Source organism: Cyclopterus lumpus, chromosome 9, assembly GCF_009769545.1.
Source record: "Cyclopterus lumpus isolate fCycLum1 chromosome 9, fCycLum1.pri, whole genome shotgun sequence".
Lineage (NCBI taxonomy): Eukaryota > Metazoa > Chordata > Actinopteri > Perciformes > Cyclopteridae > Cyclopterus > Cyclopterus lumpus.
In genome coordinates, this window is record NC_046974.1 from 6,204,782 (window position 1) to 6,347,890 (window position 143,109).

At 44.7% G+C, this 143,109-nt stretch overlaps 6 protein-coding genes across 14 annotated transcripts; 2 read left to right on the forward strand and 4 right to left on the reverse strand.

Moving 5' to 3' along the window:
- Positions 1 to 9,626: 9,626 nt before the first annotated feature.
- Positions 9,627 to 63,510, forward strand: col27a1b (collagen, type XXVII, alpha 1b). Its single transcript, XM_034540761.1, has 59 exons — positions 9,627 to 9,679; positions 11,439 to 11,503; positions 15,087 to 16,330; positions 19,455 to 19,508; positions 19,817 to 19,870; positions 26,149 to 26,202; positions 31,056 to 31,100; positions 33,725 to 33,778; positions 35,945 to 35,989; positions 36,971 to 37,024; positions 38,478 to 38,522; positions 40,197 to 40,250; positions 40,978 to 41,022; positions 41,322 to 41,375; positions 41,611 to 41,655; positions 41,844 to 41,897; positions 42,140 to 42,193; positions 42,593 to 42,646; positions 42,727 to 42,780; positions 42,876 to 42,929; positions 43,008 to 43,052; positions 43,549 to 43,602; positions 43,799 to 43,843; positions 43,971 to 44,024; positions 44,233 to 44,286; positions 45,275 to 45,328; positions 46,708 to 46,761; positions 47,388 to 47,432; positions 48,110 to 48,154; positions 48,293 to 48,346; positions 48,622 to 48,675; positions 48,785 to 48,838; positions 49,154 to 49,207; positions 49,480 to 49,533; positions 51,172 to 51,279; positions 51,391 to 51,444; positions 51,630 to 51,737; positions 51,847 to 51,900; positions 53,652 to 53,705; positions 54,761 to 54,817; positions 54,904 to 54,957; positions 55,050 to 55,103; positions 55,206 to 55,259; positions 55,393 to 55,446; positions 55,573 to 55,680; positions 55,778 to 55,885; positions 56,618 to 56,725; positions 56,806 to 56,859; positions 59,399 to 59,461; positions 59,607 to 59,660; positions 59,768 to 59,803; positions 60,311 to 60,328; positions 60,491 to 60,526; positions 61,202 to 61,228; positions 61,800 to 61,865; positions 62,009 to 62,177; positions 62,286 to 62,395; positions 62,919 to 63,137; positions 63,288 to 63,510. The coding sequence occupies exons 1-59, from the start codon at positions 9,627 to 9,629 to the stop codon at positions 63,432 to 63,434; spliced, it is 4,929 nt and encodes a 1,642-aa protein (XP_034396652.1). The 3' UTR covers positions 63,435 to 63,510.
- Positions 63,511 to 65,076: 1,566 nt separating this feature from the next.
- On the reverse strand, positions 65,077 to 68,090 carry LOC117736967 (3-oxoacyl-[acyl-carrier-protein] reductase FabG-like). The gene is given in 8 exon segments (XM_034542654.1): positions 65,077 to 65,497; positions 65,676 to 65,739; positions 65,876 to 65,912; positions 66,015 to 66,088; positions 66,181 to 66,270; positions 66,935 to 67,113; positions 67,736 to 67,906; positions 67,993 to 68,090. Coding segments are annotated over 8 exon segments (798 nt in total). The 5' UTR covers positions 68,017 to 68,090; the 3' UTR covers positions 65,077 to 65,338.
- Positions 68,091 to 70,706: 2,616 nt separating this feature from the next.
- On the reverse strand, positions 70,707 to 74,398 carry LOC117736966 (3-oxoacyl-[acyl-carrier-protein] reductase FabG-like). The gene is made up of 8 exons (XM_034542653.1): positions 74,298 to 74,398; positions 74,037 to 74,207; positions 72,201 to 72,379; positions 71,596 to 71,689; positions 71,432 to 71,501; positions 71,321 to 71,357; positions 71,137 to 71,200; positions 70,707 to 71,000 (listed from the first exon to the last, which is right to left on the reverse strand). The coding sequence occupies exons 1-8, from the start codon at positions 74,319 to 74,321 to the stop codon at positions 70,842 to 70,844; spliced, it is 798 nt and encodes a 265-aa protein (XP_034398544.1). The 5' UTR covers positions 74,322 to 74,398; the 3' UTR covers positions 70,707 to 70,841.
- A 174-nt stretch (positions 74,399 to 74,572) lies between these two features.
- ppil3 (peptidylprolyl isomerase (cyclophilin)-like 3) lies at positions 74,573 to 76,709 on the reverse strand. The gene is made up of 6 exons (XM_034541718.1): positions 76,616 to 76,709; positions 76,274 to 76,348; positions 75,732 to 75,825; positions 75,562 to 75,629; positions 75,330 to 75,448; positions 74,573 to 75,169 (listed from the first exon to the last, which is right to left on the reverse strand). Exons 1-6 carry the CDS (start codon positions 76,673 to 76,675, stop codon positions 75,043 to 75,045), a joined length of 543 nt encoding a protein of 180 aa, XP_034397609.1. The 5' UTR covers positions 76,676 to 76,709; the 3' UTR covers positions 74,573 to 75,042.
- Positions 76,710 to 79,563: 2,854 nt separating this feature from the next.
- lrrc8ab (leucine rich repeat containing 8 VRAC subunit Ab) lies at positions 79,564 to 87,573 on the reverse strand. 8 transcript variants are annotated; one of them, XM_034540774.1, is made up of 5 exons: positions 87,424 to 87,573; positions 86,642 to 86,735; positions 85,981 to 86,393; positions 82,254 to 84,372; positions 79,564 to 81,457 (listed from the first exon to the last, which is right to left on the reverse strand). In XM_034540774.1, the coding sequence occupies exons 4-5, from the start codon at positions 84,363 to 84,365 to the stop codon at positions 81,182 to 81,184; spliced, it is 2,388 nt and encodes a 795-aa protein (XP_034396665.1). In that variant the 5' UTR covers positions 84,366 to 84,372; positions 85,981 to 86,393; positions 86,642 to 86,735; positions 87,424 to 87,573; the 3' UTR covers positions 79,564 to 81,181. The 8 variants fall into 8 exon arrangements, with proteins under 8 accessions (XP_034396665.1, XP_034396660.1, XP_034396659.1 ...); XM_034540769.1 differs by having other exon boundaries at positions 86,328 to 86,393; positions 86,642 to 86,816; XM_034540768.1 differs by having other exon boundaries at positions 86,642 to 86,816.
- A 56-nt stretch (positions 87,574 to 87,629) lies between these two features.
- Positions 87,630 to 108,524, forward strand: hscb (HscB mitochondrial iron-sulfur cluster cochaperone). 2 transcript variants are annotated; one of them, XM_034540776.1, is made up of 6 exons: positions 87,630 to 88,134; positions 88,307 to 88,403; positions 91,377 to 91,466; positions 91,675 to 91,819; positions 93,344 to 93,391; positions 107,667 to 108,524. In XM_034540776.1, exons 1-6 carry the CDS (start codon positions 87,776 to 87,778, stop codon positions 107,924 to 107,926), a joined length of 999 nt encoding a protein of 332 aa, XP_034396667.1. In that variant the 5' UTR covers positions 87,630 to 87,775; the 3' UTR covers positions 107,927 to 108,524. The 2 variants fall into 2 exon arrangements, with proteins under 2 accessions (XP_034396667.1, XP_034396668.1); XM_034540777.1 differs by lacking the exon at positions 107,667 to 108,524 and adding an exon at positions 93,538 to 93,782.
- The last annotated feature ends 34,585 nt before the right edge of the window (positions 108,525 to 143,109 follow it).

The following is a 143,109-nucleotide window of genomic DNA, read 5'->3' on the forward strand; positions in this document are numbered from 1 at the left end:
CAACGCCAGTCTGCGGCAGGTGGATCTGGACGGCAACGGCGTCAGCGACGTGGGGGGAAACGACATCATGGGGGCGTTGCTGTGCCGGACGCGGTCCCCGCTGACGCATCTGAGCCTTCGGGAGAACGACATCAGCGCGGGACTCATGAGCCGGATACAGGAGGAGGTCAAACCCAAATGAGTGGGCAAACGTAACAAAAGCAAAGCGCTGACACGAGATTCTTTGTTTACATTTTGAGGTTAGAGAGAGAAGAAAGCACAGAATAAAAACCCTGACTCATTTTGACCTTCACACACAGAGATGTCTTCCTTCCTGTTACGTGGGTGGCCCCCGCTAACAAATGCCGCATCCTTGTTTAGCCCAGGCAGGTAGTGTAGGAGGCATGTTTGCTTTAGGGCCGCACTGTGGGCTGGATGCACTTTCAAAAGAGCTCTCAATGAACTGAACCTTTTTTTCTTTCTTTTGTGGTGATGTTTTCATCTTCTTCTTCTTCTTCTTCTTCTTCTTCTTCTTCTTCTTCTTCTTCTTCCCACCAGCGTTACCGCTGCTGACTCCACACCTCCTACTTTGCTAAAAACTGATTCCAGCACCCTGATCCCTCTTGTCATTTTATTGAACATTTTTTCCGTTGCCTCCTGACAAAAAACAAAAAAGAAGAAAGAAAAACAAAAAAAAACACGGTGATTCATTCCAACCCACGGCATTTACAGGTCTTTGGATTGTCCCCCCCTCCCCCCTCCCCCTCTCCTCCTTCTCCTCCTCCCAGAACATTTCGGTACCCATCATCCGATCCCTGTTCTCCACTCCTTCAAATCAAAAAGAGTTATGGACAGCTAAGCCGTGCTACGTCGACTACCCTCATTTTGTCATTATTGTCTCTTTATGTGCTAGACAGAGCTTCTATTCAGAACCAAAGCAAATAGGGGGGGGGGGGAACTAGGGCAAATTCATATTAATTTCGAGGCCGTCATCTCATTGTTCTATCAGCGCAGACATTCTGAGAATAACTGTACCTGTGATCAAAGCTTGTCAAAGTGGTAATTATCATCCCTCCCCCCCCCCCCCCCTGTGGAACCCCGATAAAGACGTCCTCCGAAGCCCCCCCCCCCCCAACCCCCGGGAGGGAGGATGACAGATAAATGAGGCCCGGCGCAGATGTAATCTTCAGGTGCGGCGGTCTCATTTATCTGCATCAAGTCTGAATACGCTCTTGTTGTGGGTTGCCCCCGTTCAAAAGATGTCTTATTTATTTATTCCGTCCAAATCAGGCATCTCGGAGGTCAAACGTTTCCTTTCTTTTTTGGGGGGGGGGGACTGACAAAGCTCTAAAAAAAAAAAAACAGCCACGTTTTTGTCGTACAGGCCGAGCGCGACACTAAGTGGTACACCGTCATGCCTGGCTGAGCGGAGGCCGGCAAACAAGAGCCGCGCCGTGAACTCCCCGACTCCTCCGATAAGGCCTCTCCGTTACCAAGCAAAGCTCTGCTCAGTGACCCTCATTGTCCGGCCGCTATACGCTATCTGTGTTCGGTCCGGGAACAGAATCCTGCTGTGTTACCAGCTTCTTTCAACTGCTCTTCCCAACAACCCCCCCCCCCCCACCCCGCCCAAAAAAAAACACACACACAGGGGCCTTCAAACACAGGAGCTCAATCTGTTTGGAATTTCCAGGTTTGGTTGAGGGACAGTTTCCCCTTTCAGGCCCTTTTGTGGGTCACCGTATCGCATCTCCTGCTGCGTTGGCTGTGCAGCGCCGCAGAAATAACCAGACTCATTCATCAGCTTTAAAACTGATAAGGACTGCACCGCTAGTAGCTGAACAACGCGTTAGCTCTCCCCAATCTTTGTAAAACAAGGCATTTTCTCCTTTGAACACATACTCTTGGTACACAGGGGGTCGAGTTTCAGACAGACGATGCTGTGGGAAACACGGAGGGAGGGAAGTCTTCGGGGCAAAAAAACAAAAAACAAATGGGGTGAACGATGACAGGTGATGCAATCTATTTCAGTATATGAAGGGCCACGAACTGTCGACGTCTTTGTGGTCACGTAGCTGTGGATGAACCGAGGTGTAGGTCGGTCTGTCGCGCCGCCATTTTGGTTGCGATCGTAATATCTCCACAACCGTTTGATGGACTTCGATGACATTTCGTACAGACATCCGCGATGAAGCCCATAATGAGCCACGGGATATAACTTGTCAAAATGGACGTACACTTTGCTAGATTGGTATCGGATACTCCACAACACAATCAAAGTCGATTGTATGGAAACCGTGAGCGCCGAAGTACAGTGCAAATCATTCACACGTCATGATATTATGTAAAATGAAAAGTGTCTTATTCATAGCTCCGCCTTTTTTTTTTGTGTCACTTCTGGTTGCAAAAATCCAAAGAAATCCAAAATGAATCCAAGTTGTGAATATTGTTATGTCAAGTCCATTGCTCCCAAACTACATATTTTACTATTGGATGGATTTGACCATCCGATAAGCCTCATTTAGTACATCTGTATATGTGCATACATGTATAATAAAAGCCTCGGAAAATGGTTTCTGGGGACAAAACAGCCTTTATTGAGAAAGTGCTTGTGTCTGAATGCATTTTACATGTACGTTGAGGCTTCCACACTGCGTGTGTGTGTGTGTGTGTGTTTGTGGCCCTGAAAGCCAGGTGGTGTTTATGTGTTTACAGAAGCCCCGGGGGGGGGGGGGGGGCGGACCTCTGTTGGAACAGCAAACCCTCTGTTGGGACCATTTACGTCTGCTCTGTATTAACTGCCGGCACATGCTCATTTGTTTGGTCTAGTCCGTCCAAATCAGGCATCTTGGAGGCCATTTTGTTGTAAATTCAAGACTTATTTTGTTTCTTCTCACACGGAGACTTGAAACACAGCCCGTATAAATACCACCGCTCTGCCAGTTTACGAAAGCTCGTCAGGTAACGGCGCTCAAAAAAAAAAAGAAGACGGCGTCTCGATTAGCAGCCGGCGTTACGATCTTCTAGCGGCTCCGTACAAACGGCGCCGTTGGGAGCAGGAAGTTGACGTTGGCTCACACTTGGTAGCTGAGGAGGATGTGAGGGCGCAGAGGCCCCTGGGGGGCCCGAGGACGAGGGTGAAGGTTTTTCTAGATTTCCGGGGATGGGAGCGCCCGCAGCGAGGGGCATAAAATGGGTCATAACATAAATATGAGGGGACGATCCATGGGAAGAAGAACAAGAACGTTTTTTGCTGTGTTATAGTTCTATCCATTTTGGCTCAAACAATCGGAGAAGGGGAAATCACTCACAGGTTTACACATGTTAAAACGTATAACAACGAGTTAAAAGTTGCTTCATTTGAGGTTCAGAAGGTTTCGGAGCCACGCATTCAGACACAGTAGGACACAACAAATCAAACCTAATGTGGCAATATTAGGGGGAAGCTGAATGGAATGGAAATAATGGAAGTCAAGGCAAAGGGCATCGTAATGAAGACGTTATGAGACTTAACAGTTTGCGAGTTAGTAATTAAACCCGTCAAATCTCGGCGGCGCCACGACCACGACAGCGTGTGACACGGCTGTGGCGGCGTGGAGCGTTGTAGGGCTCGCTCTTTGAACAATGGAGCGTGCCGCCGTTTTTTTTTTGACATTTGTCAGAAAGAGCAGCTTTTCAATGCGTATTATTCATCAGCGGTTTTGATCCTCCTCTCAAATGTCACCACGCCAATGGCTCCCGGGCGACGGCCTTTCTGCAGCTCCGCCGGGGTGAGGGAATTGGCAAGAATGACCGCGGTCTAATGTGGCATTCGGAAAGAAGAAGATAAAAGAAGAAGATTTCAAGCGCTTTTCAAAAATGATCATTCTTACCACTTTGTGGAGGATTGGGGAAAAATAAACGAGAATCGTGGCTGAGCGCTCTGACTTTTGATGTGTTGGGAATACGTTGTACAAGAAGCGGGACCCAGGTGGCCCACAAAGAAAATAACTAAAAAAGGTTTTTCCCGAGTTGTAGCTTGACCCCAAAACATGTCTCTAAATATTTCATCACTCGTTATTTGAATGGAAGAAGAAAGAAAAAAAACTCATGACGCCTTGATGTGAGCTTTACAAACAAACAACAAAAAGCCGTTGTTCTCAAAAAGCAATCTGACCTGGTCGCAGATATTGAAAATGATGTTTTCAATCTGTCTTTCTATCTACATTCATTGATATATATATATATTGTTTGGGGCCACTCGGGGTGGCACACCATGCAAGTTAAAATGGTGAATGTCTTCACGAACAGTCGAACACGGGGGGGGGCGACCTTATCGTGTTCGCCCAGATGTTTTCTCTCTACTCTCTCCAGCGACTCCTCGGGGAATTATCTGGCTCCTAAAATGCTCCACTATGTTAATAACTGGTTCCTAACAAACCCAAAACCATTAGCCTGAAGAGGGGAGGATTCTGTCTTTAGAGCAACCACTGTGACGCATTACACATTTGGTTATTGTTTATCGTATAAGAATATTCATCGAAGCAGCTTTAAAGAAAAACATTTGTTGCAAATTTATTTGTATGCATTACAGCTAATGTTGACATTTTTATGTTTATGTACATAATTTGTTGTTGGGAATACATTATAATCAGATTCAAATGTCTCTTTATAAAACACTCAAGTCTATATTGTACTCAGTTTGGAGCAGCAACTAATTATTATTTAGATTATTGATTGTCTTCTGAAAATGTATTAATAGAACAAAGAAAGTTTAGATATTCCAAGATGCTTTTTTTACATTTAGTTTTTTATTTAAAACATAGAAAATAATGAAAAGATGCACATTTAACGAAGCAGTGCATCGCGGGCATTTATTAATGTGAAAAAGCGGCCCATTCACTTTCCAAATTGGTACCATCGATATATTACATCCACTGTTCCCTCCGCTCCGACGTGTTTGTTTATGCGGTTTGTCAATTGAAATCAATAACTGTTGTGTAACCAATTCAAAAACATTTCCCTAATTCGGAAGTCATAAAGTTCCATCCCGAGGCGGCACGGGGATTAAAAAAAAATAAAAATAAAACATGGAGATGCTATTATGAGCGCTTTAATTTGGGCTGAGAGTGAATAGCGCTCTTCTCTAAACGTCCCGTTTGTAACGTATGGAATGGGTGAACACGGGACTTATTGGATCCAGCTGTGCTTTTTTTTTCCGACAGAGGTTGCTGCATTCAGCTGGCCCCAATTCCCCGAGACACGGGAAGTAAAACAAAAGACTCAGTGTTTATCGGATAAGACCTCCCATCGCTAGAACGTGACATGAAAGAATAAGTGCTTATTGAGGCCCGTTATTAAAATAGAAAAGAGAAAACACCCCCGAAAGATGATCCTTATCAGGTCTTTTTTGACGTGTTTTTCTTTTTTTTTTTATCGATTCTTAGCCGTCTCTTGAGGGGACCGTAAATCGCAGAACTTGGGACTGTGCACGACCAAATGTGTCTCGTAAATAGTGCGACTGCTCTGTAATCTAAAGATGATTCGTATGCATGCGCTATCGGGTGACGGTCGTTACAGAGACACCGTTTGTCTATAGGATATTGGATGAATTTCCTGCAGACGTTCTAATATGCATTGTTATGTCGGAGTGCACGGGGCCAGCTGACTCCCATTACCCACCACTGGGTCTGGAGTGTAAACAGTCACAGCGCGCGACCACACCTGTCACTGGTTATAGACGGGGTCCCATGCAGGATGGCAGTCGTGTGTGATGAGTGGAAGAAAATGCAACTCGTAAAAAAAAAACATTAATAAAAATAAATAAATAAATAAAATAAAATAAAAACTTGCTCCCGGATGTTTTTTAATACAATGTTCTCTTTAATCTTTTTCCACCGGAGCTCATTTACGGTTTCCAGGAAAACAGGTTTTTGGCCTTCGACGGAGAAAAGTCTCAGACGGAGGCCGGAGGAAAAGAGACTGAACCGCTGTCTGGGAGGACAACGCCGCAGCATCCCAATACATAAAACACTACAAACATACTCCAAAAAGGAACCATATTTAGGAATGACTCGTTCATTTGAAGTAAATCCAATAGACACCGTGGTCGTTATACAATATGGACCTACCCTCTGGGGAAGTGCCTGCCCTTCTCCAAACGTCTTTTTCAGATGGTCCCGAGTAGCCAACCATCTGGCGCGTCCGGCTAACACACGACCGGAGTGAGTCAAGCTGTGGGTTTTTAAAAAATTTTTTTTACAGGGAGCTAAATGCCGGACTTTCTTGGCCGGGAGACTTCCCTTCAAGCCCCAACGTATCGTTTTGACATATTGCCTGTGAGTTTTGGGGTTTCTGGAAAGGCAGATTCCGGCTAGCTATTTCCCCTTGTTTCCAGTGTGTGTGTGTGCTAAGCTACGCTAACCAGCGTGTGCAGATGAGGGTGGTGCCACTCTTCTCATTCTCTTTCCCCAAACGTCTGACCATTCCTTTAAACTCATAAAAGGGGTTCTTTCTCCTGGTATGCCTTCGGGAACACGTCTCAGTCCCTCGGGGGGGGGGGGGGGGGGGGGGGGCACCGTTTGAGAACCGCTTCCTGTAAAGGCTGCCACAATAATCGTTACCCAAAACCCCCACGAAACTTAACACCCCAGATTGGAGATCTTCCTCTCTGCACGTCGTCCCGCGAGGCCGTAAAAAGGACATTGCCCTTCTTGTCCGTGAGCTGAAACAAAAAGCTCACATCCGACGCAGCTCAGACAGGTACACGGGAAGTGGTCTTTTCAAGGTGGCGAGCCTCCCTTCCTTCCTGGCCCCCGAGAGGACGGACTGAGTGTGTGTGTGGGGGGGGGGGGCTCTGTGTCGATGGAGGGGGGATCCGGTTGCAGGCGGCTGAATCGGCGCTCTGTTGGGTCTCCCCTGGACACTGTCATGGCGTGTTTGCTGAAGGCGGGTCAACGAGGACTTTCTTTTGTAGAGGAATTTCACAGCAAACGACAGCGCACGCGCACACACACACACGCACACACACACACACACACACTGGAACCCAGATCTCTGGTGAGAACGGAAGTGGGTGTTGGTGAAGCAGGAGGTGAAGGAAGGCTGTCGCTAAAAAAAGAAAGCTGGTCCATCGGTTTTAACTTGAGGAAATGTATTGATCATTTGTTACTAAAAAAAGAAGTCAATCGTATACAAACTTAGTACAAACACTAAACATTTTGGAAACGGATCATACCATAGTTATACCGCGGCTGTCACGAGAAATTAAATACATTTATTTATTGCCGTGGTGATTATATGGAGGTTTTTATTGTCACTTATATCAGGAAATGCTCTTGTTGTCACCTTGAAAAGAGCACTTCCCGTGTAAAAGAGCACTTCCCACTTCCCGTGTAAAAGAGCACTTCCCGTGTAAAAGAGCACTTCCCACTTCCCGTGTAAAAGAGCACTTCCCGTGTAAAAGAGCACTTCCCGTGTACCTGTCTGAGCTTTTTGTTACCACGAGTTTCAGCTCACGGACAAGAAGGGCAAAACAATCTGTGTTTTTGGTTATCACAGATGTATCGGCACACAGAGGGCAGCAGATGGATAACAACATATTGCAGTATGTAAAAACATGTTGCCATTATAGTTTGTCCACAGGAGAGCACTCACTAATTCGACTAAACAATCTCAGCTCAAGGTCCATTAATTGTTTACTTGCTTACTTACTTGTTTACTTGCTTACTTACTCACTTACTTACTTACTTGTTTACTTGCTTACTTACTCACTTACTTGATTGCTTACTTACTTGTTTACTTGCTTACTTATTTACTTGCTTATTTACTTACTTGCTTACTTACTTGCTTACTTACTTATTTACTTACCTCCTTACTTACTTACTTCATTGCTTACTTACTTGCTCCTTACTTCCTTGCTTATTTACTTGCTTGCTTACTTGTTTACTTGCTTTTTTACTTGCTGACTTACTTCCTTGCTTAATTGCTTACTTACTTGCTTATTTACTTGCTTACTTACTTATTTACTTACTTCATTACTTACTTACTTCCTTACCTACTTCCTTGCTTACTTCCTTGCTTATTTACTTGCTTACTTACTTGCTTACTTACTTATTTACTTACTTCCTTACTTAATTGCTTACTTATTTCCTTGCTTACTTACTTCCTTCCACCCTTACTTACTTCCTTACTTACTTGCTTACTTAATTCCTTACTTACTTGCTTACTTACTTGCTTGCTTACTTCCTTGCTTACTTCCTTGCTTACTTCCTTGCTTCCTTACTTGCTTACTTCCTTCTTGCTTACTTCCTTGCTTCCTTACTTGCTTACTTACTTCCTTCTTGCTTACTTACTTGCTTACTTACTTCCATGCTTACTTCCTTACTCCTTGCTTACTTACTTACTTGCTTGCTTACTTGCTTACTTCCTTCCTTCCTTCCTTCCTTACTTCCTTACTCCTTACTTACTTACTTGCTTACTTACTTACTTCCTTGCTTCCTTCCTTCCTTCCTTACTTCCTTACTTGCTTGCTTACTTACTTGCTTCCTTCCTTCCTTCCTTCCTTACTTCCTTACTCCTTACTTACTTACTTGCTTACTTACTTGCTTCCTTCCTTCCTTCCTTCCTTACTTCCTTACTTCCTTACTCCTTACTTACTTACTTGCTTACTTACTTCCTTCCTTCCTTGCTTGTTGTGGAAGCTTTTCGATGCGTCACAGGGTTTCCCATCAGCAGAGCTGCTGGAGGTTTATTCAAAATGTGAGCACCTTTATGTCGACTTCAAAGCCGAGTTTGTGATGGGGGACACTGAGTGAACCCTGATCTCCGAGAATCTATAAAAAAAGAAGAAAAGAACAACAACCTCCAAATGTAAAAAAAAAAGAAGAAGAAAAAAGAAAGCTGACACACGCACATTCATCCATTTATTTACCAACACAGGTGATAACCTACACTCGTGTTTGCCACACACACACACACACACACACACACACACACACACACACAAAGAGGCTCACCTTGCGCTGGAGGAGCTGAAGCTGCACCGGCTCTGCTCCACATCTGTTTCCCTCGATGTCAGCTGAGGGCGACAGAGGGAGGTGTTCCCCCTCTCCCCGGTCCTCAAGATTTTCCCTCCGTGCACAATAAACTTTCATTTTGGGGAAGTCGACACACACTCACACACACACACACACACACACACACACACATATACACACACTCTCTCACACACACACACATACATACACACACACACACACACACACACACACAACGGCCGCCGTCATCTTGTCCTGCAACGGTTCGCTGCGGAAAAAAGCTGCGCCAGACCGGACTTGACTTGCGCATTGTCCTCTTGAACAACGCGCAAAGGGAAGACGGAGCAGACCTCGGACGCGCACAGGTGGAGCGTCCCTTTTTTTTTTTTTTTTCTTGTTGTTGTTGTTGTTGTTGTTTGTTTGTTTGTTGTCAAATTCATCTCCCGCAAGGAGACTACTACGAGTGAGACGAGACAATGACGGAACGCAGCCTTTTCACCGCCGGTGTTTGAGTCGTGTCGTTTGCTTCCTGTCACGTTCCCTCCTCGCGCAGCACCTGGAATGGAAAAACTTGATCTGCCTCGTCTGGACTGTTGCACAAACTCCCGGAGAAGCATGAAGTAAACCGCCATGGAGCCGGACAATGCGCCGTACTCCGAACTCAAAGGCACCGGAGTCGGGGGGTGAGTAGTCCCGCTTACGTTCATATCTTCTTATTTGTTTATTGGTTTTTAAACATGTTCAATAACGAGGTCGTGTGCTCTTGAACATCCCCTCGGCGTCCGAAGAAACGTCCGCTAAGATGCCAGCAGCAGTGCTACTATTTTATAGTTTATACGTGGAGCTATTCAACACAGAATTAACTCATATTCATATTCAGAGTTGTTTTTTTAAATTTTTATTTTTTTAAACTGTACTTTTTAATGAGTTGCGGGACAACTTATGGACACACATTGTCTGCTGGTCTGGGAGCTCGTGTCTTTTGCAGCTTGTACTAGAAATGAGCTTGCCAAGCGATCTGGGACTGATTTGAGGGAGATGTATGAGAGGAGGAGACATCCTTCTCCCCTCTCCTCCTCCTCCTCCTCCCAGCTGTGCATCTCACTCAGCTGGTTGGCCCTGCCTTCCCAATGGGAGGGGAAATAAAAGTCAGAATGTTGCATCATATAACCATGCACTGCTGGACATATGGGAGACTTCGAATCACGAAACTGCATCCGCCTTAAAAAACATGTGTCCGCTGATGTCTGTGTCAGAGCGTTGGATGGGTCGTAAAGAGAGAGGGAGAGAGGGAGGGAGAGAGGCAAACTTTAAAAGAATCTCCAGCAGCGTGTCAGCGGTTGACCAGTGGCTTCCTGCGGCTTACTGGGGAAAACCACAAATGCAATAGATTTCCCCTTAAGGTTCCTTATGAGCCTGGTTCCCTTCAAGGCATCACCCGCTCAACACGCCTTCACAAAGTGCATGCGACCAAATCGTCAGCTCCCGAGAGTGTAACAATAATAACATAAGCCGTAACCTGGTGATGATTAGTTCACAATCGACACCTTTTCAGAGCCCTACTTTCTCTCCGACAAAGCAATCAACACTCCTCCTGTCTCGAGGAAAAACCAACGTGTGACATTCGGGTGCTTTATTGGCCTCACACGAGTGTCACAGTTGTCATGTGGAAACAGTCGGCGTAATTCCAGTTCAACGGTCACGTGGTGCCTTTTTTATGGGTTGAGAAAGATCTGCAACTGTTCAGGAAGTGCAATAATACGAGGTGTAATCGAGGCGGTTCGTTGAAGATCACACGCGGCACCGAGATATGAATTCTGTTACGTCGCGCTCTTTATCTTCCGCTTGGTGTCTGCCAGATGTGTGCTCGACTTGCTCACCTGCGCAGCACATCTGGAGGTCAGCCATCGAGATGAGGCAAAAAGCGCGTCGTCTGGAAACGGATGTTTAATCCGTGGGAGATTATGGGAAACGAGTGTCGAGCATTTCAGTTTTTTCAACTTTCATCTTCTCAGGTTTCTTTATTTGATCGGAGATATTATGTGACGAAAAGGAGAGATAATGTATTGGGCAGGTTTTTAAGCAAATTGCTATCTTTCGCCCGTCGTCAATGAGCAGGTAGGTAGAATAATAGTTCTGAATCAATTGATGCCACAGATTATGCAGATGCAAAGAGTGTCTTTTCTTTGTTTCACGTGGCTATGAATAATAGAATGAATGAATGAATACATGATAGCATAAAAGCTTCCAATCAGACTAAGTAAGAAAATGAAGGATAACAGTTTAGGTCTCTGGTCACCTTTCATGGCGAAATTATCACTCTGAAAAAATCTGAAACCTCCTTGAAAGATTTATGAATTTGTAAAGAAAAAGATGATCTGTACCATGATTATCTGCCGTATAGTACGTTGCAATTTCTAACCTTTTTGTCTTCCTCTTTAGGAGAATTCTGATTCTTTGGACTATACTCTGTTGCACCTGCTCTCTACGGCTAGCACAAGCGCAAGGTAAGCGACTTCTGGACAAGGACGCAAACACATTGTTGAAAGTCGCACTGTCATTATATGAATAACTATAGTCCACCGATTGGAGAAAGGAAGTGAAAATATCCACCGTGAGTAATCACATGGCCCAAACGCTACAACCCCCCCTTGGTTATCCAGGGTTTATCTCAGGCCGATGTTTTCCATTAACAGCTTGATCAGCTGTGGGGTGTTTCTGTCAACGTCGCTGCTTGATCTGTCAAGGCCCCAGAAAACTCTGATTCAATATGTTCACTCTTTTTAAGCGCCTTGTTGGAGACGGGACGCCCCCCCCCCCCTCCCCTCTCTCGTCCCGCGGAGTGGATGCTGTGAGCGCTCAGCACTCGGGTTTGTAACCGTAGACAAACCCTGGCTTCCTGTTCGTTGGCATTTACTTCCTGTGCAAAATGAGCACGAGGTATATCGCACTCTGCTCTCACAACATTCCCCGAACTCTCAGCAGGAACATGACAAACCAGCTTAAAGTAGGGCATTCTTTGTACATGTGTTTCATGATGATGTCAGTTCTAAATTGCTTTGGACATTTATTTAGCGAGATGTCATTGGAAATTCGCCGTTGAGCTAGCAAACTAGCCTCGCACCTCTTTCTGACGTCTTGACTATATGAGGGTGAAAGTTTCCAAGGTGTTCCAGGACCCGGTGTCTCACCCGGATTCCCAAAGTCTCCTCCGCCGAGTTGGAGTGCACTCGTACTCCCGTCGACACGCATTCAGCCGAGCCTTGATGCCTGACGCACTCCACTATTTAAAGACCCTCGTGTGTGCATGTGTTTTTTGGTCTGATTTTGCTGCCAGTCAACATCTGCCAGATCTCATTCAATCAGCGCTCTCTCTCCAGTTCCTCGACGCCCTTTGATAACGGGAACCGCTGCGCTCCCCTTCCAGGAGAACGGTTTCTGCCAATTTCCCCGCACAGTTTCGTGAGATAAATACCACGCCGGTCGACTCGTTTTCTGTAGAAGTATAGTGGAACAAAACACGCGTCTGGAAAGTGACTCCGATCGCGAGCCACGGATTGGTTTAGTTTGACCGGTGCTGGGCCGCCTCGGCATCGCGACCTCAGACGGCAGAAAGAAACGTAACTGCCTGAAATGTTTTTTAAACGTTACCATAGCTCCCGACACATGTCAACCACAGAGAAGCATCCAGACTTCCAGTAACGGCTCACATGGCAGTGCTGGGAATCAAGTCTGAACCCCCTCCCCCCGAAAGAATCTTTACCTCAACCCAACGATTCATATATCATAAGATAAAAGGCATACGCGCCCAGGAATGTCGTCACTGATGTTAGGAATTGTGATTTCCCATTGCTGGGGAGAGTGTAACTGAAACCAGCTTGGACTGAGCTTCAGAAATGTGTAATATCGGCTGTTTAGAGGATGCATTATTGCTGAGTCAGAGGCCAGTGATTCATTCCCCTTCTTTCTCGAGAATCACGGTGTGACGCCTTTTGGACGCAGATGTTTTGGGGATTCTATCGAGTTGTGTTAAATGTTCAGAACCAGTTGTGTTCCTGGGAGCGCAGAGCTTTTTCCTAAACTGTCAGATAAAGTGTTAAAGCTGAAGCTGCGGGAATGTTGAGTATGCATCGAGGGCCCACCGACAGGGGAAGCGCATTAGTCCGTGCACGTGCCAGCTTTCGGGGGAGAAGTCGTCGTGTTCTCCAGCTTTGCTTTGTCTCCGGCATGTGTCGTATGCTCAGTTCTCGGTCGGTGGTTTTTTTTTTCTTTTCTTTTTTACTTTATCGGGAGGTCATTAAAAAAAAAAAAAACCCGCTAAGATCCAGAGTCAGCCCTGAAATTAGCTGACAAATCACACAGGGATAGAACAATGTTGCCTTCCTCAAAGCATATTAACGATTCCAATGAGCGCCGTGTGGGAAATTCAGCTGAAAGAGTTTCTCCGTTTCTCTTTGATGTTTCTTTCCCCATGTGTGGGTTTTTCAATCGAGCTGACCTCCCACTGTCTGCAGCCTCCCCCCCCCCCGAACATGTCGAGTGTCTATATACTTGTTCCTCCTCTGCTGAGCCGTAATACATCATTTAGCAGTTTATTTCCGTCTCGCACACATTTGTTTTGTATTAGTCTGGAAGAGGACGGATAGTTGAGATCTACAACCCTTTTACGTACTGTACAATATGCTGATTCGTCTTTTCTTTTCCAGCCTTACTAAACTAAACAGAACGCTGTTGTTTGACATCACTGACGACTTGCACCAGTGCCTATAACAATAGTATGACGATGGGAACATTTCCTGTTTGTTTTATATGTTTGAACCAAAAAAAAAACTGATTTGACTGAATGTTTTTCTTGCAAAAATGATACCCTTAGATTTAGCACAAATTTGGGATTAAAAGGGGCTGCAAAGGACATCGTTTTTGGGAGTTGAGAGTCACTTTAAAGCAACTATGTCTTTTTTTTTTAGCCAATACCAATAATACTTAATTACCTGCTTCTCATGGCATTTTTTAAATATATTTGATATATATATTTATATATTTGTATACATCAAATATATAAAATATATATATATATATTTAAAAAAATCTTCTCTGATTTTAGCTTCACTTCTTATGAAATACTAAACCGTGTCAAATCAGCATCACAGCCAGCGTGTTATCCCTCTTTTGTGCACACTGTAACGGTTGGTCGCCAGTCGACAATGAGACACTTGTATTTGAAAAGGCTCATAATCACGGCTCCCGAAAAATGTGCATTCATTGTAAAGAATACTCTTGAAACAACGGCTGCGAAATGTGGATTTAATTAAAGCCTCACACGGAGCTGTGGATCCAATTAGGAGCAACACACAGTACGCACAAAACTGTAATGTGTGAAAATTTCCCACACTCCCCCCCCCCCCCCCCCCCCCGTGAGATGCGAGTAGCAATTAAAACCTTCAGGAAATGCTGCGGCATGTTTTTACGAGCCCCTGTCAGAACAATCATCTTTAATCAACAGATATCACCCGATGCAGTGAGGTGGCCTTTTCGGTCTCCGCACTAATGCGTGTCTTGAAACCCCGACACTGTCCCCTCCGGGGGATCCGTTCAGCCTCCGCTTTCCCAAGATCGTTCTAATTAACGCTGATGTAACGATTACATCATTTGCGGCAATCTCCAGGACTGGATGTCGACGTGTGGGCCCCCGAAACGGAAAGTCTATGCAGCCTTTATAAATTGCTTTTTGCCGCAGCATTTTCCATTAGTCCGACTTCAAACTCGTGAACTCCCAGCTCGGCTTCACAACATAATTAATACTTATGTTGCTGCACTTTTGCACTTTTATTAAGTGCACGTATAAAGTTATAAGTGTGATGCAGTTAGCCTTTTCTTTGTTACTTTTAGGTTTTGACATTTATATGTTGTCATCATTTCCTTTCATTAGCTTCTGTAAAGCCCTTTGCGGTCTGGGCCTTTATAAAAGTGGTAAATTACAGTCATTTGGGGGAAGCCGAGAACACGTTGCAATACAAGTTCAGCCACTTCGGGTGCTTAAAGTCTACAATTTAAGGGTCACTGACTTCTCTCTCTCCTGTTTCTCTGAAGATGTGGATGTTCTGCAGCAGCTCGGGCTCTACGGGCGAAGAACGGGCGTGTCGTCATCTTCGGCGGCTCGCAATATCCCCAATGGCATCATCCCCTTCAAGTCTGGAGTTATCCTCACCCCGAGGGCCCGCATCCAGGCGCCTCTGCACACTGTCATCCCCGCTTCCTACAGCGCCACCAACCTCTCCCTGATCCTCAGCCTGTCGGTTCATCGGGTCAACGGCGCCTACCTTTTCTCGGTTCTGTCGAAGAAAAGGAAAGTGCAGCTCGGAGTGCAGTTCGTACAGGGACAGGTCCTGGTGCGCGTGGGGCAGAGGAGCTCCGTGCACTTCGACTACGACGTCCACGATGGCCAGTGGCACAGTCTGGCTTTGGACATCCAAGGCCGCCACGTGTCCTTGCACACTTCTTGCGGAAAGAGGATCGCACGTGCGGATTTGCGTTCAAAAAAAGAGGAGGCTCTGGATGCGGAGGGCTCGTTCCTGCTGGGCAAAATGAACCACAACTCGGTGCCGTTCGAAGGGGCCATCTGTCAGTTTGACATTTATCCCTCTGCTAAGGCAGCTCAAAACTATTGTGATTACATTAAGAAACAATGCAGAGAAGCCGACACGTATCGGCCCGTGTTTCCACCGCTGCTACCTCTAACTTCCACGGACCCAAACATCACTGTCCCTCATAAAACTCAACTGTCATTGGCGGAGGTATCCGAAAAGGCTGACCGTTCGTCAGCGGCGAACAAAGCGTCCGTGCATCGGACCGTGAGCACGGCAAAACCCGGTGCCGTGTTTGTTTCTCCGCTGGTTCTCCTAGGGTTGGAAAGTCCGTTCGATTTTCCGAGGAAACATATCAGCGTGACGCCACCGAGCCCCAAACCCACTTCCCATGGCGGTGACGTAAGGAACGCGAAGCGAGGAGATACTGATGCTCAAAAACCATCCGCCGAAAGGATGGATTTACCTGCTTCCGCCCGACCGTCCGAGCTGCCGCCAGACCTCTACGCCACAGCCGCTCCAATGCAGGGCTCCACCCCAAACCCCCATCTTCACTGGGAAGACCTGTCGACCACAGAAGCTCCAGAGACACCTGAGCCAAAAGCGACCGGTGTGCAGCAAGGCAAACCCACCTCTCTTACTCCAGTCATCACGGCTGCAACAGATGGCCTCCAAATATACCTCCTGGAACCGACCCAGTTCTCACTGCTGGATGGATCACCTGGACTAAAGGGAGAACCAGGACCGTCGGTGAGTCCGCATGCTCCACTCAAACACAACACGCAGTTGCCCCTGAAACCCATGCACGAGTATGTGCATGTTTATCAGGCCTTTGGGCCACAATACGTGCATCTTTGTGCGGGAATCTCTTTCTCATGACTTTGTCATGTAATAGACCAATTTCTTTGGATCACCGGGATATACAAGTTTCACACAGCTTGTTATTTTCATTTTTTAATGTGCCTTTCTTTGATGTCGCTGCCGACGGGCTTCTTGGTCGAATGGTTATCAGTGCTAGCAGTCACCACACAGCATCCCTGAAATGTTTGCTTATTCGACAATAGTTTTTCTTCTTTTTCTTACTTGCATGTGGTGTTAAAGACTTCTCTAGTCCTGTCCAATTGTTGGCGATTAATGTGTGATTCCCTTTTTAGCAGCAGTGGTAGAAATACCAGTTAGTGCTTGTCTGAGCGGAGGAGCTGGCGACGAGGCGTTAGATTCCTCTGAGATAAAGTGTGACTGCTCAGAGAATGAATATTTTTAAGTCAACGGTAAAATAAGGATAAAACCCTTGTGTACAAGGGTAAGAATATAAAGGGTTACACCGTGTAAAGGCAGCGCTTCATCCCCGTTATTTGAGTGACTTTACAATGTCAAATATATTATTCATCAAAAATATTTAACTCTAACTGACAGGCTTTTGTGTTCACCCTCATGTAGTATGACATTTTTTAAAACACATTGTTCTGATGGCAGATCTCTAAAAGAAACATGACACCTACCAGACTAGTGCTCACATCACACCACGAGCCTGCGGGATATATAAAAGCGAGAACTTTAAAAAAAAGGAAAAAACCCACTAATGTGGTTGAACATCATTAGCTCATCTCGAAACTGCAGTGTAAGACGTTCTTTAATTCATAGCAAGTGTTGGTGGGTAATGTAGTCAACAAGTGTTGACTGCAGACTGTATTCATATTGACTGTGTGGTCCTGTCAGACACTGATCCTCTGTTGAACGCAGGATCGTTACCCACATTTTCCATTGTTAAAAGGACTGCTGTGTCTCGTTCTGGGTAATGTTTGACCAGAAAAGAATGTTTTAAGTAAAGCCTTGCTGCTTTGGCAGCGAGGGAAACCACAGCTCTGCATATGCCAGAAGTACTGAAACCGATCCTTCCCTAGTGTGCGGTAAAGGTTACCTTCCTGAGGGCTTTCACCAGTCTAGTAGTATAAAGTCTTAACAGATTGCTGAGTCAGCTACAGATTATACATTATTTTCAGGCAGTTCTTATAATGTTGTCCTCCGAGCCATTTTCGTGATGACTGGAAGACATTGTTGAATATTTGAACCCCTTCTCCTGGAATTACGGTCGACATTAGTGGGCCGCGGTCTCTTTAAGGAGGCATACCTTTCAACTGCTCTCAAGTGTCAACTGCACAAATGTTTTAGTTAAAGACACAATGACTGCTCTGATGAGCGGAGGATCAAAATTGATTGCCAGATAATCGAGTAATGTCTTCAGTCTAATGGAGGGCTTCTTTAAAGAAAACCTTTTTGGGGTTCCCGTTGGCTGTCAACACACAGACCAGGTGTTAGGTGTTAGGGATGCACAGATCCGATACGGCGGATCGGTATCCGTGCAGAAATTGACTTAATAAACCAGTTGTGCTGTCAGCCAGTAAATATAGCTTCATATCAATGTCGTTCAGTCATAGCTACCCTAACGTTACGTCACTTTGGAGATGATTCCAGTACCTCAAGCAGTAAGGTACACCAGCTTTTAATTAGTAAATCACAAGTTTAACCACAGCATGTTTATATATTGGTTTCTTTGCAGACGATACGATATTTGCTGATGTCACAAAGTTTGCCGTGATACGATTCCGATTTGATTTAATTCAGGAACCTGCGATCGATTGTGATCAGTTGTGTTCATATCAACTCCCAAGGCTAAAATATTTATTACTGGGCTCTCACAGCCATTTAAATGAAAAGCAATCAATTATTTTCAAGACAAAATATTAAAATAGTCCTCCCATTGCTCCTGTTTCAAAATAAGGGAATCTCCTAAAGATAATGATATGTAACCATGTTTTCACTTTATGCATCGACATATTGGACATACTGTTAATCAAGCACCTGTATTGGTTGGGCAAAAACCCTGAGCTGAGGTGTTGCAGTTGTATTGTGAGTTGTAAAAGTTGTATTGGTCCATCCATTGCAGAGGTGCTACCCTAAACGTTGTGCACCACTGGGATTCTACACCTTGTTGCTGTGTTCAGATAGATAGATGTGTATCTTTTAAGCTTGTTTGTGGTAGTGTAATTGTTATTTAGGACAAATTAATCTCAAGTTAAGACTCAAATCACACATTGTTATCGTAAAAAAAAGAAAAAAAAAGAAATCATTTCTGTAAAGACGTGAGCTCCAGCGGCCTGCGGCTCAAGCAGCTTATCATGTGTGTGTGGACAGCCTGGTGGTCTCGCAGGCTAAAGAGTCTAAAGGTTACTGAAAGCATTTGGGCTTTTCAGAGTGTATGCTGGCTGAAGGAGGATATTTATAGCTTGTTGGTCCTGTCCAAGTTAGACAAAAGTGCTCAATACACACCGTACATCTGACATTATTACACACTTTCTAGCTGGGCCGTGTTCAGGCCCATTTCATCTTCCTCTTTCTTTTAACCATCTGGAGCCACGGGAGAATAAGTAACAATCAAACACCTCAAAGCACCCTTTTGACCCCTCATTAGGCTCGACCTTTCAGAGCTTTGCTAATCCATGTATGAAATTGTTTTAAAGCTAGCTAATGCCCCACAATGAACGCGATTGGCCGTCGCTGGAGCGAGCGGCGACCTCCCTGCCAGAGCAATGAGTCACACTCCACAGCCTGTCGTGGGTTCGGGCTCAAATTATATTGATTGCAAAGGGACGGGAGCGCTTTTGCAACTCTAAGCTGTGTTCACTCAATGTGTAGAATCTGAAAAAAAAAAGGATTTAAGATGTATTTACTGATTGAATATCTATTTTTCCACACTTGAAACCTCCCCCCCCCCCCCCCACACCTTTTGAAATGACACGACAAAAGGCAGGAACAAGACTGGCTTCTCTCTCTCCTTGACATAGTTTATATTTCCTCTTTATTTTCTCTTTAGGGCCTTCAAGGACTTCCAGGGTTGCCAGGAAAGCCGGGGAAGAGGGGTCCAAGGGTGAGTTCCAGCGGTGCACTGCAGTGGAAGCCCTTTTGCGCGTTATGATCAAGCGCTGTGTGACATCGTTGGATTGCGGAGCATTATTCAGCCAGACGTTGGTTTGCTTTGGCTGCGGGTTCCATCAAGCTGTGCTCCTCTGCTGCCAAGGTCCATTTGCAAGATCTGTGGGTTGCCAATGTACAATTAATTGATCGCATATGGTAGGTATTAGGTTGACGTCAAAAAATATATTCATTTTGCTTTTTATAAATTAGGCACAGCTCCTATGTTAACATCTGTGGATGCTTCTCGCGTGTTACACTCAGTCCTCCGTTGCCATGTCGGCCGACATCTGCGAGCTGCCGATGGAACACAAAGGAGTGAGAGCAGATGCTATTTTAAGCTGGTGTTTTCAGAGTAAATATAAGAAGAGCGAACACACCGGGAGATGATTTGTCCCGAGGGACAGTTTGTTATTTTAATTCCGGAGACCTTCAACGGACGGCCGCGTATGCAGTTTCTCTGCCTCTTTCCATGAAAAATGAACAAAGCCCTTGGACCCAGTGAGACAATGGAGAGATGCGTTGTTCTGGTTGTAGACTCCTGCTGAGCGTATGAGCTACCTGCCGCTGCACTGTGCCTGGCAGTCAGAGGGGTGGGCTGTGGGAACCCAATCTCTTTAAACGAGGAAGAAAGAGGGCTTTGTCCCCAACTTATTAAAGGCATTTAAGACCCTGTCTGGAGCTCAGCGGCTCCAACCTCTGTAGAGTTCATTCATCATCAAGCTCTGGAGACCCGATTTGAGAAAAAAAGAACCCGAGGGTGCAAGTTTAGGTTTTTTCGCTGATTGTTTTCTTGAACCATCAGAAGTTTTCCTGCATAGTTCACGTGATTAGCAGGAAATACCTCACAGCGACACACATGAAAGCTCCTAAGTGGACTCTGGGCCTGGGAATTACTTGAACAAACAGTAGGAATAAGAGCGACTTTCACTACGGTAGAGGATTTTATGTTTCACACATACCGTACTTCCATATTTAAGCCACTTTTTGAGTTAGTTTCCCCCCATGATTTGCTTTAATTAAGGTAGTGGATGTCTCCAAACAAGCTAGTGGCCAGTAGCTCGTAGCACGACATAAACACAATTTAACGTAGTGCAAGCAAATAATTGACATTGACTGTAGGCTATTCACTAACACAAGGACACATTATTGGTGTCCATCGTTGGTTTATTTTGGACATGAATAAGTTTAAGATCGCTCTCAAAATCCCGAGAGTGCTGGAAGTTATGCAGAAGAAGCTTGTGTAGAGATTGATCACGAATCATATATAGTTTCTATATGCGTACTGAAAAGACTGCAGAACATGATTTAAAAAGCCTCAAGACGTGTGAGCTGTGGTATACATCTCCTCTCCTCCTCTCTGACTACTAGTGAGCTTTAATCTGTGGCCCCGTCTCGTTGTTATTTCACCTTCCCGCAGCAGAAAGTTGCCATATCACAAAATGTGTGAACAGCGCGTGGGGCATTCCCTCTCATCACCAACGTGCTAAAGCTCGGAGTCGACCCGGCGTGCGTTAGGGCTTTACCTCTCTTGACAGTGAGGTGTCCCACCACCATCATCACCAGCAGCAGCAGCTCTCAGGCGCCCCGAGCGTCCGCGTTCCTCCAGCCTGCCATAAGCCCGGCAGAGAGGCTTCCAGAGCGGATCAAAGGGGGCTTTGTGCAGAGAAACAAACCTGCCAGCGAGCAGTCGGGATGTGGCGCGTAAACATTTGCATAATTACGTTAAAAGAATGGTCGACACTGTGATGACATGTAATAAGGGGGCTGTGGAGGCTCAAGCAATGGAAGCTCTGCGGTTGCCAATGGTTGACTTGGTGCAGAAAAAAAAAAACTGGACTGATTTATCATGCATGTTGTAAAATGTAGATTCTTCTTGAGATGAATTGCACGTGTGGACAAATGAGCAGGCTTCTCGGGGGGGGGGGGGGCTTGATTAAGTTATTTATGTCTTTATTAGTTACGCTGACGGCTCGCCACTATTTCTCGTGTGAGTTAAAGTGAAGTGGCAGGAGGTTTACAGGAGATGCCAGGAGGAGTCAGCCGGTTCATTATCGTTGAATTGATCCATGAGCGCTGGCAGTAGAAACTGTGAGCATCTGTAAATCTCTAGACTTGTATTCCTTTTTAATTTAAACCGTTTTACACGTATTACTGGAATGTTTATGTACTGTAACGCACCAGACACGTATTTACTTTTGCTGCAGATGACTCGTATGATATTTACAGCTGCAGCGACAGTAGTAGGTGCTCTTATATGCATAACATATAAGAGCACCACCACCTTCAGAAATGTCAAGGATCCAAGGAAAAGGCAGATTGCACTTTCTGCTAGGAATTATTATTATTATTATTATTTTTTTTTTTGGCAGAAATACCAGAAGCTTTTCAAATACCAGCATTTGATTACTTTTATGTTTTTGGACTCAAAAGTAAAACGTGTGTTGCATTTGCAAATCCAGACGAATAAGCACCTAGTTAGCACCGAGGGTCTTGCCAAAATAAAAAGAGTTCAGATCCATTTTCTTCGCAGACATTGTGTCGAATAATCACCGGGCCGGAGACGGTTTCCCTACCTGCGGTCCGTCGAAGGTGTGAAAAAAAACAGTAGCGCTCCATGTGTCACTCCTGTAAAAATCATTGGCCCACATCGTAAACCCGCTCACGACTCTGGCATACAGGTGCCCTTCATCTGCAGGCCTCAGCTGTGTGTGTGTGTGTGTGTGTGTGTGTGTGTGTGAGAGTTGCTGACTCTCGCGTGTAAATGGTTTTCCCCCGTTAGGAACTCTTTTCATTAATCAAGCAAAGAGGATCCTCAACCCTCTTCTCGCCCCCACACCAAGATAGACAGACAGAGTGACTCATTCCCCCCACGTTGTGCTCGTCTCCATCCGGATGGCGCCCGGCCGCCCGCCCGCCCGGCCATCAGCCTCCTCACCTTAAGTACGGCAAGGATGCGATGTGTCACATTCTGTCCAGACTTCCCTCTGTTTCTCTACGTCTCCTCCTCCGTTTTTGTCTTTCCTATCTGCGGATAACAACTTTCATTCGTCTCAATATCGAGCCAGTGAAAAGGGGAATGCGCTGAGTAGAGGAGGAGGAGGAAATCTATAGATGAGCTTCTGTTAAGTGTCTCCATATGTCCAGAAGCGAGAGGTCTGGCCTGTTTGAGGGGAGGGGAGCGTCCCGGGACCGCTTGACTCCTCTCCGTAAATTCGGTCGCAGATAAATAACAGAGACGGACTGGATCACCCAACCGTACACTTACACCTCTTGGCCTCCTCCGCCTGTTTGACTCAGAGTAATCTTACCCCCAAAAGACTCAAAGAACGGGCCGAAGATACAGTACAGCTTCCTGTTCAGGCCATCTGAACCGGTTTCAATGCTTTCACTTTTGCCGAGCGGCAGATTTTCCACGCTCAGCATTTCAACCCCACTCCACTCTAGTGTGCAGTTGAACTGAAGGCTCCTCACTTGGATGCCTCTGGAAGTTGTGGCTTTATTATTTTTTGTTCCACCCCCTATGCTTGAATTGATGGTCCCTTTTTTGTCTCCTCGTTCTCCGCTTCCGTACGTCCTCCCACACCTGGCCCGGCTTGCAGGAGACGGGACATTTTTGATGGAGCGTCAAGCACAGATGGCTCAATGAATTACACCTGAGCACGTCATATATCACAGACGCCCCACAGTCTTTCGGGAATGAGTGCGTGATGGACGAGCGGCCTTCACTTTGCAGGGACCCCCCCCCCCTCCCCTCCCTCCTCAGAAACCAGTGGAAAAAGTGTCGGGATGATGAAAATCACGTCCACGTGTCATAACTTGGGACGAGTCGAGGCAGACGGGCGCGGCACATCTCACAGAGCACCTATACACAAACGCAGAGGGACCTCGGGGGCACGTTCGACCTGTCCCAAAAACACAGACGGTGCAAACGTCTATTGCAAACCTCACATACGGGAGCGCCCGACTCACCGCTCCCTGCTGGCCAAACGGAGGCCCGTTCAATGACCCCCGGTGATCACCTTCTCTCAGTGTCTTCCTCATGTGTGTGTGTGTGTGTGTGTGTGTGTCTCTGTTTTCAGGGTCCCCCGGGCCCACATGGAAACCCTGGTCGCTCCGGACCTCCTGGAGTGAAGGTACAAATCAATACGTTGATGTCAATGCTAACTAACTGTATTTTGGAAGGAAAAGGAAACTAAGGCTCATCTTATAATGTGTGTGTGTGTGTATATATATATAGAAACTAATGGACTTTGAGGCTAAAAGCCTCATTGGTATTGTTGAGTATAAAAAAAACTGAATCACAGCATCCTTTTCTGATTATTTACATCAAGAAACAGAGCAGGGAATCAGGCCTACATTTTCCGTTACGATACAGATCGCAATACCAGAGAAAATATCAAGTTATGTGATCAGATAATTAACAGACCTTTTAAGTTCGCTGGCATCCATTAAGTCATGCCTTGTCAACACACTAGTGGATCCTTAGAGGGGATCTAGGACCCTCTAAGAGATGCGCATGTAAATAAATCAAAGTGTTTTATGGTACGTACTTACAGTAGTACATACTCTTTGGTCCATAGCTAACCAATGAAACAAGAGCATGTAAACGGTAATGTTTACATGCTTTTTCTCCAATGTTTGTTTGTGATTTCTCTTAGTTTGCATGTCCGAGATCAGATCCTCTTGTCTAGCCTCTCAAAAAGCCATTTGTTTCCCTTCAGGCTGAGAACAGCAGCTTCAAGTCTTTCTGACTCATTGTGACAGTAGTACTCGACATCGGTCTGAGAGTTGCTTCGCTCAGTCTTTATGTTAAACTATGCTCCATAAAAATGGGAAAAAATTGCTCGTAGTTGAAGTACTGCACCTAATCCATTCCAACGGGTTGAATTTCAAGCGTTGACCACACTGTCTTTACACATTTAAAACAGCACATTTGGTCTGCTTTAACATGGGGGGGGAAAAAAATAGAATAATGACTCCTGTATTGTTCTTACGTTTTAGTGCAGCCTAACCAAAATCTGACGCAACAAACCTCAAACGGCAGACGGCAGTCTGGTCTGGCACGGTCCCTCTTTTTTTTTTTTTCGAGAAAAAATTACCGAGCTGGATGAAAAACATATACCCTGTCAGCTGAATATAGTTTTGACTTCATCACGTTATCTGGATGTAATGATGAGAAATTGAGATGGGATGATGATTAATGTACTACAGCTGCGAGTAGCCTCCCAGTGGGCTCGAAGAGGACGCTTCAACCTTAAAAATGAACATTTCAGTGTCTATTACTCACGCGCGGCGTTACCGATCGTTAAAGAGCAAATCCTTAATGAACGGAAGAAAAAAAATGGAGGCCGGGTTTATACGAGTAGCAACACGAGATCAGAAATCCGTTTCCAAAGCTCTCGCACAACTCACGCTGTGGAGCCCGAGTCTCGTTTATCCAGTTTTTTTACGCTCCGTACTTCCAAAAACACGTGCATTTTTGGCCAAATAATACGATTTTTATTTTATTTATTTTAATACTCCACCACGGCTGCCGCATGAGACGGCAGCGGAGAAGAAACGCTCACGTTTGGTAAGTACTCGGGCATATGAATGGATATATTAAAAGTCAAGTTAACACGCGGTGAGTAATTGATATACGAATGGTCATTCTGCGGGTGAAGTATTGCTTTTAAAGTGGAATGAATGAGCCTAAATTACATAGAATCAATGCAAAGTACAAGTGCTTATGAGGGTCTTCGGCTTTCGGGAGAAATGACTTCATTTAGCTTCTCTTTGAGTTTAAACTGTTTAGATGATGCGGTCGAGATGGGGGTCGCTGTCCTCCTGGCCTCCTGACTTTGAAATGCCAAGTCGCTGCTGTCAAGAACATGCAGGTCGATGCACTGTCGATGGGAACTCCGGTTGGACCTTTTCCAAACGGCCCACGGACGTCTTGGCGTGCCCCCCCCCCCCCCCAAAAAAAACCCCCAATAACTTGTTGAATTGAGACGTGTCAGAACACGTCCAATTACTACCTATGATAAGCCGCTAACACATGACATGATCTATTTCTCGCGTTATAATCGCGTACATTTCCCCCCGGGCAGCTCTCTCCGGATCCAGAAAAGCACTGACAAGATTCCCACTGCCCCGAAAAGGGAGAAGAATGTGCACCGTCGCTCCGCGGGGCATAAATGGACTGCACGTTTCTGTAAATACAACCGCTCGACTCCCCCCAATAAGTGGGATGAACTCATCCGTCTTTGATAGCGTGAATGCAAACAGCCGACTCCTCTGGAATGCCTTGCTGGCAACGCAGAAAATATGCGGTGAACGTTGGTGCAGACTGGGATTCATCACGTATACCCACTGAAGAGAGAGAGGGGGGGCAAATGTGTCTATGAAAGTATGAGAACATGTTCTGTTTTCTTTTTTTATACGTTCCAGGGACAAAAAGGAGATTACGGACGGTCACCTGGTCATGCCCCAAAAGGACTGAAAGTATGCATATTGTCCTTTTTTTTTCTTCTTCTCCCTTTTCATAGAACGCCTTGATTATTCAAGCGATGTCGGTGTATTTGAATGTGACTTGACTTTTTTTTTTTTGTTAGGGAGAGCCTGGCGCCCCGGGCCCCCCTGGACTGTACGGCCATGATGGACAGAAGGTAGGACATCTGATTTTGTTTCCCAACTTTCAAACCTACCAGGAAGTCACCGATAGCCCACAAGTGTGTTGTGCGTTTCTGCTCTCAGTTTTTTTTCCGACACATATCAAGCATCGATAAATCAACCCCCCCCCCCCCCCCGAACACACCCTCAACTGCCTTTTTGAGGGGGGAACTCTGTAAAAAACAAACTGCAGTGTTTAGAGGCTCCGGCCAAACGTGGATGTTTGAGCTCTCGTATTGGAACGCTGCCTAACAACAGGGCAGCTGAGAAGAGCTGAAGTTTACCCAATAAGTCCCCCCCCCCCCCCCCCCCCCCGTTATGTCATTCACTCCCTGGAGAACGGTTCTTTTGGAAGGAAAAAGAAAAGAAAAGTAGGACAAACTTCATTTCTGTGGATTGTTGGTTTACATTATTGGACTCCTTCTCATGCGTTGTCCTGACAGGGAGCGTGATGGTTAGCAGCGCAGCGTTTTCTCTTTTCCGTGGCCTCGCACATTTTTATCCTTGGCCTTTTCCCAAAGCCTGTTATCCCCCCACAGTAATTACACCAGAGCCTGTTGGATTTCCGACTATGCAGATTGGGCAGATAATATAGTACTCTGCGACCGACCGACTTTGTTTGTTTTCCCATGTTGTTTTGTTTAAGACATTCATTTTGCATCGGTTGTGTTTTTCCATATTTTTCACGTCGGTGGAGCGTCGTCAAACATAATACCTGCTTTCTTTTTGAGAAATAAAGCTGCTGATATTCTACTTTTCTTTTAACAAAACCCCACAAAGGGACCATAAGCAGCAATGCGGTATTATCTCTCAACACCTCCCTACCCTCTGTATGGCATTCAGTCCTAAACCCACTGGTCCCTACTGAACATGGAAACCATTAAAACCACTCACAGATGCTTTTTTATATTTTTCTTTTTATTCATTTTTCAACCGGGCTCAACCATTTCCTAAAACATGTAGGCACTTTTAGTTTTTTTTTTCGAACAGGAGTGCACTTGTGTTAGGGACTATTTTCTGCGGCGGATTAACGCACATTTGATGCTTCGGTGAGTATTCGCAGCAGCAGGATGTTGGTGGGATGGACTCTGGATGAAGTACAGTGTCCTCTCTCACGGTAACAAAGGAACGTAACGGCCATCATCAACCGATCTTTACTGTGATACCGAGAAATATTGAATGTCTTGTCTCGTCGATGCACTGGACGAGTTGTGTTTCACCCCCACGCTGGTAGTTTCTCTCCCATAATCAACGGCACAAGTCAAGCACAACGCCCGCTAGCGGTCTGCAGCGATGAAATGTACAAAGAAATGTCAATGTCCTAGCGGGCGACAGAATGTTTTCATTTTCAAATGAGAGTGAAGGGAATCTCTTGCTGAGTTACCTGACAAGGCAACGTCTGTTTAGGAAAACATGGCTTTCTTCCCTTTTTAAAAAAAAAAAAAAAATAATAAATTGTTATTCCACTGCTCCTTTTTTTGCGGTTTTGCTGTCAGGAGAAGATGGAAAGAAACTGAAAACTGTGCATCAGCACAGTGACGAGTCAAAGTGAGGTCAGCGAGGTCAGCAACTGTCGCTACGAGATGAGAAAACCTTTCAGGGAGCAGCTTTCTCTCTCACTCTGACACGAGTGTGAGAGTGAGAGACGCTTCGGCGGGAGCACCAACAAGCTGTTATGCAATGGGACAGCGCCGGCTGGGAAAAGCCATCTGGCGCGGATCCTCCGTTCGGTGTAGTATTGGGGGGAGGGGCTCCAGCTTCCAAGGAGGAAGACCTCTGCTCGCCATGTGTGTCACGAAACGTGGAGTCATAAAAAAAGAAAAAAAAGAAAAACGAGGGCTGATATTTTTACGCCTGCTGATTTGTGGTAATTGAGGATCTTTTCGTGTGAGGCCGATCGGTTCAGGTTTGGACCCCAACCCGGCCCCTCTGATCAGCTCTGTGTTAACTTTAAAGGCCCTCGGATCCACACAAGTGCTGACAGCCCCCCCCCCCCCCCCCCAAAAAAAACAACACAGTTTGCATCCAGCTAATAAAAGCAATCAGCTCGGCTCCTCAGAAAGCCACCAGACACCTTATTGCTTGCAGCTGTTCGCAACTCTTTCTTTTCTTCTTCTTCTTCTTCTTTTTCTATTGTACTCTGGAAGCCAAAAAAAGCGCCTTACGGTGCACTTTTGTGTTCAAGTTACACCGATTATTCCATCATCCGCCACAGATGGAGCTCGGGGGTTCAATCTCCCGCCCGCCGACTCGCCAGTGAAACCGCGACCCGCCGCTGCTTTATGGACCCCGAGTTTTTCTTATTATTTTGGAGTCTTGTGCTCCGGCCCGCTGCCACAGAAAGCCTCTCTCGCTGTGGGAAATGTGTGGGGATGTAATGGGGAGGTTGTTTAGGAGTCAGTCGGCACTGTAAAGTGTGTGTGTGTGTGTGTGTGTGTGTCACACCAACATACTGTAGAGTATTACCATCTCTGCACCAGCGTGCCTTGTACACAGCCAGCTCTGATTATGACACTCAACATTGTTTATTGGCTGTGCAGCGCTCCAGATTTCTCCTTCCTGCTCGTTCAGCTTTGCATAATACCGTTTTTTTTTGTTGGTTTTTTTTTTTCATACTGTGTCTTTTTTATTTGCTGAGTCTGATTCATCCAAGAAAAGGAAGGAGTGCAGGGCTCAACCAAGTGGGAATATATGGGTTTTTTTTGGTGATATAATAAAAAAAAAATCAATGGAAAGAACAAAAAAATGTAAACGGAGGAGATGCCTTTTTGGCTGCAGGGTCGGCTCTTCATGGAGAGGGAGAACTATATGGAGAATAGGATCCCTTGTCATCTTTCGGTCGCACAACTGCGAAAGCTTTTTTTTTTTTCCTTTTTAGTTTGAGTCCATATTTACGGCACACGCGACATGTCCTTTCTATTAGTTTGACTGCTCTCCGCTGCGAAGCTCCGCCACTTTCTCATTCTCTTCTCTTGGCTGCAGCGCTTTGGTTCCCCCCCCCCCCCCCCGCAGGAGACTCATCGACTTCCAAAAAACAGTTAAATACAACCTTTTAAAGCACGCGGCCGTCTGCCGGCGGATAAATAGACACATATTCATCAATAAGGAGTTTGACAGAACCGATAGAATTACTGCGGTTGATGAACCGGCATCTGGCTCCACTCTGATGTGACAGGAAGTTTTACTTTACTTTTTAAGTGTTCAAAAGTGGTTCTTTCTCTCCTTTTCTTTCTCTTTCCGTCTTCGTCAGAGATTTAAAAAAACATTTTTTTTAGATTATTTGTTTTTGATCGGACCCGGGAACAAGCCGCGGCCTTTTTTAAAAGATTACACTGGCGAGTGTTTCTCATTTTCTGTTACACACTTAGGGAACAGTTCCCACATCACGATGACATCAGAGGCTCCCGGTCCCAGTTGAACGGTTGTAGGATCGTGTTGATACATCTTCAGAAATGTCCCGTTGGCGTGTTATCAATCTACTTTTCTCAGTACGGATGATGCACCGGGAAAAATATGACCCTTTTCAGCCCGCACGCATGGTTTTATTAAAACAGCTTTCTGGCACGTCAGTCCCACTCGAACCTGCCTGACCCATTGTCATGTTGCACAGCCTCATTTTTAAAAGTCTTTATGCTAAGCTAAGCTAACCATCTCCTGGCTGTAGGTTCATATTTAATGGACGGATATGAGAGTGGCGTACATCTTCGCATCCAACTCTCAGCAAGAAAGTGGACAAATGTATTTTCCAAAAGGGGGCAAATCATTTTTCAGGGAAATTTAAAGGGGAAAACATATGTTTGAGAGGCTACGGCCCACATTTAAGAGTTCAAAAATACCTCAATCGCGGTATTGAAATTAGCCCGAATTCTTACTTTTAGTTCCATTCCCCTTCGTCGTCACTGACCACCAGGCCTGCATTAACCGTGGACAGAGAAGTATCCTTTTAAAGTGGAGCCTTGCTTTATATCAATACTACCAAATGTCTCACAGGGCGTTTGCAGAGGGAGATTTTAATCCTCGTGTATACACCCTGGCCGCAGGCTTGAGAGTGCTCGGCATGGGCCTCTTGATGGTGATTTGTTTGCTTAGATTGAAACTCATTTTAACATTTTTTTTATACGTCGGCCTCTGGCCGCCTTTTGGTCTGCCAGTGACGGGCCATCCCAGCTGATGGCTAACGAATTCACACTCGAGGGGGATAGATGTGTTCTTCCCTCAGAGATGACTTATTGTGACTCTATCTGCTCTATTGTCGGCCTCGACTGCGCAAAGATGAATGCATTTTGTACGCCAGCTGGCGTGCTCATCCGAGACCACATGAAGGTGACCGTTAATTACCTCGTTGGGTCTCACTTCCTGCCGTACGATTGGTTTCGCTGGTTTAATTAGCGGCAGGTTTGTTTTTCCGAACCGCTTTGTCACGGCACGTCGGGTGGCACGACCGCCGCGTCGCATCTGTCTTCGGCAGAAATCGCGACTAAGTGATTTATTCAGGGTTAAGCGGCCTGCGCCGCTCGCTGATCCATCGGTTCCACAGCTATTAGAGACGCCTTTTGCTGCGGACTCTTTATAAAGTGGTTCTATTTTACGAGGAATGCGTTGTTGACGAGGTGACATAAAGGGTGAACTTTTTTTTTTTTTTTAATCGACGACATTGGATTCAATTTGATCCCCCGTGACATTTTCTTACACCAAGACTGACACAATCTGTTCCTCCCAACGCGCACCTTTTCAAAGCGTTGCACTCCCCTGTGGCGCTGCGATCAGATTTTAAACGAGATAAGATGGTATTTTGATGGTCTTATTGTCGGATGTGCAAAACTCTCACTCAGTTGTTTCTTGTCAACAGGGACACGCCGGTCATCCCGGTCCTTCTGCTCTCCCGGGTGAACCTGTGAGTATGCTTGGCGAAATGTAAAATGTGAAATTCTGATTCCCTCCTCCGGCTCTTTAAAGTGTCGCCGTGACGACTAAAACGCCACCGCATGCTGTTTGTTTCCGTCTGCCGCGGGCCGCTCTGCGTTAGCTGCATGGTTGATGTGTGTTTACTGGTCGAAAACAGATGAGCCAAGAGTCGCTAGAGGCTCCGCCGTGCCCTTCCATTTATAGTTACGAAGGTATTAACACGGACACATCGGGACGTCGGGAAAACCGGTGCGGTGCTGGTGGGGGATCACGGCAAGAGAGAGGAGACATTAGTTGTTGGGGGTCGGGGGGGGGGGGGAAGGGCCGGAGAGATTTTCTGGCAGAGGTACAAATGGGCTAAATAGTTTGGACACCCCGAGGTCATTCATTCCTCCTCCTCCTCCTCCTCCTCCTCCTCCTCTCTCCTTCCTGAGTGCAGACCCTGTGTGCTATCTTTGAAGAAGAATGTGCTGTGTAACAAGGAAAAAAAAAAAAAAAAAAAAAAAAAGAAAAGCGAGAGAACCTTCCCCCGTCTCCTCCGGTGCTCTCTGGAGACGACGCACTCCTTTCTGTGGGAACTCAAACAGCATTTTTTTTTTTTAACATGCAGAACGGGCACTTATGACCCGGGATGTATTCTCGGGGGTTTCTTGTATTTTTTGTTCGTGAATTGGATTGTGATAGTTTTGTAAAAAAAAACAAAAAAAAAACAGTGAAGATAACTGGCGACACCTTGTGCCAGAAGGACATTACTTCTTGGCGACGGAAGACGATCCCGATTGATTTATTAATTTGGTTGGAACTCGAACACAGAAAAAATTATGATTATCTTATTTTTCAGTGTTTCTCACCAACATGTGAGTGTGTCTGGAATCACTCCCTGTTTTCTATTCAGTGCAACTTAGTTTAGCCTTTATCATTTTTGTTCATGTCAAAATTCCGAGTGTGAAAGTGATATAAGGCCTTCACAAAAAAAATTCCATGTACATATTACCTTTTAACTTGACAGATGCAAAACGACTGCACACATGCAACTCACGATTCAGTGTCCAAATCTGGATTTCCGCGTCTCTATGAGGTAAACAAGTGTGTGTTTACAGGGAGAAGTAACGTGTATACGAGGGAGCGGCGTTGGGAACATCCCGCGTCTCGTCTTTGTCGTTTTCCTCGCTCCTTCGCTTGAAACCCGGAAGTCGTTCTGCGTCTCCATAGTGACGACCGTCCCAAAAAGCTATTTTTACATAATGTATCGTACACGCAAGGTCAATTCCCCCACCCCCTGCAATATTGAGCCTAATAAATTAATTCCAGCGTCACTAATAACCATAACCATCTAATAACCGTAGTCATATTCGGGGTTGTTTTAATAATGACGTCACAATCAGAATTTCGAAAAACAAAAAGACAAATAAATAATTCATAAATAAGGAAAAACGCAGTATACGCCGGTGCGCCGAACACAGTATAAATACCACACAACCGTATATAAATAATCAATGCAGTTTGTTTTACAGGTAGCGGGCTACAAGAGAGAAACACATCTCCACTCTGCTGGTGATGATAACTGCGTTTTTAATAATATTAGTAGTAGTTTAACACCATTAAATCAACTGAACATTTTTTTTGGATAAATATTTATTAGCTATCTGCACAAAACATTGGCATCGACACCCTCACACAGGAATGTGCACATGCGTCGCCTGCGTCTCCTTGAACTAGTGGAACGCAAGATCAAACATATACCTGCTCATTAAAAAAAGACCCCCCCCCCCCCCCCCCCCCCATAAAAACAAACGATATGATACAAAAAGTCCCCATTCGTGTGTCGAATGATTGAATGTATTTCCCTCGCAGCCTTTTAACGAACCCGATCGCGTGCGTTTATTCGCCCTCTCTGGGCTCATTTTAAGAACAATAACCACGGACAATATTCCTTTTCATTACAGCCGTACTCCCGTTACTATTACAACGTGTAGTGCCGCGGCTGCTGCGACTACAGGTTCTCTGTGGCCATTTGAAAAGATGTTCCCATATAATATTTTAACACCCCCGTTAACATTTTACACTCTCTCTCGCAGGGCGCATTAATTATCAGTTTTTCCGTCGTGAACATAACAGTCAATCCCGTCTCACTCTTCCCCCACACATGCAGCATTAAACACTCCTCTCGGAGGGATGCATTCGGTCTCACCTCGGGGAGGGTGTGGGGGGGGGGGGGGTCTTTCCTTTGGCCAGAGAGATGAAAATTATTCCATCGGACCAATTGATTGTTGTTGTTGTTGTTTTTTTACTTCACAGATAAAGTGCTTGTTTTGACTTTCCTACTTGTTTGTGCTTCTTCTTAATTGCAATCATCGAGGCTGCAACAGAAACCATGTTATTCTTATTTTTCTTTTTTTTTTAGGATGTTATAATTATGTGAAGTGTCTTTGAGTATCATGAAAAGCGCTATATAAATTCGATGCATTACTATGATTATTATTATGTGGTTTTTCCTACACAATACCGCTTCCCTCCTTGCATCCTTGCACTGCTTCCTCCCCCCCCCCCCCCTTCTTTTGGTCTCCTACCCTCCTCCAGAGCCTGATTTCTCTTCCGTCTCACTCTCCACAGGGTGAACGGGGAGATGATGGGAGCCCCGGGGCCAAAGGCTATCCTGGCAGGCAGGTGCAGTAAATCTAGTGTTGCGGTGCTGGTTGAGCAGGGCCACACACACGCGCGCACACACACACACACACACACACACACACACACACACACACAGAGAGAAACACACTCTCACACATAAAGGAGAATAGGATATCATCTCTATTGTGAATTCAGCTTTTTGGCCTTTAAATAAATCAAATTTCAGCCTGTAAGATTGTGTCACTGTCATAATGATGAATGCATATGGAATTATTGTGTGTGTGTGTGGGGGGGGGGGGCGACACCAAATCCTTGTTTTTCCGCTGCTATAAAAATAATGTAATTTAAAGATATTGGACGCCGGCAAAGCTTCTCAGCCATCGGCGATATCAGAGTCCACCTCATAGAATCTAATCTGGTGAATCCAAATAAAAAGTTTGTTTTGTTTTGTTGAATAAAAGGCAAAAGGGCCCAAAGATGTCGAGAAGCACCACTTTCACCGGCAGAGGCCCCCCCCCCCCCCCCAGGTCTAGCGAGGAAATGAAAAGTCAAAAGTCGTAAAAATGGGACTAAGGCCTCGGCTCCCCGGGTACAAAGCCGCTTCCTCTGTCTTCCTAAACTGAGACCGTCAATCCTTGGTCCACCAGGACCGGCGTGAACTTAAATGGATCGTTAGGGGGTTTTGGAAGAGGGGTTGTACGAGGTACTTATCCACAGTCGGTGTATTGTTAGACTTTATAATAAATCACCTCTGGCCAGATCCTCCTCAAATTAAACACAAATTAACCGTGCACCGCTGTCACTTTACACATTGGACACACTGTATACGCTTCATTTTTACATTTTCATTTCCTTTTATTATTTAAATTCTTTAAAATGTAATACGCCCTGCTATTTTTATTTCATTGCATTGTATATTTGTAAACGTGTGTTTGCTGCTGCATCAAGAAATGTCCCCCTGGGGGGCGAATAAAGTCAAATCTAATCTAATTTAATCTAATCGCTTCGGAGAAACCGAAAGTACGAGTAAAAGCAAAGCGAAGCGCCGCTGTGGACGAGGGGGCAGCAGATAAAAAAAATGTTTGACCTATTTACACCTATTTTAGTTAATGGAGTCTCGTGGCTTCGGAGAGAGCATCGATATATATACACGTGGGGTGGGGGTGGGGGGGGGGGGGGAGCACTGCGGTTTCTCTGCGTTTAAAAAAAATAAATGTTTCCTCTTAGCTTTAAGCCCAAATGAAACTCCATAAATAGCGAGACAACTGCTCCGCTCGCTTGTCCTCTCCGGAATGTTTACGACGCCGTAGAGAGGTCGAAGTGTTCGCCTCTCTACCGACTGTGTCCCGGACCTCTGATCCCCCCCGTGTGTGATGGATTGGGCTTTAGCACCCCCCTACCATCTGTGGGCCGTGGATCACCCGTGCACGACGAACACTGGGGGGGGGGGGGGGGGTTTGGGGCTTTGCTGTGGGGGGGGGCCGAGAGATGATCTTTAAAAGTTGCAGGGGGGGGGAGATTTTCTGCACTGGTGGATTTGCTGACAGTGTCGCTGAGAAATGAATGGGCGTAATTAGTGGATGTTGCTGAAAGGCAGGATGAGTAGGAAGGAGAGGAAAAAAAACCACCAACGTATATACGAATATAGTCCCTCTCAATCATTTCTTATTACCCACTAGAAGGTGTGTGTGTGTGTGTGTGTGTGTGTGTGTGTGTGTGTGGACTCAGCCTCCTGTCCGTGTGTTGATGGGATGTCTCTATAAAAAAACATAGCGACCAGTTGCCGGATCGTAGGAAGGAAGCTGTGAAAATGGCGGAAAAAAATAAACGTGCAAATATATATATATATAACGAGCGAGCGGGCAAAATCTCGTTCCCAAAACGTCAGCGTTTCCCCCCTCCCCACCCACCCCCCCTGACGTAAATGTTGTGTTTCCAGAATGCGGCAGACAAATCCAACTCCAATTCCACCTTTTAAGTATTGAGCCCACAAATGAGAGCAAAGAGGCGAGTTAGAGTTTAACTAGCTTTACCAATCAATTATGTTTTTGTTGGCATGGTTGGATATAGCCAAAATCCTGAAAATGTGTTCCTTTTCGTGCGCTTTTTTTGACAGCAGCGCACGTGAAGTTATGCCACATGTTTTTGTAACCATAGAAACACTTATTTTTTTTCTTTTTTGTTGTTGTCATGTACCGCATTCAGGGTTTACCCGGGCCCGTGGGCAAAATGGGGCCGAAAGGAGACGCGGTAAGTAGATGTTGGAGAAAATGACAACTTTGGCATGGATGTGTGTGTCACGAAGCTCTTCTTTAAAAAGGCACTAAAAGTTAAAAAAAAAAAAAGGGCATATCTCACACTTTAAAGCTCCTCGTCCGTTTACTTGCATTTCACCTCCTCGCCATGCGGCCTCGCTCAGCGTCCATCGAGGTTCCACGAGGGAGAGAGAGAGAGAGAGAGAGAGAGAGAGAGAGAGAGAGAGAGAGAGAGAGAGAGAGAGAGAGAGAGAGAGAGAGAGAGAGAGAGAGCACATGACTCTCCTCCGCGCAGTAAAAGCCTCTGAACTTTCGCTCTCTCAAACGAACTGTGAAATGCCTGCTAAAGGAATTACCTAACCAGTGGGTACATAAAAAAAAAAGACCCGGCGTCATAAACGCCACTCTTCTGGCCTCGTTACGTCCATGATGATAACGATAGATGGTTCCGTTAGTGTATGTGAAGTGTACTGTAGGAGCAATTAACTCTGGCTTGTCTTGAAGCCCCGTGCTTGCCCTTCTCTCTAACGCTATCCAAGTATCATAAATGTGTGTATTGCTCCGCCGCCGAGCATAACCTGTAACGCATTCAGACGTGGGCTCCACGCCACGCGCCGTTGTGCCACTTTTGCCCTTTTCTTTTTTCCGCTGAGCAGGTTTGGGCCCTGAGAGCTTCTTCAGTGATCCCTGACGTGAGGGTATGTGCCCTTGGACTACATCGTGGAAGCCGGCACCATGCAGTCCATGGGCATATACACTTGCCTCAAGGCTTGACTCTACAAGACCACAAGGAGAAAAAAAAAAAGGGCCAGCGGTGCTGTGACAGAACGAAGCGCCACAGCTGAAGTTTTTCCTTTTTTTTTTTTTTTTTTTCGTGTTGTTGTCCATCGGTCTCATTGTCCACTCTTCTTTTTTTTTTTTCACCTGCCTTTGGCTTCTCTGGGCCTCCACTCCCATCTTTTATTCATCTCTCCAGGGTCACATAGGCATCCTCGGGCGTTTCGGCCTTCCCGGTCCTGATGGCGAGAGAGTGAGTATCAGTGGCTGTGAGAGTGAACACACACACACCCGTTGCTTTTAATCAGTGTCCGCAAATTAAGGAGTAGAAATAGTTTTTTTAATGGGCACTGAACACAATCGCGCTCCCTTTAAACTGTATTGGATCAAGACAACCTACATCCCAACCTCTCTGCTCTCTAAAATGTAGAGTGGGATCTAAATGCACTTGAATACAGCCAGGACTCAAACTCCCATGAACCTCCAGGGCATTTGTTAGCCTTGCTAGTCAAGTGGCGCTAATAGCTAATACCACTGTTAGCTTTCAGTGCGTTAGTCAGTCTGGTCCTTTGATCCAGAAGTAAACCACGTCACAGATGTTCATTATTATATATATATTATTATGTGCTTTGAGATATTTGCTGACGTGGCATTCTGCAAAGCCAACAGGTTTCATATTGAATGTTAGCACGTTAGCATGCTAATGTAGCATGCTGGTCAAAGCTCAGCTTATTGAGGCTGCAAAGGTACAAGAGAGTGAAGCAACCACAACTTGAACCTGACGAGCTGAGTCTGAATGTGTCACCCTGCAGAAGATAAACTTCTATGATAAAGTTGATAAAGAAATGTCACCTCAAAGTCCATTTCGGAGCTGGTCCGATCTTTAGATCAAATCAAATGATCTTGTTCATCAGACAAAGTTTGCCTAATTTATCATGGAATTGCACATGTTCGAATTTCCATTTACATCTGAGTATGGCTGGGCGGCCAAAATCTTCTATCCTGATATAGATAATATGATATATAACACTATATATCATATTATAGCATGTTTTCTGGTAATTCAATAAATAATGTTTATGAAATAACCACATTGGAAACCCTCTTTTTATTTACTCCTGTGTGAAATGAAATTCTTGACACATAAAACAACTCAATATTGGCTCATTTTAGGAACTATGACAGTAGTTTGGTGGTTTTCTCTCCAACAGAATTCTTATCGATTCACATTTCATGAGAAATGTCGGAACTGCGCATCGCGATATCTCGAAACATGTGATTTCATTACAATACGATCCCATCGAAAGGCCGTAAATCATCTACTTTTGATCCATTTTATCTTTAAAAGGGGATTATTAAACGTTATTAACATTAATGGATGAATGAACATTTAATTTAAAGCGTGTGATAGCGATGACAGCTACAGAACAGCTCAAGAATAAACTGTTATTGTCCTCGCTAGTGGTACGGATCTAAGACTAGAGACGTTTGCCTCTTCATGTTTCCTCCAGCGAACACTTTAGTTCAGCAACAAAGCCTCACAGGGCTGCGGGTGTGGCGAAAGGCTTTTGGTCTTATCTAATGATTTCTATGTTTCTGCTCACTTTCATCTCTCCTTTTAGCTTTTTTATCCATCGTCTCTCTCTCTCTCTCTCTCTCTCGCTCTCTCTCTCTGTCTCAACTGCGTTTTCTCTCCTGTTTTCCAGGGAATTCCCGGCGTTCATGGGAAGAAGGGCAAGATGGGTAGGCCGGTAAAGTTTTCTCTCAACGTACTTTCTCAGAGAACATTTGTAATGCAGCCTCGTGAACCTCGTGCGGGGGTCGTTTTTGGTCTCGATCCGTGGGGGCTCTTACCGTCGCGCGGAGCCCACATTAACGTGAAATTACCCCCGACGAAAGCGTGCGCCAACTTACACACTTTGCACATTGATGCTCGAGGGTGAGTACGGCACCCTGAAGTGCGTAACTGCATGTGTCGGATGAACGATGTCCGTGGGTCAGCAGATTGCATTGATATTCTCAGTCGGATTCCTTTTTTTATATACCAGCAATTAATCTTCTCTGGCTGAACGTGATTTGGAAACATCGTGTTTATTACTGTGCTTTGTGTTGCATGTAACTGACATAATAATGCGATGCGTCGGTTGTGGGTTTGGCTCCTCAGAGCGTCTCTACCCCCACAGATCAGGATCAAGTCTCATGTCATTGGCGCCCGGGAGTAAATTTCCCCCATCCTTCCAGACTTACATGGAAAACACTAATGCTGCACATGCCCACTTTGTGTAAATCGTCTGTTTTCCCAGGCACCCGGGGTCTGGTCGCACGTGCTCATTTTTCTTTTTTTTCTTCTTCTTCTTCTTCTCGAAATTGGTTATGCGGTAGCGGTCAATCATGAGCGAGTCCCTTTCCTCTGTGGTGAAAAGGGAGGTCGGTGAATTTACGCGAAAGGTTGGTTGTCTGTGCTGAGTCGGCGGTAAATGCTCGGTTAACAAAAAAATCTAGAAAGACACACAAGTCTGATCCACATGTCCCGAAGCCAAAAACACGGAGACCTAATGGATGAGAAGTAGAAGTATCTGATTAACGCCATAGTGTGTGCATGGCAGAATGATCCCACAGTTAAAAGGGTCTCGCCATCCTCGATGAAAGTTGATGTCAATATGAGAACAAAGACTTGCTCGCATGTGTTTCTGATCAAAACCGAGTCAGTTTTTTTTTGTTTTGTAGATTTTTCGGAAAGAAGGGCACATGTTTTTTCCACATTTTCTCGTCGGGGGCCTCCACGTTGCACCAATTACGACTCATTACTCCGTCCACGTCTGCCTAATCGTCAGCCTGACACACAAACGGTCCTATCGCTGCCGCCGCCGATCGATTGTCTTCACACCGATCCGTTTGAATCGACGAGCGATCTCCCTCGGGCTGTTTTCTCGTGAACGTTTTTTCGAGTGCCGCGTGCTGACCTTCGGGGCACGTTGACAAACACGCACGTTGGGCACGTGGCCTCGCGGGGCTGCATCGCGCCTCTCGCTCTGGCCTCTGGGACAGGAAAAAAAAAAGAAGAAGAAGAAGAAAAAAAGGGCCGCAGTCAACAGTTTTTCCGTGCCGAGCAGCTTTATTCGGGGGTCGGGGTCCGCGGGGCTGCCGTTCGCACGCGGTCGCTCGGGGGGGGGGGCGGGGAATCACTCAGCCGTGGAAATTCCTGCCGGTCTCCCGGGAGAGAAGCAGGCGAGAGCCCGTTTGAGGGGATTTGCCGGGCTTACAAAAAAAACAACAACTCTGTTTTCCCCTTGTGAGCGATGCGATAACTTCACCCACAAGCCGCGTGATGTCTGAATGAATTCAAGTGTCTTTTTTTTTGTTTTTTTGTTGACAAAGCCTCTCCACGGTTACGTGACCGTCCTGTTTTTGTTTCTGTGCCTCAGGGGTTCTCCGGTGACTTTGGAGAGAGAGGACCTCCCGGCCCCGACGGGGACCCAGTAAGTGATATTACGTGGATGAATGCACCGGTTACTCACTTGGCACCGGGCAAAGTCTTCATGGCAAATTACACCTGACGGAGATTTCGCCAGATTTCACATGAATGAACACTCGCGAAAGGCAGCGTTACTCGCACATGGTGTTTTTTTTTAACAACAGGAACATTCCATCCATCGCCCTCAGTGCAGTCTCTCAGGAGCTCACCCATACGTACAGATATCTATCCACGACAGCAGCATCGGCAGTTGCAGTCGCCTCTCCTCCCTCGTCGTAGTTTGACCCTCACTGCATCGTGATTGAGATTGGCTGACCTCCTCCAGGCCTCATTTCCTCTGCCTCCAGTAAGGGAGCGGGGGGGGGGGGGGATGTTTCCATTCGGCTGAATTTCGTCGCCCCGCTTTCACTTATGGAGGAGCATCACGGGGCGACAGGAAGGCCACGCCGGGCCGCGTGTCATCCGTCTCTCTCTCTCTGCTGGACGCTGGGGGGGGGGGGGCTCAGAGAGGATGTCGGCGCGGCATGCGGCCGCGTGGGCAGATGTGAGCCACGCGCTCACTCGCTGCGCTACAAATGAGCGGAGGAAGAAATGGCTCGGGCTGGAGAGCACCGATGGACAAACGAAATATAGAAAAGTTTGATTTCATGTGTATCCCCCCCCCCCCCCCCCCACACCCCCACTGCATCTTTTCTTTATCCCTCTTTCTTTGTTCTCTCCCTTCTTCCCAGGGTGAGCTGGGGTCTCCTGGCCCGCGTGGAGTCCCTGGTCTTATTGTAAGTGTCCTTGTGTCTTTATCACCGATTTAACAACTTTACGTTTTTTGTGTGATTTTTAAACATTTTAGAAGCTTTTTTAATTTTTTTATATTGTCTTTTCTTGAAGAAATCAGCTTGTAACTGCCGATTTGTAAAGAAAGTTTGATTCCTTCCTTCCTTTCTGGTCTTTTACCTCTTCCACGTCTTTCTGTTGAGACACTCGGCTCAGAAAGTTGTTTTTTTTTTTTTAGACATTCAGCGTTTTTAAATGTGTGTTTTGTGTGTGTGTGTGTGTGTGTGTGTGTTGACGTGTGCAGGGAGACATGGGCTCTGCTGGCTTCATGGGCTCACCAGGAATCCCAGGACTCAAGGTAAACGGTTACGGTTTTCGTGGTCGTGTCTCTGTCTGGTTTTGGTGTAGGATCCAATATTAATAGGGCACATTTTGATTGGTTAACCAGAAGCGTCTCCGAGTCGCGTTTGAGCGAGCGGTCGCTGATTCGTTCATTCCTGAGGAAAAACGCCAGGATCTGCATATTAATCACGCTCAATCAATACTCTTGTTTTCATTCTCTCTTTTGTTTTTTTCTCATTTTGCTTCCAAAGGGAGTACCTGGAAACCCAGGGGACCCAGGACTGAAAGGTGATAAGGTGATCTGCATACGTATTTTATCATTACTTCACTACAATATAAAAAATAATGCCAGAGGGGGAAAAAAAAATCACAAAACTGCTAAACAAACCGCCCCCCAGCACCCATGTGGTGCTCGCTTACCGAATAATCTCTTTGCTAACATTTAGATTTTTCTTTTCTTTCATTTTTGTGTCTTTTTCCTCAGGGGGATGTTGGCTTATCGGGGGAGCCGGGGGAGTGTGGATTCCAAGGGGACAAGGTGAGTCTATGTTTGTGTGTGCTCACGTGATCCAGTGGGTCGTTCCATAAATAATAAACAATAAGATCAGTGTGCAATGCGTGGCTTCTCCCATCTGCACGTGCCCCCCTGATTTCCTGTGTTTTGTGTGCAAATGGAAACTTCTTCTGCTTTTAAAGTGCAGTGATTTTCTTTTTGTTTACATTAGAGCCACTTGTTTGTCTTGTTGACGTGTTTATTCTGAGCTGGCTTTTGTTCTACAGGGTATGCGTGGCTCGCCCGGGCTGCCGGGTCCCTGTGGAACACCTGGACCGCAGGTATTTCATACCCCGCATTCAAACTCTTTTTTTTTCTCGTTTCTGGCACAGAAAATCACACAGATGATAATATTCTGTATATATATTTATTATTTTAAGTTGTTTCTTTTCACGCTCGACTGCTTGTTTGTTCTCAGCGGGTGGTTGAAACATTAATGAGATTGTATTATATATTATATATGTATTATATCCATTGTCTGTCCAATGGAGCACAAAGATGCAGCTTTTGACAGTTGCCATGAGGCTGATTTCCTGTCATTTTCAAGGTTATATTAGATCATTTTGGTAATATGACTTCACAAACTATCTAGGGAATAAGGGCTACTGTCAATTTGGTTAAAGTTGTTTTAAGGATCTTATCTGGGGGGGTAACGGTAACTCATTTGTCACTTTTCTTAGGGCAAACCTGGTGAAAAGGGCCCTGATGGTTCACCTGGTCCTCCTGGCCTCGAGGTATTTACGGATCGTTAATGCTTTGACATTTATATTGATGTTATTGTTGCTGTGGTTTCATTTCCTTGTCGTTCTCTCAGGGTTTTCCGGGTGACATCGGCCCGCCGGGACAAAATGGCCCCGAAGGACCCAAAGTGAGCGGAGTGACGTCAACGCTTTTCGATATGTGAACCGTCGGGAGGGGGAAGAAATGACGTGAGAGTTCACTCTCAGTGTTTTTCATCCACAGGGAAAGCAAGGGATCAGAGGTGTGCCGGGTCCAAGAGGAACACTCGGGCTTCAGGTGAGTTTGAATCAAAGCATTTTGAGAGTGAATAAATAAATAAAAGCTTATGTTTTTGTGACGATCCTTTTTTGTCAGGGTGACGAGGGACCGGTCGGGCCCGCTGGACTCGCTGGACTCGAGGTGAGTGCTGATTGGATAAGCCCTGCGGCTTGAGACCAGTTAGAGAATACAACAACAGTTATCTTTATACTTATATTACCAGTCAGACAATTGCTATGATCTTTTCTATCATTAAAAAAATAAATTTAAAAAAAACGTGTCAAATGTGTCATTAAAGCTATTGAATTAAGAGACTCTATAAAATAATTTAAATAGTCCTCTCTGGTCCACCATTCGCAGATGTAATATTCTCAATGAAGCCAAACCAACCAAAACATTTATATATTTCATACCACACAAGAAAGGATTGGCTTTGCATTGTTCTGTGTCCTTTGCGTCTCGTCTTGGTTTTGGAGTCGTCCCAGGCTCATTAACAGGGAAAAGGCTTTTCCAATAAAGTCTTCCGACTCTTGAGTCTCAATCGGCCATCTCCCCAAAAGTCGCATTGGTTTCACGAGTTTCTTGTTTAGTGCGGAGCTGCAGTACACGTCTCTTGTCATTTCTGCTTTCTGCTCAGGGCAGGCCTGGGAGGCAGGGATTCCCTGGACTGACGGGCCCAGATGGACTCAAGGTCAGACCCAATATTCACACATCCGCCCATGAACGACTGTCATCCTAAGCTTTTCATTTTCACCATAATGCGCCATCTGAACGTGTGCAAATGAGATGTTAATTCTCCGGGGGGGGTGGTCCCTCCGAAGCACATTTCTACTGATTTTTTAAGGGAAAATACATTTGTGATATGCTAATTGGCTGCTCTGCTGCAGGGCGAGACCGGGACAACCGGCGAGGTTGGAAAAGTTGGCGAGAGGGTAAAAAGGCTTTTCTTCTCTTCTCTCTCTCTCTCTCTCTCTCTCTCTTTCGTGCTCGCCCGTTGTGATAAATATATGACTTCAATCGAGCTCAGAGAAATAAGAGACGGCTTTTCTTTTCCTCCAGGGAACGCCCGGCTTCGTCGGGCTCGTCGGGGAGACCGGCGTCGCGGGCGAAAAGGTTAGCGCGATCTCGATTGGGTCCCACGATTATTTTAGAATCGATGGCGTCAGATGTGCAGATTGGCTTCTTTTTTTTTCTGCCTTATGCCTCACTCAAGGTCAAATTGTGATCGGCATTAATTTTTTTATTTTTTGTAGACGCTTCATCATTTAAATCTATCAATAGGTAATCAATGTTCCCCTAATTGTGGCTTTTGGCTCTCCAGGGGGATCGAGGCAAAACAGGTGGCCCGGGGCCGCCAGGTGAAACGGGGCCGATGGTAAGGAGTAAGTCTGGACCCCGTCTCTCGTACCAGGGGGGAATTCAATTTGACATGCTTTAGGGATGGGGGTGGGATATGTTCGGAGACACAGATTAAAGGGATTCCACAATAACCATCTAAAGGGCAGACGATATAAGGCCACCTACTTAATATGAGAGCTAATTTATGATTTATTCACATCCAGTAGATATCATTTGAGTAACGTTGTATCCATCAGGGTCACACTGGAATACCTGGGGAGACGGGACCACCTGGACTGCAAGGGATCCCAGTAAGTTACTGGTATCGTTGTCACAGCGTCACGCACGTAAACAAAGAGCCTGTTGAGTTATGTTTTACAAGTTTTACAAGTTACATCACAAAAATACTTATTTGAACCCAAACCACGAGTCGTTTTGCTTCACCTCACGACATCGAGGTGCAGCTTCGCCCGTCTGAAGCGCAGGAGGCGGGGTCACAACCACGGATACCGCCCCTTCGTGTGGATTTGTGTCCGTTGCACTTCTGACTAAAAGCTGCATCATTTCTAGTTATTGTCGTGAGACGCGTGCCGCGTTGCCCTGAAGCACAACATCGACAATCGCTGCAGCACCGGAGTTAAATCACCGGAGTTCAGCAAAAATAAGATATGGGGGCGACTGTGGGTCAGTGGTTAGCAGGTCCGTCTTTCAATCAGGGTGGTTGGTGGTTCAATCCCCGCCCTAGTCGGTGTGTCCTTGAGCAAGACACTTAACCCTGAGTTGTTCCCTGTAGCTGTGTCTACAGTGCATGATTGTAACATGATTGTAACATGATTGTAAGTCGCTTTGGATAAAAGCGTCAGCTAAATGACACGTAATGTAATATTAAGCTTGTGTTGATTACTCTTGTTATTATATACTATATACTACATGTTATTCATAAACTAAACTGCTGAGTGCTGGTAAAGTAGGTTGGGTATCTCAGTTTGCTCCAGTCTAACTCAAAGGATATTGTAATCTTTCAGGGGCCTCCCGGTTCTCTGGGGTCCGTCGGCATCAGAGGACCCAAAGGCAGGAGGGTGAGTTACTTAAATCTATGTTATAATCATTACACAACCATAAGGTGATCCGTCCTATTGTCTGTGATGGCCACCGTCAACCAGGAGACCACGAAGGAGCACAAAGCAGGGAAATATTATATTATTACGGATAAATGAGGAAATGAAATTCAGCCATCCTCAGATGATGACATCTCTTTGAAGTGCAGAGCGAGGATAAAAAAAACGGAAAAAAACAAAAACAGAAGGAAATATCTGCTCGTAGTCACAACAAGTATGAATATTATGTGTCGGCAATGCACATACGATCTATCGGTCTAAGAGGCTTCTCCAAACTAAACACCCCCGGAGGGTGTGTGTGTGTGTGTGTGTGTGTGTGTGTGTGTGTGTGTCTGCCAGGACACACACACAGGATGATTTCCAGTGTTCGCTGGCTTTTCCATAATTGAGTTTTTCTACTTTTGATAAAAGAATCACTTGTGGTTGCGCAGCAGGATCATTGGACTGAATGAATAATTGATCTAACATGAATAAGTGGTATAATTAAGGCATTTCATCCTGATTAGTTGTACACGGCTCCCCTGATATCACAAGCAGTCACAAGTGTAATATTTAATAACTATAATAGCTGAAAATTACGTTAGGGAAAATAGGATTAATGGCAGCGTGATTAAACTCCAGACTCCTCATCACATCAACAAGAACGGGGGGTGTGGAGGGGGGGGGGGGGGGGGGGGGGGGGAACCAGTTACAACCTTTTCCTGTGCCTAAACATTTTGTAATAGAAATTGTGATATTGCCTCCTAAAAAAAAAAGAAAAAAAAAGAAAAGATAATATTCTTTATTCTTGTAAAAAGTAGTGACAGCTATTTGAAGGATGCGTCCAATCCTGTTACTTCACTTCATGTTTTCATTCATATCTTGTCAAGTTTCCTCCTAAAATGCCAGCTGGTGCTGAGTTAATCTGAAAAAAAAATGATTATAGTGGCACAAATAAATGGTAAATGTGTGCGCTATAAAACATGTCGATCTTAATAAGTCATACAGTCATTTTTTTGGACGTGACGGGAAGTTGAAATAAGACAGATTACTCCTCCCAGTAACACACAGCTACGTCTTGATTAGTGCTCATTTAAATTGCCCTGGGAGAAAAGTAAAGTTATCAACTCTTACGTCGAATGTCGCTCAATATTAAATGTACTGGAATGACTTTTTTAGGTACGTAATGACTCAAAATGCTCTGAACAATCAAACAGCTGATTATAATTGATTCTCAACAAAGGTCTTGAACTAATTGGTCCGTTATAAACAATCAGGAATAATAAGCTGTTAGTTAAAGGCCACATTTTCCCGCGCTGTTCGCCAATGACAAATTTCTAATTTCTAATTTCTCTCCGTAGGGTCCTCTGGGCCCCGATGGCCCCGTGGGGGTGAAAGGGTCCTCTGGAGTACAGGTGAGCACACGGTCAGAGAGACAAAGTTGTCAACGTTTGATTTAAACATTTTCAGATTTCCTTCCAGTTTCCGGCTCTTTTTATTGATAATGTCGTTTTGCCCAACACGGCCTTGGAGAAATGTCCGGCCTTCGACCCTCTAATTTGCGTCACATCAAATCCTATCCCACGGCGAGCGAGGAGAAACAAAATGGCCCTTTCTTTTTCTGTTAAAGAGGGGGGGGGGGGGGGGGGGGGGGGAAGAAAAAAACACTTTTACAAGCAGCTTTGTTCAGCAGACTGTAATTATGAACTATTTTTTAACATCTAAAGAATCTTTAGAGGACGCTCTTTTGCAAGCTGCGCAAATCTAACAACAGAACCTCTAATCAAAGAGGACTGAAACATTGATGGTGCAGCTGGCGCTCGGCAGTTTCGGGAACATTTCAACTCAGGGGGCGGGCGGGGCGGGGGGGGGGGGGAGGGATGGAGAGAGAGGGGAGAGGGAGAGAGAGAGGGATGGCGGGGGGGGGGGGGAGGGAGAGAGAGGGAGGGATGGAGAGAGAGGGAGAGAGAGAGGGATGGGGTGGGGATGGGGGGGGGGGTTCAGAGTGCTCTCTGTACTGAGTCGGATGTTTTCTTTGCAGGGCCCGGATGGTCCACCAGGAAAATTGGGCCTCCACGGGGACACGGTAAGAAAAAAAATGGTGCTCGCTTCACTCCCCCCCCCCCCCCCCCCCCCCCCCACCTCTAAACAGTAATGGCATCATTAGCGGTATCAGCACAATCCTCCTTATATCGGACCTTTTGGAAAGTCCTCATGGAATCCGTATCTAGGACAAACAGAGTGCTTGCAATTATTTATTGTTGGTAAGGTCACAAGTTGATATTTAATCATTGCAAACATGGTGATTCAAATGAATCATTTATTCTTTTTTTTTTACTGAAGAAAAAGTACAAATTATATATATATATATATATATATACATATACTGTTATATTATTATTATTATTATTATTATTATTATCAAATGTAAACTCCTATTCTAGCATCTATTATAGGTGCCAGACCAAATGTGGTGGAGTCTAAAAAGTAGTGGGGTAGAAGTACATCTTAGACTAAATGGAAATACTCAAGTTAAGTATATAAGTATTTTAAGTAAATGAATTTATTAATCAATTAAAGCCAATGAGTCAAACACGCATGACTCGGTTATGCTGTAAAACCTAAAGGAGGAGACTAGAAAGGGAACTAAGTCCTTCTGGTATGCTGACCACGCCTCCTTAACCCTCCTTGACTTTGACATGTCGCACTCATTCCCCCCCCCCCCCCCCCCCCCCCCCCCCCCCCCGTGTGCTCTGACCTCAGGGGAAGCTCGGCGAGCCAGGTGAAGCGGGGCCAACGGGGTTCCCGGTAAGTGATTTGTGGTCCGTTTTGACTCCTTTTTTTAGGGGGAACAGTGACTTTGACTCTAGTGGGCCGCGGTGGCGTTGCATCATGTGTGTGAATACCGATGGTGTCTGTATGATACACTCTTTTGACTCTTTTCAGGGCGTTCAAGGACCCTCTGGACCTCCGGGGGCCAAAGGAATTGCAGGAGAGCCAGTGAGTGCGATGGAAATGTGTCTTCATACATTTTGGGTCCATATTTGAGAATCATGACGCATACCATAACATAACATAACATACTATGACTTTTTAATGGCATATGATGCTATGACATTGAGCATAACATACCATAATATGACTTTGTCATGACTTATATGACATGAAGACTTTACTTTTTTACTTTTTTGGCATACTTTGCCATTTTCTCTGATGTTTTTTTTCATGATATGGACTTATTTAATAATATCGGGGCCTCTGCTTTGTCACCGCAGGGACCAGCGGGGCCACTGGGAACGCCCGGGCCACTGGGGGCGATGGGGCCGTGGGTGAGCGCCATCGCACAGCCGGTGGAAGAAACTAGCCTTTTCTATTTCTTTTGATGGCACCGAATAATAAAGGCTGTCCCTTTTTTTTTTCTTTCTTTTTTTATGACAGGGGCCTCTGGGGAGGGCTGGAGAGAGAGGACTGCCTGGTGAACTGGGAGAGAAGGTGAAGATGAGGGAGGAGCACCTTGTTTTTATTAGATTGTTGTATTGTTGTGGGTTTTTATCCCATGTCCAAATTCCTCATATGTTCAAGGTACCTGGTAATAAACACTTCTGATTCTGTTTCTCCTGTTCTATGCAATTATATATCAGGGCCTCGATCCAGAAACGATGCTCTCTGAGAGAAAAACAAGAATGCACATGAATTTGATTTTGGGCAGAAATTAGTCATTCTAGTTATTGTCGGAAGCAAAAGTTGTGCATCAAGAGATACAAAACATCACCAACGTCATAACCATCGCGCTTCTTCTGCTGACAGGGGGACATCGGTCTACCCGGCAACAACGGGGAGCAGGGTTTGATTGGCCAGAGGGTAAGGAACCCACTTTTTAAAAAAAATAAATAAAATGATGTAAAGTTATAATGAGTTAAAGTGTACTGATTTTATTTCTATTTTTGTTCTTTCAACAAAGAGCAAAAACAAAGTGGTACATTTTGTGCTTTAAAAAAAAGAAACACTATTCCAGTGTTGCCAATGTTTGACCATCTGTTTCTGCTTCCTGTGATCACTGTCCTCGTAACACATAAAACATATATTGCAACCATAATAATCTTCTTTTTTTTTTAATGATTTTTGTGTGTCAGGGTGAGCCAGGCATTGATGGGGAGGCTGGACTAAGTGGACCTGATGGAGCCAAGGCAAGTTCCTAAATAAAAGACAAGCTGTGACATATCATTTCATTTATTCATCGTTTGTGTATAAAAAGGGCTTTTTACTGTTTTTTTCCCCCTACGGGCTTCAAGGCTTCGGCCGGTTATCAAATTTCTGTCAATAACTTCAACCCAGTTCCTCCGTCTGTGAACTCTCCAGTGCACCGCAACAGCAGCGCATTGTAATTAGGGCAAGTCGACTATTGTGTGCGAGATTATTGGCTTTCGTACAGTCGGAGATGCATTGTGTGTTGACGCCGAGTGAAAACAGACAGCGCGGCGGCTATTTCAGTAACACGAAAGTCTGGCGAGTGTTGTGACAGGAACTGAGAAAAGAATATCTAAATGAAAAGATGGAGAGTACCAAAACAAGAAAAAAAGCCTGCTGGAAGTGCAGCTGACAGACTCACCAACAACGTTTTGTTCTGTGAGGAGGTGGTGAAGTGTGAGCGCCGAGGGGACACCGAGGATTAGAATAGACTCGGACCTGTTAGTCAGGAAGGGAAAACGCGCTCTGAGGGCCTTTTTTTGGGCCACGGCGCAGCTCCTGCATGGAAAGAGGAATCTGCATGCGGCCCCGATGCCGTCAGCTGTTAACTGGGAAATGAAAATCAGTGTCGTCGTCATGCTTCGTTGTCTTGTTACTTTGGGGAATTTGAAAACAGAAATTCAGCGAATAATTCGAGGGTTCAGACGTTCTTTTTGCCATCCCTCCAGCAGGCTGCGGCGAATTCAATACGGCGTTCTTAAAGGAGAAGTCCCGTCGTGTCGCTTCAGAGATAACCCATATGGATTCCTTAATACATCTTCTTTGGGTTGAGCAGAGAGAGAGAGAGGGAGGGAGGGAGGGAGGGAGGGTGGGAGAGAGAGGGAGGGAGAGAGAGAGAGAGCGGGGGAGAGGGAAAGGGAGAGGGAGAGGGAAAGGGGAAGGGGAGAGGGAGGGAGAGAGAGAGAGGGAGGGAGAGGGAAAGGGGCAGGGGGAGAGAGAGAGGGAGGGAGAGAGGGAGGGGGAGAGAGAGGGAGGGGGAGGGAGAGAAGGTGAGGGATGGAGAGAGAGAGAGAGGGAGAGGGAGAGAGGGAGGGATGGAGAGAGAGGGAGAGAGGGAGGGATGGAGGGATGGAGAGAGAGGGAGAGGGAGAGAGAGAGAGAGGGATGGAGAGAGAGACTTGAAATTCAGCCGAAGCTCCAGAGAATTTAACGTCAAAAGTAAAAAGTCGTCCTAACAGACAAAGGAACTACAGGTTTGTCGGCCTCGTAAACTTCCTGCTGTTCACTAGAATATTCAGTAGGTGGGACCAAAACTCTTCATTTCATTTGGTTTTTCTCACTTTCTGTATAGAATTATCAATCTTCTTCTGCTCAATTCTCTGTCCAGGCTCATTTATGTTGTTTTTTCTTGGACTCTCATGCTGTAGAGCTCATGTGGTCAGTTGGTAAAGTGGAATAACACACAGCTTTTCATTGATCTATTTCATACATTTATTGGATATAAATGTATTCGTATCCAGTCTGAACTGGCTACAATTCCCGGTGAGGGGGATTCAATTGTGTGTGTGTGTGTGTGTGTCTGTGTGTGTCGACTGAACTGCATCACCTCATTCAATGGAACCCGCGACTCTTCTCAGGGTGACAAGGGGGACGCCGGCCAAGAAGCCACTGAAGGAGACAGGGGTGAAGTCGGCCTGCGAGGGAAGGAAGGACCCTCTGGGCCTCCCGGATTGGTCGGCGTCAGGGTGAGCGCCTCGGCACACGTCCTTTCGTTTCCCCGTGAAAAAAAAAAAAAAAGGGGGGCAGCTCTTTTTTGGCCACTTACAAACCCCCCTGTTCGGTTTCCCTTCTGCCAGGGTCAGGAAGGTAAACCTGGCATTCTTGGTGAAAGAGGAAAACCAGGAGAAAAGGTTAGTTGAATGGTTGTCTGCTGTGTTGCTCAACAAACGGTAACCGTCCGTCCCCCCCCCCCCCCCCCCCCCCCCCCCCCCCCCCCCCCCCCCCCTCCATTAGCATGTCTTTTTCATTACATATTTGAATGGTCAAACATACCCGCGTAACTCTTGCATTTTTCTCATCTATGGCCTCTCTCCAGGGGAGCAAGGGTCAACAAGGTCACCTGGGTGAACCGGGGCCGACCGGTGAGCAGGGAGAGGCGGGGTTTGTCGGACAGAAGGGAGCGAGAGGGACCATCGGGCCGGCGGTGAGGCATCCACAGATAGCTTCAAGGACCATCGGTTGTTGATGGATGTGGGCTAAATTTATAAATATATATATATATATATATATATATAACATATTTATTTACCCAGGGTGCTCCAGGGAGAATGGGCCAACACGGAGACCCCGGCATATCAGGTTACCAGGTAAGATGCAATAATTGGGGATGTTATAGAAGTGTCTATTGCAGCTCCAAACCCTCAGAGAAGTCTTGAATCTGCTGTTTATTCATGAATGTTGAAAAAAAAGTGACAAATAGCATTATTAAGCCTTTACAATCAAGGCAGATTTGATGTGTTGTATTGAAATAAAACTATGGTCACACTTTATATGAATGTCATGTCTATAATACATTATACACACCATTCATAAGACATGAGAATGCATTCATGTGGCTTCATAAAACTCTTTATAAAGCGTATTACAATGTTTATGAAGTGTTTTAAGTGGTAGGACATCATTTATTATAAGTTCAGCATTCATAATGCTTTATACCTCCATGCCAACGGTGTTGGAAAGAAAAAATTCCTGGGTTACACAATTTAACTACCATAGCGCATTATGAATGATTGTATTCAGTAAATCTGGATGGGTCCATTTAGTGTGTGGGCAATTTTTTTTAAAACTTTTAATATCATTTCTGCATTTTCACTGAGAAATTCGAAGCGCTTCTTTTCTCTCGTACAAACACCAAAAAGATTGGATTGATTTTCGGGAAGGTTGTTTCATCTCAGTAAATATTCCATACAAAATGGACCTGCGACGACGACACGGAGCCGTATTGTTCTGGTGTCGATGAATCTCAGGGGGGGGAGAGGGTGGGGAGAGAGGGTGGGAGAGAGGGGGGGGGGGGGGGGAAGGGTGGGAGAGAGAGGGAGCGAGAGAGAGGGAGTGAGATAGAGGGAGGGAGAGAGAGGGAGGGTGGGAGAGTGAGGGACAGGGTGGGAGAGAGAGAGAGGGAGAGAGATGGAGAGGGTGGGAGGGAGAGGGTGGGGGAGAGAGAGAGAGGGAGCGAGAGGGAGAGAGGGTGGGAGAGAGAGAGGGAGGGGGAGAGAGAAAGAGAGGGGGAGAGAGAGGGAGGGAGAGAGTGAGGAAGGGAGAGAGAGGGTGGGGGAGAGGGTGGGGGAGAGGGTGGGGGAGAGAGAGGGAGCGAGAGGGAGAGAGGGGGAGAGAGAGAGAGAGAGAGAGAGTGAGGAAGGGAGAGAGGAGAGAGGGTGGGAGGGGGGAGAGAGAGAGGAAGAGAGAGGGGGAGAGAGAGGGCGAGAGGGACTTGAAATTCAGGGGGGGGGGCGAATATAATTAAAAGTGCAGGACGAATCCCTCGTCTTTCTATAGCCAATGACATAACTTTGATTTCTCATGATTCTGTGTAAACTAGGATAATTACAAAAAAAGACGTTGTGGATGTTAATCGTCTCTTGTCTTAAAGTTGACCACTAGGGGGCAGAAAGCAGACACCAAACCAACATTGCTTGTGTACTGTCGAGGCCACAAGCAAAATAAATGAATTAGCAAAAAAGTCCATTTCTAGCAAGCGAGTGTCTATATATATATATATATATATATATATATATATATATTCCGGATGAGATCGGTGATGAGGAATTGATCGTGTCAGAGTTGAAACTCCAGTACAATCGAACGGCTGACACGTATAACCACGCCGTGACTGATGGGATCCACAAATCGCCGCGGCAACAAAAGGATAAAGTGTTGATTGATGACATTGGCGCGTTATCAGTTCACGGAAGTTTTTTTTCTTCCTCTCGGCCTCGTCTCTCTCTGTGTGTGTGTGTGTTTTTTCTCTCCACCTTACACAACGTCATATTTCACACAGTAAATTGGGAGTGAAGGCCTCGGAGGTCACGGTCACCGAACCTCTTTTTCTTTGTCGTAGGGTCACATGGGACCGCAGGGCCCCCTCGGACCTCCTGGGCCAAAAGGTGAAAAGGTACACAACCACATATTACTTGCCGTCCTCACTTTGATTGTGTCTAATGAGCTCTACGTTACTTCATAAGTGGTCATTTTTTTAAATTTTTTGTATGCATTGGTTCCTCAGTTGTGTCCCTAATTAGTGCTTTCTCTCTCTGTTTTGTCCTTGCAATATTCCTAAAGTCATCCCCTAATTTGATCAATGATATGAACTAGGACACACCCAATTAACTCAGCGCCGTCAAATGTACATAATTAGCCGAGCACCTGGTCTGCTGGTGGTTTTTAGGGATATTAGCGCCATCGTTTGTGTTTATTTGACAGGAGCAGCACAGAATGGAACACACCGCACTACAGTTTATCGAGATGCTAATTTGCATATTATTATTTTTTAAGTCCCTGGGCAGGAGCCATCTGGATGTGGATATTTCTTACTTTCTCTATGCCAATATCCACAAAATAATGGCTGCACTTTGCTTTTCTAATTAAATCAGTACCGAGCCGTCACGCTGGTCGTTGTGCAAAGAAATGTACGATTGTCACTTTGAGTGAGACAGGTGACCCTGGCGCCCGTAAACACACATCTGCATTGTTTATGCATCATGCGTTGTTCATCAAAAAGCACTCATGCTGCACTTTTATTGCTTTCGTCCCTGTAAGCGTCAGCGGCCGTCGCTAATTATCCCCATGCTTTAAGATGCCCCCGTCGGGCTCCACGTTTATGTGTTTCATATGACACATGCGCCTCACGTGACTATTAAAATAACACGCACGTGCGTGGTTATTGTTTGATGAATCCCGTGAAAAAAAAACGAAACAGATGTTTGGTCTCCGTTTCAGTGAAAATGGGATCATTGTGCGTAATGCCACATGTAGTGATTCGCCATTCATATAAAGAGAGCGGGCGATGTGTTTCCATTGTCGTTATATCATTCAAACGAAACATGCATTGATTTTTGCACAAATCACCGGGTTTGAGGGCAGTTCCATTGATTGTCGTGTGTCTGTGCCGATATATATATATATATATATATATATATATATATATATATATATATATGGCTTGTTTAGGGGGAGCAGGGAGATGACAGCAAGGTCGAAGGTCCCGCGGGTCCCCGAGGTGGCGGAGTGAGTTTCTTATATCTTCCTGTTCTTTTGACTGCGAGTGGGAGGTTCTGGATTGTTTCATTCATTTGCTTCCATGTGAACCGAAGGGTCCCCCTGGAAACCGAGGAGAGAGAGGAGAGCCGGGCGATCACGGACACATTGTGAGCGAAAAATAATAATACGAAAAAAAAACGATGTTATTGACTTGAGGTGATTTCCTGTACATTGACGTGTTGAACGTGATGCATTTCAGGGTCAAATAGGCGTCGATGGAAAGAGAGGTGAAGCTGGTGCCTTGGGGCTTCCTGTAAGTATCTTATTTATGCCTCTTAAAAAAAACAAACGTAAGACAAGATTCATAGACATTTGTTGTCATATTGTCCAAACACAATCGATCATTTTATTTTAGGGACACCCCGGGCCAAAGGGACAACCGGGGCTGAGAGGATCCAAAGGTGACCAAGTAAGGACACGACATATAGTGGCATGGTTTTGTTATTTTTTATTATTTTTTTTAAAACACTCAATCACTTATTGCAATATTAGTGGACGGTATTTACCGCCATGCAACCATGTAAAAACTCTTAATACTCCAGGGTCAGAAAGGAAAATCAGGGGCGAGCGGCGCACATGGGACCAAAGGACAACCAGTGAGTCGGATACGTTTCTCGCCATATAATCATTCATAACTCACGGTGGAGCCACATGTTGCTATTTATTGCTTTTTACACCCAATGCAAGCTTTGACGTGAGCATTTACGATGTGTCCTTCTAAGGGTCCAGAGGGTCTTCTCGGCCCACGGGGCGTCGTGGGCAGGGAGGGACTCGAGGGCCCCTCTGGCGTGGACGGACCGCCCGGTAACGATGGAACTAAAGGAGTCACGGTGAGGACGGTCCGCGGTTCGCCTTTCCAATGAATGAGAAAGAAGAAAAAACAATATTTGATCATCCTTGAATCCTCGACTCTTCTTCTGTGCTCAGGGGGAGCAAGGAGAAGACGCAGAAGTGGGCTTACCTGGCAAACCGGGGCAGCAGGGCACAGCCGGTGAGACGGGGCTTCCTGGAAGTCAAGGCTCCTTTGGACCAAAGGTGGGAGTGATGGGAGGACAGTTTGTACTTTTTTTTTTTTTAAATCTTCATTTTAGTTGCTTGAGCTCATTGTGCAACGTCTTGATCGTATTCACAAAGAACTTCATGTTAAGCTATAGCTCAATTTTTTTTATAGATCACAATGCAGGTCATTTATATTGCCAATATCAAGTGGCCAACTGTAATCTGCCAGCGTTGCCTTCCTTGGCGACCACAGTGCTGTTTTTATAACCTCCAACGCCACCATAAATCTATAGACTTCATTTTCACAGCAATAATTGCACAAAAGTGTCGCAAATATTAACGGGTTGGCGTAATCTTAGTTTTCATGGCCAAATGTAACATTAAAGTTACATATGCATAACAGTGGGAAACACAGAGAGGCCTTTATTTGTTTGCAATTTGGCATTTTTCCCACTCGCTGCACATAATAAAGTCGTATTTTGATCTGGTCATATGTTGGTGATCCACGTGCGGGCATGTTATTGGATCTGGACAGTTGGTTATGAGATAAACTGTAGTTTTGTTACGCTGCATCTTGTAATAATGAAACTTAACTCAACTTTCTTCAAGTGGCGCATCCTACTTGGTTTGCAATGATAAAGCCAGTGAGGGACCGTGAGCCGGTTATTCTGGGTGGTCTGGTGTCTGTTTAGAGGTCACTCGGGGTCATGTGGGAGGAAGTCCACGTGTTTACGTGTGCTTGTTTATGTGTGTTTTTTTTCCCTCCAGGGTGAGAGGGGTCTTCTGGGCCAAACTGGTGCTTCGGGGAAAAAAGGCTCCGTTGGCGGGATGGGATTTCCAGGAAAACAAGGGGAGCAAGGACCTGAAGGGCAACCGGTGAGACCGGATTTGTTGTTCCTATCGGCAACGTGTTCTGTAACGACGATCATCAAACGTTCCTCTTCTTTGTTCGCCAGGGCGCGACCGGTGAACAAGGATTCCCGGGGGTGTTGGGTCTCTTTGGGCCGAAGGTACGTCGCACCCATTAAGCTCCGCTCGCAACCAAGACGATGGACTTGGGGGGGTGGGGGTGGGGGCTCAATCAGACCTGTAAAGTCCTCCAAAGACTCTCAATGACCCGAAAGCAATTTCTGGGTACAACTCACATTTACTTTTGTAGTACTTTTTGTGAAGTTTGAGCTTTTTTGAAAATTGTCTGAAAGGTATATCGCATTAACTTGTCTCCAGTGAAAAATTGATATGAAGGCTGTTATGTATTACTGTAACATGCCCCGGGATGACATCTGCTCCGCCATAAGTCTGCTTTACTTACGGCACTATAGATTACTGCCAGCTGAAGAAACGGAGCAGGCTTTCCTGGAGTCTCGCTCTTTCATTTCAACCCTCGGGGGCGATATCTTGGATGTTTTTTTTTTTTCCTACTGCGGGAGTTGAACAGGAGTGTGAAGCAGATGAGCTTTGTGTTCGTGTTCAGCGGCGTTTATTGTAATTGTTCTAACTCGGGAGCAATGAGTGTGGATAATTGGAGCTAAAGTCATCAGATAAAAGTGCAGCGCTCCGAAATAAAACAAAGCATCCCGAAGTCCTGGAGTGATGTCGAAATGGACTGCGATGCAACAATATTGACCATATTCTAGAGAAGAGATGAAGTTGTTCACCCCGAGTTTCTTATCAAACTTTTCCCACATGGAATAATTACGTTAATCGAACGCTACGGCGCCGTTTATGAGAAAAAGGCTCTTTTTTGCTGCAAACCATTTGTTTTTACAGCTTTTAGTGGAGTCCATTAAAACTGTGAGCACATGTATCGTTAAGCAGCGAGGTAGCTGTTTACAGTGGTGTATGAACATATTTCATCTTTCATAATATAGCACGAACGGTTCTGTACGAAGACTAATATAAGAGCATTAATACACCATACACAACATCGCATCACCACAGTTTCCTAGTATAAGAGCATTAATACGCCATACACAACATCGCATCGCCACAGTTTCCTAATATAAGAGCATTAATACGCCATACACAACATCGCATCACCACAGTTTCCTAATATAAGAGCATTAATACACCATACACAACATCGCATCACCACAGTTTCCTAGTATAAGAGCATTAATACGCCATACACAACATCGCATCGCCACAGTTTCCTAATATAAGAGCATTAATACGCCATACACAACATCGCATCACCACAGTTTCCTAATATAAGAGCATTAATACGCCAAATACAACATCGCATCACCACAGTTTCCTAATATAAGAGCATTAATACGCCATACACATCATCACATCACCACAGTTTCCTAATATAAGAGCATTAATACGCCATACACAACATCGCATCGCCACAGTTTCCTAATATAAGAGCATTAATAAGAGCATTAATACGCCATATACAACATCGCATCACCACAGTTTCCTAATATAAGAGCATTAATAAGAGCATTAATACGCCATATACAACATCGCATCACCACAGTTTCCTAATATAAGAGCATTAATAAGAGCATTAATACGCCATACACAACATCTCATCACCACAGTTTCCTAATATAAGAGTATTAATACACCATACACAACATCACATCACCGCAGTTTCCTAATATAAGAGCATTAATACGCCATATACAACATCACATCACCATAGTTCCTAAAGGGGCCTTTTGAATTATGGGGTTTGGGTTTAAAGGTAAGAAGTCATTTGTTAAATGACTTTTTGCAGTTTTGAAATGAATTAGCCGATAAATAAGCAAGTTGATCATTGATTAAGTCATTTATTTAAGCATAAAGGGGAAGTATTCCACTGTATGTCGTGTTGAATGCAGTATGCACACTGTTGGTACATACTACTTTGTCATAACATTGCGCCTTGAACTTTGACCCTTTGGGACTTCAGCCACTGAGCTGTCATGAGACTGTGCTCTCGTGCAAAGGATTGTGGGTCCGAATAGCCAGAAACGCATGCAGGCTTGTGAGTGGATGCAGTAGGACATCCTGTTATTTGTTTTTGTGCATACCGCATTCAACATTCCTTTATTTCAAATGAATTAGGACAGATAATTTGCATGGTAGTGTGGCCCAATGTAAAAGTCTATATGCTATAATCTAGAGTGTGCTTCTAATCAACACTGGAATATATATATATGGAATGGAGAACCGTTGCAATACATTTTGTGCAGAATAATAACTTATTTGGCAGCCAAAGTTAGATTTGGATCAAAGATCAAAGCATTTTATTTACTCTTCGTACAAAATGTTAAATTACTTTTAGATTCTGTATGCTAAATAGTACAATGTGGCAATTCATATTAGTGTTTAATATAGACTGCTGTAATTAGCATGAACAATTAGTCTGACAATAGGAGTGCATTGTCTTCGAGCCATGAGAGGAACAATAGGTGAAGACAAATGTGTCAATGTAACGAATGCTGCTTCTTGTCAATAGAGGTCAACAAAGGTCATTGGATATTCAATACGTGTTTAACCTTTTAAACGCGCCATATCTCATCTGCCGTTAAACACTACAAATATTTGTCTTTCCAGGGACCCCTGGGAGACGTGGGCCCAGCAGGGATACAAGGACCCAAAGGACCACGCGGTTTGCTGGTGAGATGAAGATTAATGGTAGTTCGGTAACTCCGTGTATACCGAACTCTCAAAAAAGCTGCACACTTGCCCCGTGGAAAAAAATACACAGTGCTTCATCAGATACTCCATCATGTGTGTCACGATCATGCCTCTGCTTTTCCAGGGTATGGAGGGAGCTCTGGGCCCCGTTGGCATCATTGGCCCCAGCGGTCATCCCGTACGTATCTCGTATCTCATCCTGTCTCGCCACGCTTTGTGTGACTCCTCTCTGCTCTTTTTTGGCAGTGATGGAGTGATCCTCTTGTCTCCTTTTCTCTCCATCAGGGACCCAAGGGTGACAAAGGAAGTCGGGGGGAGACGGTGCGTAGGGTGACGTTTTTGATTTTTTTTTTTTGGTCTGTACCGTGAGCACAGAACAGGATACTTAGTATGGAGACGGCACACCGCGCGGCCTCCCTCGCCCGCGGGCACTTTTCCATTTCCTATTGCGCTCCGCTGTTTGTTCTTTACACTCACCGTGACACTTTGCTGCTGTGGAATTCCTGTCAGGGTGATAAATGTTGGCTGCGTGCTCATCTTAAGCTTTTTAAGAGGTTTGTTGAGTGCTCGTACAGAGGAGTATTCTTTTTACGAGCTCACTCCCAATGTTCGTGTCTGAGCTCGCCGTCTGAAATCAGGACGTGCAGGTTTGGACTTAGAAGAGGGCAATTCAACCAACTGCAGATACAGTTGGTTGAATTGGCACGAAGACGGCGTTACACCTGTGCGCGATAGAATAATATCTCGTCTGCCCTCAAGCTCTTTCTGTCATTGTGGGAGTTTGCCCACTCGTGAATATTGATGACTTTTTTCTTTTGTTTCTTCCAGGGGTTGCAAGGACCAAGGGTGAGTAATTATTCACCCCTGTGGGCTAAATCATTATTCTTTGCACAGGCCCGGTGGTCTGCTCAGTGCTAGATGGAATCAATCAACGACTTCATCATCTTCCGTGAAAGGCCACGTTCTGAATATATTGTGACGGCTAATGTGATGTTGCACATTTTTCAGGGATTCCTCGGCCCCCGTGGACCTCCTGGACCACCAGTAAGTTTTAGATGTTGCGTTAATGTCAAAAATCCTCCGATTGTAATTCCGTCTTAACACGAGGAGAAAAAGAGAAGCTCGGCTAAAAGTTGGTTCCTCCAGTCATTTAAAAAATAAATCAAGATGAAGGAGAGCACATTTCAGAAGTAAAACAAGACTGGAACCCATTGATTGATGTGCTCAGAGCAGTCTAGTGTTTGACTACGTGTTCATGAAATTTTAAAAATAATAAGGCTAATCCCAAAACAAAGGGTTTTAAATGCAACTCCCAAAAGTTGCATTTAAAAGGCGTGCGTGCGCAGCTTCTAATGCGTGCACGTCGCCCCGAGTCAAACTGTGAGCTCATGATGGGTGTTAGTTGGAGAATAATCGACGACGGGTTACAGAAGCTACTTTTTAATCCACTGTGATCTGATTCAAACAGATGTTAGCCAGCGGCTCCCCTTAGCTGCATTTGACATGCTTTACGTCCTGTCCGTTCACGCCTCATTTCCTGTGCATTCATGATTGTTTTTGTGCACAAATCTGCATATTCGATGAGAATGGCAGAATCCGCCACTAACAGTGGAGAATAAGATGTGTAGAAGTGCTTCCCATATACACTGCAGAATACACTGAATGGCTGCTTCTATATACATGCTGCGTTCACTACAGGCTTTTCTTTTGGTTTTCCAGGGTCTTCCCAGTTCCTCTCTCTCACTTGTAAGTTTGTTTCTCTTTAATGTCTTTAATTTCAAAACTGAAAAGTAAAAAGGACCATTATGTCATAGAAAACTGACCATTATGTCATCGAAAACTGTAAGAATGTATAGTATTGTATGTCATAATGCATGTCATGAAAATGTCATGGTCTATCCTTACCACATGTCATCATATCCATCAATATCGATCATATTATAATTTATTATAAAATATCTTAAAAAGTCATCGTATGGTTGGCATAAGAAATCATATAGTCATACTATAGTGTCCCATAAAATGTCCTCTTATTAATTTCTCTCGACATCTGTCTTTTTAAAGATTACAAAATTATCCGATTGCATCTCTCAAACCTTTAATACGATCATTTCCATCACATAAGCCATAAAAAGTCAAAAGTATGTCGTAACAATGTCATTTCGAAGTCCAAATAGAATGTCATAAAAGTAATTTGAAAGCTGCAGTATAGTATTTCATAAATGGTTAAAGTATGCAATTCAAATGTCACATGAATGGTACGTCATAACATTTCCTAAAGAGTTCACAGTCATGGCGTTGTTGTCTTCTCTGGCAGAGGAGCGAGGCTCTTGGTGCCGCCTTCCAAGTCATCATGGACTCCCATGCTGCCCTGAGGCCCGAGGTGAGTTCATGGGTAATATTCACTTGAATGAGTTTTTTCGGATCTAATAACGGATCCAAAAATAAAGCAAAAGAAGATTTAAAAAAAAAAAAAACATAATAGAAATGACAATTCTACCACGGCAATATTTATGTCCGAAGCAGAACTATCCGAGCATGGACCTGCTCACGTCGGACCAGGGCACTGAGATCTTCAAGACCTTGCAGCATCTCAGCACTCTGATCCAGAGTCTGAAGAACCCGCTGGGGAACCGGGACAACCCGGCGCGGATCTGCCGGGACCTCCAGAGCTGCGAGCAGAGGATGTACGATGGTGAGGAAGACCTTTTGAACTGCTTGGTGACTTCTGTGCACGTATCCATCGTGTTCTTGTTAAGTGAAGCCCTCCTCCTCCTCCTCATCTGCTGCTGCTCTTTGACAGGCACTTACTGGATCGATCCAAACCTCGGCTGCGCGGCCGACACCATTGAGGTGATGTGCAACTTCACTGCTGGTGCACAGACTTGCTTGAAACCCATCTCAGTATCTCAGGTTTGGATCTCTTCCATATTTGGCCATTGCAACCTCGGTGAAACGTAAACTCACACCACTTAGACGAAGACGAGGTCCCTTCAGGGAGTCCGTTACACTTTTCTTCCCTTAAACTATAAAGTGTAGAAACAAGAATTCTTGGAATGAATTTTAATTTTAAGGCTTCCCGTTTAGTCCCGTTGGCCAAGTCCCCATTAAAGACACGCTCAGTTGCCAAGTAAACATCGAGGATCGGCATGTGTTGGAGTTTCTCTTGAGGCCTTAACATTTTTGCAATTAAACATCACAACGCTGAAGATCACACACACAGGCAGACTCCATGTCTGCGTAAACTGCAACCAAAAATAATTGGGACAGACCTGTGATCCATATGTCTCTAATTCTAATTAATTACCAACAAAAAACTAAAACTGTAAATGACACATACTCGACTCCGGTTATCGTTTGCATCAGGAACCTTTATAAGAATTGTGTCATTTAAAAAAACGCCTTTTTTTAAAATCTAAATTCTTGCTCTCTGCAGTTGGAGACGGGAGTGGGTCGTATCCAGATGAACTTCATCCACCTTTTGAGCACCGAGGCCGTGCAGCACATCACCATCCACTGCCTCAACGCCCCTGTGTGGGCAGCAGGACCCTCCCTGCAGCCGTCGTCCAGGGCTCTGAGCTTCAAGGCCTGGACGGGGGAGGTGATCCAGGCCGGCGACCTCCTGGAGCCGCTCATCCCCCGGGACGACTGCTGGGTGAGCGCTGCTACTTTTCTGAAAAGGCATTTCCTTCCAAAGACAATTCTTAAAAAAAAAAAAAAATTCTGCATCGCTTACGCCCACGTTTAAATAAATAACTATCCCCATCGCCACATCCCCGTGACCTAACGCAACCGTCACTTCCAGATCAAAGATGGCCGCTGGCACCAGACCCACTTCATCTTCCAGACCCAGGACCCAAACTTACTCCCCATCGTGGACGTGTACAACCTACCGACCAGAGAACGTTCCGCGCGCTTTCACCTCGAGGTTGGACCCGTGTGCTTCCTGTAGGCCCCTGTGGAGGGGCCCCCCGGGAGTACTCGCCGTGGAGGGAGGTGGACGGGGGTAACTGATGCTTCTGTTGTTTCCAGAACAACAGACCGCCGTTTGATCCCCGTGAAATATGCTCGGACTGCAGAAAAAGGAAGGGGGGGGGGCGCCTGAAAAGAAGGCCCGTTGAAAAATGCAGAGATAAGACTTCTAGCACAAGACCCGAACGACCCTTTTTGGAAGGCAGTAATATGAACGTGCCACCCTATGTTGTATCATATTTTCTTCACGGGCTGTGACCCAATTTAGCAACAAAAAAAAAGGAGAGATCTGTACAGAAATATGGGACGGTTACATCTGCAAATGCAATAATTCCTATTTTGATGTTCAAGTATTATTTATACATGTATATGTACTGTATATTGTAATATAAAGTGCAATAGTTATTTTTCCACAGCCTTTAGGGATATATATATATATACATTAGAAGCATCACATCACTCATTCAGGTATGCCATGTGCCTCAGACACACAGTCTCCAGGTAAGTCTTTTTGACCCCCCCCGGCGCATTTATACAGATACCCTCACATATTCAACTGCTGTGCGCTGCTTTTCCGGGTGACGATGCACGGGAAGCCCCTCCACAGTGTGAGCCCCGAGAACAGTGTGTCAAGATGCTACCTCGTACCACGGCGCTCATCTCGCCGCACGACACAGAGACGTGACACGGAGGTGACAAAGACGTGACACGGAGGTGACACAGACGTGACACGGAGGTGACAAAGACGTGACACGGAGGTGACACAGACGTGACACGGAGGTGACACAGACGTGACACAAAGGTGACAAAGACGTGACACGGAGGTGACACAGACGTGACACGGAGGTGACACAGACGTGACACGGAGGTCACAAAGACGTGACACGGAGGTGACACAGACGTGACACGGAGGTGACACAGACGTGACACGGAGGTGACACCTGGTGCTGCGACCAGTTGACACTCGGGCGATGAACTCTTTGTCAGCGCTCGGCAAAGCCAGGTCTGCGTTTTGCCGAGTAGAATAAAAGAAGAAAGAAAAAAAAAAAAAAAAAAAGGGAAGATTGTAAAATATACACGGAGGCCAAATTCATTAAATTATATTTTCAAGGTATTATTTTAACATTTTTAATATTCTTTGTACTGTCTGACATCTATATAAGTTAAGTTTTTGTTATCCGTCAAACTGTAAATGTCTATAATTATGCAGCCTTTATTATCTACAGTGGATTCTATTTAAATTTTATTTAAACTCTGGTTAGCTTTCCAGCATCGGGCATATTTTATAAGTCATTTAGAGCGTTACGGATTCTACGCTCTGTATTTTGTTTTTCTCCAATTAATCTGTCCCGAGACAATCAACTGTATTTTAGGACAATACCGTCTGTATTATTTACTGTTCATGCATCCGTCATTCAGAAAGGTGCATCAATGGCGACTGGTCCTGCCCACTTATAAACTCAGAGGATTTCTTACACCAACACGGTACAGGAGCTCAGCGTGTTCGATCTGTGCAGACATTTTATGCTGCGTGAATAAAGTCTCACGACTCAAACAGGTAATTCAATAAAGGTCTGAAACCTTTGTTGATGAGCAGTTTATTTTATTTTTTGTCAAAGAAAACTTAATAGCAAAGTGAGAAAAAATAAAGATGCATTTAAACTCCCTACTTGCGACAGTTAAACTGTGTTTTAGCGTCATGAATATTAATTTCACACCTGGAACTGTCAAACCCTGACAGCTAGCATTGTAAACACAGAGACAAAATGTCCTTGAAGTGATGACTTTCATTTTTGTTGTTGTGGCAACTAAAAACTAAAACACAGGCAGACTTGGAGGTTAAGACCTATATTAGCAGACTGGTGCATCTTAATATACACAATATCACATCGGGCACATGGCGTGTCGGCCCCCGTCGATGGGCAGGTTGACTCCAGTGATGAAGCTGGCCGCATCGGACGCCAGGAAGGCGATGCTTTGGGCCACTTCGTCCACCTCCCCTGGTCGACCCAGGGCATGGGTCTGCTTACAGTCTGCAAGAAACTGGATGGTGAAAAAAAAAAGATCAACAGATATATTGCACACTAGCTTACACTATATTGTCTGCTGTGCCATCAGATGCTAGGACCTCTGAGGGAATACATATGCCAGTATTGGCCAGTATTGGCCAGTATTGGCCAGTATTGGCCAGTATTGGCCAGTATTGGCCGTGAGGCGTTACCTGGGCATACTGGGCCTCATCTAGTCCGGCTCTCTTGTGGACCTCTGTGACGATCACACCGGGGCTGCAGAGGTGCAGCAGAAACAACTGATATCAATGCTTTCTAAATCTGCTAATTGTAGATATCCAAAATATGAAAAAGGTCAATCACTCAACACAATACAACACATGATGTTTTTAATTTTAAAAAAAGACCTCACCGGACAGAATTCACTCTGACTTGCTTTGGTGCCAGCTCTGAAAAAAAAAATGAAAAAAAGGGCTGATGTTATTTATGGAGAACTTTGACAACGCTGAACAGACTACACAGTAGAAGGAGAGAAAGAAAAAATGTCTCACCAAGTGCTGTACAACGCGTGAAGTGATCAATGGCGGACTTGGACATGCAGTAGGCCAGCACACCAGGGAACTACTGAGAGAAAGCAGTGTTGGTTTTAGTGCTTTGAGCATTGTGACACAAAGAGGTGCAATAGGTGTGAATATGTGGCCCCTGGAACACCCACCGCTCTGTCCGTTGATACTGGACACGTTGACAATGGAGCCTTTGGTCTTGATGAGGTGGGGCACACAAAGCTGAGTCAGGTGGTATACGGTTCTAGGAAATGACACAAAGGTTAGGGGACATTCTCACTGAAATACACTAAATAACCTGAGCTAAAACTCTATGGCAAAATCTGTGGGTGAGCACACAATTCTGTATTCATGTTCACATCAAATGTAGTGAGCTCGTCCTGTATGAAGCTATAAAACTACCAGTGTCCCCAGGAAGGACCTGCAGTCAGTGTGCCCATACAGGGCGAAAAATTGTCATATCTAAATGTAGTCCAGGAATGCATCCTGTGGATACAATGAGATTCATGCAGAACAGCAAATATTTAAAAAAAGATCTTGTATAAAAGCTATTTTTTCTTAATTTCCTTCAAAATTATCTCCATTTATCTTGCCAATCAAAACGCTTGGTTGTTTCTTATAATAGTAAATAAAAACGGATAATTTTTCCAGTTTTGATCAAAACAATGTAACAAGAAAATACAATACATCCATAAATCACTTCTGCCAACTTCCATTTGAACTGAAGAGCCATCCAACACTGTATATGTATATATATATATATATATGAACACACATATAGATATATACATACATACATATAATATATATATATATATATATATATATATATATATATATATATATATATATATATATATATATATATATATATATATAATATAATATTCAGCCGTTTGAAACCCAACCTGACATTGATGTTCATGATCCGGTCGTACTGAGCCAGGTCTGTGGTCTCGATGCTGCCCATGGCCAGAATACCAGCGTTGTTAATTAGGACATCGAGTCGGCCGAAGTGAGCGACAGTTTGCTCCACCGTCTTCCTCACCGTGTCCTCGTCGGTGAGGTCTCCAGGAACCAGCAACGGCTAATATATATATATATATATATATATATATATATATATATATATATATATACACACACTTAGTATTTTCTGAACTTACAGGCATTTTTTAAAGAGTTTCAAAATCCTATTTACACACTATATACTGAACAACTCACATTGTCATGTTTAAATGTGTCAGCATGTATCAGGAATGGTCGTTTTATATTGTGTACCATTTAGCATAAGCCCATTTCACATAAAATAAGTTCAATTTATGTTTACCCTTAGGTGCAGTAATGCATTGGGACACACTATTTAAATAGAAGACCTCTCAAACCTAACATGTGAGGCTTTGGTGATTGTACGTTTACGTTTCTATACAAGAGGATCACCACGGCAAACTCCATTCATAAAAACATGTGTAGAAGGGTAGAATCTTGATAATTTTCCTCGTTCTTCTTTATATAGTTTAATTAAATGATTAAAACAGTGTATTTTGGCATAATCCAGATTGCATAATGAAAGACAATTCAATGGCGATGGCATAATTTACAGGTGAATCATTACTTTATATACCTGTTGTATCATATTTGATACCTACGTTTTCTAAACGATTTTACTAGTACACACGTGCACCACCACCTGTGTGAGAGTTGGTTACCTCGGCTGCTCCGCTGTCGGTGCACCGCTTGGCGACCTGCTTCAGGTTGTCCACGTCACGGCCGTTCAGAGCCAAAAGTGCTCCGAGTTTGGCGAACAGGACGCTCGTGCCCGCTCCGATGCCCGAGCTAGCCCCCGTGATTAGGGCCACTTTCCCCTTCAGGGAGGACACCTGAAAACAGGTGTGCACACCGTTACGACGAATGGATGAACTGTAGTCAAGTTCGTTCAAGTAATATAAAAAGCAACTTTACTTACTTTAAATGCATCGTTTGAGGCCATTGTTCTGTGTTGATCGTATGAAGTTGCTTCGCCCAGCGAGCCAGCAGCCGTTTCTCAATGTCTGGTGTCCTTGTCTGTACTTGGCTGTTTCACAATATGCGTTCTTGTCTGTTCTTGTCTTCTCATGGACTTGTGAAACATCAGAAAACCTAGCCCAAAGTTTCTCAACATGTATGCAAAGTACGGCGGGAGGATGCAGAACTGGTTTCACAGACATACTTATAATTGTACATATATATATGTTTATATATATATATATATATATATATATATATATATATATATATATATATATATAAACATATAAACATATATAAACAACATGAAACAGCCACCCTGTGGACTCACCACCCGCAGGGACAAGCATCAGGGTCGGGTGCTATGTAGACCGGGCCTGGAGCCTGGCCGAGCCGATTGCCACGTCTCTAGACCAGCTCTAGAGACGTGGAACCAAACAGCAGTTCCGATAATCAGGCCTTCTTGGAATCGGTGGGCAATGACACTCACATGGGCAATGACAGAGAAACCTGGTGGGGGGTGATTGGGAGGAACGGCTTGCCCGATCTGAACCCGAGCGGTGTTTCGTTATTGGACTTCTGTGCTAGCCACGGTTTGTCCATAACAAACACCATGTTCGAGCATAAGGTGGCTCATAAGTGTAGCTGCTACCAGAACGCCTTAGGCCGGAGATCAACGATCAACTTTATAATCTTATCATCTGATCTGCGGCCGTATGTCTTGTACACTTGGGTGAAGAGAAGAGCAGAGCTTTCAACTGATCACCACCTGGTGGTGAGTTGGATCAGATGGCAGGGATGCCAGCTAGAAAGACCAGGCAAGCCTAAACGTGTAGTGAGGGTGAACTGGGAACGTCTGGCGGAGGATTCTATCGGGGAGGTCTTCAACTCCCACCTCCGGAAGAACTTTTCACATCCCAAGGGAGGTTGGGGACATGAAATCCGAGTGGACCATGTTCAAAGCCTCTATGGTGGATGCGGCCGCTAGGAGCTGTGGTCGGAAGGTCATCGATGCTGGTCGTGGCAGCAACCCGAGAACCCGGTGGTGGACACCGGGGGAGAGGGAAGCCGTCAAGCTGAAGGAGGCCCAGGGGTCTCCTAAAGTGGCCGCACCCATATCCCCGGCAGAGGTTGCTAAGGTTGTCAAATAGCTCCTCTGTGGCAAGGCACATACAATATGAGATCCGCCCCTGAGATGCTGAAGGCGCTGGACATTGTTGTGCTGTCTTGAATGACACGCCTTTTCAATGTCGCATGGTGGTCGGGAACAGTGCTCATGACTGGCAGATCGAGGTGGTGGTTCCCATTTTCAAAAAAGGGGACCGAAGAGTGTGCTCGAACTATCGTGGTATGACATGTGGTATCAGCTTCCCGGGGAAAATCTATGCCAGGGTGCTGGAAAGGAGGCTCGGACAAATTGTTGAACCTCAGATTCAAGAGGAGCAGTGCGGATTCCGTCCCGGTCTTAGAACCGTGGACCAGCTCTTTACCCTTGCAAGACTACTGGAGGGGTCCTGGGAGTTTGCCCAACCAGTCTACATGTGCTTTGTGGACTTGGAGAAGGCTTTCGACCGGGTCCCTCTGGGTTTTTTATGGGGAGTGCTGCGGGAGTATGGGGTGCCGGACTTGTTGCTCTCTAGGCACAGCTGGGGGGGACGTCAGGTTCAGGGGTCTTGGGATCGCCTCTGCTGTTTGCAGATGCTGTGGTCCTGTTGGCCTCCTCGGAACGTAACCTCCAGCATTCACTGGGGCGTTTTGTAGCCGAATGTGAAGCGGCGGGGATGAGAGTCAGCACCTCCAAATCTGAGGCCATGATGCTCTGCTGGAAACCGGTGTATTGCTCCCTCCATATGGGGATGGAGTACCTACCCCAAGCAAAGGAGTTCAAGTATCTTGGTGTCTTGTTCACAATTGAGGGTAAGATGCAGTGGGAGATCGACAGGCGGATCGATGCGGCTGCAGCAGTAAAACAGGCGCTGCATCGGACCGTCTCATTGAAGAGGGAATTGAGCCGGTAGGCGAAGCTCTCAATTTACTGGTCGGTCTACGTTCCGACCCTCACCTATGGTCACGAACTCTGAGTCGTGAAGAACGAGGTTGTGGATACAAGCGGCCGAAATGAGTTTTGTCCGTAGGGTGGCCGGAGGGAACTTGGAGTTGAGCCGCTACTCCTTCGTGTCAAAAGGAGTCAGCTGAGGTGGTTCAGGGATCTAATTCGGATGCCTTCTGGACCATTAGAGGTTTTCCAAGCACGTCCAACTGGGAGGAGATCCCAGGGAAGACCCAGGACACGAGTGATTATATCTCCCAAGTGGCCTGGGAACGCCTCGGGGTCCCCCAGAATGAGCTAGCGAATGTTGCGTGTGAGAGGGAAGCCTGGGTCAGCCTGCTGGGTCTGCTGCCACTGCGACCCGACCCTGGACTAAGCAGTTGAAAATGGATGGATGGATACACATATAATTGCAAACAATTCGGTCAAAAGTAAAAAGACACCACTGTAGTTCAACGTTTAAGTTAAATTAAAAAATTAAGTTATAAGTCTTAATCTTTCCCTCAGTCAAACTGACTGGACATTTTATGCTGCGTGAACAAAGTCTCATGACTCAAACAAACTCAAATTCAATAAAAGTCTGAAACCTTTGTTGATGAGAAGTTTTCAATTTATTTATTTTTTCATCAAAGGAAACTTAATCGCAAAGTGAAGAAATTAAAGATGGATTTAAACTGCATATTTGTGACAGTTTAACTGTGTGTTCAGCTTCCTGCTATTCATTTCACATCTGGAACGGTCGAATCCTGTCATCGACCTCATCTTGGGCACATGGCGTGTCGGCCCCCGTCGATGGGCAGGTTGACTCCAGTGATGAAGCTGGCCGCATCGGACGCCAGGAAGGCGATGCTTTGGGCCACTTCGTCCACCTCCCCTGGTCGACCCAGGGCATGGGTCTGCTTAGACTTTGCAAGAAACTGAAAAAACAAACAACAGACACGGAGTGTTTCTTCAATATATTGCACACTGGCTTACACTATATTGTCTGCTGTGCCATCAGATGCTAGGACCTCTGAGGGAATACATATGCCAGTATTGGCCGTGAGGCGTTACCTGGGCATACTGGGCCTCATCTAGTCCGGCTCTCTTGTGGACCTCTGTGACGATCACACCGGGGCTGCAGAGGTGCAGCAGAAACAACTGATATCAATGCTTTCTAAATCTGCTAATTGTAGATATCCAAAATATGAAAAAGGTAAATTACTCAACACATGATGTTTTTAATAAAACCCCTTACCAGACAGAGTTCACTCTGACTTGCTTTGGTGCCAGCTCTGAAATAATAATAAAAAGGACTGATGTTATTTATGGAGAACTTTGACAAGGAGAGAAAACATGTCTCCCTCACCAAGTGCTGTACAACGCGTGAACTGATCAATGGCGGACTTGGACATGCAGTAGGCCAGCACACCAGGGAACTACTGAGAGAAAGCAGTGTTGGTTTTAGTGCTTTGAGCATTGTGACACAAAGAGGTGCAATAGGTGTGAATATGTGGCCCCTGGAACACCCACCGCTCTCTGTCCGTTGACACTGGACACGTTGACAATGGAGCCTTTGGTCTTGATGAGGTGGGGCACACAAAGCTGAGTCAGGTGGTATACGGTTCTGGGAAATGACACAAAGGTTAGGGGACAGTCTCACTGAAATGATCAATAATATACGTGAACACTAAACAACCTGACTAACTAACTCTATAGACAAATCTGTGGGTTAGCACAACTTTTTAATTCTGTATTAATGTTCACATAAAATGTAGTGAGCTCGTCCTGTATGAAGCTATAAAACTACCAGATCCACTACAAACGGACACCATGTCTGTGTCCCCAGGAGTCGGGGCCCCTATACATTCGAACAAGATGATACATACAAGAGGAAACACATCCACATATTCCATTCATCTTGCCACTCAAAACACTTGGTTGTTTCTTAGAATAATAAATGATGTTGAAATAAAACGGATATTTCAATTTAAGAAATACAATCCATTCCCAAATCATTTTCAATAAACATCCATAAATCACTTTAGCCAACTTCCATTTGAACTGAAGAGCCATCCGACACATATATAAATGTATATCTTTTTTTATATATAATATTCAGCCGTTTGAAACCCAACCTGACATTGATGTTCATGATCCGGTCGTACTGAGCCAGGTCTGTGGTCTCGATGCTGCCCATGGCCAGAATACCAGCGCTGTTAATGAGGACATCGAGTCGGCCGAAGTGAGCGACAGTTTGCTCCACCGTCTTCCTCACCGTGTCCTCGTCGGTGAGGTCTCCAGGAACTAGCAACGGCTAATACACACACACACACACACACACACACAGCCACACTTCTGAACTTGAAGGCATTTTTGAAAAAGTTTCAAAATCATATACATCATGTACTACAACTCACATTGTGATGTTTGCATGTGTTTAAATGTGTCCGCACGTATCGCAGTGTCAAAAATGGTCGTCTTATATTGTCTACTTGCAGTGGCGGCTGGTGCAATTTTTTTTTTGGTAGGGCCATCCAATCAATTTCAGCAACATACCAGTATGATTTGATGCAAAATAAGTATCAAAGACGCATTTCTACTTTGTAGTTAAATATTTAACATTTATTCCAACACTGACATAATAAGGACATTTTATTCATACAATTCAGTATATTAATATATATATATATATATATATATATATATATATATATATATATATATATATTTGTTTTATTATATATAATATTCAGTATAATAAGGTATATAAATACCATATAATACAAAATATAAATCCATCCATCCATCCATTTTCAATACCGCTTATCCTCATTAGGGTCACGGGGGCGCTGGAGCCTATCCCAGCTGACATAGGGCGAAGGCAGGGGACACCCTGGACAGGCCGCCAGTCCATCAAGGCAAAATATAAATATCATAATAAAATATAAATATCATATAATATAAATCACATATAAAATCTAATAGAACACGTTCACTTTGCCCAATATGGATGCTTGACAGAGTTATCCATGTGTGTCCTGGTGTTCTCATGTTTTCTTAATTTTTAGGACAAGTGCTTCATGTCTCTTCCTCCCGGATCTGTCCATGCCGGATCTGTCCCCGTTGATTTATAAAGCTAAATACGGCATTAGCGCGACAGCATCCAGCTAGCCAAACCTTCCGGGTGCACCGGTCTCTACAGAAGCTTCCTGTGCCGCTTCCCTTTCAGCCAGTCTGTTGTCTTCTTGTGAGGTTGATCTGGACCCAGCTGCTTTACCTGTAGTTTCTCCGCCAAAGTTCTGCTCTCAAACGGGTCTTGGAGGAGAGATTTCTTCACTTCTTGGAAGAGAAGTGCCGTGGTCATGTGTTTAAAAAAGGCCCCTGACGAGAACGCGCAGCTTTTGGGCCAAAGCTGAATGTATTTTAGGACGCTGATTGGCTAAATTGTGTATCACTCATTTATATCTTTAATCAGTAATAGGCTAAACTGCTTCTTAGGCCCGTCTCTTCTGGGCCAAAACGATTCAGCCCCAGCGAAGCTGAGACACTCAGACAGGCGGAGAGGACGTGCAGGAAAAGCATATATTTTTTGCGCAGATATCCTATTTTACAAATATTACTGTATATATTCCATATACCAAAAACACAAATAATGACAATTTGTATAATTTATAAATATTCTAATTTTTTTTTTTGTGCGGCTCAAGGTGGGTGGGGCCAGGCCCCGTGACCCTCTATTGGCCAGCCGCCACTGTATCCTCGTATTTGCACTCGTATTTTTTTTTTTTTAAACACCAATTTACCATAAGCCCATTGATTTCACATACAATACGTTTCATTAATGTGCACCCCAATGTGCAGTAATGCATTGAGGCACGCTATTTAAATAGAAGACATCTCTATAAACTTATATATAAATATTAACCACAGTAGCAGACACGTGCACCACCACCTGTGTGAGAGTTGGTTACCTCCGCTGCGCCGCCGTCGGTGCACCGCTTGGCGACCTGCTTCAGGTTGTCCACGTCACGGCCGTTCAGAGCCAACAGTGCTCCGAGTTTGGCGAACAGGACGCTCGTGCCCGCTCCGATGCCCGAGCTGGCCCCCGTGATTAGGGCCACTTTCCCCTTCAGGGAGGACACCTGAAAACAGGTGTGCACACCGTTACGTCACCGTTACGACGAATGGATGGAGTGAACGGACACAACGAGAACACCAAACAAAGGACTTACTTTAAAAGCATCGTCTGAGGCCATTGTTCTGTTGTATTAATGGAGTTTGTGTGAACTTGCTTCGGCCGGCGAGCCAACGAGACACGCTTCGTCCACTAGTGATGACGTAATGGGTGCTCACGGGTTTGACAGCGCTGCTTCTTTTTTTTGTTATTGTGGAGACCTCCAACCCGGCCTGAAGCATCATGTCTTTTAGAGTTGTAACATTTAACAATATTAATTTTCTTAAATTATGCCACCCCCCCCCCCCCCCCCCCCCAAAAAAAAGGGAAATATATTATTTACAAACGTTTTTATTTAGTACAAAACATTGACAATATATTTACATTGCCCATCATGAAAAGAAATATCTAAAAAAAGACCAGACCCGGTATAGCAAAGCTGTACCAAGTCAGGCGGTGTGGTCTTTTTGGACTGAACTGAATTGATGGAGATAAAAACGTTAACCTTTAATTGCAATGCAAATCATTTCATCAAACAATAAGCAGACCAAGTTAGAAATTGGAAAGCGCACACATGAATTTACAAAGCCATACGCTACAGCAAATGATGGTACACAAATGTGATTGTTTATTTCAGAGTCCATATGTTTATTGTTGTCGTCTGGGGGCTTTCTATTTAATGCCTAGCCTCTGGCAAGTTATCTATTTTAACTTTGGAAAGGTACTCTACACTGAATCAATAGGCTTATTGGAAATACCAGAGTCCACGTCTGTGCTAAAGGCCCATTTGAAGAGGAAACTGTCTATCCAGCAAAAGGGTTGGCATGAATCGTCACATCCTTTATCCGGGTTTCCGTCAGCGGTCGGAACGTCTTCTCATTGACGGGAAGTTTCTCCAGCTCATCCAGTGTCTCCAGGCCATCGATAATCCTATGTGCGGGAGAGAGAACGCCGTGAGCTGCTTCAATAAAAATATATTCTAAACATACTGGAACTTTCCGGCTGTCTGTAAAGTCCCAAAAAACGTTTCCAACAATCATTATTTCCATCTAACATAACAAATATTTGTCTGTATTAAACGGTTGCATACTTTCCAAACACTGTGTACTTCATGTCCAGATGGGGCTGTTTGGCATATGTGAAGAAAAACTGGGAGCCATTTGTGTTGGGGCCATTGTTTGCCATTGAGACCACTCCTCTTACATTATGCTGAAATGAAAGAAAGCAAAAGAACACAAAGGTTATAATGTTGAAGAGTGATGAACCTCGAGGAAATATTACTTAAAAACATCACCAAACAGCTAGAACTCGTCGGTACTCACTTTTAGGTGCTCACTGAACTCATCTTCATATTTGCGACCCCATATACTTGTTCCTCCTTTGCCTGTGCCTGATTGGTTCAATCAGAAAATACAGGGAATAACGAACAGGTGAGGATGTGAATTCTGCCTTTTCAGTGTTGATGTGCAGCAGACGCAACAAGCCCCCGTACCTGTAGGATCTCCAGTTTGAACCATGAAGCCTTTAATATTGCGGTGGAAGACACTGCCAGCGTAGAACCCACTGGCACACAAAGCAAGAAAGTTCTGTGAATAGGGAAATATTAATGTTAGGATATATCATGACTTTGTCAAATAAAAGCTGTGTAAATCCCAGATTAGGCCTTTATAAATCAAAGTAGCATTATTATCCCAATAGGTGTCTGTATTACATAATCAATTAAAACTAAACATGTTTAAATCATTCAAAAACAAGGAATATTAAAAGAAACCGCAGCGATGAAATGTACATTTATTAAGTGTTGTACTAATTCTCGGTACTTTTACTTGAGTATTTCAATTTTCTGTAACATTAGGGAGGCGAACACAAGAGCATCAATAACTATAAACACAATAATATAATGTACATTGTTCTGATATGGGCCATTGTGCATAATTACTACTTTCTGATCTCAATACTTGGATGGAAGCAGCAGCGTGAGACGCAGCGTCCACGCGCAGTAACGTGAGCTGAAGCCAAAGTTAGTTCACTTACCTCGCATGTTCTCGGTGCCCGCTCACAAAACAATTCGATTTTAATTTCTCCTAGATCTGTTTGTAGGGTAACAGCCTGTAACATTAAGGAAAGAAACATCATTATTAACACGAAAACGATAACTTTATAGGAGGCACAGGAACCGCCATACATTAGTGTTTGCTAGCTAGCTTAGCCTGTTAGCAGGACTGGACAATATAAGCGCGTTCTCCTTACAAAAACAACAAGTCTGGCCTGGCTCCTAACAAAAATAATACTTCGTATTAGTTGATAGCTTCTCAAACGGTTATCTTATTTCTATATTGACATATATCTGCTGGAAATGTCCGCAATCAAATTTACCATTTCAAACGTTGCGTCTTTGAACAAGTGCGTCGGAAAAATATGTCCGGCTCGGTGCATTGGCCAGCGACGATTGGTTCCGGGAAGAATATACGGTGTTCTAAAAAAAAAAAACGGAACACACGGCGAAATTAAACTGATATATTCACCTCTCCGCGGAGCTCAATGCAAACATCCAGAACCACCCAGTCTCTGCAGTTAACACTCGTGGTGCTGTTAAGACGTGGTCAAATTAACAAGCTACATGGCCCCTGGACAGAGAGTGTGGGGCCATATTAGCCCACAAACTTTCTGTGATTTTCATGCCACATTATTTTGTGCTTTGGTGCATAATAACAAACACAGGGCTGGGCAGTTGACAACACCCAACACCAAAATTCAATATTAAAAACACTTAACTCCACAAGACAAGTTAGGTCAACCAAGTTTATTTTATCCCTAGTGGGTAGTGTGCAGGAAAAGATGGGACATGTTTATAACAGAATACTCACTGTCACGGACACACTCGTGACGTTCTTGTTAATGCAAACAAGCCAAAGTGTTACATCATTTACGATTGGGAAACATTGAAAATAAGGATTTTGTACCCAAAAACAATGTAAGGAGAAAGAACAAAGACGGGACATCACAGGATGAGAGTCTCACGCGAGCGAACACACACACACACACACACACACACACACACACACAGACACACACAGACACGCACAGACACACAGGAAAACGCATAATCAATGTTAAACTACAATGTTAAAAACACAAAAACACATTTTGTTTTAAACCAGCGGTCGATATTAATTACACCAAACTAGAGAAAAAAAAGTATATAAATGCATAGAAAACTGTAATTTTATAAAACAAGTTTAAATTAATTAAAAAAAATTACAGGTGTATTCAAAACAAAAAATCAACTCAAACAAGAAGTGAGTACTAGCTGGTTTCCTGAGAAATTTAGTTATATTGTAATAATACCCAGTGCTGTCAAAATGATAACATTATTATAAAAAAAAAAAAAAGGAAAATATAAAGATCAACGATAACTAGCTCCGAAGCTAAATCTATTTCATACCACTTTACTAGCAACCTACACATTGCATTTTTACCATTTACTTGCCATGCTCGCTGAAATACTTCACATGTAAGCCTCATTTAGAATAGCTGATTGTCTTAATCTGTGGTGTATTGCTGAGGTGTTCTGGCCGACCATTTAAAATGCTCCACTTGGGACTTAAGGTAAATAACCTGTCTTTCTAGGAGCCGTTCCAACAAAAAAAAAGAGAAAAATAATAACAACTTTAATACTTATTGAACACCTGATATCTAATTTAATATCACGGCGTGCAGCTTCCCATACCGAGTGCATACAAAACATGTCGTATTTATGATAGCCTATTATTTGCATTTAGTGAAATGTAACTTGTGGGACAGGTGCTAAAGTGCAAAAGCATCCTCTCCACTTCCAACGAATGCGACAAAAAAAGAACGCCCGTGCACATCGGAAAAAAAACTACGTCACAAACAACCTTTACATCGTGGAAATAAAGGCAATATTGCACAATGTAGCATAGTTAAAACATGTAACTGAAAAAAAAAGAAAAAAAAAAAGAAGGTACATAGCTTAAAATTATTCCTACGCTTTTCAACCTAGACACTACTGGCTTTTTGCTACCGTCTAAGTTCTCTTTGCAGTTAGGTTTATTAAAAACATAAACTGACAACCTTGTTTTCTGGGTAAACACAAGGATCCCCCGTTATGCGTTGTGCTGTGTCATAGCTGTGCATTGATCTAGAAATATCTATTTTTAGCACGGTGCTGCTTACTGTGCCGAAAAGTCACTCTCAGGCAAGAAGTATTACACGTTTCTCTACAAAGGTACACACAACCAGACAAATAAACGGACAATTAGATGACCCGACGTGAAAAGTACGGAGGCCCAAAAATAATGGTGAAAATAAATATCTCCCACAATTATGAATGAAATAAAATTGCAAAACTTCTGAGAAATTAAGACACTTCCACTGCCGTGTGCGTGAACAGTCAGGCGAAATTCTAATGTATGACTTTTGTAATTTTTACTTTGTGATGAAAATATAAACATAAAAGCAGGAATGAAAAAGAAAAATACAATAAAACTTCAACCAACATTTTCCAAAAATGTCCCTTGAGTAATTAAACAAATAAACTAAAACCCAACTCTGAAATTTAAAGGATCACTTTGACAAAAAATAATAATAAATAATAATTAAAATCTGTATGCTAAAGCCCTTCTGACTGTTAACCCTAACCCACTCTGTGGTAGAGAAACACATTTAGCACAGTCAACGTGACACGGGGAGGAAACACTGTTGAGATACCACACGTCTCTTTTATTGGCCCTAATTGATGACTGGTGTCAGCTGTGCTTGTGAAGAGTCCACAGGAAGTTATGAATGAAACATTAGAAGCAAAACGTGAAAAACGGTCCCGTTACTCCCATTATCGATTGGGCGCGGGTCGTCTAGTTCAGCTTTAAAAAACAATTATCTGCATCCAAACAACCGTTTTGTTTTTCAACTCCTCAGATTCAACAACAATAACAACAACAAAAAGGACAGAAATGAGACGCAACACGGGAGTGAATTAAAGTTACGGCAATGGATCAGACAGCCATGGCTCGCTCATATTTATATATATATGTATATATGTGTGTATATATATATATATATATATATATATATATATATACACACCCATACATACACATATATATATATATACACGTGTGTGTGTATGTATATATATATATATATATATATATATATATATATATATATATATACACACATACACACACACACACACACACACACACGTATATATATATATATATATATATATATATATATATATATATATATATATATATATATATATATATATATATATATAAATAAAATATAATATATATATATATAAATAAATAAAAAATAAAAAGCCTCTTAATTATAATTAATTATAATTTGCAAGAATTACAATTAGTCAGTACATTAAATGGAATGTAGTTTCGGAAATGTTCGACCGTATTGCATCGTTCTTCCCCATAAATTTATTTTACTTAAATTTAAAATGGCCCTCATCTTAAATGACGCCCATACAGCAATTTAATTAGTTTGTTAATAAAGTCGGCTGCGGTCTCATGCGCAGTTGAACATCGACACTCAGCGCTGCGCCACATTTGGACTGATGAGAGTTCAGCATGATTCAGCCAGGTGACTAGAGGAGTATCGGGGCCCACAGGTAGCCCAGTGCTCGCTACAAAAGCACATCACTAATGAGGCGCCGTTTCAATGTCAATAACGCGTTATCCTGTGTGAACTTCCACAGCATTCCACCCCCCTCCTGGATTTGTTCAATTTGTTTCGTGCAATTCATGACATACTAAAGGGTCTACTGGGAGTAAGGGTTGTGTATCTGATAAGACGCTCCACTAACTCCATTGTGTTGAATAATAGTCCACTGGGTGGCATTCAGTAGAATAATTGCTTTCCCCAGCAGAGTCAAACTACACATCTTCCCCCCCCCAGAAAAAGGCTCCGCCCCCTCGTCTAATAGCACACGCTGTGCTGATGCCAAGACTCGGGCCGACCGACAGCGCCTCACCCGTCTCCCCGTTTACAACGCCAGGTCATGACCTTTCTTTGACACGACGCGTCGGTCGTTATCTCCGATTCGAGGTTTCACGCCATTTGTTCACGATTAATTTCAAACACGAGCAAAAATGAAAAAAAAAAAGGTATTTGAGGGCCAAAATTCAGGCGAGGTCAGTTGTGGACAATAGACTAAAATGTATAGGATTGCTAACTTTATTGTTTGCTTGTGATCATCATCATTATTATAAAAACATATCACTATATTATTTTGTAATCTTATCAGGATGACTTGTCAATTATTGTGAGCATTATTTTTTCCTTAAAAAAAAAGAGAAGAAAACGTTACAGCCTCTTCCCGGTCATAATTTATGATTAATTACGTAGCGCGTTATGAGGAAGCGGTCTTAGTGATCAGCTCGCCATCCCATTTGTAAAACCAAACAATGCTGGACGCATCATTTCAATGAATTCGTTCCATCTCGGTGAGACAAGAAAGCGTGTTCCAGTTATTTTCCTGTCTTGAGCAAAGTTGGCTCACAGCTTCGCATCCTTTAACTTCTCTACCGCAACGGAGAAGCATCGCACGAGAACACACGCTGCCCATCACAATGGCACTGCTACATTATTGCAAAAAGAAAGGAAAAAAAAAAAAGCATAATTACTGGGTTGTACTGGAACGGCCTGAGGAGTTGTTTGCAAAAGAAAAAAGGACAATCAATTGCACGGTTAAGAATTTAAAGAACAACCAGAAGCGATCAGGGATTTGGTTCAGCCCAACTGGCACTGGTTCTTACTGGCGGTACACTGCAGCGGGACCAGCGCCTGCTTCAACCGGCGTTCCTCCTGTGTCGGCGTTCCTCCTGTGTCGGCGTTCCTCCTGTGTCGGCGTTCCTCCTGTCGATCAGTATGGGTCTTCACTCAGGACCACAGAGCTCTTCACGCCTGCTCCTTGTCCGTTTTCCACAACTGTTCCTTGACCTCCGAGGGCAGGGTGTTGAAGAGGTCCTCCTCCACCACGAGGCCGGTTCTCTTCAGCTGCCGGCACTCGCCGAGCTCCACGGGCAGACACTCCAGACGGTTCCCCCGCAGCTCGAGCTGCGTGAGCCCGGTCAGCTCTCCGAACCGCGATGGCAGAGACTGCAGGCAATTGTTGCCCAAGTTCAGAGTGCGGAGCTTCTTGCACTGGAACAGCTCGTTGGGGAGGCTCTCAATCTAAGTTTCAAGACAAGGGGGAGGAGTGTTGCATGATGGGAGAGAAACAGAGCGGCGTTAGAATGCAAAACGGGAGACATAAAACAGACATAAACAGACATAAAACAGATTTAAATAGACCACCTAGAACACATTTCTGACGTTTTCAAAATAATGTAAACATATCTGAAATGTTACAGATATGTCACATTGGGCTTTGCTGGTGAACCTTTTGTATTCATGATTTAATTAATATAACATGATTTTTTTGGATTTACATTGGTTTTAACATACTTTGAATTGAACAATATATAATATATTAGCCAAATTAACTGAGCAGATCATAGTTATGTTTCTTATTGTGCATATCTGTCACATGAGGTTTCGTCCCGATGTGACGTATCTGTCACAACGATATTTATCCGATTAGTTTTATATCAGTTTGTTAAAAAAAAAAAATGTGTTCACAGCAGGTTCAATATAATAAAGGACACGTTATGTACGCATTATAAATTCTTAAATGGGTGAATATTACCGTTAGCAATGAAAAAAAAAAAAAAGCTTTTGAAAATTGAGCTAATTGTGTCAGATCTCTCACAACCGGGGAGCAGACATCTTGGAAATGTTGTTATGGCAACTCTCAATCACATGACCTGTGATACGACCAACCAAGATGCTCCGTAGATGTCACTCAGGGACTTCACGAGTATTTAAAGGACGTGTGACACCTGTGTCACCGTGGGGTCCTTATGGGTTAAAACCAATAGTACATAAGAAAATAAATATTAAAATGGTGGTACATAACTCAAGTACTCACCCTGTTGGCTGTAACTGCCAGGTACTGAATATTCTGGAGGAAGCCAATGTCTGTCGGGATATAGGTCAGGTTGTTGTGGCTCAGATCCAGGAAGCGCAGCTTGCGGCAATAAAACAGCTGGCTGGGGATCTTCTCGATCTTGTTTCTGTTCAGGTACAGCTTCTCCAGGTTGGTCAGTGTGCCGATCTGGATGGGAATATAGGCGATCTGGTTGTACCAGAGCTTAAGGCAGACCAGCCGATGAAGGTGCTGGAAGCTGATGATCTCCTCGATGGTCTTCAGGTTGTTGTCCTTCAGATCGATCTCCTGCAAGTTGTGCAAGCTGAAGATCGAGTGCGGTATGCGCTCGAGATCACAGCGAATGAGCTCCAGCTCCGTCAGGTTCACCATCTTCTTCAGGCTGTTGAGCACCATCAGCTTGGTGCCTTCGTTGTTGACGGAGAGCTTCTGGAGGTGCATGCCCACGTCGGTCACCACCTGAGGTAGCTTGGTGAGATTGCTCTTCAGGCGAAGAACTTTGAGCCTCTTGAGCTCCCGGAGCCCGTCGATGACGATGTAGCGGTTGTTCTCGGCACTGAGATTCCCCGTGAGATGCAGCTCACTCAGATTCTTCAGGCTGTAGATCCACAAGGGAATCTCTTTGATGTCGGTGAACTTGATGTGCAGAGACTTCAGGTTCTCGCGCAAAAAAGCCAACGCGGGCGCTTCGATCTTGGCCGGCGTGTGGTAAAGCCACATCTCTCGCAGGTTGACCAGCTGGGCGATGATCGGCGGGATGGTGATATCGGGGATGAGCTCCAGCTTAAGAACCTCCAGCTCCATCAGGTCGAATACTGTGTCTGGAATGCCGCTCAGCATGAACAGGTGCAACTCCAACTTCTCCTGGGAGTTCTTGGTGATCCTCTGCCGGAGCTTGTCCAGCGTCCACTCGTTGTTGAGGTTGAGCTGCCGCAGCTTGTTTTCGCTCACCTCCGACAGGAACACGGCGAAGCGTTTGGAGTACAGAGGGTCGTACTGGTCGATCATGTGCATCATGAAGGCAAAGTCGTTCTTCACGTCGGGTATGTCGCTGTAGCTGCTCTCCTCCCGTATCGACTCGAAGGAGTACTTCTTCAGCGAGCGCCGGAGCATCCAGCAGAGCGTGTACATGCAGATCAAACCGTACACCACGACCAAGCTAATGTAGAAACAGGCTAAGATTTTAAAGAGCGTGGCCAGCGGGTGAGCACAGCGGTACACGCTGTAACCCGTCAGGCTCTCGATGTCCACCGAACAGTCGACACTGAATTTAATATCATGCACGTAATACCCCGTGTAGCAGATGATCAAAATAAACTTGATGACTTTGATAATAGTCTGACGGATGTACAGTCTGTAGACAATGTCTCCTTCTTCAACGTGTATACGGAACTTCTTGACCTTTTCAAAGAGGGCTTTGGCCTGCTCGCCCTCCTTCTTGTCCAAAACCCCCGTTTCCGTTCTATCTACGATGCCCTGCTCGAAGCGGGTCTTTGTCCTTTGGAGCATCGGAACACTCGCTTCGACGTCCTCGCTGATGACCGACGCCTTGTGGTCCATCGAGCCGTTCATTTTCATTGGTTTCGGGTCGCTCTCTTCGACCACCGTCTCCGACAGTGCCCTGGTTGTCCACGGGGAGTCAAAGCATTTCAGCAGGATCGACACAAAGTGCTCGAGTTTGGAACTGGTCCGTGGGAACTTAAACCAGAAGTTGCTACAAGCGAGGAAAATAAGGGTGTGAAGTAATACTAAGTAAGGAAAATACTTGGCAAACCAGTGCAATCTATTCTCGTAGCACACGGCGTCCACGTAGTTGTACTGGTGGCGGTCCAGATCGTACTGGATCCCTTTGGGCTCCGAGAACATCGACGCCGACAGGGTGGCGTTGAAGTTCTTCTTGCAGGTGTTGTTGACCACCCATTTGCAGGGCAGGCAGATCATCTTGTCCTGAGTGACCTGTAGCGTGCCCCCAAACACGGAGATCATCAGCATGACAATGGAGATGTAGTCGGTGAACACGTCCCACCATGGTTTCAGGATGCGGTACGCCGGCTGGGTGTCCACAAAGTACCGCAGCTCAGTGATGGGGATCATGGTTTATCTGTGGGAGGGGGGGGGATTTTGATGAGGACATATTCATGACGGAGCACAGTGATGGACTGAATTATATAGCCTTGTTAAACATCAAAACACGACAGATATGGAGTTCTTCAAAATTAATAAAAGATTCCAGCCTTCACCCGAACCACAACGCAAAGCCCATAAATAAATACTATATTGCGAACAAAAAAGAAAGTTTCAGTGCCATCTGCCAGGAGCAATAAAAGAGATTCCCGCTTGCTGTGACAAAGAGTTGCCTGATTGACTTTACTGTGTAGAGCTATCACGTTATTGATGTAACTATTGTTAAACAGACATTATTAATCTTGCTTTCAAAAGGGTGGGGCCAAATGTCGAGGCCAAATTGATTAAATCTAAAGTCAATTTGTCTGGGTTTTGATTTAATCCCTTTGAGACTTGATAAATGGGTTGTCTGCCATGAAGAAAAGGAAGAACAAATATCACGCTGGCGGCTGCCTTGAAAGTTTATGCAAGCTAGACAAATTGTACACGAGTAAATAAACAGAACAAGCGTTTCAGATTAGCTTCATCAAGAAAAATCCATGTGCCTGATTTTCATTGGGAGGGCAATCTAATTAGCAGCGGTGCATAGGGCCCACTTTTTCTTTGATTATGACATCTAAACATAGGGATTCAAACTGCATAAAGTACTCCTGATACAGTAGTGAGCCTGAGAAATTACATTATCGCACAACAACAACAGTGACAAAAAAACATAAATTACTGGCTGATATTCTTTGTGTCAGTACCGGTGCTGATAATGGTCCAGTATCATCAACAGCTGTCTTTCTTGAGCAAACTTAAGATCCCATGCCAAGTTCTTGTCAACTTTTAAAGAGGTGCATCTATCTGGTGGTTCATCTATATGCAATACACGGTTACAAGGTTTTTATTGGTCATTGTATTATTTATATAATAGGCCCAATTGGCTATATAGGAAAGAAAACATAAAAGAATATTTTTTGTTACGGTTTCCTTTCCTATGTAGCCAGTATGACACCCCCCCTTTTGAAAAAAGGATTAATTAAATGTAATTTAATGTAGTTTAAAAAATATATATATATATATTTATACAACATTTTTCTAAAAGGCCCAATTGGCTACAAAAAAATATATATTATTTTAATGTTTTTTTTCCTATGTAGCCAATTGGGCCTATTATATTATATAAATGTTGTTGTGCAACCCTGTCGTACAATGAGAAATAAAAACCTTGTAACCGTGTATTGCATATAAACGAACCACAACAAACTAGGAATAGAGGCTGGCAATGTAATTATATGTCTGTGGGGTCATTATATCTTTTAACACATTTTAAATTAAGTTTCAGAAAATGTATTACATCATGATATTGATTGGGGGGAAAAAAGCACGTTCTGTAATAGAGGATTTGTTCCGTATTGCCCATCCTAACGAGGAGAAAGTCTGTTATGCATCTATCATACAACCCAACATGGCAACAGGCAAACGGGTAGCAAGACTACTTTAAGTTATTATTACTGCAAGTTGTTGTTGTTGTTGTTGTTGTTTTTGTTGTTATGAAATACAACCAAACTGCTCAAAACACACGTGAAATGGTTCTACTTACAAATCTGAAACGTTAGGCACAATAACTCCATACGCGAGCAGCCAAGAGCGATTCCAGAAGTCCTCCTTTGCTGCTGCCGCTGCACTTCAGAGTAAGATAAAGCTCTGCAAATCAACCTTTTAGCCTTGCGCAAGTGTGACACGCCCAGCATGCACGCTGGAGAAGTCACTCTTCTAAAGATGATGTTCCGTTTTGGCTCGTTTAACCCAAACAACATGACCGCCAGAGGAGCCACCTTGCTCCCTTGCTCTCTATTCTTAGCCATTTCCGTTAATACGACCCAGAGTATTGTCTGTGGGGCCCTTGAGTAGCACCTCCCTTGACCTTCAGGACGAGATCCTGTTTACCTTGTAGACAACCGCTGTCTCCAACCAGTGTCTCTCTGGAATACTCCACCGTCACCTTTTGCACTCCTGTCAACCCCAACACACACACACACAGACACTGGAATTGGCATCCACCAGAGCTTGTCCTTTGTTAGGAAGCTGTAAAGACAAGGACTGATGACGCCAAGTCTGATCCTTGATCAAATAAGCACATGTACACTGGCCCCAGATCAGAGAAACCTCTGCATGCATGTACTATTCAAGGGATGCAGCCTAGTATGAAGGGCATATTGTGTTGCAGCACAACAAGCACACCCAGTGAACAAAATACTCACCGGCTTGGAGGTGTTATCTGGGGTCCAGTGCTTGATGAAGGCCCCGGTGGACAAGCCACTCTGCATGTAACCAAAACCCTTCATCGACCATCGCCTTTGTCATCGCCATGGGGGGTTGAACAGGAGACAAGCCAGTGGGAGATGTTAATGAGGTTCCAGCTGTTTTCCTAACACACTTGGAAGAGAAATTCTTTAACACAAAAAAAGCGTTCATGCATATAACGTCACCTGAATCAAGTTATTATTTCAACACCCACTATTTTAAATGTAAAAAAAAATATATATATATGTATGTGGTATCACGGGCTATTTTGCCCGTCATACGGATAATTTAATACATCGTGCCAGACACGAGTGTGTAGTCGGATACACGTCAGGCTACCAACCGGCTGGTCACGTTAGCATGGGGCGGCTTTGTCATCCGGGCTCGGTCGCTTAGCTGAGCCAGCACTTCTCAACCCAAAAGTTAAAGCCGAGTGTTTTTATTTCTATAAACGCCATTAAATTGTTGCAAAAAAATTACCTTGGAAGAAGCGCCCCTGGTATCTGACAACACGCTACTTATCAGCAACGACCACAACAAGTTAAAAACACATTAGCAAACTAAGCTAGGTTGCTGTTAGCTTGCGAGCTAACCTGGCGACTTACTGCCCACCCGGCTCTCTCTCTCTCTCTCCCTCCCCGTGTCATCGGCAGTTTACGTCCTCTCAAACGTTCTCGTTACCGTGACAGCGACACGTTGCTATAACATGTCTTAAATACGCCATGACGTTCAAACTTACCACGTGTGGTGTGCTGCGATCAAATCCAACGCTACGTTCATATAAATAGTTGCTAAAAAACTGCGTCGGCTGTTGCTACTTGCTAGCATCTCCGCATGCTAGCTGTTGTTTTTGTTTTTTTTCCTCTTCCCAGCAGCCCTCAGAGACAGTTCCCCCGCTCCGCCGCTATGACGGCGGTGGCGCTGTGGGCGAGGCGGAGAGGAAGAACGCACTTCCTTGTTTTGGTTTTTTTTTTCTGGACGAGAGATGTTCATGTTTTGACAGTGAGTAAAATAGTGGGGGGGATTGTGTGTTTTTAATTGCCTGAATTACAGCAACGAGCAGTCTATATATTTTTTATTTTAAAAAGAAAATGTTGCCATTGAACACTTTGCGGGTGTTGTGCTCGCCCCGGGCTTTACTGCACCGCAGCTGGCTTACGACGACCCGACAGTGCGTTTATAAAACTGTCACACGGCGTACGTCCACGTGCGGCCCCAAGGAGGACACGTGGCACGGCAACAAGGACCCGAAGGCGCTGGGGAAGGAAAGAAGGCGCATTTACTCTCCTAATCCAGGCAGTTCCAACAGGAGTTACTGTGCGGGTCAGGTCCAACTGAACTGCTGGAGTTGCAAACAGCCTCTCGACGCAACTTCTCCATTCTTCTGCACGTCATGCAACGTGATCCAGTCCCCGGAAGAAGACGCATCCTACTTTAAAATCATGGATTGGTAAGCATGATGTCCTGTTTATAACCCCCCCCCCCCCAACACACACACACTCACTCACTCACTCACTCTCTCACTCTCTCTCTCTCTCTCTCATATGTCAGTTGCTGTTTTATTCATCAAGTCAGTCTGTGAGCAAAACATTTTCGCGTCACCACGTGTTGCCTCTTTTCAGTGACGTCACGTTCACGCTGGACACGCACAAGCTGCAGAAAAGATACTTGCAACTCCAGCGGTCTCTGCATCCGGACAACTTCAGCCAGAAATCTGGGGTAGGCAGAGTGTGGGGGGGGGGGTATGGATCCGTTTGGTAACATGGTTCATGAGTCAGCTGAGGCTGCCCTATCTTCTAGTGCATGCATGACACAATGGGGTTTGACCCTTTGACCCTATTAGGCCACATGACTGTGCAAGTTGGTCTAGAATCAGTTGAAGATTGGCTGCTTTAAAAGACGTTGACAAATGTAGGTCATCGTGAGGCAGCTTTCCTTATATTTTAGAAGATACTTGTTTTTTACATTGTTATAAGAAACAGGAGGATAAAGAAATCTAGTAGAAATACCAGGTAGTCCTCTGTGAAAGGTCTCAACTCAAACTAAATTCTTTAAAAAAAGAAAAAGTAGAAGAATGGAAAAGTACTTTTGTCTACTTTTGCGGTTAAAATGTAAATCAATTGGCTTAAGTTGGCATTTGCAAAATCTGTTATTAAAAAAAAAAAAAAAAAAAGGTACATTAAAACAGATTTTATTCAGAGAGGACACATTAACCTAAAAAACACAACACAGAAAAGAAGCTGTTAATACACTATATTAATAGGACTGAATCAAGGTTAAATAAACAGTAAAAAGGTAGCAATAAGTGTCTGGCCTTACTGATTATGAAGATATTTTATGGCAAAACAATTTTCTTTCAATGTTTTTCTTTGCACATGGGACTCTGTTGGCCTGAGGGGATTTCTCCAGCGTCACTTTTTAATAAACAATCCATTTTGTGTCACTGCAGCCAACACAGTTGCCTCTACCTGATGACGTGTCATGTTTATTGATGTGAATTCTTAAGCACAATTAGATATACAAAAACAAAATTCAATTCAATTACCAAATTAAAAGGATGACCTCCAATTACAAAGAATAAAGTATGATCAACGATATAATTAATTATAAAAACACTACAAAGCACAAGCATGAGAGTCCGAGGATTTGGGACAAATAATTTTTGCTAAACAAATTGAACAAGGAATGTAAAAGTGAAGTAAATGTTAAGTAAGAGAAAGTTAATAAGAAAAAGTCCATTGTGTGACATATGTGGACGCCTCTCTATTCGTCATTTATTTCATAACTACTGCTTGAGTGGACCTGTTTTATTAATTGCTTAATTCCCTTGAACAGTTTTTAGCAAATATTTGGTCACAGGAGGAAACAATTCCACCCCCCCCAAAAAAATACCTGATTATATATGTGGCAGAAATTGCCTTCATGGCTTTTGCTGATGATTTTGTGTAAAAAGGCCAGAAAATAATAAGCAATGCCCAATATAAAGTGACACGTTCAAATCGCTCGTTTTATATGGCCAACAGTCCAAAACCCAAACGTATCCAATTTACTGTCACGACAAAGACAAATATCTCACAAACATATATTTTTTTAGAAGGCAGCTGTCAGCTGAACTCCACTGATTTCCACTTAAAAGATCAGTTACAAGTCCTGTAAGCAAGTTCTCCGTCGTCTTAAACTTGTCAAGTGGGATCAAATCACCGCGACTGTGCCACCGTGATGTCATCGGGGTGATCTCATCTCGGCTCGTGAGACTTCAATCAGAACGCCTGTGTTACGCACTAGGAAGTGTCCGTTTGAAGACGCGGCTGTTCACCCGGCAGGGAGGATATATGACAGGAGCTATCAAGTTGCATCATGGGATATATAGGATGGAGTGTTGTGACCGCTTGACCAATACTAGGGACTAAAAGTGAGGGTGTCTCAGCCTCTGCTGCTCTGATTTAAGTAATTATGTACAACAACAACAACAGGCACACTGGTGGTGATGCTCCTCTGACGGACACTAAAGGGAAAAGGCAGGAAGGAGGTGTAATTGTGTTGGATGGAGCAATCGCTCACTGCTGTTTAGCAAACAAATTACATTCGCTCCCCGTTCACTCTTGATTTGTCCCTTCTTACAGGCAGACAGGTGTCAGGATATTGTGAGGGGGGAAAAAAAAGTTTGACGCACTAACTCGGTAAATTACATGAAGCCCAAAACCACAAAAAAAAGGGAGGCTTATATTTGACATGAAAACCTCGGATGAGTGCAGCGATACATTTCTTGCACAGAAAGAAATCCGATTTTAAAACGCGTCCGAGCCGTTTGAAGTCGACGGTCTTGATAGGTTATTTTATAAAGTATTAACAGTTGACTCGTTACATCCTCGTGGATCGTTAAAAACAAAAAGAAGAATAAGCATTACTAAGCGTACTACGGAGAGGAAGGAGGGGGGTTTGCGTCGCGCATATGTTTTTTTTTCTGTGTACGCCCAGGGTGCAAAAAGCACAACGCCGCCTGTTGTCGTGATGCGATACGAAAGCCTCCCTCGTATCCAGCAGCGTGCGACAGAGGAGAGGGAGCCCAAATGGTTTCCTCACAAACGACCTGTCCAATATCGTACTGACTCTTGTTTTATTTATCAGCACCTCTGGACATTCTTTCTTAATTAGACATCTTCCAGCCTCAGGGGGGGGGGGGAATGGGGGGGGTGTTCATCATATATAGAAATCTCATTACTTATACAAGGCTACAAGGCAGCCGCCTCCTGCTCTGGTTGTTATTAGAGAAACGGGCTCCACGCGACATGGCCCACGGTTATTGGTTATTGATTTTCACAAGAGCTGACAGACCCGATGGCTGCAAACTGCACTCGGATCAGCCCCAAAAACCGTTTCCACGGTGTGTTCCTTCCCCCTCGTCTTGTTTCTTGTCAAACTTCCACCTGGATCCCTCGAAAGGGTCCCGAACTGCTCGACCACAAAAAGAGGAGCGACGTGTCACGCATCGGATGACGAGGCGCGAAATAGCTCGGATGTAATTCCGATTTTGTGACTCTGGATAATGTGAAATATGTACGGGATGCAAAACGCACGTTGTTTTAAAATTCACAATCGCACGCGTTTCATTCGGCTTTTATCGTTTAAATGAATGAATATGGAGTTTAAAAAATCATTAGAAGCAAATGTAACCGATCCCTTCTTTTGCAGAAAGAACAGCAGTATTCAGAAAGCCACTCGGCGCTCGTGAACAAAGCGTACCGCACGCTGCTGAAGCCTTTGAGTCGTGGTCTTTATATGGTGAGTTTGAAAGGTCTTTGACTTTACTTCTAATGAATAGTTTATTTTCATAACTGCAAAGCTCTTGTCTTGTCTGGTCGCTTGTTCTTGAGAACCATCGGCGCCATCCGCCAGTCAAAAGTTGTCGCGTGCATTTTCTTTTTTTTTAAAAAGAAGAAGAAGAAGAAAAAAGGTGCAATTGAGTTTCGTTGAACTCCCGATGTTTCAGCTGGAGCTGGAGGGGGTGCGTACAGACGAGGGCACCGACTCGGGGGCCGACTCGGGGTTCCTGATGGAGCTGATGGAGATCAATGAAGCCGTCGATGAGGCGCGGACCCCAGAGGACGCCAATAAGATCGGCCGGGACATGAAAGGTAAATAAATATGACCATTCGATTCATCGAGTGAAAGTCTGGGGGATCGATTTTGAGCCGAGTGTTGGACTCGTGAATTAGAACGGGGGGGGGGGGGGGGGGTCGCCCCCGCCCGTTCTAATTCATGAGTCCAACACTCGGCTCAAAATCGATCCCCCAGAGGTGTGGGTGTGTATGTGTGTATATATATATATATATATATATATATATATATATATATATGTGTGTGTGTGTGTGTGATTTGGTGATTGCCATGGTAACAGCAATTGTGGTTTGGCACTCCAGCGAGCACTCCTCGAACAAAATAAACAATGGCATTGCTGAATTTTGCTATAAAGATGCAATAATTAAACAGATATTAAGGTGCACTGAGTTCTACCTTTCTGCTGCTAAAATACAACAAATTAAAAGGAAATGATTTCTCTTCATTTTTCTATTGACAAAAAGGCTCCGAGAACAAAAGAAAAACGCTAAATGTTTAATTGACATTTTCTACTGATACTCTCTTCCACTGAAGAACCCCCTGAGTGCAATATCGCAGACTTTTATCTGTTTATCAAATATGCTGACATGGCGATGATGATTTAAAAAAAAAATATATATATATCTTGTGCATGCGTGGGCAATATGAATCCAGGCCAGCGATGGCGGACTCCGCCACTCACGATGCAAACCTCCATACAGAAAAGATGCATAGAGAAACACTGAATGGCTAATTCAAGTGCCCATAGTATCACATATGGGATACGGTGGCGTACAGGACATTACATGATTTATGTCTTGTCTACATGATCTTGTATACTCAAATAAGTCATTGTATCCATATGCGACACAGTGGGATATATATATATATATATATATATATATATATATATATATATATATATATATATATATATATTATTTTTTAATTTTTTTATGTGGTTTGTGTAACTTCAAGCGTCTATAAAAACCTCTGTACGTGCCATGTCTTGTTAACGCGTGCACAACTGGAACTTGTCTCCTCCTCACTTGTCTCCTCCTCACTTGTCTCCTCCTCACTGGTTTCCTCCTCACTGGTCTCCTCCTCACTGGTCTCCTCCTCACTTGTCTCCTCCTCACTGGTCTCCTCCTCACTGGTCTCCTCTTCACTTGTCTCCTCCTCACTTGTCTCCTCCTCACTTGTCCCCTCCTCACTTGTCTCCTCCTCACTGGTCTCCTCACTTGTCTCCTCCTCACTTGTCTCCTCCTCACTTGTCTCCTCCTCACTTGTCTCCTCCTCACTTGTCTCCTCCTCACTGGTCTCCTCCTCACTTGTCTCCTCCTCACTTGTCTCCTCCTCACTGGTCTCCTCCTCACTGGTCTCCTCCTCACTTGTCTCCTCCTCACTGGTCTCCTCCTCACTTGTCTCCTCCTCACTGGTCTCCTCCTCACTTGTCTCCTCCTCACTGGTCTCCTCCTCACTTGTCTCCTCCTCACTGGTCTCCTCCTCACTGGTCTCCTCCTCACTGGTCTCCTCCTCACTTGTCTCCTCCTCTCTTGCAGGCAAACTGGCAGTGTTGACGGAGGCGATAGACGCTGCCCTTCTTGAAGGTATTATATTCAGACGTATTTCTCTCGTTCCTCCCACTCATTCCTTTTGTTTGTTTTGAAATCTCTGCCGAAGCTTTGCTTTAAGTCACCGAGTGAGTCAGGGATTGAACTACCGTGTGCACTCTTTTTTTTTTTTTTTTTATCAGGAGAGCTTCAAGCCGCCAAAGCCCTGCTTGCCCAAATGAAATACTATGCAAACATCGAAGAGAAAGTAAAGGAAAAACTTTCTGAATTCATGTAATTCCCCCCCCCCCCCACCCATATTCACATTATTTAATAGTTTTAGTTAAATAAAAAAACTGTTTTGTACAGAAGCACACGCATTATTGCACATTGTCTTGGGATTATGTAAATCTATTGTTCAAGTTGCATAATAAAACGTCTTGTAATGCATCTTACACAACTGAATTAATGGTGATTTGTACTTTAATCTGCCAGTTTCTTTATTAAAACTGTACCGATACGAGGGTGTAATTGAATGCATGCGGTATCTCCCTTGAATTCCACCAATTTCACGAGCCTAATCATATCCACTTGTACCTAATGCATCATTAAATATGACAGAGATCTATAATTGCTGCTGATTAAACATGCAGCTCACAGTGTTTATATGATTATCCTGCCTATCAGTCCAGCACACAGACGCAGTTCCTCCGGGTGCCTTTAGGTGGAGACATAACACCTCGACAATCCTAACGCAGGGGCGCAGTACACGTTGTACAAACTGGATGCGAGGCCAGAAGGAAGTCCTTTTTATTGGGGGAGACAACCTATTGAATTATTCACGGTGGCTTTCGCATCGATGCTATGATCTCGGCAGACGCCCCGCTTGAATGGCGATGACTCGACGAGCCAAAAAAAGATCTGCGATCTGCGTAAAGTTCTGGCTCATAAAATTGATGTACATCGACCCCTGCGCACCCGACGCCCGCAGCGCGGTACACAGGTGCACCCGAATGTAAATGAATCCCAGCGTCTCCCTCATTTCACCAGTTTCCATTTTCAAACGCCACGGATTCGTAATCTGTAATCGCTTCGCAAAATTGGGAGCTCGAGTCACGTCGAGGCTTTTTTGATCCGAGAAACTGATCCAGCGCGGGAAAAATAGTGGGGGGGGCCGTCCTTTTTTAAAAAAAAAATCTGACGGCAGAAAAGTGAACCATCAGATCGCATATCGTATGATAAATGTTACTTGAGACGCGCTTGCGTGACAACCTAAACCATTTACTCCCACTGGAGCGTCGCACCGTAACGCGTCCTGACTGTTGTTTATTAGCTCTGGAACAACATTGTCATTTGTCGGAGGCGGTTTCTTTCTTTTCTTTTTTTTTAACCGCGGAGAGGCAGTTTCCTTAATACACATGGATGGACATTGAATTAAACGGGGGTGGAAGGGGAGGGGGAGGGGAGGGCACCACGAGGAGACTAACAGGCCTATTTATTATTCATGTGGTAATCGGAAAGGCATCGACGGCACCTTTTTTATGAATTAATGAGAAAGTGTGATCGACCAACACCGAGGCCACCGCTGTATCCCAGAACTCTTTCAAATGGAGTTTGAAAGGAAAAAAAATGGGGGGAGAGGAGGGGAGGAGGTAACAACCTTACTACAGCTGGGCTGTGAAATTGAATCGGATGGCAAGATGAACTAGCTACATGTAATCACTGGTCATGGCGCACTGGGTCGAGTCAAACGCTGTAAAGGCCGACGCGACCCAGTTTAATAGAATTCCTATGATTGCACCAATTTGACATTTTGGGAAATTACATATTACATATTTAATTGAGCGTTTTAGAAGAAAAATAAACGTGTGCGGCACTCTTACATCTGTCCAAATAATGTCAAACTGCTGCTGGTTATATCTTAGCTTAGCATTACGATTAGCTCACCAGCATGTGTCCCCTTGTTTCCAGTCATAATGCTAAGCTAAGCTAACCCTCAGTAGCTCAGCGGTGTGGTAATGATGTGCTTGTATAACCCTCGGCGAGAGAGCAAATAAGCGCGTTTCCCCTAAATGTCAAACCGTTCCTTTTTAAAAACTGTGGAAGAAATAATGAGGCATTTATACCCCAAAAAAAATATTTCCTTTCATCGATTTTTGCAATTACGTAATAAGTGAGGCTTATTTAGCTTTTTCAGTTGTCATAACGTCGCAGAACCGTTGTGTCCGGGACGCTGTTTCCAGAACGGAGTCTCATGTCATGGCTGCACATCTTGTGCTGCAACTTGGAAAAAGAGCAATTTCACCTGCATGGATTATGGCGCCTACATAGAAGCCTCCCAACAGCGTGAGCGGCGGTGCATTGCGGTATTAATCATCACCGTATAGGGCCTTAACGTAAAATATCGCAATAAGATTAATGTGTTCTCGTGACACCCCCCCCCCCCCCCCCCCACGTCTTAATCATAATGTTCTCTTAATCGCATTAAGACTGAAATGTTGGCGGGCCTCTGAAACGCAATTGCAGTACTCCAGACAGACAGGATTCCTCATTATAGACCGTTTGACTTACGATGATGAAGTGAAAACACGACCGAACGGCGGATACGAACGGCAGCCAATGAAAAGGCCCGATTGACACGAGTGGAAAAACCAGGGAGGAACGAACGACTCCGTCTTCATGATCCTCGCCCCTCCGCTCAGCTGACTCAGAGTGTCTCACAGATACCTCGAGCCCGCTGTGTGTGTGTGTGTGTGTGTGTGTGTGTGCGCTCGTGTCTCACCGGGTAGTAATGCCATTATAATCTCCCACTATTAGGCTTCCTTCCCGGCCCCTTAATCCATGTTGTTGTTTCTAATGTTTGTTGGCCTCGTCTCTGCCTCCCCCACAAAGCCTCCTGAACTGCGGCGTACTTTTGAAACCTGTTACTCTTAACGCGCTCTCTGAATTCCCTTTTTGAGTGCACACGTCGTATTTTATTTGTATTCGTCTTTCTTTTGTTGTTGTTGTCGTTGCCTGAACCCACTCGTTGGAACTTTCAGACACCGCTTGGTGTCGACGGAGGGATGTGACGGTACGTTTGCAAAGGATCAAGAGCGCACGTCGCAATTTACACCGTCTGCTGCCGGTGACAACAACACAACACCCGGCGTGTCTGCTAATGTGATATTACACAGTCGACACTGTGTGAAAATAGAAGCTGCCGTCATAAGATACCACTATTTTTCTTTCTCTTTTTCTGTGCTTCAAACATGCAGGTGAGGATATATATATTTTTTTAATGAATATTCTCTGAATGGGGGGGTATCAGTTCATTAAGAGTGTAGATGCGATATCTCACCCACTCCAGATTTGCTTTGTTTTATCCTAATTGAACGTAATTTCGAGTCAAATCAGAACACGCTTCCGAAAAAAAAAAAGAACCGTCTTTCTTCTCGGCTGCGCGTTTGTTGGGGGAGAATTCCCGGAGGTGATCCTTACTGCAGCAGGCGAGCCGCTCCTCTTAAGCTTTTGATATTTGCTATGCGGAGAGACTTCTTGGTGGGGGGGGGGGACAGGAGAGTCTCAGCAGTATGAGGCAAGAGGCCCACGTCGCCTAACGTTTGTGTGTTTGTGGTCGTGTGCAAACCAGAATCCGAGACACGGCGTATCTTCAAATAAGCAGTTGTCGGTTTAATCCCCGTGTCGATCCCCTCTCGTCACACGTATCGCTCCTGAAGAACGCCGTGAATTTTGATCTGGTACGCCCGCCGCAATCGAGTCACGTCTAGCAGCCCGGCGTCATGCCGCCGTGTACTCCAGGATCAATAGAAAGGTCGCAGGTCTTTATGTTATCTCTTTTCACAGCTCAGAGCAGTTTTATATACTGCAGGTGTCCCCCCCGTAAGAGCGTTTATCAAATCCAAGGTCCAGCTACTGGTTATGGCTGTGCAGAGGTATTATTCTGTGGCATACATTGCTCATAATTGTCTCCCCTGAACGTGTAAGGATGGCAAAGTGTTCAAACTGATTTGCGGCGATACGCAAAGGCAGGAGACCCCGTGAATGCAAATATCGTTTTTTTGTTTGCATCTACAAAGTCAAATAGCCCTCAAAAGCATAATATCGTACATCTGTAAAAAAGGTTTACAACAAGTTGTGGTGAGTTCAATCCCCCTGGAAGAAGAGAGGCTCCAGTTTAAATTAAACATCTATGGAGCAGCATGGTTGCGGGGTGGATCCTGCAAGTTAAGAAAGAAAGGGGGGCTTTCATTTTTTTGGGGGGGCCGCTCGACTGTCCCCTTGAAACACCGGGAGAGATTGCTTCAAAAGGCTCCTTTGTGGTTCTTGAGTTCGGAAAGCCTTTGAAGGGGAAGAACCAGCGGTTATAAACAAGGCGTATGCGTGTGGAAGCAGATCAGTCATTCACTTTCTGCTCACTTGAGTGCAAACCACTTGCCTCTGGTGAGATCGCGCTCCTCACCTCATCTCCTCCTCCTGAGCTGAGGATCTAATGTCCAAGGTTCCCATCTGGCCTCATTCCACGTCTCATCTGAATGACTTGCACGGCGTCGAATCCACTGATCTGGGACATTGTGGCTCCCGAGTGGCGGGAGGCAAAAATACTTTTACAAAGCTCCAAAATTTTTTTTTAACCCTAATAGCTCCTAAACAGCTGGAGCTAACGTCAGTTAAATAGATGCGAGTTGTAAAGACCGTACATGTGTTTGGGGAATAACCTACGTCATGATTCTGTGTGACCTGCACAGCTTCATCTCAAGCTAAGCAGTTCAATTAAATTCCAATTCAGTTTATTTTGTATAGCCCAATATCACAAATTACGACTTAACCTCAGAGGGCTTTACAATCTGTACACATACGACATCCCTGACCTTTGACCTCACATCGGATCAGGAAAAACTCCCCAAAAAATAACCTTTCACAGGGAAAAAAGGGGAAGAAACCTTCAGGAGAGCAACAGAGGAGGATCCCTCTCCCCGGATGGACAGATGCAATCGATGTCATGTTGTACAGAATGAACAGCATTTACAAAGTTACATAAACACATTACATGAATATGACAATGTATGAATGGACCTCCAATCCATGAAACAGAAGGAGGTAGAGAGGAGGGGGGGGCATCAGCAGGGCCAACGCGGGAGGAAGCAGAGTTAATAAGGTGCAATGGAGAGATGTAAATTCATCCATAAGGAGAGAGAGAAGAGGAGAGAGGTGCTCAGTGTATCCTAAAACATCCCCCAGCAGCCTATAAGCCTATAGCAGCATATCAAGGGGCTGGACCAGGGCAAACCTGATTCAGCCCTAACTATAAGCACTATTAAAGAGGAAAGTCTTAAGTCTACTCTTAAATGATGCAATGTGTGTGAGTGTACGATCACAATGATTGGTGGTGGAATTGGCCTGTTCAAATGCCAGATAACCAATTGGCGGTATCGACAGCCTTCGCACACCGAACGGAGAAAAAAAACACGCACATGTTTGTAAAGTAATCTGTCAATTTACTTTACAAAAACTCGTGCGGAAGCCAGAACTTGAGAGGATTTGGCGTCGGATCCAAAATGTCCTCCCCCGACCCGGATGAACGACAATGTGGTTTCCACGTGTGACTCGTCGGCATCTCTCTCTCTCTCTCTCTCTTTCTCTCTCTCGCTGTCCCATCTTCGTGAGATTGAATCGAAAAGCGCAAAAAACGTCCCGAAACGTCTCGTGGGTTCGGTGAAGCGGGTATCGGGGCGACGCTCGGCAAGCTCGACCAGTTGTCGCGCGCAATGCTAATGTGCAATCTCGAAAAGTAAAGGGATGCGCTTTTTCGGCTCCGTTGCAGGCGGAGCCAGACGGGATTCATTTCTAAAGGAAGACCGGACGAGATGATTGCATTGTGGCCGGCGAAGACAAAACCAATTCGGAGCTCTCAAAACTCAATTCTGTCATTGAGATTTATTACGTTGCAGGAATGCAGCCATAATCCCCGCACCTGTGGCAGTCTTTTTTACGCCACGGTCGGCCACGCGAGCCTCTCCATATTTTCCGGAAAGGAGGAGAACTCGTTTTGTCAAGGCGGTGCTTTTTTTCAGGCAAAAGAAGAAAACAAAAAAAGAAGCGCATCTCACATAATGATGACTCGTTACTGTGCATCCTACCGGGTTCAACAACACGCTAACCTTTTTTTTCTACTGCAGCTGTTTCTATGACAACGCGAGCCCCTGCTGCAATTTTAAAGCGCGATAAACACAAGAGACAGGGGGGAAAAAAATTTGATTGATCTCGTTCCTCGCCACGGGATTGATATCAAGACTGATGTGGGGGGGGGGGGTGCTTAGGCTAAAAAGGGGATGATGGGTTTGCTCGGCGCTCGCTAACGCGCTGCAGTTGAATATTAATTAAGACTGGATTTCACCGAGTTGGCATTACAACGTGGCACTTTTGCAGGGAGGTCACATTTGACCCCCGTGCTAATAATCCGGGTTGATCTCCTTCTATTTAAAAAAAAAAACCTAAAAAAACAGCAGACCTGCCTTTCCATATTATGAAAACACAGCCGCATTATTGCCGGCAGCTATGGGCTCCGTGTGTGTGTGTGTGTGTGTGTGTGTGTGTTTCATATGAAGCTCCGGTTGCAGGGAAGCAAACTGTGGGCTTCTTCTCCGCCTCGCTCTCCTTATTGCATTTGACAGGACGGGGACCACATAACTCAATCCGGTCTGCAGCTCAGAGTGGGGCCCTTTGAGAAAGTGACGACCCCCCCCCCCCGGGGGCTTCGCTCTTCAACTAAGATTGAAACAAACAACACACACACACACACACACACACACACAAGGACACGTTGCCCACCTCAACACAGATCGCAAAGTCATAGGGATTGGACCCCGTAACCCAGGCTGGACACGAGGCCCCATTAGGACTCAGTTTGAGTCTCTCGCCAATCACCAAGAGTGGCGAGAAATGAATCGCTCTCTTCTGGGCTTGTCAGTTGGCGTCAGCCAGGAGACATTTATCTCTGAACCCCCGTGTCGCTAATTTGGCAATAACGGTTCCTTTTGATTAATTCACTGCCTGAATCTCTGCCAGGAGAGCACGAGTTCAGAGGCAGTGACAGATTGATCCTTGGTGATTAGGACCGTGGAAAAGAAGAAAAGAAAAAGGCAATACATGTCGCGGCACACCACTAAGTGTGATGATATTTTTGACTCGTCATTTGAGTGAGGACCTGTATTCTGAGGTGCCAGCATCAGCTCGCGCGCGCGCACGCGTGTGTGTGTGTGTGTGTGTGTGTGTGTGTGTGTGTGTGTGAGGCGCCTGTATCCACAGTGTTGTCAGGGAGTTGCCGCTGACTTCAGGCTCGTTACGCAGCGGCACTGAAGATTGTTTGCCGACGCCGGCTCACCCGCGTCCTCAGAGCGGCTTCGCGCATGCTTCAGCAAAACTGTCGACACGTCTCAATCTAACAAAGTTCATCCGCGGAGAAGAAGAAAAAAAAAACGCTTAGTCAGCAGGTGTCGTTCGGCACATCGCCACCTCCCCTTGATTTATTTGTGTTGATTTTTTTTGGGGACGAACTTGATGTTTACCTCAAGGCCTCTGGAGGGGGCTCGCCTCAGAGGTAAACAACACTCCGAGGATATCTTATTCTTTTTCTTCTGACAGCAGAAGGCAGTCATGCTTCCCCCCCCCCCCCACACACACACACACACACGCACACACCTTTCCACCCAGCCAGATGGAAATTAATGACCGTTATCTTCCACACTGTTCAATCTATTAGTGGGGAAACAGTGGAATCTTAAATTTCACAATCACCGTGTTGTTATTTGATGTCAAGATGAAAAATTGCCAACATTACTGCTTTTAATTGGTATTCCGAATTACATTTTCTTTTGTTTTCGGACACAATCACTGTCTAAAATTACAGCAGATTTAAAAACAAACACATCGCTAACTTTTTCTTCTTTTAAAAACCTCTTCGGGCCACTCTTCAAATTGAATAATGTAACACGCTGAATGTTGGCAAACTGTCTGATTTAATTGGTCTCAAAGAGCAATGGTGGTGGGTTTAACGCTGAATGGGTGAAGTCCTTCACGTGTCGCGGGGAATGAACCGAACGACGGCGGTCTCCGTGTGGACAGTCGAGCCGTCGCACTCGTTTGCCGGCGTCGATCCGTCGGGGTCCAGTGTGCGAATCTCTGCAGCATCTTTTGACAGTGCCGGCCGTGGGAAATATGATTTTCCCCAACAGATGGTCTCATCTGGCTTACCCCCCCTCCCCCATCTCTTGCTGCAATCCTCCCTCTTTTATCTTACCTGTGCATTCGCTGCCCACCCGTTTAGACCGATATCACCCTTTCACGTATCCATCAACTACATCAACTCGCATGGCGGGGGGGGGGGGGGTTTGCCCCGGTGTTCCTCCGGTGTTCCTCCGCCTAGAATATATCAAACTCTTGAAGCAGTGTGCGTGGGTGTTTCTATTCCACTTGATATTTAATTCATCTGTGGGTGTCCGTTGCACCGTAGCCATGGGAACCAGGCCTCGCCGTGACCCCCCCCCTCCCGCTGATAATACCTTATAAAAGTGAAATTCTGTAATTTAATGTAATAGAATAGCTGTAATTAGATTTGGTTACCATTACAGCCATTATCCTTATCTTCACAGCTCGGCCTGAAATCTGTGAAATGTTCCACGTTCTAACAGCCGTTGGCCCCCCCTGGCAGAGCGGGTGCATGTGCGGGCATATCGTTCACACATTGCGTAACTGTTGAAAGAGCCCTGTTATACTGTTATACATCACTGCTATGAAGAGAACACTTGATAAATATGAAACGGAATGACAGAAAAGGTTTCTTTTTTCATTTTCCAGACAATATATATATATATATATATAAGAGATTTTTTCTGAACACCTGTTCTTGTTGCTCCATCTCTGGCGTGTCCCCTCGGCTGATTCCAGCTGCCTGCTGGAGGAATTAAGGAGTAGATTTGGAGAGCCCGGGCAGATGTAACAGCTGTTGACATTAGCCTGCTTGGGACAACATGCTGCTCGGATAGAGAGAGAGAGAGAAACGCTCTGCACGGGTAACCTGGAGGCTTAAGGATGTCGCCTGCTTCATTATGTTTCCGGACAAGCTTTCTGAGTCGCTGGCCAAAATATATGTTGTGCCCATTGCCCACGCGTATTTTAAAAAAATCAACAAAAAAAAGGGATGGAGATAGAGAGTTGGTTTGCCCCAGGTGTGAAAACGAACTAGACCTGCAAAGTGTGACTAACAGGGTTGACTTCGGGGGCTTTGGTTTCTTGGAGAACACAAAAAATAAAACTTTATCAAACAAGATATGTCGGGACAGCCTCGTCAACAGATGGAGAGGCATGAATACGCACAATTTGTCTCCCAGCTGAGAAATAGGCTACTAAAATGTGCCTTTTTAATACTTGTTCGCTCCGTCGTCATTCATTCAAGCAGCAGCAGACTTATGATATGCAATAAAATCGGCCGATATTCCAGATACTGCAGGATCTATTTTTCCCGATGTTTTTACGAAGTATACTTCAAGTAAGTTATTGCTAATTGCACCTACGAGTCGTCCAATTTTGCAGCATATAATCATCAGAGTGCATCTGTTCCTTTTTTTTTCTTTTTTTCCAACGTCCAAAAAAAGATCTACTTGTTTTCTATATTTTGCAACCACGCAAGGGCAAGTTGTGGCACACCAGGTACGCCAACATATCTGAATAAAAGAATACAATATTTATCAAGGTTAAGGGGCCGTGTGCCTCAATGAGAGAATGCAAGAGAATTAAACTGGACTGAAAGCATTTGCTCTCCGCTCTTTCAGCTCCTCTGGGACTGTAAACAAAATGACGCAAGCTCCCACCTACGCTCTATTAAGATTTAAACGATCAAACATATCTTTATTAATTTCATCCCAATGGACTTTGCACACACAAAAAGCACACGCACACACACACACACACACACACTCGGATTCTCTCTCTCTGCAAATGGGCAGAGACCTTGAATTTCATTGCACAATTAGACACGCTCAATTATCACATAATTGCCTTCATTTAAGGTTGTGCATTGTGTAACAACACACACAATAGAGTGCAGTAGATGCACACATTTCTAATGGTCTGACTAATCGCCCGCCGGCGGATTTACAAAAAAAAAACCCTGTTCGTGTGGTTATTTAAATAACGGCGTTGGTAACAAACGCTTTCCATCTGCGCTCGCACACGCACAACAAGTGCTAATGGCACGGTTGCGTGTTGATGGAGGTTTGATTGGCTCTTCCTGTTCCGTCAGACGGCAAAAAAGGCCGATCGACAGCGTGCGGCGTCTCGCACTCGACGAAATGAAACCCATGAATCCACCACGAGTGGGAGGAGTTACATCATCGCCCCCGCCCCGCCCTAAAACCGCCCCAAAACCACCCCAGACTCTGGAGGGGCGGTCCTAAGAGCGACCTGACCTTCAAAATGACCTTCTCATACAAGCCAACTGCATTCTCTATTATATTTTGAGACACATTTTTCTTGCAGATTTTTTATTTTTTTTTACTGTTTGAGACACATGGTCAATTGTATATTGAAATTTTTTTTTACTTTGTTATGTTTAGGCAGAACTACTATTTAATTAGGTTAAGTAAAAAAAACAACAACAACATCATGGTACGATATTGAAACAAATCAAAAAGCAACACATTTACTTATTGGTAATAATTACTTGGTTATGTTTAGGTAACAAAAGCACTACACAAGGGTCACAAACAGCTTCCTGAACTCAAGACTGAGGCTTGTTTCCGAAACGTCAAAAGCAAAACGTACTCTGCGCCCCCAAAAAATGTAATTTCGTTGTTGGGAACATCATTTTTCAGAGACAGTGCTGGAAATAGAAAAACAATGAAGTCACATGTTCCCATTATAGATATAGGGACGGCAGGTAATTAAAGCAGAGATCCCACAGAAACATCACGCGAGGATGTAAAAATAGCCTAATGGAAATGACATTAATAACTAATGTAAATAGTGCTTTGTCATTGTCAGCGACAGGATAAAGAATGAACTTCTTCACGTGCTCAGTGTCTGGAAATGCCCGTGGACTTTGGAGGGGATTTAAAGTTTTTGCTTTTAAAACTGAGGCAGAAAAGGAGTTTTTAAAGCATAACCCTATCATCGCTCAGCAGATATATTATGGTCAATTTGTGCTACGAGGCAGTAAAAAAAAAACATGGTTCTTGCCCCCTTAAAGGGATAGTTGTCTCTTATGAGTCGCCCTGTGACCTTGAGGTCTTTCCTGTCTATCCTCAATGTCGCTGGCTGAGATGAGAGACGCTTTGTTTAATTACTATAGCATTGCAAACAAATGCCACTAATTCCCGCACATTAATAGGCTTAAATTGGATGCAAGTTATTTTTTTAATTGGACCGCAAGGACGTTGGTGATTGATCAGATTTTGCCTCCGAAAATGCTGAACCCCTTCCCAAAGAATGAGCCTTTTATGTACGAATTAAAAACAACAAACTAAAAAAAAAAACATACAGATCTTCAAAAGCTAACCGATCGAATGCATCAATGCAACACGAGGCCCCCCCCCCCCCCCCCGGAACCCCCTCCCACACACACACACATCGCCGCTCGCATTGTTATTTCACATGACTGACAAAGTCGAGTCGCATTATTTTCGGTCCGCCTCGCAGCGTTGGTGATTACCGCCGTCTCGCGCTGGTGTCCGGGGCCGCGGCGCTGACCTCATATTCATCGTTTTTGGTGGATTAATCTGCCGGCAGGTCGCGTCCCTGCCATTCATTCTTCGCCCCGGCTACACAGTGTTAACGATGCGTCGGCTTCGGGCGGCGCATGACTGTCACCGCCTCCCCCGAGGCTTCATCGCGATGATTCACATGAGTGAGCCATTACGAAATTGGATGTTTTCGTGACCCTGCGAGGAGGAAAGCGAGTGGGTTGAAAGTGCAGGCTTTCTGAAAGGCCTAATAGCCCACGTGGCATTCGCTGTGTGTGTGTGTGTGTGTGTGTGTGTGAGGCAGACACTTTGACAGATCCGTCTTCTTAATTGTTTCTCGGCTTCATTCAAACTTATTAAAAAGTTCACTTCTTGTGGGACTCGTAAAAAAATATATATAATCCATTTAACACGAATGAGACAAAAGCGGTTTCGGGGAGGACGGCGATGCGTTTACTTTTTCGTGGATAAAGCCTCCGACTAGAGATTCAATTCTCCATCTCTTGTTTCGACACCCCCTGTTAGGCATTCAGCCTGTTAAGAGCTCTGTAAAAAAAAAAAAAAAACACGAGAAACACTTAGTCCTTGAGAGGACGGATCTGTTGTTTACAAAACGCCTGGGCTTTTACGGATGCTGCAGGCTTTTTTTACCCCCTTTGACTCAGAAAAGCTTTATGAAAAAAAAAAATTAGAAGCTCCATAGATGTGTGATCTTCTCTAAATGCTTAAAAAGGGCGTCTTTAACTTAACGTGTTTTAATCCCCGACAGCTTTTTTTCCTGTTTGTTTGACTCCACCAGCGTTTCGCTACCTCTCTCTCTCTCTCTCTCTCTCTCTCTCTCTCTCTCTCTCTCTCTCTCTCTCTCCTGCTGCCTCGTGGCAGACAGCCACAACGCGGCTAATGCATTCATAGTCAGGGCCGCGTCGCCGTTGCCGGTATCCCTCCCACGGAGAGCTGCGGTTTGCCACGAGGCCGACCCATCACACACACTCGAGGAGAAGAGGTACGGGCCAAAGAGTTTATACAGGTCCACATGGGAGATGTCTGGGGGGGGGGGAGATACTCCTCCTCTGTGCTTCGATGCACACCGTCTCCTCTTTCCCTGCTCTGTTAAAAGGCATGGCCGGGGGGGGGAGGTGGGCATCTTCTTCTTCTTCTTCTTCTTCTTCCTTCTGTAAAGCCCGTTGCTGTGAAGATTGCGTGTAATTTCAGGGCCCGTTAACGGTTGCGAGAGTGCAGGTCGTGCATATAGAGCGCCCGCTATCATCACACCGGAGTCCAGGAGAGAGAGAGCACCCTCGAGGGTCAGAATTGCATATCCGTCGCACCTTTTTGCCAATCTTTGTCCACGCAACCCCCGACATGCATCAGCAGACGCTCGCGGAATGAGGAGTGGACGGACCGGGGAGCCGCAGGGGGAGGCGGATGAGAAGGTGGATGGACTAAAAGGAGAACACATTGAGGAGGAGGAGGAGGAGGCAGCAGCAGCAGATGAGTGTGTGTGTCACAGGGAGTGCTTTAGAAAAGAAAGAGATCGAAATACTTTATGAGGGAAGATGGAAGCAGCGGATGAAGAAGCGAGAGGGAATCTGAGGCGAGAGAGAGGGAGAGGGCCCTGAATCAATATTTATACTGTGAGGCGAGACGATTCCAAAGGAGTAATTAAATTGGTGTGTCATATTTCATTCCATTACTGGGGACGAGCTCGCATGCAAATGACCCCCCCCCCCCCCCAAAAAAAACTGCCTCCTTTTTTTTTCTTCTTTTTTTCTTCTTCCAAGTGGATTTCTTTTGTGGCAGTGAAGAGGACGGAGCCAGGCGGAGCAAAATAAAACACTACTCGGGTATTCATGAGCTTATTGTTCGGGGGACTTGGGGGACCGTTCGGCCGCAATTCAGCAGAGAGCCTGCGGATGCAAAATCCCTCCGCCGCGGCGGACGGTTTTACACCCGAGACGGCAGCCGGGGCGGAGAAGCAAATCAATCTCATTTGAAGGATGATTAGTAAGAAAAGGAGGCGACGCCGTCGTTGATTGGAAACACGGTCTGATTCCCAACATCGCCTCTTCCCCTCTGGAGTCGGGAGGGGGGCAGAATGAATAAAACATATTAAAGTAAATGCTACACTGGATCGCTGCCCGTGCACACATTTTGGGTCCTACTCCCTTCAAACGTTCAGCAGTTGCACATCCCAACTCGTCATTTTATTTACTTGCGACGCTTTACAGATTTTTTTCGCATTGGCGCCGGCTAGTTAGCGCACGCGGGGGAATCGGGTGGATGAACCTGGGAGGTGATCCCGGCTTCCGTAAATCCTGCCACCGTTGTTTACAGTAAGTATTAGTCTCCTATTACGGCGCTCTGCACTTCTGACAAATGGAAAAACAACATTTGGGGGGGGGGGGGACGACAACAAAACACAGCTGTGCATCCAATTAAAAGTTTCCTTTCAACCTCTTTGCCTTCTCACTTTGGCTGTTCTCTTCTTTCTTTCTTTTTTCACTTCCAACTGTACCGTGCAAGAAAAAAAGAGGAAGAAGAAGAGGAGGAGAGCGTCCAAAGCATCAGTGATTATTTTTTTCTTTTTCTTTTAGAACTCAAACAAATTGCCCCACTCCTAGCGATGGAGCGAAATGACCCCAACCTGCGAAGGGGGCGTTGCAGAGCCACTAAATGGCGATGGGATGGAAAGCCTCTGGAGTGGTGCCATGTTCAGAGCACAGGTCCTGCCAACGGCGTCCAGAGCGCTGCCAACGGGAAACCCGACATTATAACGTCCATAACGGGGGGGGGAGAACAACAGCTGCTTATGTGTTATCTCGTACCAGCGATCGAAGGGAAAAAGGTTCCTTAAAGAACATAAGGTTGTGAACAGCAGTGGTGGATAGGAACCCGTGTGTATCAAGTAAAAGGTCTCATTATGGTCTCGATGCAGAATCGTCCATGGGTAGTTTTAACTCGTCGTCGGATCACTACGACAGCGACGCAGCCGATTCCATCGTTTATATATTGTTGGGTTCTTCATAAATGTCGTAACTGTGTTTTTCGCCAAAACCTAACAAAGTAGTTCTGCAGCGTTTTGAAGTTATTATTTTTTTTTCTAAATCTTCCAAGGTTTATTCAGCACGTGTTCCAAACGTGCTTCAAACCGCGACCTCAATCTGGGAGCAATTTGGTTTCCCTCAACGACAAAAAAAACGTTATTCAAAGAGTACAGTTTAGTCCAATGGGAACGTCGTATTGGAGGGGAGAAAGAGGGTTTGCTATTTTTAACTGTCGTAGGCAATTCAAAAAAATAAAAATAAATAAATAAAAAGATCTGTATCTTCTTGCAATGAAACACAATTTGAAGTACAGTTTGAGAGGAAGTAGAACGCACGCTAATCCCTTTTTAGATGAGACGAACGCAGGTTTCTTTGCACAGAGGCGTGAGAGACGGTGAGGAGGACCCCCCCCCCCCCCCCCCCCCCCCCCCTTGCAGTCAGTGCTGGAAGCTGTTGACATCGTGCAGAAGAAGTCGTGAAGAAGAAGATCCACGTAACAGCGGCTGGTGTCGACGAGCTGGCGAAAATACAGCAAACACAACAAACTTCAATGACATAAATACTCAATTTATGGGGATACCACATCACTTATGGGGAGACCACACCACTGGGACCAGTGCAGGCTCTTTTGTGTCTCGACTTTCATGCCCAGAAGAGATATTCATGCATTTTCTTACTTTGAGCCACCACGACTCCAAAAACCTCATGAAATCATCATCCTACTATTAGCATGCATTATGCACATCTCTGCAAACCAACTCTAGATGGCACTGGAGACCCAGTGGACTCTTTCCCTGTGTGTGTGTGTGTGTGTGTGTGTGTGTGTGTGTGTGTGTGTGTGTGTGTGTGTGTGTGTGTGTGTGTGTGTGTGAACGCAAGCTGCATCTGTGTGTATGCCTCCCAGATTCAATTATTCATCATTTCCAGTGCAAATATGGTTTGGCTTTTCGATGTCTCTTTCCTTTTTCCTCCCAGTTTTGTTTATTATTTATTATGCCGAGGCTCACAATGTTTGGGTATGGAAGAGAAAAGCCGGGTAGCAATATTGTCGCTGCGTGGGCGTCATAATTATGTTCTGCCACAAACACACACGAGGAAAAACAAAAGGGAAGGTATTGCAGTACCCGGTGCTGCCCGCGGTGTCTCGGCTTCTGCATCATTTCACCAATAAAATGCTTTTTCAATAACTGTCTGTGGCCTGGAATGGATATCTGCTCCCACAGTGGGAGTCAACTCATTGTGCGTTCTTCATTCATGCAACCCAAACAAAAGATCTTTTATTTATTTATTTTTTTCCATAATCACATATTGACTTTGGAAAGAGACTCTTTATCTATGTTAAAATGACGAGTCACTCAGAAGCCGTATTAAATGCATTTATCGATCATCGCGGCTCACCGTGGATCTCCAGGGCACACGAAGCAATTTATGACACTTTCCAAACACGACATAACTTTATCATGATTTTTTATTTTTTGGTGAGAGTCGGGGTGGCCAGAAACATTACTGAATACACTGCATACACTTTGCATTTTTATTATTATTATATTTAATTTTTTTTCATTTCCTTTATTAATTCAATTCTTAAATGTTTTTTTTTGTTTTATTGTAATGTATAAATTGTAAACATGCTTGCTGCTGCAACAAAGAAATTTCCCCCTGGGGATGAATAAAGTATATATCATCTCATCTAATTATGAGAACACTTGCAAAGAGCTCACGAAAAGCTAAACTTGCTATCAAACCGAGGAGGTATTTTGTTCCCTTTTTACTCCCCGAAAGAGCCGCGCAGAGATTTCCTCGATCCAGAGTCACTCATGAATCTATTAGGACACATTTTATTCTCCAATTGTGGTTTATGCCGTTCCCTCGCAAAATGGAAAATCCCATCTTCATCAAATATTTAGGAAGATTAAATATTTGGAATACAGCGAATGTGGTTTCTCCGCCGTCGTGAGCACGGTTGTTAAATGGAAGCGGACCAGCGGGGATGCAAATGTGTCCCATCCGTGACCCCCCCCCCCCCCCCCCCCCCCACCACCAACTAAAACTCATCGGCTTGCACACGTCAGGTGAAATTGAGGCCGACTGGATGAGTTACCACGGTAACCCAAATACATCTCTAACGACGTCTCTAAACTCGCGGTTGTTGAGAGTTTGTGGTACTTTTCCTCCCGTCTCTGGAGTAGACGTTAGCTTAAAAAGCTCCAAAGCGCCGTAAGAATCCGTCTCCCCGCTCTTAACAAGTGTTTCTCATCAGGAGCCACCGTCAGAGCTAAGAGGCTTTGTGTTTCACTTTCAGAAGTCTTGCTCGGAAACTTTTTTTAAAAATGTATTTATTTTTTTGGGTGAAATTCTTAAAAGATTACTGGTCGTTTTTTTTTTTTTGAAGAAAATCCGTCCGTTCAGACGAACTAGGGTTTTTGAGATTGATGCTTCCCCAGAATATGGCTGGAAAAGTGTTTCAAAAATTGGGGCGTATTAGTTACTATTTCATATCATGTTGCGTTTTAAAACACCAGTTAAATGAAGATATTCACATTTCTAGCTATTCTCCTCTTGGTTTTTTAAAAAATATAACACCACGATTAGCATTTCTGTTGTTATCTCGTCGGCTCTACGGATGGTAATATGCTAGTTGGTCGGCCCACACTGAACTCAATAATTACTGATTGCATTGATATTCTGCAGAGGCATTAATGGCCCCCAGAGGATGCATCTTACCGACTTTTGGGGATTCTCTGACATTTTTGGTTTTGACTGACATATACCTCTCAACAGGGGTTGGACGACTGCGTTCACACGGCATGCGGTGATTGTCGGGGTGTTGTTTGGTGCAGGTAGTCAGGGTTCCATCTTTCTCCAGCTCTCTTTTTTTTTTTTACTTTGCGTGTGTGCAACACTTTTTTTATTGAGCGTGGCCGTAGACTCCTACATTGGGTAGATATGGTACCGTGACACGTACACTACCACTGGGTCTCATGTGATAAATCCCAATATTTCTCTCTTTAGTGCTCTTTTTGAAGAACTCTTGAGGGTCCCACGAAACACTATTTTGGGGTTTTTTTCTGTCCTCAGGTCACTCAAAAACAGAGTTTTCCCACTTCTATCCAAATCTTCACACGTCGCACTCGTACACGTGCGCGGCAGCCGAGCCGTCGGCTTAAACCTCGGCCCAGATAAGGTGTTGAAGGCGCTAATCTGCCAACTCAAGGCGAAGCAAAGCGCACCGTTTCTTTTTTTTTCTTTTCATACATCCCTCCGGCAACTCTCTCCGCTCGCCGGCAGGCAGATACATGACCCCGCCGAAGCCGAAGGGAAAGGGAGGGCGGAGGAGACGGCAGGCGGCCGAGGAAATGTAAGTCCTCACTGTGTTGTTTTTTTTTTTCTGGTCATGGTTGGCGTCGCTTTGGAGGCTGGAGATAAGATGGGAGCCAGGATTTCTTCTTTTTTTTTTTGTTGATTAAGACTTAAAGAGGGAGCGAGCGAGAGAGGCAAAGGGAAAAAGGGGGACGAGACGGCGGAAGATAAGAGACGAAAGAGAGACAGTAGGAGGGAAAGGGAGAGAGAGAGAGAGAGAGAGCGGTGGGAAAAAGCACAACAAGCCGGGGGAGATAGATGTAGGGCAAAGAGGGATGGAGCTAGACAGAGGAAAGGGGGAAAAAACCCACATATTCAGAAGGCTCAAAGACACAGGATTGTGATGGAAGACATGATTCTTATACATTCAGTGTTGGTTTTCACACAGTTTCTAACATGTTACGATTGACCATTTATGTATATATAATTTATATATAGTTGTATTATTTAAAAATACAACATTGCACCTTATTCACTTGCAGTTAATAATCAAACAGAAACAAAATGTGCCTACGATGGTAGACAAAATAAATTAGGAGAGAGTTGAGGGAAGGGTTGCATTGTTGAGTCGTCCTCTCCGAGGAGCCAGCGGGAAAAAGAGCATTTCAATGAACATCGGATACCCGATCAAGCTCCCAGCGAGTCTCGCTGGGTACTTTGAAATTCATTATAATTATGCATTTAGTCAAATTACTTTAGCCTAGTTTTATAATAATAATACTATTGCATAGTGAAAGTGTGAGAGCCTTATAAAAAGAGGAGAAAGCACTGTACTGAGGTTTGAAATGTGTCATTGCGTTGCCCTGGGAGAGTTCAGCCCGTATTAGTGAACAGTGAGGGCTGTCTGCCATCGACAGAAACAAGAGAAAGGAGTTTGTTCCTCCCCGTTATTATAGTTAATGGAGCAGCTCCAGGCTGTACATCGATGGATGTGACAATGCAGATTAGAGTTTCAGCTCTCCGGTTCTGAGGCTTCGGAGAAAAGTTTTTCCTCCAGAACCCCCGCGTGAACTTTCCAGGGCCAAACGAGTAAAAACACATGCAACCTCAAAATGAGTCTTTCTTTCCATTTAAGATGGCTCCTGCATGGTAGTAAAAGCAGCGCTGCTGGTTGTTAAGGCATGCAGAGAGGGGAAAAAATACCCCAGACAATATTTTGCAATTCCTCTGACACTCATCAGAGCACCCTGAGACTGCTGACATCCTTTACTGACACTGACATGTGTTGACAGGAAATGTCATTTCCTCCCATCTTGTACAGGCATCTCTAGTATGCCTCTATAAGCCACAGCGGGAGCACCGCAGGGACCCAAATGTGTGGTGGATACAGGTCTGTGTGGTGGCTACAGGTCTGTGTGGTGGTGGATACAGGTCTGTGTGGTGGTGGATACAGGTCTGTGTGGTGGATACAGGTCTGTGTGGTGGATACAGGTCTGTGTGGTGGTGGATACAGGTCTGTGTGGTGGATACAGGTCTGTGTGGTGGTGGATACAGGTCTGTGTGGTGGATACAGGTCTGTGTGGTGGTGGATACAGGTCTGTGTGGTGGTGGATACAGGTCTGTGTGGTGGATACAGGTCTGTGTGGTGGTGGATACAGGTCTGTGTGGTGGATACAGGTCTGTGTGGTGGTGGATACAGGTCTGTGTGGTGGATACAGGTCTGTGTGGTGGATACAGGTCTGTGTGGTGGCTACAGGTCTGTGTGGTGGCTACAGGTCTGTGTGGTGGATACAGGTCTGTGTGGTGGCTACAGGTCTGTGTGGTGGATACAGGTCTGTGTGGTGGAGACAGGTCTGTGTGGTGGATACAGGTCTGTGTGGTGGTGGATACAGGTCTGTGTGGTGGTGGATACAGGTCTGTGTGGTGGCTACAGGTCTGTGTGGTGGATACAGGTCTGTGTGGTGGCTACAGGTCTGTGTGGTGGTGGATACAGGTCTGTGTGGTGGCTACAGGTCTGTGTGGTGGCTACAGGTCTGTGTGGTGGTGGATACAGGTCTGTGTGGTGGATACAGGTCTGTGTGGTGGTGGATACAGGTCTGTGTGGTGAATACAGGTCTGTGTGGTGGATACAGGTCTGTGTGGTGGCTACAGGTCTGTGTGGTGGTGGATACAGGTCTGTGTGGTGGTGGATACAGGTCTGTGTGGTGGATACAGGTCTGTGTGGTGGATACAGCTCTGTGTGGTGGTGGATACAGGTCTGTGTGGTGGATACAGGTCTGTGTGGTGGATACAGGTCTGTGTGGTGGTGGATACAGGTCTGTGTGGTGGATACAGCTCTGTGTGGTGGTGGATACAGGTCTGTGTGGTGGATACAGGTCTGTGTGGTGGTGGCTACAGGTCTGTGTGGTGGATACAGGTCTGTGTGGTGGCTACAGGTCTGTGTGGTGGTGGATACAGGTCTGTGTGGTGGATACAGGTCTGTGTGGTGGCTACAGGTCTGTGTGGTGGTGGATACAGGTCTGTGTGGTGGATATAGGTCTGTGTGGTGGTGGATACAGGTCTGTGTGGTGGATACAGGTCTGTGTGGTGGATACAGGTCTGTGTGGTGGTGGAGACAGCTCTGTGTGGTGGATACAGGTCTGTGTGGTGGTGGCTACAGGTCTGTGTGGTGGTGGAGACAGCTCTGTGTGGTGGTGGATACAGGTCTGTGTGGTGGATACAGGTCTGTGTGGTGGTGGCTACAGGTCTGTGTGGTGGATACAGGTCTGTGTGGTGGATACAGGTCTGTGTGGTGGTGGCTACAGCTCTGTGTGGTGGATACAGGTCTGTGTGGTGGATACAGGTCTGTGTGGTGGTGGATACAGGTCTGTGTGGTGGATATAGGTCTGTGTGGTGGTGGATACAGGTCTGTGTGGTGGATACAGGTCTGTGTGGTGGTGGAGACAGCTCTGTGTGGTGGATACAGGTCTGTGTGGTGGTGGATACAGGTCTGTGTGGTGGATACAGGTCTGTGTGGTGGCTACAGGTCTGTGTGGTGGTGGATACAGGTCTGTGTGGTGGTGGATACAGGTCTGTGTGGTGGATACAGGTCTGTGTGGTGGCTACAGGTCTGTGTGGTGGTGGATACAGGTCTGTGTGGTGGATACAGGTCTGTGTGGTGGATACAGGTCTGTGTGGTGGTGGATACAGGTCTGTGTGGTGGATACAGGTCTGTGTGGTGGTGGATACAGGTCTGTGTGGTGGATACAGGTCTGTGTGGTGGATACAGGTATGTGTGGTGGATACAGCTCTGTGTGGTGGATACAGGTCTGTGTGGTGGCTACAGGTCTGTGTGGTGGATACAGGTCTATGTGGTGGATACAGGTATGTGTGGTGGATACAGGTCTGTGTGGTGGATACAGGTCTGTGTGGTGGTGGATACAGGTCTGTGTGGTGGATACAGGTCTGTGTGGTGGCTACAGGTCTGTGTGGTGGATACAGGTCTGTGTGGTGGTGGATACAGGTCTGTGTGGTGGCTACAGGTCTGTGTGGTGGATACAGGTCTGTGTGGTGGATACAGGTCTGTGTGGTGGTGGATACAGGTCTGTGTGGTGGCTACAGGTCTGTGTGGTGGCTACAGGTCTGTGTGGTGGCTACAGGTCTGTGTGGTGGTGGATACAGGTCTGTGTGGTGGCTACAGGTCTGTGTGGTGGTGGATACAGGTCTGTGTGGTGGTGGATACAGGTCTGTGTGGTGGCTACAGGTCTGTGTGGTGGATACAGGTCTGTGTGGTGGCTACAGGTCTGTGTGGTGGCTACAGGTCTGTGTGGTGGTGGATACAGGTCTGTGTGGTGGCTACAGGTCTGTGTGGTGGCTACAGGTCTGTGTGGTGGCTACAGGTCTGTGTGGTGGTGGATACAGGTCTGTGTGGTGGCTACAGGTCTGTGTGGTGGTGGATACAGGTCTGTGTGGTGGTGGATACAGGTCTGTGTGGTGGCTACAGGTCTGTGTGGTGGATACAGGTCTGTGTGGTGGCTACAGGTCTGTGTGGTGGCTACAGGTCTGTGTGGTGGTGGATACAGGTCTGTGTGGTGGCTACAGGTCTGTGTGGTGGCTATAGGAGGATTCGTGGTCTTCTTCAAGCAACGTTGGTCCTCTCCACCTTCATCTATGCTCATCCGTCTTCATAATTCCTTTTCATGATCGTAATCCTGCAGACTGGAGGTCATTCTGCCGTCCGAGGCAATGAAAATCAAAACAATCCGTTAATGCAATCAAGTGCACTTATTGAGATCGACTGATTTCTGCTGCAGCTCGTTTATTAATCTAGTTTGTCAACAACAAATGACCTGACTGTCCCCAGCTCGGGTGTTTCAAATCAAATAGCTGAACCTATCTATTACATGTGATCCTATTCATCTCCTCGCATGGCGTGAATGGAGAATAATGTTTACGTAAATATATAAATGCTATTAACAGTGGAAGAAGAATCACTCGATTTCTATCTTCGGCATGAAATGTGTTGCTCACTTGGGGAATCATATCGCACTGGACATATTATATATTTAGTGCGTCGTTCGTTTATGAACTGCTCTGGTGTCAGGTATTGTGCTGTTGTGTTATCGGTATGGACACACACACAGATTGATGGTGATATGAGACCACGAGGTAAGATGGAGCTCCACTCGCAAAGACTCAATGCTGGGCTTGTTCGGCTCATCCGTATTGAGGTTTTTTTTTTTTTTTTTTATCTCTGGGAAAATTAGGGCATGTAATGTAGTCCCAGTCATATCTGATGTGATATAAATGATATCAATGTGCGATTAGAAGTATCATCATTTCCAATAAATACAGATTGGTTAGTGTAATTCAATTTAACAACATAATAGATGATTCAATTGATCATCGGGGCCACAATTACATACGCACACCGACTATTATCAAAAAATGGCAAAGCAATCATCTAATTAAGCCGTTAACATAATCCTCCACGCTGACAGCTCCCTATAATAATAATAATAATCCCGTGCATGTGAGTGAAGTGCATAGCTTGAGAGACAGCTGCAGGAATTGGAGCGAGTTTTGGTAACAAAAAAAAAAGAAATGAACAAAAGATTGGCTCGCTATCAAATTTTACCCCCCCAAAAAATGATTTGACACGTGCGTCTACCTTCCTCGCTCTTGTTAAAATGCCACCGGCGTGGCCCAAAAAGCTGTTGTTACAGCCGCGTTTCGCAACATCTGGAATAACGAACCGCGAGGCTGGCAACATCTGGCCAAACCAAACGCATTGGTCACGAACACCTGCTCAGTTTAATGCAATTGACTGCAGCAGCAGCAGCAGCAGCAGCAGCGATAATAAGCACCTCTGTGAAGCTCACAATGCTATTGATGCAGAGGTGTTGATTAAACCAAGCTAGCAGGTGGTTACGCTTCTGCCTCCTACTGCATATGTATGAAATACGACGACGCGAAATTTAAATTATTTGTATCTTTAAGCTCCACTAATAATTAGTTTCTGTGCTCGGCGGATCAAATTAATACTCTTACTGGAGGCAAACATGGCGATGAACCAGCTGAGACCAGAAGGTCCTGTAGCTCTGCACAACTGAGTTATTCATTTATTTCTTTACCTCTTCTAGCCAGCTGATTTTTTTTAATTTTTTTTTTTTATGACCGACAGGCTCGACTCTTATCAATCCCATTTCCAGCAGGCAGCACCTACCAAATAATGTCCTTCAGCGGCTCTATCAAAAGTAGTGACTAAAGTTGAATAAAGTCAAACATCTAGCAGCTGCACAGACAGATAATAGAGACCGTCACGTTCCCTTTTTGAAAATATACGCGGGGGTGACGATAACACGACACCCAGAGAGTCGGCGTAGAGGTGAAAATGAAAGTGATTCATTTCCAGCTAATCTCGATGGTTGCAAAACGTTACACGGTTCTCAAAATGTGGCAAACAGATAGAATAAAGCTGGGCCCGACTAATCCCTACATCTGAAAACAAAAGTCCTAACGTGTTTATTGAAAGAAAGACAACACAGAGGTGTCACCATCCAATAACTGTATCGTCTCTAGACCAAACTTGATGTAAAAGTGTAAAAATGGGTACCCCAACTCACCGATCATCCTAAAAATATACCCTTTCTCTTACACGTTGCTTATTTTTCACTAATGAACAATGTTTCAGACAGGAAACATTTGCTGAATCCAAAGTTACAGAGGAAGTGTTTAATGCGTCATCCGAACTATGGAGAGCGAAGTGTCAGCAACACGCCCAGTGCATTCTGGGGGTTGTAAGGTTTTCTACCTTTTGAGTACAAACAGCCCCTTTTTCTTTATTTGATCTGGTCTTGCGGCACTACTTTGAAAAATAAATAAAAAATACACATTCCTTTCTACTGAATAGTTTGAAGAAAAACACCAGCTTTCCAGCGAAATACTTCTGTAACAAGTTGTCTCAAACGGGGCATCAGCAGCTCAGACAGGAGCAGAGAACAAGAGAGAGAGAGAGAGAGAGAGAGAGAGAGAGAGAGAGAGAGAGAGAGAGAGAGAGAGAGAGCTCTGAAGACATGTTGCTTTTACTGAGAGTCCCAAAGGATGATTGGCCAGCTTGAAGTCTGAGAAAACCCAATCAGCAGCATGGCCGGACTGCACAGGTGGAGACTAGTCATTTTGTTAGCTCCCGGAGAGAAAACCAGGGGAGGGATGGATGGAAGGGCACACAAACACACACACACACACACACACATACACACACAGACACAACAGGCACTTTGCACCGGCCTGGCACCCAAAAACAGGGCTACACATATAAAACGGGCAAAACTGTGGACAGAAACTCAAAATCCACCTGCTGTTTTTTTTTTTTTTTGGGGGGCCTTAAATTAAGTGCAGAATGAAACCTGCAATAGCAGATGTGTTGGCCACTCGGGAGCACGTGGGAACAAAGTGGAGACACAACACCCTGCACACACACGGCAGCATTAGCATTCAGTAAATGTTACGTTGTGTGTTTGATGGACGCAAGTGGAACAGCCTCCTCTCTCCCATTAGCTCTGGTTTTGGTCTCCACCAACTCCTCCGGGGGGAACGTCTGTTTGAGTCCACGGCGAAAATATTCTCGTCTTTTTCGAAATGCGACTTTTGGGATGAGCTCGGAGCGTCAGATCGGAGCTCAGCTGTAGTACGCGTATAGCGTATACTTCGTGGTTAAAGGAGCGGCTGTATTTCCTGTAAAGTCTTTAATGCTTTTCAGTCGCTTCCTCCCTCCCTTCCTCCTTATTAGTAGACTTATTTTATTGAAGAATAGCAGCAAACAAAGCTCCACTAATTCGGTGACAAACAAATGTTCCTTTGTAATTCTTCAAAATAAAAGTCCCCCCCTGTGTTGTGTTTTATTTAAAAGCTTTCATTTTGAAGCAGGAAACGTTGAGTTTTCATCAGCAGCAATACTTATATATATATATATATATATATATATAATAACAATCAGCTACAAAAAGCTATAAAAGGGTGGGGCAGAGATGATTGATGATCCTCTGTGGGTTCATCACTACATCAGTCTGCTTCACGTACGGCTTATCAATGTGATCCATCGTAAAAAATACAACAATATGGATTCATAGCAGCTAAAAGGTCGTGAAAATTACCATAGAGTTCAATAAGCGTCACAATATTTTCAGCGTGGCGAAGGCATCGCCTTACAGTACAACCTCCAGTCATATGGGAGGTATGTTTTCCATCAGTTTAATATAATTAGAGTATGCAATCTTTCATATACCGGAAGAACAATGTCACTGTTGCTAAATGAATTTCCTCGCGTAGAAGCACAATTTGGGGACACACCTTGAGGTCTGTTGTAACCTGTGACCCCCCCCCCCCACACAATCCTGCTCCTTTTGAAAGCCCCATTGCAGGAAAACCCGGCTCGGAGGTCTCGAGTCTTGGGGGGCCTGACAGTCCAGACCTCCCTGACGGAGAGAGGAGAAGGAGCGAGACGAGCGAGCCATGGCAGCTGGTACCCGCTGACTGCTGGCGTGGAGTGAACAGCCTGGTGTGGGAGGAGAGCTCCCCCGTGACCAGGGGAGAGGGAGGGGGGGGGAGGAGGAGGGGGTCTCTGCTCCTCTTTCTCTCATTCGCCTCGGCTGCGTAATGAGCACCGCTAGCCGAGAGAGCCGAGGACGGAGAAAGAGTGAGAGAGAGAGAGATTCAATGCTATTGTGTGTGTGTGTGTGTGTGTTTTTGAGCGATTGTTGATTGCTTGAATAGAAATGGGATGTGCTCGTTCACCTAAATCAAGGCCACATGCTTTGAGCCCAGAGTAAAGTGCTCCGAGCGCAGTGGAGCGTTGAACTCTGTCTGCCACTCGGCTCAGGAAATAAAGCCCGGACACTTTTTCTGCCCTACATGAAATACTTAGGGGTAACCTTCAGAGAGTCTGTTGTCGTAAACTGACTTCATGACCTGACTTGCTTATTTTCATGTGTGCTTTCGCGAATGGAAGAAAATGGCCTCGTTTCCTCCATCTCGTATATGTTTTTACTGCATGTTTTAACGGTTCTGTTTTTGTATGTTTAGACAAGGACCTGCAACGACCCTCTTGTTGAGCTGCAGTGCATTTCTAAAGGATGTTTTTTTCTTTTCTTAGTGTCAACAAAAAGAAAAGACACGTGGGAAATGCCGGTATTATTCGGGTTTTAGGAGCAATCTTTGGACATATGGAATATGCGTCTCAATCTGGGTTTTTCACTGTAGTTTGCGACACAAAGCCTCTTTTTACACACACACACACACACACTATGAAGGACTTGGATATCAATAGGTTTTTGGGATATGTGCAAATCTGTGGTTAAAGGGAGGCTTTTGTTTCACATGTTCGTTAGCCACATTAATGGCTTAGTAGGAATATTTCAGAATATTGTGTGCAAGGTGTAGTGAATGAATTGATCTTAGTAAGAAGTATTCCCCGTGTATCCAAAGTACTTTTGCGACCTCCCTAATTGCTTATCAATGAGCCACGGTGTTGCACTGGTTGACTTGTCCTTTTATTAAGATGAACATAGACGCTGTAGTTTATTCAGAGTCAATCCTATACTCCCAAAGTCTGATGAGGATAAATCCTGAAGAAAAAGCCTCCAATGAAATATCAATCTGCTGCTGGGGGAGTATGGTTCGATAAAAACTACAATGCCTCGCGGTTTTTCAGGAAATTACATTTTTGCCCCACTTTTTTTAAAAGTAAAATGTAAATCCGCTTGAGCTTGTGCTGGGGTGCACAGGTTACAGAAATCAAAAAGGTATTGAGAGGTGGCTAACACATTGTTGGTTTGGGTCTATTCATGAAAAAGACATAATAACGCCAGCTCCTTTGAGACCTGACCACTAAATAAGCGTCCTCAACCTTGACCTCGAGCCTTTTGTTAACGATTCTTAGCACCAAATTATAAGGTTTCACATTGAACACTTTCCCATCCGCGAAACTTGCTGCCAGCAATTTATTAAAGAGAGAAAAAGCAAGCAGGAAACATCTCTTAAGAATAAATCAGCATAATTCATCACAAAGTTGTGTTAGCGTCAAAGTGAATGAGCTTCTGTGAACACTAACTCTGGAGACGGGGTATGATTAAACATCTCTATCACACTACCATTTTACTCACGGATAAAACAAACAAAAATGCTTTTTATTATTCTCATGCCTCTTTTCCAAAATATACCTTTTGAAATAAACGGTGCCACAAACATTACAAGCTGCTCTGCAAGTTTTTTTTTTTGCGTATCTCAGCACATTTTCAGCTTTTTGGCAGAGTTAAATATTGTACTCTGCATGCATAATATAGACACACAAGAGAAGAGAAATATGGATCAGTCTGTATTCACTCTCTCTACAGCTGACAGATTGTCTGCCCATGGAACCGAATACCACCGAGAGCAATAGCCTGCATATTTTATCTGAGCTTGCGTCAGTTGAAGTTATATTTTCCACTCGAACAGTCACAATCAATGTCACGGCAACTAGTATTGCAGTAGTAAATATGTCTGGCTGTATAATATTATATTATATAAGTACATATTTTGCATTGGCTTTTAAAATGTCTGTCGATACAAAAAAAATGGAGAAATTGTGAGACTCATTGTTAGAAATGGAAGTAGATTAACATTTTAGTGAGCAGAGACTTTTTTTTTTTTTATAGCCTGGAACCAGAACGTGGAATTAATGTAGAACACGTGTTGAGTTATTCCTGCAGGTCAGGTGTCCGGCCCTCTGACTACTTACACAGCCAATTAGAGGCAGGATTGAGAAATGGGGGACCTCATTAATACTAATAATATCATAATAATTCATTAATTCTCACTGTTGAGATCATTGCAAGAGCCCACATGTTTGTCAGAGAGGTTTTGTTCTCCTTTTTATTTAGTTTTAATTAAAGGGCCGGGTTTAAAGTTTAATGTTTCAGAATTATTTGTACACAGAAATTACACGTTTGGAGAACTGTACTAAGTTTAATCTTTAATGTTTGTGCTACTTTAGTGTTCAAAAGTCAAGTCTCTGCAGTTCCTGTGGTTCAGTGTCACGAGAGTTGACTTTTTCTGCCGCGATATAGCTGAAAAGATTAAAACTGAAATAAATGTATGTTCGGTTTTATTTTATTTTGATTAGATTTTTTTACCGGGCAGTAATATCTCGTTTTTTTTAAATTTTTTTTTTTTTAAAGGACATTGTTTTCATTTAGTTTTAGTTTACTAACAATATTTTCCACTGTTTAGTTTAATTTTTGTTTCAGTTTTAGTTTATCGTAATAACCCTGGACCTGGAAACACACACACACACACACACAGTTAACAAAGTTAACTGCCTCTCCCAACGAATCTCCCCAAATATAAAGCTGAAGACAATATTGTGCTGCAGCAATGGCATGACAAATAGATGAATAAGAATAGGATTTGTGGTCGTATAAAAACACCGGTCCACCTTCCACAGTGACCCGAGGGCGCTGAGCCGACCGGTCTGACAGCAACACATCGGGGGTGTCTCATTCTTCAACGAACAAAAACTTATCCCAGCAGAATAATTTGAAGGATGCAATCACATAGAAATCATGCATATTGTGGCACAGCATATTGTTTCCCCCCCTCCTAGTCTTGGTGACCATACTGCTCAGTTCTTTAGTCCCTTGACAGTTTTCCACAAAATTACGTCAAAATAACTTTAATGAAATGATGTGCACCGGCATTTCCACTCTCGGTCCAACAGAATTCATGGGAATCAGGCAATTTAATTGCGGACCGTTTGGCTCGGACGACGTTGGACCGAGCACCCAAAAAAAAAATGAAGTTAGCTCCGTGTCCGGAAGGCGCTTCTCCAATCATGATCATCTCCGCTCAGTGAGCAGGAAAGTCCTCATTGTATCTGCGCGCACTGTGCTCGGTTTGATGAGTGTTTGCTACTTGGCCCTGAAAGCATTCGCCATTTGCATAATAGCGGCTTGCATTATTCATCAGAAATTATTTTATTTTTAAAAAAAAGAAGGCTTTTAAACATGTTTTGTATTCACCACAAAATCAAAGCTGCAGAGTCATTTATGAAATAATTAGCTCCATGTCAAAAGAGCTGTTTGTTTTTCTCCGATAATGGAGAAAAAAACCCAGACTTTTTTTTTCTTTTCCATCTTCCCATATTGTGTCCTCTCAAAAACAAACCCACCGATACAGAATATAGATTTGAATATCACCGTCTTGTCCCCTTTTTAATGTGATTCACAATCAGCCACCCACATCACGATTGTAAAACAATACCAACAACACTGCAATTAATTCTGTACGACGAGGTGTCGTATAACTCCCCTCGTACATAACAAATCTTAATTGAATTTCGAGCAGGTATCCATCTCTTAGAGGTAGACAGTTATTTAATTGCCTGTCTAATTTATTAAGAAACGTGGCACACTGATCACAGGACAGTAATGAGTGATATGACTCCACTGAAATACTGCCTTTGCAATGGTCTTAAAGAAGCTAAAGTGACACTCTGAATCACTCCCTGCATGTAACATCTTCAAAAGGACGGAGGGAGGCGGGGCGAGCGCTGACCTATGGTGTCCGCCAGCTGCTTGTAAATAGACACACTGCCATCGCCCTTCAGAAGAGAGACTTTTCTCTGAAAAAAAGGCGCTTTTCTCGGTGCCTTTGTATTTTTTTTATCTCTACCGTGTCTTGGTAAATGAATTCCAAAATGGCACACGGCCCAGTTATTTGTCAGTGCATTTCGTAATTGCTGACAAACCCCGCCGACACCCCCTTTTTAAACAAATATAAATCCGTGGGAAAACCAAATCGCTGAGCAAGCTGCAGCGTAACCTTTTGAAAATATCACGGCGGGCCATCGGGTTCCCGTCGCAGATCATCCTTCCACCACGACACACGGAACGCGAAAGTAATGGCAGCATAAGTCGTCTCCGAAAAAAAATATATACTCCACCGTCTCTTTTTTGTGGTGTCAGTAACTCGGAGTATGACAGCGTAAGTGTGCCAGTATCATTAGACTGCGGGAGCGGCTTTGAGGGGGGTTCGATGACGAGTACCACCGCCGTCGTAATGAACGTGGCACATTTAACACGAGATGTAGGCGGACGTGACAGCGGAACATTTATTATGCACGAGGATGGAAGTTGAAACAATGCTGCGGGAAAAGCACATTTCATTTAGAGGCGCTGTAAAAAAATAAATAAATAATGGAATGACAACTCGATTTATTTTCATACACAATGTTGAGTACAGTTAACGCGGGGTTGATGGGGAGCTGAGCTGCCTGCGTGTCTGTAATTGTTTGTTGAGTTTTACAGACGGTGTAACAAACCGAAACATGCTCACGGGGGGCAAAACTAACCATGAGGAGACGTCTTACTGTTAGCCGAAGCTTCTACCGTTAGCCGAGGCTTCTAACGTTAGCCGAGGCTTCTACCGTTAGCCGAGGCTTCTACCGTTAGCCGAGGCTTCTAACGTTAGCCGAGGCTTCTGCTGTAAGACGAGCAAACTAACAGAAACATATAGTTACACGGATTAAGCACAACATGTAAATATAGACGCAAGGCAACAGGCACACAATATACAGATAGTTTCATGAATACATTTAATTCAGACGTATATTCATAACACCCAGTTTGTAGCTATCCTACACTATTATTGGCCGCTCTGTTTTTTGAGGGGCGGGACTCTGCAAAGGGTAAATTGGATGGAGAACCATCAAATGTAATTGGTACACTCGAGTATGAACTTTGGTGATCCCCTCAAGTTTCTGGGAACTTCCGATGGATGGCTCTTATTTTCTAACAACCGTACATAATTAATTGACTAATCAAATAAATAAAACAGTTTTATCCGTAACGAATCATTGGTTGCATATGGGCAAGGGAGCAATCAAATAAAAGAAAATCACTAAATAAATGACAGCAAGAACCACATAAAGACTCCCGAGCCATCAAACAAAAATAAACTGTCCTGGCTGGGAGTGGGTTCCCCCACAGTTGAGTGAGCTGACTGGTCTCACCAGGATTGAGTTAAAAGTATTTGTCTCAGTCAACAGCAGCATGTCCAAGACTGTAAAATCATGTAGAATAAAAGTCTTATTTGTCACGGATCTTACATTTATTAGTGCTACTCTGTTGTTGATCTATGATCCAGGATGGCAATACGCTGGAGATTCTTCAACCCCTGCTAGATTTAAGTGCAGAAATATATATATATATATATATATATATATATATATATATATATATATATATATATATATATATATATGCCGGTATATCATAAACACAAGGGAGATAAAGCAGCTTGAGCCCCTTAGAGGAACACTTCAGGGAGTGAGGGAAGGTGGAACTAATCCTTTGGTTAGGGGCACAGTCTAAGGGGACATCATTTACAGGCGGTCACAGATGACACACATGCTGGTGGGAGAGCAGAGTCTGCGAGACAGGTTTGCAGATAACAGTCTGGAGGGCGGCCGCCGTGACATTTGTTGTCGGTGGCACGTCGTTCTTTAAGCTACGGGCCGGAACGCCATATGGTTTTTTTTTCTCGCCGGTTGCATCACACACACACGAATCCTAGAGATGGCAGTGGCTGATCAAAACACAACGACATCAATAGCGCACTCACCCAAAAGCCGGGACACTGCCTTCACACGTCGAGTATAGAAGATGCAACATCTTATATAAGCGGCAATTCTTCCCCCCCCCCCCCCATCCTCTCGCCGTTATCATAGGACGAGAATTCCGTCTATTCAAATATGCACAAGAGGCTGAAAACGGATCAGACTGATCCATGGAAACAGATACAATTAGACGTCATTAAAGCTCGCCAAGCCTACGCTGTTTGCCAATCGCTCAATGGGACACGGTCGTATTTGCCGAGGGGCTTTTTTGGTAATGTTGCACAAACTCCCAGTCAAACTGAAGAAAAGGCGTAATCCCCTTCTTCTTTTATTGCGGGCTGGATTCCAATCGTCTGGATTCCATCTGTGGCTCCGCAAAGGTTTCGTGTACAGCTCAACCAAATGGCAGAAACAAATTGACAAGCAGACCAGAGGTGATAAATAATTCAGCAACATCTTGATAGGCGTTTATCAGTTTTTTTCCAGAAGTCTCCTTGGGTTGAACTCTAGCCTTAATCGGCGTAGAGCTTCATAAAGATCTGGAATTCATCCCCTTCCTCACGGGGGCTGCATCTTGACCTTGTCGAATGCGCCAGAAAACAGGAGCTGACTCCCAGGGCTTTTGGAGCAGGGTGTTTGGACATTCATGTATTCATCTCGAGAGGAGACGCTGGGATTTCTGTGAGAGAAGACGCCACGCTGGGAACAGACTGGGGCCGGCTGGTGCTCGTCCTGATCCCAAGCAGCTGAAAAAGAGAGTAAACAAGCTGACTGAAAGAAGAAGGAGAAAAAAAAGCCCAAATGAGACGAGGGCTACTTCTAACAACACAACTCCAAACACAACAGGTCTCAAAACGGAATCCAATAGGCCGAGCTGAGAGGCTCACAACTGTTTTGACGTCTCCTCGGGTGAAGTTTTTCTTTAAAAGTTTCTCTCAATAAATCAAATGTCTTCTCGACAGCTATGGCACTGTAAAGCACTGTCTAAGCCGGGGTACCTGTACCTGTAGAAGTGCCTCTACAGTTGCCAGAGTCGTGGATAAATGGTTGAACTATCCAACTTCTGGTATTCTAATATAACCAAAATGACCTTTTGAAAGCTCAGTTGTATGCTAAGGTTGTTACAATATCTTCTTTTGCATAATTAAAGGTGTTAATAATATCCAATTTATAAAATCATTGGTGCAATGTTGTTTAGTTTATCTCAACTATTCTTGAAATAAATGTGCTTATTTATCTCGCCTGGTCTCCCTTTCGTGTTGCAGCCGTTTTGAGTCGAGTTGTAACAACACACACATCTACACACACATAAATACTACAAATGATGACATTACAATGTTGATGGTGCAAAAATAGCTGAATGGTGTAATGTGCACAACAAAAATAGTATAGGGTTAATTTTCTTCACACCAACTGCTTCTAAACGGCCTGATTGGCTCTTAAAATGAAGATTCTTACACAGATGAGGTCACCCTCTCCTTCCAGGCCGTCGAGGCTCGAGCATGTGGGGGGGGCTCCAAGTCTCCTCTGGCACAACGAGAATATCTGTGACTATCCAAACAGGGTTTTTAACCTCTGGACCCGGAGAGGAGCGCTTCATTCCAAACAAGCCCTCCAAGCTGTCTTCTCTGGCACTCACAGGAACTGCCAACACTAATCAGGATGCGAGCCCCGCGTGGACGGGCACACTTCCCGCTGTGCCTGTCGATTCAGACCGAGTGTGAGAATGGTGACACGGAGACACGGACACGGTTTCTATGGCAACGTGTCCTCGTCGTGTTTGCGGTTTGCGAAGGGAACGAAACAGAGGCAACGCTGCAGTCTCCCCATTTCTAAGACATGTCTGCTAATTATGCAACTGGCCCTGCGGCCACATTCCATCAAACTGGTTCATTGAATTGCATGTGAAGTCGAGACTCATTTCTCTCCTATTTGCAAAAAGGTTTAACTGCATTTACAGTGAGATCTTTTCAAAGCGAGCGTGTAGATTTAGTGGGAGGCGATTCAATTTAAGGCCTGACTCAAATTTAAAGTTGGGGTCTATCGTTGATACTTAGGCATTTTCATTAAGTCTGTTATTAAACAGAATGGATATGAGGGAGCAAATATTTAGCACCCGACCAGCATAAAAGACTGGAGAGCAGCTGAGCGTTTAAGAATTGTCCCTTGGCCCCTCCAGACCGAATATCTTTCTGCATTGCCTAGTAATTAAGAAGCACTGATTGCCATTTTAATGACACCCTTCTAGTGCTCAATATATTGGCAGTGAGCGAGGGTAGCAGTGTGTGTGTGTGTGTGTGTGTGTGTGTGTGGAAAGTCCATCGTGGCTCGCCGGAGAGTCTAGGTGTCTTTCTCAACCCATTATCAGTCTGGATTCCTTTCACACACACACACTCACTCCCTCGCTCTCATTGGTCCACAGATACACGGCCATTTCGGCCACATCTCCAGGAAACATATTAAGAGCAAAGCATTCAGAATAATAAGGTTCATTATGACGACCAGATTAAGAGAAAAAAACAGTGATTCTTTATCTTCCCAAAGTTCTCAATTACCGCGTGTACTTTCATGTGACACGACGTGTGTGAAAACCTAGAAACTGGGAAATCTAACTCGTCAACTAGAACACCCATGGGTGCTGAGTCAGCGCACCTTCCAGATGCAACGCGCCACTGTGTCTGATAATTGCTGTCACACTGGCAACACCACTTCTGTGCAAACTAAGAAATTCTCAGCGGTAAGCCGAAGGCATGCGGTCGCTTTGTTCTTCGTCGGCGTGAACATTTGGCCAATTTATCGTGATTTGAACAATTTGTAGCAATAACGCCAAATTTTTGCCCACAACTTGACCTCTCACCTCAAGATACCTGAATGAACATGGGCTTCACGGGAGCCCACAAGGCTCCCGTGACAGACGTGCACTTGGGCAAACGATGTGTTATTTTCACCTACTCTAAAAATGGTGGTAATTTTTTAAAATAAACAAGCATGAATGATAAGCATGAATTCGATATGACTGGAAAGCTGAGACTGTACAATTAGCCCAAATGTTGGTTTGGATAATAATAAAAGCTTTTGGGGAGCATTACAACCACAAACCATCGGGCTATCAGAGGGTTTATAGCTATACTAACTATATTGATATCAAGGGTTTCCAGAACAGAAGTCAGTGCACTTCATCCAATCAGCATAATAAGATTTTAATACCAAATCACTACATGGTTATTTCTGTGATGTTCCTCAAGGTCTTGGTGTCCCAATGTGGTAAATTGGACCATCTTTATCCATTTTTGATTGGTAAAAAAATTGTTACATTTTGCATTAAATCTGTGTAACATCAAGCCAAGAATTGCTGTAACAGTTTATAAGACACAATTGAGCATGGGATCATATGGCCATCATATACATCAATCTTAATGTTCTTCCCTAAAACACTCCAAGCACCGCACCAAGACACCATGTTTATTCCATGTGGCATATATACTGCTGATCTTCTGTCTTCCTCTAAAAGTCCCCTAGCTCCATTTAAAAAAGACAAACATTGGTCCATGTAAGTCTCTAAGGGTTAGAATACCCAGTGGTGAGGACATCTTTCATGGGAAAAATTCCCCTACGGCACAAATTATGATGCATTTTATGTCTCCTGGTAGTAGGGATACCAATCCATGAAACACAGACACCACTGTTTGCCAAGTGAACCCCAAATAAATAAATTGAGCAATGAGCCAAGGCCGACTCGAGAACAATTTGTGCGTCAAACGTTCCATGTTCAACATAAAATGTGTAAAAATAGATAAAGGAGACATTTGAATAAACACATCTTCTCTCATTGTTATAAAAAGCAGTAGAGAAAGATATTTCTTACAGTTTAGAGTCTACGCCCTTTAACGTGACCGACTCCTTTATTATAAGTGCACACTGAGAAAGTGTGTTTATGAAAAAGTAAAAAAAAAAAAAAAAGGGAAACTAATTTGCTGCTCGCACAAAGCCAGCCATATGGTACACAGTTATTGACAGGTTGACAGATTGCAAAATGTTATTTTCAGTTTTGATTAATAAATCGCGGCGTTCGGGAAGCAACGTTTTTTTTTTCATCCGTCTTCGAGCATCGTTTTTTTTCTCGCGTACACCAGACGAACCTGTGAAATTAGGATATTAAAACCCGTTAGCTGGCTTCGGCGGGCAATATCGTACACGACTTTTTTTTTTATCTTAACGTTCAACACACATTTGGAAACAAGGATGGATTTTTAATGAAACATTTGACTGTAAACTGATCCAAAAACAGACTTGATATCCAGCTGGTGAAACCTTGTGCCTCTCTTGTTGCATCTATTCAACCCTCTCTGTTTTCTACTGAGACGTAGCAGGAGATGTTTACCCGGGCCCTAACAATCCTGTGACAGGTTGTGTTCCTCCCTGCTCGGTACATTACTTTCATCTTGATGTGTGAGGGAGTGTGTGTGTGTGTGTGTGTGTGTGTGAGGGGTCTCCGATCAGGAACAATTTACGGGAATTATCCTCCACTGTTTTACTTTCATTATCGCCTCTCTCTTGCTGCCGAGCGTTGTGTGCCGATCAGCGCTGCTGGCTTATTTCAAATGAATGTGCAGCTCAGGCCGAAGACGTCTGCTGAAAATTAACTGAAAGTCTGTGGTGTAACCGAATCAGGGAGGATAACGCACTGCGGCGCATCGACTGTCATCTCTCCTTCGGGGGTCTTTTTATATATATATATATATATATATATATATATATATATATATATATATATATATATATATATGTATGTATGTATATATATATATATATATGTATATATATATATATATATATGTATATATATATATATATATATATGTATATATGTATATATATATATATATATATGTATATATGTATATATATATATATATATGTATATGTATAGAGCACGCTTTGGCTGTCCACAGGTCTGAGGAGCGAGGATGTTGGTGGATTTAATGAGATTTATAAGCCATGTGATATGGAGGTGAAGCAGTGCTGGAAGAAATAGTGATAGCAGAATAAAAAATAAAAAAAACATTTTCAAAATGTTATTTGCTTCAGGACATTTTACTTAAAGCCGCTGGCCACAAATGCACTGTTTTTGTCCAGTGTTAGTCTGCGGGGGTTTTTTTTTTGCCCTCAACCCCACATGTCAGACAGGCAAAGTCAGAAAATACAGAACACAGCAATCAGCAGCTAAAGAGACGATCCGCCGACCATCGAGACATATTTGGGAAACATCGTAGCCTGCGTTTGTCCAACAAACCCAGGACTTTCACCCAGGAGTGTGCTGTACGTGTCCCTGTGCGAAACCACGTTTAACATTGCCTTATTTGAGCACAAGTTACAACGACTAACCGAGGACTCGTGTTGCATAAACCGACTAGTTGTGTGACTGACACGCCCGTCCCTGACATAACTGACATTTGAGGGTTCGTAGAGCGTCATGATGAGAAGCCGAGTTATGCTTTTAAGTGTTTTAGGCATCTCATTTGTTGTGTAATAATCAATTTACCTTTCTTTGCGATGCAAAATGCATGCAGACCTAACGCATTACCTGAAATCTTGTAGCTCCGACATATTGAACCAGTCTGCTCCTAATTGGAGTTTTGCCCGTGATAGACTGACAGCTGACGGATCAGTCGGAGATGCCGGTTATTATCAGATAGTCGGAGTTTGGGGAACACAATTGAGAAGCCTGGGCTCCGCACCATTTTTTCTTGTGCAGTGTTTCCGTAATATCATCATTAGTGTCAGCAGTTAGATGCCCCCGAGTCAAACAAAAGAGCACTCTCCTCCCTTCGCGTAACAGCAAAACCGAGACGACAGCACAAAACACGCCCGACTGCCACGGAGTATTGCCCCCCTACCCCGCCCCCCCGGAGCAAAGTTTGCTCTAAACTCCGTCCATCGCCAAATCAAACCAAATCTGTTTGGACGGGTTAGCGTCGTAGTCCAAAGCATTTTTCTCGCAGTATTCACGCCGTATCGCCTCTGAATCATGTATCCTCGATGAGTGCTAAGGAAGGCGTTGCTTATTCGTGGAGCGGCGCGCGCTCCCTCCAGGCGAGCCGACGCTGTAATTCGCCAGGATCCAGCCAAGATCTATGTCTTCATAACGTCTTCATTTATCCTCCAGCGGCCATGACGCCGACCTCTTAGAACACTTGATGCACCATCTACCTGATCTGCTCTTTATGCAAAGGGAAAGTGAACAACAACAACAACACTATGAATCTCGTGGCCCTCTGTGCATTCTTGTTTGAACGAGCAAACAACCGAGAAATAAATAAATAACCCTACCTTTATCTTTTTTATTTTTTTTTATTTCAAAAAGGCACGGGATGCCCTCTTTCACGTTTCCACTCGCCTCTGAAACGCCCCGCGTGGAGCCGAGAGCTCGGCGCTGCCACGCCGGCTTGATGCGAATGCTCTCCGAGTGGGGATACAAAAAGGTATTAATTTCCCCTTCGAGCTTTATGCTACCACCTAATCCAGTATCAGCAAATTAGATGGCTAATGATTCATAATTGGCCCGTAATTGAAAATCAGTACTTTCCGGTTCCTCGTTCTTGAAATCTGATTAGCGGAGCCTCCGTTTGAGCAATTTGAACAAGTATACGTATTTTTTTCTCTCTGAAACAACAGCTCTCAGTGTACGGGGCTGTTTTTTTTTTTTTTTTACGACACGTCATCCTCTCTGACCGACGCCGGGGAGAACGATCCGACAGAAGCAACACGGTGCTCCTGCAGGTGACGGCATGTAGCACATTCGTTCGAGAAGTACAAGCGTAGACAAGACGGGGTGAAAATGAACCTTGAGAGTTGGAATCAGACCATAATGAGGGAGGAGGAGGATAGAAGAAGAAAAAAAAGTGTAAAAAGGAGCCGAGGAAGGAAAAAGGGAACAAAAAGCGAGAACAAACACGGGGTTAGAGACAGCAGCACCGGCGTCTCCTGAGGGAGCCGGAGAGATGGGCTGGAAGACAAATCAGGGCCACAGAGGTGATTCTTGCAGCTGCACTTCTTCCCTCTCGCGGCGGCCATCGAGCGTGCTCGATTCACCCCCGCTACGCCGGGGGTTGTGACTGGAATTAACTGGACGCGTTTGTTTGTTTATCCATATTCATGACACACCTAGAACTCCGGGGTGTACGCGGCCAAACTTTATCCCTGCATATCTTGATGAAGGGCAGAATCAGTCGGCCTCGGCTCATTGCTCACAGAGCTGATCGAACAATGACATCAAGCTGTGCTGGATAAATTAGAGTCCTACTGGGTTCCATGCTGGAGACCAGCTCACACCGTGTTTGTTAAAGAAGAAAAGAAACCTACAGCGTTACAACTAGACCGGTATCTCGTTAGCGGATGTCCATCACAAACCTATTCTGGGTACGATAGTACAATTTAGTTGCTGCTAAAAATACACATTATCACATCAGAGGAGGGTATGTGTGTGTGTGTGTGTGTGTGTGTGTGTGGTGCTTTTACTAGTTAATCTATCCCGATGCCACGGGCCTCGGCCGATCCCGTCGGTCAAAGACGGCGATGGATGCATGAGTGGGGACGTTCGAGACGGACTGCGGCGTCTGCAGTCCGCCGCCGCCGCCGCCACGTTCAGTTTGGAGGCCATCGTGAGCGCCGCAGTCACTTCACTGCTGCGCCACTTCTACCCTCCACCCCTCACTCCCTCCCTCCCTCTCTCTCTCTCTCTCTCGGGACGCGCTACATAACGCACAAGGGAATCAGAGCCGTGGCGTCCGAATCCACAACAAAGGCGACGGCGAGTCAAAGAGCTAAGTTACATCATTTTGAAGCCTTTGTTTTGGGAAAGAAAAGAAAAAGACACAGTCCGATCACCCGCGCTTGCTTTTTATATTTATTTTGGTTGGGGGGAAAAAACAAAAAAAAACAAAGAGCGTTAGAGGGTTTCAGCTGCCAGCACAAGTTGAAAGGAGAGAAAGAGACCACAGAGAGAGAGAGAGAGAGAGAGAGAGAGAAACACAGACAGAGAGACACAGAGAGAGGGAGAGAGAGACATAGAGAGACAGAGAGAGAGACAGAGAGAGAGACACACAGAGACAGATACACACAGAGACAGATACACAGAGAGACAGATACAGAGAGAGAGACACAGAGACAGATACAGAGAGAAAGACAGAGAAAGAGAGACACAGAGACATATACAGAGAGAAAGACAGAGAGACAGATACACAGATAGAGACACAGAGACAGATACAGAGAGAGAGAGACAGATACAGAGAGAGAGACACAGAGAGAGAGACACAGAGACAGATACAGAGAGAGAGACACAGAGAGAGAGACACAGAGACAGATACAGAGAGAGAGACACAGAGAGAAAGACAGAGAGACAGATACAGAGAGAAAGACACAGAGAGACAGATACACAGAGAGACAGATACAGAGAGAGAGACACAGAGACAGATACAGATACACAGAGAGACAGATACAGAGAGAGAGAGACAGATACAGAGACACAGATACAGAGACACCGACAGAGAGAGCGAGCGAAGACGAGGCTCTCTCGTGCAGCGTGGGAAAGGATACTGGCCCTCGGGGAGATATGGTGGTGCCGCGATGACATTTTTAGGGCAGCTGTGAGAGTTATAGATGAGTATCAGATGTTATCCATTACTCCCTGGGCAAAATGTAGGGAAACAAAAAATAAAAACACAACAACAACAACAAAAGGGCAATGTAGAAATAAGAGGAAGGAATCAAATCAACCACGAGATCTAATCAAGGATCATCAACAAAAGTATTGCGGTACAATCAACCTGCCGCTCACTGCATGTGAAGTTGTGGCTCAGGTAGTTCGCTCGTGATTGTAATCAAAAGTTAATCTGTTCATAAAATTAGAGGAAAACACATCCTTCACCGACAGTTGAGACCTTTTTTATTCCCTCGTCTCATTAATTGCGCTTTCTTGCGCGAATAAACAACGGAGGGGAACTTGCAACCTTTTGCGTCGCATCCCGACGCCAAAAGCTGTAAATTAATGCACGCGCTCTCACCCTTAAAGCTCCTCCTTCACAGCTTTGTGCGCGACACGTAAAAACTGATGACGTGCTTCCACCCGTGAAACGGACTCAGGGAGACGAGGCGCGTTCTCACTTCTTAATGCGCACTGGTGCTGAAGAGTGACCCGCTCGTGGCTCGTCGGTATTTTTTTTACAAGCAAAGTAAAGTTTGCACGGTGGCGTTGCGGCGCGTGTTTTAAATGTTCTCCATCCCTCAGACGGAGGGCGGCTCGAATGGTTTTTATGTTCTCGGGTCGTTTTGCAGCAGCAGACGGAGACGCAGCGGCGTGGCAACGGCGTGGCAACGGCGGTGTAATATTCACGCTCGGACATGAACTTCAATGAAGTCTAAAAACCCAGTGGGAGAGAAAAGCAAAGAATCGTGTCTCATTCTGACACGTTTCGGGGCGTCAAATCCCTTTTGGCCGCGTCGGCGACCGGTTTTCACCGAGCTCCCACCGCGACTTGATCCGGCAGGGGACCCTGACTCAAGCGGTCACTGTTGCCGTGCCAACGAGCAATATTCGAGACGGCGGGCAACCTTTTAAAACTTCCCTCGGCTCCCCGGTCGCAAAAAAAAATTAGAAAAAAAAAAATAAAAGGCAAGAGACGTGGAGCCAAAGACGATGGACAGTTTTAATACGCCGGAGCGTGCCCTCTGGGGAGTCGGGCCGGAGGCCCCTGCAGATATTATGGCCGGCAAAATGAAGCGCATCCATTTCCTGCAGCCTGAACGATGACATGTGGCAACCGGGGGGGGGGGCCTCTGATGGGGTTTGGCGTGTGTTGCCCTGTCTGTCACACTAACTCCCGCTGATTAACAGAGCAGAATGAACGATTTCCTACTCGTGCGTCCTCGTGACTTTGATTACTTTTGCTTACAGCGCGATGACTATCCAGGAAGAGAGCGCTCGCCTCGCTCTTAAAAACTGAACTGAACGGTTGCCATGGGAGCGACGCGATGGCGGCTGCTACCGAGTGTCATTCACCGGCATTGCGGGGGAGAGGATGGAGATCTGGACAGGTAACTGATAAAAATGGGTTGCCGTTGGGGGGCTGGCGGCGGACATCAGAGTGGAGCTGCTTTACGAGGCACGGCCATAATGAGTCTGACCAAAAACTGCCTCTAAGTCCCGAGGCTGATCCCTCGGGGGTGTGGGAGGAAAACCGTGAACACACACACACACACACGCACACGCACACGCACACACACAAGCCGAGGACTGCATTCGAAGCGCTTCCCTGAACACAGCCCTCTTCGTGCTGCAGCGGTTGCCGGGATCGCACGGTGCATAATCGATGCCCCGCTGCGGTCCGCGGACACTGGGCTCCTTTTGCTTCTGACCGCTCGGAAGAGGGCGGAGAAGCAGCACACAGATGTATCCAATTAACACCTGCTCCGATGGGTCGCCCCGTTTATCTCACGTCACGCTCTCGCGTCTCTCTTTCTTTGCGTTCTCAAAAAGTCTAAATCTGCAACTTGCCAACGCCTCTCGGAGGAAGAGTTCTGTTATCCCGGTGGATTTGGGAGGAAGAGTGCGCTGCGGTGCATTGTGGGTTCAGAGTAAGTTTTGGAGTAACTACAATCCTCCTCAGTGGGTCTTTTGAGGAACCGTCTTTATACCTTGGGGGGTCAGGTTCACGCTCAAGGACACTTCATCAAGATCCGTGGATCAAACTACCAACCGTCTGGTTAAAGGATGACCACTCTACGGATGCTCTTACACATGTCTGTTACTGACACGGCGAGCATAGACGGAAACAGTGCTTTCAAACGCTTTGTTAAACACCCACTTAGTGTATTATAATTTCTGTAATAACAGCTCACAATATGGCAGCCTCTTTTGAATCAATCTCCATATTCTCAAGGATTTGAACAGTTTTTCACAAAACCGTCTGCTTCTCTTGACATCGGCCGCCTTTTAATACGGAAGGAGAAGAAGAAGAAGAAAAAAATAATCAATAACAAACAATTTTTCTTTTTGCCGGATTCACCTCATTAGTGCATTTGATGGCTTTCACCGTCTGCACCGCGGCTCTCCGTCTCGCATCAAACTGGAATATACGGCGTTATCTTCCCACGAAGACCGTCTCGGGTGAAGCCGACATCTTTCGGGCGCTCGATGCTCATTGGTTCCAGTAGGGCAGTCCGACGCCACGGCAACAAAAAGGGCTTCGTGCTCCTTTTTGTTACCTTGGATCAGTGAGGATGTCGAGTCACGTCTTCTTAACGAAGCAGCGGAAATAAAATGTGGTTTTATTGCTTTTTGCTTTTTTAAAAAAAAAATCTCCACACCACTGATTCACATGAGTTTGGAACGCATTGCTTTTAAAGTTGAAAAGGAAGAGACAGTTATAGTCGTAATACTTAATGTGACCCGTGGCAAGGTCATTTTCTATAAGTGCGAGGCGTGGAATGAACTGATTTATTTAAATAAATGATGGATCCATCCATTACGCTCCCAATTGCGCAATTAATTTCAGCCTGTCAAATGTCAGGAAATGGTGAAAAGTGTCCGTCCAATTGTGTTCGAGCCATTAACGTAAAAAAAAAAAAAAAAATTAAATGTACAATGATGTAAAAAAAAAAAAAAAAAGAAAAGGAGGAGGAAAGTTTGTCATTTTCATTGAGCAATAATTATGTTTGATGAAACAATCTTATTCAGTCCAACTGTCCGTAAACACTTAAAGATGGCCGCCGACCAAATGAGAAGAAATAGAGAGGCCGAAGGCAGGGAGGGCTTCACCGCCACACACTTCCAGTGAGTCATCATGAGGTTTGAGAGGTCTACAGGCTTAGATCGACTCTCTGGAAAACCCTAAGCATAGCATATACCTTTAAGTCCCCCCCATTTGCAATTGGACCAACTCCTGATGAGATTGAATGCACTCCATTGGCCAGGCCACAGGTCCCATGGCTACATGCTCGGAGGGAGCAACTAACCAACTAACCATGCTGACGCCAACTACAAGCAATGCAAGAGTTGTATCACCCAGAGTGCTGTAACTTGTTACTTGATGAAAAAAGGGACAACGATGGTGAACACAGCTGTGATGTCACCGAAGTTCACAAGGACAGACGTTGCGAGTGGCGCTGAGAGTATGACTGGAATGCAGTTGAAGGCGACGCCTTCATCCTGAGCCACTGCGTCCGTTCTAAAAGACGACGAGGGCCTCGTGTGTTTACCTCTCGGGGGGCCAGATTGGCCTCTGATCTTCAAATCCCTCGTTTAGCTTTAAGCGACCCTCTGGGGGCCGCGGCAAGCAAGGGATGAGGAGGCGGGGAGTGATGGAGCTGGAGGCTGAAGGGAAAGAAAGAAAGATGGATGAATGAGACAAAGGGAAGAACAGTAGTGAGTAAAAGAGATGTAAACAAAGGAGAGGAACCCTTTCATGAAGCCACCCTCCTCTCCTCCTTCTCCTCTCCCTGATTCAATCTCCTCGCTTGAACTCATCATGTATTCACAAAGCCGACGCCCACCTCTCCTGCGCTCTCCGTCATGGACGGAAGGAGAAGCTTAGGTCCCTTGTGGATCCCCGTCATGTCGTGTGAAGACACCACCTTCCTCTTTCGGGCTGGTTGAAATAAACTGGGACTCCTTGCCCCCCCCCCCCCCCCCACACACACCTACCTCGTAATGCCTCGTCTTTTCCTTGTGGCAGAGGTAAGTCAGCTGGATTCACACCTGCGTTTCACTGACGTGGTGAAACGGCGGTGGAGTGACATGGATTTGAGGTTTCGGTCGTGAGATCTCCACAGCTTCTCCTCTCGTTTTGCGTTGTTCTTTTGATGGATGAATATTGGTTTCGTTTGTATTTCGCCTGCTCGTCTGCGGCTCGTTGACAGTTTTCCTCGACGCGTTCCCCCAAACCGGCACGCACCATCACCACCACCACCCCTCCCTCTCCTTCACCCGTTTTGTTGTTGTTGTTGTGCCTTCTAGTTGTTTTTTGTGCTTTTGATCGCCTCGGAGCCAGCAGCACCTGCACATCATTTCTGTTTCTACATGAAAATCGATGCTATCGACGGGCACTATCGTATACAGACACCGCTGCGATGGAGCAGACTGTGTGTGTGTGTGTGTGTGTGTGTGTGTGTGGGGGGGGGGGGGGGCAATGAGGGCGATCAATAAGCTCCTAATGAGGGCTCAGAGCAGGATGGTCGTGTGAGGGGAAATAACGTGTCGTGTGAGAGAGAGAGAGAGAGATGGGGGAGGGGAACAGAGGGAGCAGCAAGATACGAGGCAATGTGTGATGTATGACGGAGGGAGAAAAAAAAATGGACGTGTGTGTGTGTGCATGCGCCCCCACCAGCGTCACGTCGTAGTGGGATTACTGGTTTGTTGTTGCCACTGTGACCACAGCACACACACACACACACACACACATTTTAGATTTAGAAGACAAACGTCCGTCTCCTAAATTGCTTCAAGTTTTATTAATGCGCATCCGTGTGATAAAGTGACTCGTCCCATACATCTATGAACATATTTAAGGGCTGAGAAAAATAATATTTCACTAACTCTCTGTGGAATGAAAACAAAAAAACTAAATGACATTTATCAGTGGATTTTATGCCGATGTTTGAATGATTTCACGCAGGAAGCAGTCTGACCTTTACGTGGCACGGCAGAAAGTAAGGAGATGTGTTCTGTCACTGACCTTAGGAGGATTATGTGTGTGTGTGTGTGTGTGCGTGTGATCTCTGGGTCTGTCCACAGCAAATCTTACGTACTGCTGAAACAAACCATAATTGTGTCATTTCATTTTGTCAAACCATTTTGTGGGGCTCCTAAATAAATCTATTTTTGGTCAATATCAGTTGCTGGTGCCTCGGGGTCATGTGTCCAGTCTCTGGCAAATTGGATTTCAGGCACTAATTAGGTTATTGTGTCATTAAACATTTCGGACACCGACTGGGTAAAGTTCAAAGTCAATATGGTAATGAGCTCCCATGAAGCCACACAACTCCCCAGAGATCGACTGTATGTTTTAATACAATATGCGGCTGTAAGAACACCTCCATTTGATTCTCAAGGGAACCACGCAGCATTTGCACAAAGGTAAACGGTGCATGGGAAACCCAGCTGCCTCTAATAAAAATCAATAGACAAGTTTGCTTTACATAAGCTAATGAGCAAAAACTTTTGACAATCGTAAAGACAGATGCCGAAGCGTCGATCGACGCGGGGGGGGGAGGGGCTCGCTTCATCTGGCGTCTGGAAGAGCGGTCGGTCCTCGGAAAGAAGAGAAAGTAAAAAAGGTAATCGCCTTTAATTACTTGAGGGGGGGGGGGGGGGGGGGGGTTCTGAAACTCTTGGTCAAAGAGTCAAATAGAATACATTCACTCAGAAACGTGCTTTTCTCTGGGCATCGCCAGTGTCAGCAGCAGTCTCCAGGAGTATGCTAATGAGGGCAATAATGACACCTCAGCATGCCGCATACAGGCCACCTGTGCATCTCTGGAGGGAAAGTTAAAAATAAATCACCTGCCTGAGAGTCTACCTTATGGTTTACTCGGCCTATTTATAACACTAACGTCAGCTCCAGTGTGCAGCAGTGACTTTATATTGAACATAGAATTATACTATAGATGTATATATATATAAAAATATCTAAATATATATATATATATTAAAAAAAATATATATATATATATATGTAAATAAAAGAAAATATATATAAAAAAAAAATATATATATATAAATTGCTGTTGCTAGCCCCCAAAATAGTATGCAGTTTGTTTCAGCAGTACGTGTGACGAAGAAAAATGCACTCTCGTGAAAATGGGCATAGAATATACAGTGAAATTAGTAGGCCTAATCAATACAGCCGTGGTTGTGGATACTATTTAATGTCATGGATATCTCTGTTGAATGAATTGTAAGCCACACATGTGGTAGTTGCACTGTACTCTGTTCCACTTGCTGATAATTGTTATTTAATTAAGTTTATTTACCATTCTGGTCATTTTAGTGTTCGAGTTGATATTACCACTTTCCTCAGTGTCTGTGTTTTGCTGGCCGGTTTTTAAAGGTAGCGGTGTTGGTCGGCATGTGAATCTAGAAAACCAAAGACTTGCTGTCTCTTCCCGTTGCCGAATATCTTTGTATTTTCATCACTTTCCTTTCCAGCGATGAAGGGTTATTGCACACATTTCCTCCTTTTTGCTTAAGACACTCTTGGGCCTCTAAATAGTCCTCCTCCCTACTACCATTTCTCTCTAAGATGCTTTATGAACACCTTTTATCTTTAGCAGGATCTTGTCTCAACTGTGAGGGAAAATTCTTAGAAAACATCATCGCTCTATAAATCTTCTTACAATTTTGTCACCAGCAGCACTTTTTTTTTTTTTTTTTGGCACCGTTGGAGCTTTGTGAACACGACAGGAGGTATAAAAAGAAAGAGCCTTTTATCAACAAAAAGTTTACTGAGACAAAGGGCAAAAAAGAAACCTGGGATTTTTTTTCAAGGAAACTTAACTGAACTGAATCAAAAGAACAACAAAGACGAGAAAGCTACAGTCTTCCACTCCTCCAGTGAACGGGTTTTCATCTTCTCAGCCTCTCCTAATTGGAGCCCACCACCTGCCCAGGTCTGCAAGTACAGGGGGAGCTAAGCCGAGCAAGCAACCACATGTGCACAGAACAACAAGCGCACCATTAATACACAAGTTACTGCTGACATCCCAATTCCTCTATGGAATACTCACCAAATATATCAGCCAAAACCAGCTTCTTTTTTGGTATTGTATAGTCATCAATATGTATGTATGTATGTATGTGTATATATATATATCTTTGATCTAATATTTGCTCTTTCAACTCAAGCCCCCAGTCAACGGAAGGCTTTGAATACAACTTCCACGTCTGCCCCGGAGAACTATACCCAAAAATATTTCTTTCTTTTAGATTTACATTGAGAAAAAGACATCTGTAAATCATCAGATTTGAGGTATATCATCTTTCCAGTAGGGTCACTTGAAAAGCCCTCATTTAAAATCAGTAAGACCTCAAATGTTGAGGTTAAATTCATAGCTGTTGACTTTTTGGGTTTGATGGGCGGCCATGCTGTTGGATCTACAGCGACTGGCACAAAACATCATCCAGTCTCATTCAATTGAGGCAAACCTGCTCAGATGCACGTGAGAAACCGATTGGCTTTTTTAAACTGTACAGGAAAACACAACCATTTTAAACGCAGTCAAGCTTTATGTAACTCTAAACGAGTCCGCATGAAGCATCTTCAGTCATATCAGAGATAGATGAATTAAGATTGGAGCCTTCTTACCGTTCAAGTGTTTCACCTTCGTATCTTCAGTTATCCGTTATACTAAAGCAGTTGTTGAAGTGGAAAGCCTTAAAAGCTAATAAAACAAAACAATCGATACTTCCCTCGAGGAGCTGTGTGATGCACCATCTGTCATTTAAGTTCAAGTTCAAGTTTATTCATTAAGTATTAGTCCTGTCACAACCAGCAATTTTTCAAGGCACCGACAATTAGAACCTCATTGAACCGACAACCGCAGAAATATACCAGAAATTTTTCCGACTCGACAAAATGAACATTTTAAGACTCACATTCTGGGTTGGATACCAAATGGGCATCTTCATTATAAGCAATTTATTAAAAAAAAGGTTAAAAGGAGCGTTATTATCATTCTGCATAACGGCGGAGGAGTCGTGTGCTCCGTCTTATTTTCTTCCTGTCCTCCTCCGGCGGCGTTTGGGGTCCGGCAGGTCTCGCTCTGCGCGGTCCAGAAGGTGCCGTCGGGTGGTTATTGGGCTTCACCCAATCCCCTCGCTTCCTTTCCTGGTCTCGACGAGCGCCTTCTCTCATATGCCACATTGATAAAAAAAAAAAAAACGGAAGGAACAACGAATTAAAAAAAAAATGCTGTCCAAGGGGTGCTCATTGGCGAAGCGCCTGCCGATGACACATAAACCCTTTCCATCTTTAAAAGTTTGTAAAGTATAGTAATAATAAGAATAGTAATACAAGTATACGATCGTATTATACTCTGGATTTCATTTAAGTGAATTACCTCGAGGTCAATCCAGTAAACAATGTCCCAAACCCATTCATTTTGAAACACAGTGGGTGTGACATTAAATCAGTTTTATTATGGTGATTTCCTGGACGCACATGGCTGTGTGTTGGTGTACTAATGGGGTAGAAATACAGTATCCGTGTGCTTGATGTTACCTCCGAGGCCCCGTAATGTATTCCTGCTGTGTAACCGCTCTAGCTTCGTGTCACGGCGTATACCACATTTCAAAGGACGACCATTTTTTTTTTTCATGAACATGGCGTGCATAAGATGAATTATTTTTTAAGAACACCTGCAGTGCATCTTATTATTGAAGAATGCGCTGCCCCGTAGGAATATATTGTACACTACAGGTGCGTGCTGGCTTCTCGGAGAGTAATTCCCATAATAGTGACATAAACGCTTCTAATTCGTCCACCGCCACTGCTGATGACCAAAATT

What these genes read in the sequence shown, in the direction of transcription:
- col27a1b (XM_034540761.1), top strand. Translation starts at nt 9,627, where the DNA reads ATGGAGCCGGACAATGCGCCGTACTCCGAACTCAAAGGCACCGGAGTC. An exon ending in CGGGCCCAGATGGACTCAAG is followed by an intron (nt 43,603 to 43,798) that starts GTCAGACCCAAT and finishes GCTCTGCTGCAG; the next exon opens with GGCGAGACCGGGACAACCGG. An exon ending in ATGGGACCAAAGGACAACCA is followed by an intron (nt 55,447 to 55,572) that starts GTGAGTCGGATA and finishes TGTCCTTCTAAG; the next exon opens with GGTCCAGAGGGTCTTCTCGG.
- ppil3 (XM_034541718.1), bottom strand. Translation starts at nt 76,675, where the DNA reads ATGCACCGAGCCGGACATATTTTTCCGACGCACTTGTTCAAAGACGCA. An exon ending in AAGACGCAACGTTTGAAATG is followed by an intron (nt 76,349 to 76,615) that starts GTAAATTTGATT and finishes TTAATGTTACAG; the next exon opens with GCTGTTACCCTACAAACAGA. An exon ending in AAGTACACAGTGTTTGGAAA is followed by an intron (nt 75,170 to 75,329) that starts GTATGCAACCGT and finishes TCCCGCACATAG; the next exon opens with GATTATCGATGGCCTGGAGA.
- LOC117736966 (XM_034542653.1), bottom strand. Translation starts at nt 74,321, where the DNA reads ATGGCCTCAGACGATGCTTTTAAA. An exon ending in CCGACGGCGGCGCAGCGGAG is followed by an intron (nt 72,380 to 74,036) that starts GTAACCAACTCT and finishes TGTGTGTATTAG; the next exon opens with CCGTTGCTAGTTCCTGGAGA. An exon ending in CACGCGTTGTACAGCACTTG is followed by an intron (nt 71,358 to 71,431) that starts GTGAGGGAGACA and finishes TTATTATTTCAG; the next exon opens with AGCTGGCACCAAAGCAAGTC.
- hscb (XM_034540776.1), top strand. Translation starts at nt 87,776, where the DNA reads ATGTTGCCATTGAACACTTTGCGGGTGTTGTGCTCGCCCCGGGCTTTA. An exon ending in TACTTTAAAATCATGGATTG is followed by an intron (nt 88,135 to 88,306) that starts GTAAGCATGATG and finishes GCCTCTTTTCAG; the next exon opens with TGACGTCACGTTCACGCTGG. An exon ending in TGAGTCGTGGTCTTTATATG is followed by an intron (nt 91,467 to 91,674) that starts GTGAGTTTGAAA and finishes CCGATGTTTCAG; the next exon opens with CTGGAGCTGGAGGGGGTGCG.
- lrrc8ab (XM_034540774.1), bottom strand. Translation starts at nt 84,365, where the DNA reads ATGATCCCCATCACTGAGCTGCGGTACTTTGTGGACACCCAGCCGGCG. An exon ending in TGGCAGTTACAGCCAACAGG is followed by an intron (nt 81,458 to 82,253) that starts GTGAGTACTTGA and finishes CTTGAAACTTAG; the next exon opens with ATTGAGAGCCTCCCCAACGA.